Below are 127,842 nucleotides of genomic sequence, written 5' to 3' on the forward strand. Positions count from 1 at the left end.
ATGTGGAAAGTCAGAAGAAGGCGGGGGGGGGGAATCAAAGCCAAGTTACATAAATGATTCTGGGTGTCAGGTCAAGGCAAACATCAGTTTTGTCTGCTGCAATTAGAAGAAATTCCTCCCAAGGTATCAGTCTCCATCAAGCACTACAAGCAGTTAAGCAATTCCAGAAACAGTTGCAAGTGCAAGTGACAAAGTCCACTTATTAAACTCTGATTTATGCCTCAATGAATGGTAAATGTGGAAAACACACATCAACTAATTTAATCCCTTAAAGGTGGGTGGAGCTGAGCAAGCTGCAGTGGTGGGCTTATTAATAACAACATGAAGTGTGGCTTGAAAGACAGGTAAGTGGCCACAAGAATTTGATGAACATGTCCAAAGTGTGATGAATTTATATCCTTGAAGGCTAAAATAACATCATGGGGGCATGTATATCCCTCTGCAAGATAATTGTCATTCAGCTAATCCTCCAAGATCATAGATTGTGTTGACCAACCTGAAAGGTCACATAATTAGGGGTGCTTCAGAATGAGGTTTCAGATCAGCAGTCAGCCCTAGGTTTCTGTGGGGTGATGGGCAAGACTGACCCCCCCTTTCACCTCTTCATTGCATTCACTGCTATCCATCCACTTTGCCTTCTTGTTTTGGGCCCAGTCTGCACAGATGGGCAATTGAAGGCTTCTGCTCCTGTTACTGCTCACTTGGCTTAGGAGGAGACAGGTCAACAAACAGCAACAGCTAGGAACAGCAGCAGGGCCAGGAGGAGATGCCAAGTAGGCACCCAGCTGGGGTGTGGGCCTCAGCAAGTGTTCAAAATGCCAGCCCTGCAGGTTAGATTTTTGGCCTAGAAACATTTAAATACATTTGTAGTTCCGAAGGAAATTTCAACACACAATCTACCAGATTTATTGCTTTCTGGAATTTCTTACGAGAGAAAGCAGTAGCTTCAAGTTGTACAAGCTAATGTTCAAGTGAGCACAACAATCTCCCACTCCCTCCCCCCACCCACCCACAGACGCACAGAGTGAGCTGTGCATTCTTAAATCCATACGGTTTCTAAGGCTTAAGAAGGGATACAGCAAATTTTAAGCACCAATGATAGGATGTAAAACAAAACCAATTCATGGAGTTTGCCTTCCTTCACACCCTTAGCTGCAAGTGCTTTTGTGCTAGAGAGGGTGCAGATGGTAGAGTTCCTGAGGACATTGTTCAAAGCACTGAGCTCCACTCAGATTTGAGTCAGCTGATGCCAAAGACCAGCAGGCATGAGGCGCTCCATCTTCTCCATCATGAAGCTCAGAGGTGACAAGAGAGTTCCAAAGAACTGAAAGAAAAAAGAAAGCTAAGATAAAACTGAAGTTAACACAGAGCCATACCAACGTATATTTCCAAAGTATTTGATGGGCCTTAAAATACAAACTAGGAAATGTTTCTCTCCGTGTATTACTGATAAAACTAGATTGCAATAAAATAACCAAATGACTTTCTAAATAGTTCTCTTTGTGCAAAAGCAGAAGTGTGAACATCTTGGTTAGAGACAAGCAAAAAAGAAAGGTAAATTGGGAAAATCAAATGTTTCCAAAAAGCAGACGATACTTTAAAAATAAATTTTAATGAAAGAGAAAGGGCCTGTTCACCAAAACATGCCAACAACTAGGTGGGGGAGAATTGGGAGTGGGGGGCATGAATACATTTGTATGACGTTTTGACTAGCTACCATTCTTGCTTTCATTCATTTTTTTTCTTACAACAATTCAGTCAGTTTTAGACATTCTTTACTACAGAAAATGGCAAATTGTGGAACAGAGCTTGAATAATAGCGAAAGTATAAAATAAAAATATAAGTGTATAAAATAAAGGAGCCTGAGAGAGCTAGGGTAGAAGCTTTATTAGCTATATTCACTTGTGACTTCACCTTTCCTCCAACTTTACAAGAAAAATATCCTCTATAATTGACTTAACAACTATAGCTGCTAGTAACCTTGTTCAGCCTTCAGCATTCATATCTTTTACACAAAGGGACATCCTTTCTCAAGTCATAACTGCCTTCTGTAATCTGCTAGGACATTTTTACATCAGAAAATAAATCCGAAACATTAACATTTTAAATTGGATTTGACACTGATAGAGTAAGAAAAAAATAACAACAACATTGTCACATACTTTTGCTGGGGAGAATATTTTATTTTTGTTTGGTTTTTTTTGCTTTGTTTGGTTTTTGTGTGTGTGTGTCTGTCTATATGTATTATATTTTGCTCTGTAGTGTCTTTCATTTATTGGTGTTTGGAAACAAGAAACAAGATTAATTTGGAGAAAATAAATCCAAAACATTAACATTTTAAATTGCAGAAATAGAAAACATTCATGCAAATGAGGCAGAAGTGTTTGCAACAGAGCTCTCATTCTAACTAGCTCCACAGTTCCACCACTGTATTAATGGTACTTTTGAGTTTAGGATCACTCTTCATATTTCAGGAATTACACAAAGAAGCCGATCCATAAACATTCAATCTACTAGTGGCATCTCTTGCACCAAGAACACAGATTAAGATGTAGGTTAGTAAGGCAAGAAAACTCTGCCTCTTATCTCTGCACATCCAGCTTGTAGGAGACTATTTTAGATGGTTTAAAATGTAGAATATTATTCATTTCACATTTCCAAGTCATATACATTTTTTCACAGATAAGCAAAAGCTTCAAGTGTTTATAAATCTGAGATGTTCAACAGCTGTGTAGTAACTTAATTCTTCAATGTCACCTAATGAGTCTCAACAAAACAGTATAGGGATTTATTCCTGCTTCAAAACCAGTTGTCATACATTTGATTTGTTGGGATTCTGGGGTCTATTTGGTCTACTAGTGAAGCCCTAAGAAATACTCACTACTTTATAATGATATCCAAGAACCCCATAGAGTAGGTAGTGATAGACTGACAATTTGGTACAAGGGTCATTACATATGTGCCACTGCTGTCACATTTTGCCCAAAGCAACTTTCTGAGGTAAAATTTGAGGTTTTTTGCTCTAGAAAGCCATCTAGGAAACTGTAAGGAAAGGGGAGGGAGACCATTTCAATAAGACTAATGAAATTTCTCAAAGAGAAAAGTCACTGTCTTGAACCCACAGAAAATACTAATATAAACAGTTACTCAACCTATGCTGTGGTGTCATCTGCCTCTTACCAGCATTGGATATTTTGTTAGGAGTCTGGGCCTGGTGAGAGCAGAGCAGCCAAAGACAAATCAGATGTGAAGTGCAGCGGCCACCAAATTACACCTAGAGCACATTTTTGAGGCAACTTTGGAGGGTCTTGCTCAGGTGAAACGTATGATAATTTGAGGGAAGCAAAATTAGCAAAGTAAGGTTTTTATCAGAAAGACTAGCAAAATTTCTCTGTTGGTGCACGCAGCCATCTGATGGATCTGAGGATGCTTCCAGACAAGGCTATTATTGTGCAATCGCCCTGCTTCGCTCACAGAATTTTACAGGTAAACCAGATGATATCTTCAATTTGTAACCCTCCTGTGTTTTCCACTACTTCTTGCAAAAATAAAATAAAAATCTGTTAAGAAGTGGAAGATGGAATAGCTGCACAAAGTCTTTGGATTGTTAGCACTATGAGCCCTCCATCTGGAAGCATCCCATGAGTTTTATGCAGTCCTGACAAATTCTATAAAATTAAAAATACTGAATTTACCAGATAATGAAGTGTGTGTGTGGGGTGGAGCCTTTAATTTGGATCAATCTAATTTTCTTTTGAGATCCCTGCGGCACGGCAGACTAATAGTAAATACTGTACACAAACAACTGGCTAAATGGCTTTTGAAACATACAGGTAGATAGCAAGAGTGATTTATCAGATTTACCAAGTGCACATTTCAAATGATTCCTGGATTTCAATATGCACATAGAACATCCCACAAAACAGAAGCTGCCACATTTTCTTCAGCATGAGAACATTCTATGCAATAGAGATGCCCACGCCATTTGTGAGGTTGCAACAGTGAGCTGTAAAGCTCCTTCCCCCTTCTCCACAACTGCATACATTCTTTGATGCTTAGAAACAGGGCAACCTTGCTTGTGAAAAAACCTCAGAAACCATACATGTGCATCACAGTTTCAGGATCAAGGTTCAAGGGGATCAATTTCGGTGTCATGGATTAGAAAGCAGAAGCTAAATAGCAACAAAATTCTTTTGATGGCTCCTGGTCTTATTTGTTAACTTTAGGCAATGTACAATTATTTTTGTAGGAGGAGTAGCACTAACTCCAATCAAGCATCAGTAGCTTCATAACTATATCAACACATGGGACTGAGGCAGAAAGACTGTCTTTTTTGCTAAGTGTAAGCCGCTCTGAGAGCCTTTTTTGGCTGAGGAGCGGGGTATAAATATGAGAAATAAAATAAATAAATAAATAAATAAAGTTCATTGCTCAGAGAAAGTACTGACAGCTCCATTTTCCTAATCACAGTGACTTTCGCATACCCCATATCAGATTACAACCAGCTTTTGGTCAAATCAGTCTCACTCCTAAAGGGAGACCCTAGCTGCAGAAGAAAAAAACATGTGGACTGCTAAAAAAAAAAAATGAAATGATGGGGTAGTGTTATAGGAGTTTAATGTGACAGTCACAACAAAACGTACATACCTCTACTGAATCAGCACTGGCTAATGTTCTAGAGACTAGCATTTTCACTTCCAAGCTAGTTTGAAGTGATATAAAAACCTACAAACCCAGTTTGACTAGAGACCATAATAGAATACGGACACTCATTTTTAAGGCTCTGCAATACCACTAAAGTTATGTTCCACACAACTCCTGTAAAAATGAAATGATAAAATCAATTGCTGTAGTTTCTTAGAGCATTTGTAGAACTTCATCTGTAAGAATAATGATGCCTTGTTACAGTGGGTTCCTTCACCATAAGGGCCCCATTCTTCTTCTGCATTGTGTGCTGGTGTAATAAAGGCAATTCAATTATCGACAACGAAACAAATGGAAATCAAAGCCTTTTGGACAGTAATCTGGTTAGGTAAAGAGTAAGATGCTATGTAAACAAAAGGAACACATCAATAGCAACCCTTATATATCAAAATCTTATTAACAAGGAAATCCTGGAAAACACCAATTTATGAGGAGGATGGCAAAAAAGGAGAGGGCCTTCTCGGTGGTGGCCCCCTGACTGTGGAATGATCTCCCCAATGAGGCTCGCCTGGCACCAACACTATTATCTTTTCGGCGCCAGGTCAAGACTTTTCTCTTCTCCCAGGCATTTTAACAACGTTAAGTTTGTTTTTAATGGACCCCAGAATTGTTGTTTTAAATGGATACTGTTGTTTTTATACTGTTGTTTTTATGGTTTTGATGGTTTTTAAATTTTGTATACTTTTTAATGTTTACCATTTTTAACTGTTGTAAACCGCCCAGAGAGCTTCGGCTGTGGGGCAGTATATAAATGTAATAAATAAATAAATGAGCCTACATCATCAGATACCAATGAATTGTATATGAAGGTATCACACGAACTGGATGGAAATTTCCTTGTGTTAATTCTGTCACAATGAGTTTGCTGAATTAGTACCTGAATACATCCTCCCTGGAGTAGAATATTTTTCTGCTGAAAAATGTTGCGATTCCACACCCTCCTGCCAAAATGTGAGACAATAAATTGGTCCACAAAGCTTTATTCAGTAAACAGACCTCTGTTCACACGTGAAGGATGTGTGAATGCTAGGAGCTGTCCTTTAAGCTTAATTAGCTTAACGAAGCAAGGCAGTTGCCTATCAACGAAATGGACAGTTTCCCACAGTGCCCAACAGGCCTTAACCAAACCCATTCTTAAGGGCAGATCTACAAGTTGTAACCTCTGGCAAGTGGCTAACTTAGCAGACTGCCTCCCACCAACTCTCAAGTTCGCCTACTTGACTCTGTGGCAGACTGTGGGTTCTGTCAATTCCAATGTTCCCTCCCCCTCCAACAAAGACTTGAGTTCCCAGGGAGAATGGGCTTCCCGTCTGATAAGCTCCCAGGAAGATTCCTCCTTGACTCCTGGAGAGTGTTGAATTTCCTTCCCTGTTTCCTGTCTTGGCTCATCTACTTCTTCAGGTTCCGAGATCAATTCAGGGTACACACCAGGGAGACAGAACCTGATCCTAACATAGTCTTTGGTAGTCTTTAACTTTCTAACAACTTTTGTTTACTGTGTTATAGTGTGAGTAGTAGAGAGGGCCCCAATTTGGTTCCAGACTTAAGACTTTGCATCAAGACAGGGTGAAACGGAACATACATTTTGTATATAAAGTCTATATAAAATCTATCCACCAATAGGTCACAGGGACCTTTACTCATTGTAAATACAGCCACTTTTGCCAAATCTTGCTGGTGAATAATCAACCAGACACACAGATAACTGGTACATACACTACTAAATAAAGTCAATTGACTAATGAAGAAAGGCTTATTCCACAAGTCTCCACTTTTCTTTCTTCTTCAGCTGTGCATACAAATAAGTACACAGTTGCTTAATATCGAGTAGCTCTTCGATAGCTGAACCAGAAATTTATCCCAGCCCTGATACTAGAAATCCATTTAACGAGAACTAGTCAGTAGACTTGAACTATTTCACAAAAAAGGGATGGCAATACAAAGGAGACTTCTAGAGATTATTCATACAACTGATCTTTACAGAGAACAATTTAGTGAGCTGATGTGGGGAAGCAACTAGGAGTAAGAGCAGGGAAATCTTTGGTTTAAATCTTGTTTCAGCCATGAATTCACTAGGTACCCTTTGGTAAAACTCAGCTCTTCTATCCCTCTCCCAAGAGCTGACCCAAGACATTTTGCTGACATCAAATGGTGCATTCCTGTTGTGTCCTGTTTACATTTGTAGTAAATATATATTAAGATGAGGTGAGTAGAGATTACCCAATTATCAATGTGCTTTTTCTATTGCATACACACTACATTTCTGATTTACCCTTGTTTGTGCAAATAAATCTAAGAGCAATCCTACTGGCTTCTATCTCCTCAGGTTAAGCAACTACATACACATGGTGAGATAATAATAATCCTTTTTCTCATTGGGGCATTCAAAGCTTCTTGAAAGCACACCTTCAACATCTAGAACCTTTTCTCACTGTAACAAGAGATCTATGTACCCTACTGGCCCCAATGGAAAACTTCCATTCACTTCTATTTAGCGGCTATGTGCCAATTCTGGGCTTTTTCTGTTGGCATATTCCATTGTGTATACACTAAAGCTATTAAAAGATTCTCTGTGGTTTTTGGCCTCTCAACAAGTTTTTGCAGTTTGGCAAGCATCTTGTCTGGCAATTTGATTGTAGAGGAAACAAATGAAATATTATCCAGTGAAAATACATAAGCCAATGTTATTCTGCTAAATAAAAGATATTAAATTTTGTTCTGTTACAGAAGTACACAGCTGACAATACAGATTAGACAGCTGAAAACATCCAACAACTCCTTTCTGCAACACATACAAGAGTTATGTGGTATGATGGAAGGCTGCCTTTTTGAAAGCATACAACCTGCTCATCAGTAATTTTACATAGTCCAAGCCTGTACCAAACACTAAACCCTGGAATTGGGATCAATTCTGATGAGCTTCCGTCACTATGTACTTGGTCCTGATCCACTTTCACACCTAAAAAAGAGCAAAAGTTGGGGGGATGTCTTCATTGCGGACTAATCCATTTGTTATAGAATAAGGGAAATTGAGTTCAAATTCTCTCTCAGCTATGAAGTTTACTGACCGACCTTGAACCAGTCGCTTTTTCTCAACTTAACCAACCACACAAGCTTGCTGAGAGGATGGAGGTGGGGGGAGAGAAGATCCTGCACTCCTTGCAAGAAGGCAAAGATATAAATGTAAAAACAACCACTCTCACATTTGATTACCAGATCTGTTTAAATATTACAATTACAAAATAAAATAGTTAAGCTGTCCCTTTCATGAAACATGAATGCAATGTATTTAATGTCCAGGCCAAACAATATGTTATCTAAACTGAATTAATCTGTTTTAAACAGTAACAACTATCTCATAATTAGCTTAGTGCTTGTTTAGCTTAGAGATTAAAAATACACATTCATGATCCTTTACTCTGTATTAAGGTTCAAGATAGCTTCAACTACATGGTTACACAGATGCCCGACTCGAGTCCTGCCATGGCTCAAAGTGAAGGAAGGCCAAAACCAACTGTGTCATTTTCCTAAAAAAGAAGATTAGAGAATGGGAACTGGGAACTACCCCTGGGAACTAGGTCAACAGAAACCCTGACAAATGTAGTGACTTCAGTCTACTAGGAGATAGGCTGACCACACCTCTTACAGGAAACAGTGCCTTCTGAGCACAATGAAAAGTCCTGGTTTTCATCTATAAATCCCATAGCTGGCATCAGACCAATGTCACTCCTTTGTGTCATCATGACCATCAATTATCAACATATTATGCCTTCATGACTGTACAAATTTTTTAGGACAGAAGGAAAACTAGTCAGTCACTGCCCCCATAGCTGCAGAACTCTTGGAGGTCCATCAAATTTAAGTTAGGGAAAGCCATCTTTAAAACAGAGGTGTCATTCTAACTTGGTGTAAGTTTGGTCTAGAATACACAGAAATATGATTATTAAGTGGGGCCAGCAACAAAATGTCACAGCATGAAATGCTCCTGTTTACTGCTCCAGCCAGCCTTGTCTCCCCCCACAGTACCCCATTCTATTCTCCCACCGATCCCCACCCAGTTTTCCATCTCCAACAGTCAGTCTGCATTCCCTGGCCACAGAGCATGCTCAGTAACCACTGGGCTGGTTTTGCAGGTCCCTCCCTTTGTGAGTTTCTTTCTAAAGATTTCTTTTTGTACGTTAGGTTCCCACCTACTCTGTTGATAGCTACTTGGTGCTGTTTGGGTTACATAAGCAACATCATTCATGTCTGAATATTGGACATAGAGGAAATTATACACTCATGATCATCAAAGAATACTTTAATGTACTTCTAAGCCATATCTTCACAAATTTAAGAGAACTACATTAAAGTTACTATCTTATAGGCACAAACATTATTCAAGGGGCAATTAAGTGGCCACTTTCTGTTGGGATAGGCTCACTAACTTTAATGAGTTAATAAAGTGGTAATTGGAAACACAGCCTTGGGGGGAAAAACATGGCATTTTATGGTACAGTCCTATACCCACTTACCTGACCATAAGCCCCACTGGAATTGATTAGACTTATTTCTGAGTAGCCATGCACAGGAATGCACTAGGAGTATCCCTGCCTTTCATAAGATTGAAACCTTTTTAATATTTCTACTAAAAGAAAAAAATGTTGGACCAAACACACTGAAAAATAAGCGGAACTGCATTATATACTGATGCAACATGTGGACTAATGCCTCTGGATACCCTACATGAGCAAGACATAAAATATATTTATTATCATGTTCCTCTTTTGAGCTGTGTTCATACTGAAATATACAATATTTCCAGTTATGGTTATGATGAGCCATTTTTAGAAAACGAAGCAAGTTGAAGAAGGTTGTGATATCAGTATAGTAGGTAAAGAGTGTTATGTAAAGATATCTCTAGAGTAGGTAAAGATTTCAGCACTGACAGTATACAAAAGATTGATTTTAACAAAGCCAATTACTGTGTTAATAATTTGGTATATGGCCTCGACTAGTTTTATGGCAATGAATTATACATAAATCCTGCTGTACCCTATTTAAGTTTCAGAACACTGCTATTTAGGTTTTTTGTGAACTGCCCAGAGAGCTTCGGCTATTGGGCGGTATAAAAATGTAATAAATAAAATACATAAATAAAATAAATTTAATATATGGAAACAGTTACTCACTAAGGCTGAAATATTTAGTTGATAAACTTGCCTCTAATTAATAGGGCAGATTTTTTTAAAAAAGTACTTACAGATACCTACAAAAAGTGTGAGGCATTTTAGTAGAGGCATTACTCCCTTCTCTCACACAGGAAGGGATGTTATTATTTTAAAAAACTATGTTTTTTAAAAAATAATAACATTATTATTTTAAAAAACTATTAAAAACTTATAGTATTATTTTAAAAAACTATGTATTATTTTAAAAAACTATGTTCTTTCTTGGTGTACAAATATGTAGGATTCCCATGTGCCTTATCCTTTATGACAGTTCCTTAGCTACTGTTATTAGAAAGGACATGATTTAAAGAGAATACTAGAATTGCTTTCTGCTCAGATGTAGAGCTCAACATTCAAACTGCTTTGTATGCAAATTAGGAGGCAACAACATTGTTTGATTAAAGAAGTCCAGCATAGAACTTCACTGAGCAATTCTTTCTTAGTATAACATTTGACCACGTATCTCTTTGGAAATCATACAATTTTGCTAATGCAGTCCTTAAAGAATTAATCAAGCTGATAGTTCTAACCCGGTTCCTGCAAAGTTAGCCAATTATGAACACACAAATGTGTCATTGGCATGCCCAACAAAATTTTCCCACATAACTATTAAACTCAATTTGTTGGAAATGGAGCCCGTGTTATCCGACCAGCATGACTCCAACACTTCCTAATAAAAAGAAAGTAGAATATGGATTTCATGCAACTTTGACATTAAAAATTAGCAGTTCTGTTCCATGTCTACACTCCGTTCATTGTATAACCTGGATTCATACTAACACCACTCCATCCAATTAGAAAACAATTACAAAGTAATGATTTGATGCAAGCCCAGTTCTAGAGTAGGCAATCCAAATTACAATATTAAAAACATAGTCTGGTGGGAGGCTAAAACAGACAGCTGCTTGGTACTTTATAGGGAAGATGTTGCTATCTCCTCTTCAGAATGACTACAGTAATTCAAGCCAGTGGTTTATATAGAAAAATCTCTATTCCTTGCAGATAGTATATCATAATGGTTGCTTTGGGCAATATGTACAACAAAAGGGATTTGGGGTAATTTAACATTGTCCTCAATCCCAATGTTTAGAAAACAATATTTAAGATGACTTTCAGCATGAATCTGCACTGCCAAACTACCCAAACTGTAGATGCTGTAAGAGACATCAGCAGAACAGTAGCCTCGGTAAAGAAACCCCTGCATATGAAGGACTAACATTTGGCTGCTCTGGCAGCCATTTCTAAGCCAGGATTATTTATTCTGAGACTGCCTGTAGCCCAGGCTCAGAAGCACAGTGCCAGTTAGAATACCCGGGGAACATCTGTATGCATTTTTGCTCTTCCCTAGTAGGGCCCATCAAATTTTAATGTAAGCCACCTCGAGTACTGTGATTAGTAGGAGTGTGAATAAACAAATAGCAGGGGTGTGACTAAGCAAATATGTAAAGCATTTTGAGCTAAACATTATGGTTTAGCTTATCGTGTGAACCATTCCTAACCATGGTGGCTACATAGCCACGGTTTAAACACGCTCACTAACCATTTGCTGCAAAAGGGTTAACGGCTTAACCATGGCTTAGCGTGTTGTCTGAACAGGCCCAGTGGCAAAATGGAGGACCTGAAAAAGCAGCAGGAAAGAGGAGAGAAAGACAGTTCAGCAGATGGCACATAACACATGCACATTTTTGCTCAAAGCAATGTGAAAAAAGTAGGATGCCTATTTCAGAAGAAGGATAGATAAAGTGTTCTAATTTTGTTGTAACCACAGGCTCTACAAGACACCACTGATGCGCTGGGGACACACGGAGTGTGTAGTTTGCTGAAGTCAGTGCATTTACTAGGAGCCTCAAAGCATCTTTCTCTACCTAATATTTGCATTTTTCAAGCTATCATTAATCAAAGCAGTCAGCTTGAATCCGAATTTATTCAAATACCGAACCAATCCCTACACAAAAGTTCCAAGTTAGGTTACTATTTTCAAAGGCCCTCCCACGTACGCAGATCTAAGTATAAAGAATCATTATGAAGTAGATTCTATTGAACTAAAAAAGCTACTTCTGAGATGAGTGGTTGAGGATTGCATCCCATGTATTATTTGTTATATAACATATTTTCAGAACTATATTTGTTTTTGTAAGATGAAAGGGCTAGGGAACATTATGACAGGTACTTTTTGAGCTGTATTAAGAGTGGGATCTTGGTGACAAGTCAATCTTCGAGGCCAATAAAATTAGTGTAGTTTCAGAGGTACATTAAAACTCATGCTTCTGGTATGAAGAATTTGAGTATCCAATGGTGTCTCAGCACTAGTGTTCATATTGTGCCAGCGTAAATCAATGCTTTGCAACTTAACTAGTGCTTGCTAGTGCAATGGAGAAAAACTTTGAGGTGCAATTGAAGTTCAGCAGTGCAGTAGCAAAAAGCGGCATCACTGAATTTCATCAACAAATTGGCGCCTTTCCCCATTACACTAGCAAGTGCTAGTTGCATTGTGCAAGCATTAGTTTACACTAATACAACATCATTAGTACTAGCGCTGGGGCTCCACTGGATATTACGCTAAATTAAGATCACATAAGATCATTGTTACATACCTTACAAGTAAAAGGTTCTTGTTCCCTATATCACTTGTGGACTATTGCCACCACAAGAGAAGATTCTACCTTATGCAGGACATTTCCAGTTTTATCAATTTTGTTGATTTTTCTACATTTTTAACAGTATTCACAACAAAAACTCAATATGGTGCTCACTGCCCTCCGTATCCCCAACTCTGGACGGAAATACATTAGAGAGAGGGAAAGTAAGAAGTCCGGAGGTAAGAAAATTCAGAAGTACCTATAAGTGATATTTTGCTTCTACCAACAAATTTTAGCAAGTCCACCTTGGCTCATTTCCAGAACAGCCCACTGAGTTCAGTTAGACTGCAGGGTCTAAGTGTAACCAACTTTCTCTTTTTTCCCTCCAAGTTAGCAAATGGGCAAGATTGCTAACAGTGTAAGTAAAATTCCACTCAGTTCTTACTTTAATAATCTGGACTCAATGACTAATTGGTTTCCAAAATAAAATACTGAAATGAAAACAAAATGCAGGCAAATCCTCCATGCTTTTCATAGCTCAAGGTTTTACTATGTCAATCAGTATCAATACATTGTTTTCTCCTCTATGGAGTAGATTAGGCAGGTAGATTAGATTTTACGGAGAGCAGTATCTAGGCTATATTGCACCATACACTAAAATTACTGTTTGCAAGCAACTATCTAAGCTTCCATTCAGTCCATGCACAACATGTTCTTTGGTCAGTAACCATGTCCCATTAATTCCCAACGTAGAGAAAGAAAGGATGCAACAGTTCATTGTTTTCAAATATAGGAAATGCACTTAGCCTGTAATAGGATATTGAGAGAGAGAGAGAGAGAGAGAGAGAGAGAGAGAGAGAGAGAGAGAGAGAGAGAGAGTCTGTCACTGCCCCAGAAAGCTTACAATCTAAATATTTTCACACTGGTCATTTAAATAATTAATGGCAAATCCTTAAAACTAAAAAAAACATCATATGTGGTTTAAAACGGCCTAGCAGGATTCTCCCCACTTTCAGACTAGAAATATTGGTATTTCAAATGCTTCTTCCTAATTAGATATAGACCAGCTGCCAAAGAAAACTTGAGATCTTCAGAGATTGTCTTTCAAAAATCCTTATATGAAAGAAAAATGAGGAAGTCTGAGCTATGCTGAATCAGGTTTTTAGATGTCCATGGCTCTGAATTAGTTTCTAGAGGTCAGCAGATAGGGCTCTTAGTTTGCGCATGTCACACAAACACCTTAAGTAAGCCCTGGAGTGGAGACAATACTTACAGCTTTAGCAAAAATGACCATGAGTTCAGGGAACTGATGTGTTAGAAGAGCTAACATTGCTGTGAAAGAGCACAACCCTGCTGTAAAGTGGATGAAAAAAGGAAGCTCCTTCTGCGGGTATACAGAGACGTCATGGAATGCTGAAATTAAAAAAAAGACAATTATTTGATATATTAGGCATTTATAAAGGATTTATTTAATTATTTGTTTTGTGTTCCACCTTTCCACCCCAAACCAGCATGCATTTTCAAAGTTATGATTTTTCATAGAGAAAAAATACTACTGAATTTAATCTATTATTATGAGAGCCACAGTTTTATTCATAACTCTGAACTTTAAAGATTGAAGGAGCTTAACAAAATATATTATTGATTAGGGCTGAAATCCAGTACGATGTAGATAGTTCCCCAAACCATCAAAGCATGAAATTTAGGCTATTCCAGAGTGCAGTCTCAGACTGGGAGTATATTTTGCCAATTGAATGGCATAAAGTCATCAACCTCAGGTAGAGTATGAGGAACAAATGAGATTTTCAAAAAGATCCCCTTAAAACGGTCAGAGTGGATGCGTCCCTTTGACTGTTCCAAAGCAAAACAAAATATGAAATATACACAGTCTGATTCAGAAGTTTGTAAATTATCCCTTGCATGGTGCATCCATATAGTCACCACTTTGTGCCAGTAATTCATGTGAAAGGGGCAACACATTTTTCAGCTGCACTCTCACATAAAGTGGCAGCGTGTATCTATAGATATATTTTATTAACAATTTCTTCCGTGTAGCAGAGTTCCCAGGGTTGCTTCCACTGCTTCTTCAACTAGTTAACATCCAAGTCATCACATGCAAACCCAGAGATAGTTACATCCTCAAGGTATGGAATCTCCTACACAGTTTAGAAAAATATTTTTCCCTTTCCCAAATGAAACTGCGGGCAAGATATATATCACACATTAATTAGAATTTGGTCAGGGCTGCTCTAGGCCATATAAAAAAATTCTGAAGGTTTTATTTGCTTTATTCCTAATAGTTTTGTTAAATTGCTTTAATATGTGTTTTATGCACTGACTTGAGGGCTTGATGACCCAAAGGCGGCCTATAAATATATTAATAAATAAAAATGTTCCGTCTCACTTTTTCACTATAAACATAAGACAAAGCTAGGACCAGGCTCCACAATAGTAACTAAGCCCTTACAAAAATTAAAAAAAAACTAGGAAATTTATACAGAATTTGCAATCATAGCCAAATCATATTTTATAAAGCAAAATGACTTGAGGGCAAGGAGGAACAGGAGCATCTTGACTGTGAAAGAATCCCAACAACATAGAATCCACCTTAAAATATGAAAAAAAGAACCCCCAAAAAGAAAACTAAATAGGTGAATATTTTTTATTCATCTGTTGCAGTGAGATATACAACAGCGTAAGCCTCAATAGGCTAAGAAGTTCATTTTGAGAGTAGATCAAACCAACAGAATTTTAAAATTTGAAAGCAGTTTGAGAGATGGAGCCTTAAAAAAGTGTTAAGATAATTTTGTTAATGAAAAGTTTTATATTTAAAACTCAACAGGAATGCGTGAGTGATTGTGCTGAAATGTCTGCATGCACCGGAGTTTAATTATACCGGGAAGCCCATGGCTTAGGGTTAGTCACTAGCTGAGGCATTCCTTGAGCAATATCCTGCATGAGTGAGAAATGAGTAATTTAGAGCAGTCTGGGGGCAGGTTTTAATTAGTTTTTAAATGGAGCTTTTCAAGATTAAAAACTTTTTTTTTATTGAATCACATATATGCAAGTGAACTTGTGGCAGATGTGCTCCTTGGCTGCTTTGGCTATAAGCAATCCATATACTTTACAAACAAAGCACTCCCAAGATGCAGAAGTTAACACTTAACAGAATCTCACCAGCACCTAGCATGAAACAAAACCTCATTATAAGGGGGCACCAAAACCTCTCACATTCAGTAACCGAGAAGCTTCAAGTATATTTCCAGGTTGCTTTTGAAAGGATCACTCATAGGGCCGGTTCACACATAACCAGAAGCCACGGTGAGTAAATTCCCACGTGGGGCTTTTCGTTGTAGCTTAAATTTTCAAAATGGCAGCTGGTGCCACAAGGGGGAGGGTGCAGCTTGTCGTTAGGTGTGAATCTGGCAAGATTCCAGTTAAAAAGCAAGGCGGAACCCTAAACGAGGCCATCCATTCTGGGCTGCTTGTTAACCACCCCAACAACCCACCCTCTTACACAACCGTTAACCATAGTGCCCACTGCCGCAGCTTGAGTTTTCAAAATGCAAAACATCAAGCCCTGTGGGCAAATTCAACCAGGGCGGCTTGCCATTACATGCGAACCAGATCGTGGATTACTATCAAAAGCCTAATTCAAGATTATGATCTCCTGCAGGAGAAGCCCTTTTTTTATATCATCTCAGAGGATGGCAACAAGGGAGAGGGCCTTTTCAGTGGTGGCCCCCCAATTATGGAATGATCTCCCTGACGAGGCTCGTCTGGTGCTAACACTGCTATTTTTTCGGAGCCAGGTCACAACTTTTCTCTTCTCCCAGGCATTTAACAGCATATGCTGAGTTTTTTAACTGACCCCAGAATAGTTGCTTTAAATAGATATTGCCTGTTTTTATGCTTTTTATGGTTTTGAATTTTGTATATTTGTTTTTAATGTTCACTGTTTTAAATTTTGTAAACCATCCAGAAAGCTTCGGCTATGGGGTAGTATATAAATGTAAATAATAATAATAATAATAATAATAATAATAACAATCATCATCATCATCATCTCATCAGTGATGCAGACAAATAATCCTTGAAGATCTATTATTAGGCGAAGGCTATATAAATGTGACAGCCATTGTGAAGGATTTTATAGACACACTTTTAAAAAGAGGTTGTTATTATTATTATTATTATTATTATTATTTATTTATTTATATAGCACCGTTAACGTACATGGTGCTGTACAGAGTAAAACAATAAATAGCAAGACCCTGCCGCATAGGCTTACATTCTAATAAAATCATAATAAAGCAATAAGGAGGGTAAGAGAATGCACCAAACAGGCAGTATAAAAGTCAGAACAATTCAAGTTTTAAAAGCTTTAGGAAAAAGAAAAGTTTTTAGCTGAGCTTTAAAAGCTGCGATTGAACTTGTAGTTCTCAAATGTTCTGGAAGAGCGTTCCAGGCGTAAGGGGCAGCCGAAGAAAATGGACGAAGCGGAGCAAGGGAAGTGGAGACCCTTGGGCAGGTGAGAAACATGGCATCAGAGGAGCGAAGAGCACGAGCGGGGCAATAGTGTGAGATGAGAGAGGAAAGATAGGAAGGAGCTAGACAGTGAAAAGCTTTGTAGGTCAACAGGAGAAGTTTATATTGGATTCTGAAGTGAATTGGAAGCCAATGAAGAGATTTCAGAAGTGGAGTTACATGGTCAGAGCGGCGAGCCAAGAAGATGATCTTAGCAGCAGAGTGGTGAACAGAAACCAACGGACTGATGTGAGAAGGAAGGCCAGTGAGAAGAAGGTTGCAGTAGTCCGACCGAGAAATAACCAATGCATGAACAAGAGTCTTGGCAGAAGAGACAGACAAAAATGATCGAATCCTGGCAATATTATACAAGAAAAAACGACAGGATTTAGCTACTGCCTCAATATGAGGAATAAAGGAGAGCGCGGAATCAAATATAAAGCCAAGACTAAGGTATCTTCAGCATATGTTTTCTGTGGTAGAACTTAAAGTGAAATAGTGATATATCTTTGGACATGCTCAAAACTGTTGCTGGGTTTTTAAAAACCAGGAGCAGCCATGAGCCTAAAGGCTCTCTTAAGAAGACGGACCCTCAAATTTGATCTTTTTAAGCTGTCAGGTGTTAGCATTAGACATTTCACAAAAAACACTGAGAGGGGGGCTATTTGCATTTTAAAAACCCATTAAACCTCAATTTATGATTGCAAATATGAAGCATTAGCAACAGAGATATTGAGCATGTTAGAGCTCCTTCAAATATTATACACATCCATTGCTGAAATGTGCTTCCACATAGAAAACCCCCCAAAACCAAATCTGGGGAGATCACTTCATGCATCAACTTCATTGATACTTATTTCACTTCATGTACTGCAACCTCCCCATGTGACATTCTATACACTGTTCCCATATTTTTTTTTCCTACAGGGAACTGCTTTCTATGTAGAAAATGTATAACATCAGAAGCAATCCTGAGCTGGTTAGAAGATCCTGAGCTGGTTAGAAGATTTAGTTGGTGTAAGTGAATGGCACCCTTTCTAGAGTGTCAGAAACTGTCACGCAAGTGTGATTCACTTTTATCTACTGAACAGGAGATGTTTTTGAGCAGATTTTTTTTCAACACTTAGTGTTAATTTCTGAAATTTCAGCTGACTTTACATATATATTAAAACATCTTAAGAGAGCTGAACAATTCCAATACTGCATAGGAAAGTACAAAAGAGAACAATAAAATACAACTAGCATAGGGTTTCATGCCAATCTATGTGTTTAGGCATACTAACTGCAGTCCTTCAGTAGGGTACATTTCCCAGTGTGGGTTGGTGATGAACACGTTGATCACCTTCCCTCACATTGTCCTGCCTACCCTCTGAGAGCAGCAGATGAAGTCCTCTTCGTGGTGCCTCAAGCATCAGTTATCCATAGGGCAACCACACTTGGAAGCAGGCCTTCACAGTAATACCTATTCTTTGGAACAGCCTCCCCTTGGACATAAGGTATGCACCAGCAATATTATCATTTTATTGCATGCTGAAACCTCATTTGTTTCAACACTAAAACAAATCATTGCTATTAATCATTGATATCATCACCATATTCTACCGCCACATTAGATATAGTATTTATTATTAATTGTTGTGGGTTTTCAATATTTTTATTGTGATATTTCGTATTATCTTATTTATATACTGCTTTGGATATTTTAAACATAAAGTGGAATAAAATGTTTTTTTAAATAAATAAATAAAAGTTTACAGTACACATGGACAGTCTTCAGTCAAGCTGTATAGATTGCTAACTAAGGGGTAAAGCAATTTCCCAATGATGTGGTACTGACTACAACGGCATGAAGTCCTATACCAACACCTAAGTATTGAGCAGTTTCTTTACAGTGGACATGGTCACAGGAGTACTGACCAAACTTGCAGTCCTTACAATTTAAAACTGCATTCAATATATCTTCCCAGAAAGAAATGTTCAGTCTGGCCTAGGAGTGGACAAACACAGCAATTTATAATGCACGTTCCTTCAAACAACCAGACAAGAAATCTGCTGTGCTGCTCCAGTCAAACAAGTAAGAACACCTGTCAGCCAAAATATGCTACACAACCAATTGGCAATATGTAAGCAATACAGGAACGAAATAAGACGGCAACAACACTTAACTCATTTTGGAAACATTAGAAAGAGAAATATTCCAAGTACCCATGTTCAAGTTATCTTTACAGCACAGAAGTCAAAAGAGCACAACTCCTTCCCATACTACAAGCTTTTGCGTCAGAAACTCCAAGCCATGTGGGAGAAGCACGAACTTTGATTCTTCCCTGTGTCAGTCTCTCACTCCTGGAAATTGAGGGAAACGCTGGCACGTGGAAGAGCCTCACCCTGAATTTCTCTCACAAGACCTGGGGTTTTGACATATTGTTTGCAGCACGGGAAGGAGCTGCACTGCAGCAACTCCCACACTACAAAGGCACAGTAAAAGGGGTTCTAATTTACTTTGCTGGATTAGGGCTGCCATTCCTAGCTGCAACCCTTATACAGGGCACAATCCTATGCATGTTTAGACAGAAAGAAATCCATGTTGACTGGGAAATGCTTTGAGTTGTGGGAGTTCTTTTCTGTCTAAGCTGGCAACGGATTGTGCCCTTGAAGGTACCTGCATGTACACAACAAAGGGAACAGACGTTCTGATTACCTGTAGAAGAAAAAGAAAGAGAAATTAAATAGTCACTTACTTGGTAATAACTCTCTGTCTGCTGTCTCTGTGCAGCTAGGATAGGGATAAAATAGATGGCCCTTTTCTAATGGGTATGGGATCATTCTAAATGCTAAGAAAGAGGGGGGAAATGGTCATTGACATCAAACCTATGCCAAACACATGTCATTTATCATATCTATGTATGTTATGTACAGCTTTTTGGACAGGTTGCTACTCAATCTAATAGACCAGTCTGCCCCACCCTGGCACCTTCCTGTTGTGTTGGACTACTACACTGAGCTTGTAATTCAAAACATCTGGTGGGGGTCAGGTTAGAGAAGGCTGTAATAAACTGTAGAGAGGTTAAAAGGACAAGAAGTTGTATCTACTTCTGTTCTTCTCTAGACAAGGATTGCCCAGCAGGGCTACAGAGATAGTCTCATCCCAAATTCAGCTGGACACAAGAGGGCATGGGAAATTGCATAGTCGCCACCATAACTAAAAATGACAGATTAGAAAACTGATAGTAAGAAAAGCCACTCACAAGTCTAGCTTCTTTCTTTTAAATAAAGCTGTGATCCTTTTTAAACAGGCACCAACCTTCCCTCCCCAAGAACCACTGATCTTCACTTCCTACAAATCATCCAGTCTCTCCTTCACAAACCAAGTGGGATATGTGTTTACAGGTGGTGACTTTCATTTTGCAAACATCCAGCTGACATCCAAACACAAGACGATTTCCAAGCCAGATTCAAAGTGTTGGCGCTGACCTTTCATGTTCTAAATGGCTTAGGGCCTGCCTTCATGGAAGTGCCTCCTTCCATAAGCTCCTTCCTGATTGTCAATAAAGTTTTTGGAGGCTCTTCTCCGGGTCCTGCCTACTCTGTAGTGCCCTCCCATCTGCAGAATGCCTATCTGAGTGAGATCCCCTGGCACTTTCTTTGTATATATTTCGATGCCAGGTTCAGACATTCCTCTTTAAACAGGCATTTGATCTTTAATCTGTCACTCTCATTATTAATTTTTACTGCTAGCGCCTCAATGTTTTAATTTTTTAATTATTTTAATGCTGACTAGTATATTATTTCAATACTTTTATTGTTGTGCATTATGTTATTTTTTATTGCTTTGTTTTATGTTTGTACACCACTCCGAGGGCATTTGCGAGTTGCGCAGTATAAAGATCTAATAAATAAATAAATACGAACTGAAAGTGATCCAAACAATATACAAGATGACTCCTCTGATATATTTAGTTTGAACACTTGTCACAATAGTGACATCCAAGTAGAAATGGATAGGAGCAATTTGATCCACAAAATGCCTTACAAATATGTCACAATGGGCTGTAGATGGTTTACCTCCTACGCAGCCAACTGGTGAACTAAACATCCAACTCCACTTAGAAAAGTTTTGTGGGATGGCTGGGTAAAAATGCAATGGTAGCTTACAATGAAGCTTTCTTTGATGCATGCTGTGGCAGAGACCACAGCAATTGGCTCTATGTGCAAAAGATCACATTTGGCCAGTATTTTGCCACTAGCATTCTAACACTTTTGCTTCTTGTATTGAGGAATGGGAAGGAAAATTGTGCCTGGAAATAGATGTCAATGTGGAAATAAATGTTAAGAGTCTGATTCCATAGATTGACTAGTTTATCTGCAGAGTGACCATCACCGGCAATCAGTAATTTCCCCATAAAGTTCTAGAAACACATAGGATCCTTCATGTTTCATGTGCCAAAAGCTCAGGCACTGACGTTTGTGCTGGACTTATTCTGGAGAACAAAATGGAGATCTCAGTCTCCAAAATTAGCTAGTTCTGCTTGAAAGAATGCAACAACTCCAAGATGAAACACAGCAGTTTGGACTGATTACTAGGTTTAACAATAAAGGGAAAATATGACTCACAAATTCAATGAAGACTTAGAAGTTTTATGGTGTCATCTTGTGTAAAAACAAGAGGGGTTTTTTATGTTTTTTGTTTTTAAAAGAAACGTGGGAGAGAGAATAGTAGTTTTATGTTCAACATGGAAATTTTTGAAGGAAAGGGACATTTTAAACCCTGATTTTGCTTAAAAGGAACAGAGAAAAACTTAAGAACAATAAAATGGCTAATATATCTATCTAACTTCCAAAATTATAATATGTATTTAAAAATACATGTATTAACTCCATATATTATATTCATGTTATCCTGGTCAGAAGCTTTTTTATAAAAGGATAAATCATATGTTTGTTCATGTATCAGAAAGTATTTATTGTAAAAAGATTGTCTCAGGAGTAAATTGCATGCACAGTTTTGTTAGGCAACTAGCAGTTTGCCATTTATGACCATGCAGGTTGATGCATCAGGTTTATTTGTGAATAAATAAGGTTAATGATCACTATCTATCCCTGTATGTATATTGTGTAGTAGTGTGCTTTGGGCACTCTGTAAACATTAGATTATTCATACTACTACCTTCCTTTTTTTGAATGTTCACCAGGTTAGACAGAGCTTACCTCCACTTCCACCCAAATCACAGGCTATAGTGCAATGGAGATAAAAACTTCCTGCCCTCAACTAGTATTTTCCATATCTATTCACCAGCCTTAGAACTTCTGCATATCTGCCAGAGGAAACACCTGAATATTGCAGGAAGATTCCAAGACCCATTCTATAAATGGTTGCAAGCTTCGCTGAGCTTAACTGTACCATGTATGAAATGAATGCAACTTTACTAGACGTGCAAACAGAACCTCAGTATTGAGCCAGGGCTGCTCCACAGATTAACTATGTCAACACAGGCACAAGGAGTTTAAAATGCTGACTACAAAACAAAGAGAATTTAGCTTATGCTACTGACAAAAGAATACTTACTGCCTTCCCATGTACAGTGCAACAGATTAAGGGCCCCTTCTATTCGCTTCCAGTGCTGAAGATGGAAGAAAGCATATGCCACTGCTTCACTGTCTCCACGTTTAAGAATATGCTCCGGCGGTAAAATTAAGCTTTTCATTTCTAGCAAGTACTGGAAGAAAACATGCAAAATGACATGAAATGCAAGTAGCTCTTTGTATACATGATCTCCCAAATACTTCAAAATTTGTTTCAGCTTGATTGGTATATTACATCAGAGAGATTTGGCAAATGCAAATTTGAGAAATTCCTCATGTATATGTGTACACATATATCACTGCATATCCCTTCAGGAAGGGAAATACTAAATCTTATTGTTAATATTTTATGAAAGCATTCAGATTTCAGACTTGTATGCAAAGTGGTTCCAAGAACACTAAGTAATTTCTGATCTAGACAGACTACAAGATAGCTATTTTCAGAAAATCAGCAAAAAATATTGGCCATATGATGCAATTACTATAATGCTAAATCCAATTTTCTTGGAGATATTTTTTCAAACAAAAATCTTCAGCAACAGAGCGCACTAGTCTAACAAATCATAATGAAAATTGCAATGATAGCCAGGGGTCAGGCAGCTCCTCACTTCAGCAAAAGCTATGAGAAGCTCTGGGGCTGTTTGCATGACATATCAGTCCACAGTGGGTTATTTGACCCATGGTTAAGCTGCAATGTGTGCGGCCATCGTTTTGAATATGCAACTCCCAGTGTGTATGGCTTATGTGAGAGTTAAACAATCCTCGCATAACCCATGTCTGTTTTAGGATTATGCAAAGGTTATTTAACCCTCATATAACCCACACTCACCGTGTTTGCACAACATGGCAAGCCCTGACCAGAGAGTGCGTATATGCAACTTGGGGCCTGTGGGCATCGTGTCATCCAAACCCAGTTATTGTATGCATACCAAACCATACTCTCAGCCTATTAGATTACATTCTCCTTCTTCCAGTGAGAATGTGTATAGATGCTGATAGTACATTTGGACTTGCTATTACTGCAAGTAGTGTAGTCCCAAAAGTTCATGCTGAGAAATGCGACAGAAGAAAATATCCTTGCAAAGCAATGAATTTGCAAATGTGTGCAGAGAATAACAGGATTAGAACAGCAGAAACAAATAGGCAACAATAAACTGGAGAATGATTCCCAAGAAGTGGAAGAGGATGCAATAGTGAGTCATGGCTATGTGCTTCAAGCATTTAGATGTAGCAACATGGTGCCTTCCAGATGATCTGGACTACAACTCCCATAATCTCTGACAATTGGACATGTTGGCTGGGGTTTATGGACGTTGCAGTCAAAACATCTGAAGGGCATCAGGTTGCTTACATCTATCTGCTTGAGGTGTAGAACCCACAGTTGACCTGATAAGATAAATTGCCTTCTGAATCACCTTCTGCTCTACTGCAAAACTAATCACCAAAGACAAAGTACTGGACCAGAATTATCCTTTATCTTCATGTGACAACTTTCTCTTACAACTCCCAAATACTTAGGCACTAGTGTCATTCACAAAGCAGTACATTCTCTACCCCTTACACAAAATACATATGTTTGTTTTGGATATTCTTGTTAAACAATAAATATCTACCCAGTCTTGAAAGTCATGCATATATATGCATACTTATAGGAATCCACAACTTTAAAAAGACCATTTAAAAAATGTCTGAAAATTTATAAACATTGAGTAGTTTTCAAGAATTTGCTTATGAATTGGCCTGTTCCACTCAATAATGGGCAAAATTAATCCTATCTTTGATCGCTGTAGCCAATAATTACATCAGTTCTTCCCCAAACTGGAAGAATGCAACCAGCTTGCTGATTTATTTCAGCAGATGCCACAAACCATGAGCTTATTTACTAATCCAGTTTAGGGGACTTAACTTTTCCCATTCAGATTCTTGAAGGAATGTAGCCAAGGTTGTGCCCTGGTCAAATAAAGTGCATTTACTGCCTGGCTAGGTTCTTCTCTTAGTGTCTTGAGGCTACTTCTGGGAGGGCAATATTCTTACTAATCCCATTTAATCCTCTTTGACAATTTTTTTTTTTAACACAGTAAGGGATCACTCGCACAGGGCCGTTGTGGGAAAATGGTCTCAAATATCTGACCTCTGACATGACTCCTCATGGTGTCTGCAATTAGTAGTTTGGTGTTGAGCTAGATTTCATAAATAAGAGAAGAAGAAAGTCGCAACAATGGTCAAGCCTGGACTAATTTAATGTCTCAGCCTGTAGAATCATTGATTGTGAACACTCCAGCTCAAGGGTTAAAGTCTACCTGTCTTTCTATATTATGCCATGTAGACATGGAGAATAAATAAGTGGAAATTGCAGGAAAATAGGTAGTTCTAAAGTTTTTGTTTAGCTATTTACTTTCAGACAGGAAAAATAGGTTTAGACTTTAATGTGAAAGATACTTTAGTTGTGAAATCTCTCCTCCACCCAGTTCCAGTGGTCCTGTTACCTCTTACTAACTACATTAATATTTGCTCTCACCTTTAGCACTTTTATCTAAATGTGTCCGAATTGAGATATATTAAGAAGTGCATCCTTTGAGGCATTCTCATTAATTTGGTGGATTTCATTTCCAGCTAGGCATAGTACTTGATGAAAGGAGATTCTGAATCCAAGATCAGCTTCCCTCTACCTCAAAACCACCAGTAATCTCTTATTAAGATGTAAGGAAAACTTCACTGACTCCCCAGCTGCTATTTTATATGCACACTACCTGGGAATATGATCCATTCAACTCATAGGCTGGCATGCGTAGGCTGACACTTTCAGTTTTCTACGCTTTCTCCTTTAAAAATTTAGTTTTGGCTAAGATTATTTTCAGGTCTTGATACTGGAAGAGTAAATATATGTCTAAAATAAATAGATGTTACATTGATATATAATTGTTAGATTAAACACGCATTACCTGGAAATTCTTCTCAGGTAGCATGTGTGTGCAACAACAAAATGCAGCAACTGGTCAAGTTAATCACAAGTATTTTAAAGCATTGTACACAATATTTGCTAGAACTGGACTCTTTTCCTTAATCTAAAGAAACTGTATCTAATACAGCTGGCATACCATTCTCCCTAGTTGCTCGTCAGCTGTAAGTTGCACTAATACAAATAATGAAATCTGAAAGAAAGCATTACCAGAAAAGAAAGTAGAATTATTGATAACATGATGCACTAATTGTCTTGACAACATGTGAAGCTAGTCAGTGCTACACAAAAAGACAGCACAAACTCCTTAAAGACACAGGAGTTCTAAAGCAATTGAAGAGACACCTAACTCTTAGATAATGATAATACATCATAATCTTCTTCCCCTAAAGGCAGAGGCTGAAGAAAAATCTGTCTGAGACTGTCTGAAATGAACTTGCTGTGCTCTTGATCAGTCATGCAGGCAAGCAGCAAATTCTCTCAGCAATTAGCTCTCTCAGTGCACATTCTATCAGACTGGACAGGCAGACAGAAGACTGGATGGATAAATTCAGACCTTCAAGGCAAGAACCATTTGGACGCCCTGATTATCAGAGGAGGATTAGGTCCAGGGATAAGCCATCCTTCCACTATCAAGACGGCAAGGGCCATATATCATCAGTGTCAGGAATGTGTAGAGCTTGTTGAGGTTCCAATTATATGCATTCATTTAGAGAGAAGCTGGATGGGGGAGGAAGTTTCTCATCCTGGCTCACTGCATTGGGTGATAGAGATTTTACTGGAGTAATAGGAAGGCTTTAACTGTTACATATTATGACTAAAGAAAAGACAAGGGAATAAAATGCTTTTAAAAGCTATCTTGCAAACACAGTCAGATAGGGGTGGCAGTAGAAATTAGACAGACAATGACATCAGCTTACAAATCTTTGTATCTCCAGGTAGCCCATTTAACCGACCTCACAGATGTTTCAAACTTACTTTTAAGTTAGTAACTTTTGCCTTGCAAAGTGAGACTTGTATATTAGCAAAGTCAGTGGAATAAACCTAAGTGTTCTAAATATCATCACAATAAGAAAAAAAATAGTTAAAGCACAATTCTTTAGGTATTAGGAACAGTTGACTTTACTACTACAATGAGCATATCAGTTGAAATATCTATATATCTATATCTATATATTGCGCTACAGAGGACAGGGAAGCATTTGCACAAGTGGTATCTTAAAGTTAAAGTGCTAAAAATCCCACCACCGGATTTCTCCCCTTCTCCCTCAACGGCCCCACTCCCACTCAGCAAGGTCATCAACTCTCAGGGGAGCATTTTTGGGAGAAACACTGATATACACTAAATACTAGGGGTGTGCTCTCCGCCCCAGAATTATCTGGTAACCGCAAACATCCACAGAGCATTCAATCTTCCAGAGGGGGAATTGGCCGCTTCCAAACCCATCAAATAATATCAGAGTGGAGATGGGCCCAATTGGAGCTCCTAATGTCTCTGAAATCATCCTACCATTTTGTGTGTGTGGTGTGTCTAACTGAAAACCTCCCAATAAGGAACATCGGGTGATGGGTGGGGTAGTTTTGATAACTGATATTGACATCTGTGGCTAGCCAATTAGGAACTGCTACAGTGCTCTCCCTCCCTGTTCTGTTCTCCTTCAATCACAGTGTTTGGGAGAGAGAATGCCAATTAGTGAGGTTAGGGGGCATTAGTTTGCAAAGTGAGATTTAGAGGAGAGAGAGAGAGAATGAGAATCTACTAGGTCTGGTTGCACATTTCTGCTCGGACTGATAGAAGTCAGCCACAGTGTGAAAGTGCTGTTGGGCGGAGTAAGCTTCTAGAGTCAGGCAGGCTGTTTTTCAGTTAAACTATTACTCTTATTAGCTGACTGGGCTTCCAATGCGGGGGGGGGGAGGGGTTGTCGTCATCGTCGTCCTCCTGATCACACGTAGCCTCCTATGGGGAAGCTGTTGTTGCCTTGACTCGACTCACTCCAATTCCCAACCGACAGTGGGGGAGGGATACCTCCTCCTCCTCCTCATCCTGCAAGCTTCTTGTCCGCTCTGAGGATGGGCAAGCTGTGTGCTGCTGTTGTGGCATTTTATTCATATGTATTTACTTAATTATTATTGTGCTAAGCGCTTCCCGCTGCTTTGTTTCTCTCTCCCTCGCCATACAGATCAAGCCACGAGAGGTGCCTGAGAGGACATTTGAGTTTGGACTTTAAACATTCCCTATAAATCACTGCATGCAAGGATCTGCTCTACAGTAGGCATGCCTAAAGCCCTCTTTAAAAGCTGTCATGGTGCCAATTTTCATGTGTTTATCTTTAAAACTGAGGAAGCTAGGAGCATTTCTGTTAATTCCCATTGATAAGAATGTACCAGTTACCTGAAAATGGAGTGTTTTTCATTGAACTATCCAGCACAGCGGAAAGAGGGACCTGCTCTGAAAATCGGGGTGGAGAAATGCCTCTATGGAGCTCTGGGTTGAATTTTAAAGCTGAGAAGACCCAGTTTGCACACCCCTACTAAATACCAGCATGCCTAGTAGCCACATAATGCCTATATCTCAGAATGATGTCCATAAGTGTTATGCATATTTCCCCTATACAGAGAAAGGGCAAAAATAATCCTGAGCCTTGCAAGATGAAACAGCTACAGAAGTTCAGAAAGGACAAAATCGGTTCTATCTAAAGACAAAAGGCTACTTTTCACATGTGTGGGGTTCAACTTTGTTATCAGCATTTACAATTATTCTGCCAAGATTGCAATAGAACATACCCAAACTATGTCTATACATTCAGAACATTCAATTCCTCCCCTTTCAAACTATTTTGGCAACATACCCAAACTATGTCTATACATTCAGAACATTCAATTCCTCCCCTTTCAAACTTTTAATCCAAACTTTATGGCAGCAGTAATGTAGATCAGTAAACGTTTCTACATAGTCAGGGCTCCACTTCTGCTCCCACTTAGGCAGGGATTTACACCATGCAATTTGACCAATATCACCCAACCCCAGTGCACTGATTACAAGTGGTTATGGCAGCCATATTGACAGCCAATCATGCAGAAGAATTTTATAACAGCAACCACACAGCTACAGTGATGTGTGAATCAAACCTAATAGGCTGAATCTGTTTATAGATTTCTTTTAATGTAGGGTATTTTTGTAAGTTACTTTTAGAGCTTTAAGTGGTGCCCTCCAGCTGTCTTGGACTGCAACTCCCAGCATCCCTGACCATTGACCATGCTGACAGGGACTAATGGGAGTTGAAGTCCAAAAGTTTTTAGGAGGGCCCTCGTTTGGGGAAAGCTCCTTAAGACAGACTAATATAAATGTAGAAATAGGAACAACTAAAATATTTAAGCAAGAAGTTCAGAGTGTTGAGAATTTTTCTTCATCTCTTGGTCTTAAAATTGCCCAGCTTTGCTGGGAGAACATCCTACAAAAATCAGAATAGGAACAAACTATATTTTAAAGCTCTTCAATTATATTCATGGTAGCAACACAGTCCTTTACCATTAAAGGGAGCATCAAATGTCTCATACCATTTCCAGAGGAAAACATTTTCTCAAGAATAGAATAGCTCCCAGAACTTTTCAAAAGAATGTCTATTTTTTTATTTTATTTTTTGGGGGAAATCAAATCGCATTTCTATACTACAGCTAAGACATAATACCACTGTTAACCACATTTGAAAAAGTTCAGCATCTCCACCTTATTGATCCTTCTAAAGAAATTTATGAGGCACTCATTCCCATAACTTCATAATATCAAACTTTATTGTGCATTTCGTACAAGGATAGCACATTACATCCACACCTGTGTGCGTTTCATTTTGCAACTAATTGTCAGCTTTATAGAAATGATTTACATAGTAAATTATTATAGTCACGCAAACACAAGAGCTTTTCCCAACAGAAGTCAGCATGCAAGTACTTCTCTGTCAGGTAGATTTAGGACAGGTAGTTGCCCTGCAGAAGCACTTCAGATAATTTCCACACAGCGTTTCTTCATGCAGAAGAATCAGCTGACATACTTGAGATTGACAACTGGCCTTTAGCTCCAATTCTTTTTAGAGGAGGAAGGACAAGACTAGAATAATGCCTCCCAGAGGAACAGTTTTAAATAAAGCCTCAGTGTCCTTCCTTGGAACTACCCATAATTACAAACAAAAGGATGGAACTAAAACACTAACTCAAATATCATTTCGAGAACCCATCTGTTTCTTATTGTCTGACTTATCTGATGCATCTAGTTTTCAACTGGATGAAATCCTACATTTCAGCCATTTAGAGAAAGCTTTCACTTCCTATTAAACAAAGTAACTGGTCCATTAGCAATTACACTCTTTGGGGGGGGGGGAGAAAAGAGTTTATAAAAGCATGCAAAAAACAAGTTCTTCCCTAGAGAAGTTATTTTAACTTATTTCTATGTACAATATGCTATAGCTCTGACTGCCGACTGTTGAAGTTGTCCAAAATAATGCTGATAGGATCATTTTTCCCAGCTAGTGGTTTTGTTCTCATGGTTCTCAAAGTGGTAGGTGGGTCTCCCTAGGGAGATGAGCAATTGCTAGGAGTGTTTGCTGTGCTGTACCCTTTCATTCCCCCCCGCCAGCCGTCAGTTATTTTTTTATCCTGAATTATGTACATAGTATCAGCTTGCCTCATATTCACATGGAAGTTAATGGATAGCCCCATAGGTTACATGGCTTGGGACCCCAACACGTCAAGGTCTGCCTCTCTCCATATGAACCTGCCCAGTCCCTGAAGTTAGCTTTAGAGGGGGTATACAGCTTCTCTGCGTATCCCCTTCAGGATAAGCACAGTTCGGGAACAGCCTTTTGTGTGTGTGATAGCCCCATGTTTATGGAATGTTCTCCCGGAAGAAGCACATCTGGTACTGACCATGTCATCTTTTTGGCACCAGGCAAAGTCCTCCTTATTTCCCCAGGCATCTGGACATTAGTTATGGCCTAATTGTTGTGGGCTGCTTATGTGATGTTCATTCTAGGCGGAAGTAGATTTTGTATATTGGTGAATGACCACTTTTCATATTGTATTGTTTTAAATTATGTTTTTATGACATTTAGTTTTGTTTCTGGTATTGTGCTAATTACGATTTCCATTGTTTTTCCCCGCCCAAACTCCCATTATATTAATCATGGATTTTTTGTATTGTGTGTGTAAGTCACTTTGAGACAGCTTTTTGTGGTGAGAAGGAATCATCATCATCAGCAGCAGCAGCAGCAGCAGCAGCATTCTCGCTCATTTTAACTGGCTAGGGATTTACAGTTAAACAGAGCATCCCTCTGTGTTTCCTAGGAATATTTTTCTGGGATCCATGTTGAAAAGGGACCTGAAGTGACTCCTTGAGCTCATACTGCACCAGGCTTTGATAACGTGCCACCAGCCAAACCACTACCTTCAATATTCCTTAGTTATTTGAACAACAATTTAGTATATGGAGATCATTATGATAAAGCTGAAGAATCAGTCAACATGGCTCTGCCAAGAGGAAGACAAGATAATGTTCTAGCACAACATCCTAACTTGGGATCCTTGAGAATACCATCAGGGCAGACACGGGTTACTTGATGAGGCTACCATATCAACATATTTTGTGTATGAATGAATGACAGAGATGGAAGACCCTGGCTGGGAAAGCAGTGTGGAATCAGTTAGCAGGAACTTCCCCCAAAACAATCTTGATAAGCCAATCTTATCAACTCAGGAGCTCAAAAGCAGCCAACACAAAGCTTGGTAGCACGAGACAGAAATGACTTATATATTCCTATGTTGATCTATAAGACACTTTTCCAGCAAAAAGCATGACTTTTATTACTCTGGTTTACAAATAGAGCAATAAAACCATACAACAATCTCAATACAGCTTTAAAACAAATACAATCTGATATAAATATCACCAGCAACTCAGAAATAAAGGATAATGTGTTCAAAAACTCCCATTCACAAAAGCTTTTGCCATAATCAATTTGTTAATCCTTAAGGTGCCACAAGACTTCATTATTTTTGCTGAAACAGACTAACATGGCTTTCTCTGGGGAAAATGAGTTTTCTAGTATCCTAGAAACAAATGCACACAATAGAAAGGTTATAACAGGACTATGAATGAAATGCCCTGTTGCTAGTTGAGGACTGAAACAGCAGTAGCACTTTGACCAATGAATTTGCCAACAGATTTTTTGTTCTAGGACATTCATATATGAAATGGTATTCTCGACCCAGGCTATTTTAGGTGATAAAGATCAAAGGAGCAAAACAAAAACAAGAGAGAGAGGCAGCTGGACAACCACCTGTCAGGGATGCTTTGAGATGGATTCCTCCATGGAGCAGGGGTTTGGACTTGATGGCTTTATCCAACTCTACTATTCTATGATTTTAGGATGCATTTGGAACATTTATCACCCAATGCATTTTGAGTTGGAAGGTTCTTCTTCATGGGCAAAAATAAGCATGCTAATTAACATATTAGTACAGGAGTTGGCATCACAGTAGTTCTGCTTTAAGAAGATATTGGTGGTGGTGGTGGTGGTAATGTGTTTCCAAACCCACATTTGTCTGAAGTAACATGAATGCATGGGGTGGAGAAGGCATTTGAAAAGGAAAATTAATACAAGGGCAATTCTAACAATTCACATTTAAATTGCATATGCAAATGTATACCCTGTTGGTTTCACTATGGTTGAACTTACTTTTTACACTCAGTTTGAGAGCCCAGTTTGAGAGCTCTCAGTTTGAGAGCCCATTTTGAAGGGAGGGACTAAAATTGCTGGGGAGGATTTGCCCTCTCTCACCCACTACTTCTCTCCTGCAAGTCCTTGCCACCACATTCGCCTCACAAGACAAAAACAGCGTTAGGAATCCTGCGTTTTCTGAGTCATAATGTGTAGTTCCATCCTCAATATGGCATATGTAGAGAAGTGTTCAAAAGAAGCATCTCAAATTCAAGCACAAGTAACTATTTTAGTCTGCTGGGGTAACAAATACAAATCTTACCTTTGGAACATGAGGGTTAAATTCAACTGCTCTGTGTATTGCCTCTACAGCATTAATCTCTGCTGTGCTAAGCCCTCTTCTAGAGGCTGTTTCTGGAGAGAACCTGCAGCAACATCCAAAAGGTGGTTAAGTTACTAAAATTGAGAAAAACAAAAGCCTCTTAAAAAGTAAAACAATCGGAAAGAAAATGCAGGAGCAAAAGCTGAAATTAGCTGGGTCAATATACTGAGGCAGCAAGAGCTGAATAAAACAAAGCACTGAACGCTACATTAAGTGTTCATCGCTTTATATATAAATCCGAACTGGGCTATCAAGAAAAGCTATATCGAGGCTAATCTTTGAAGCAAGGCAGGAATTCATCTTCCATATACTGTGGTCAGCTATTTAACTGAATGTGCTGAAAGTGTAGATCATTGAAAACTCAGAAGATTGTTTCATCTAAAGTTTAAAGGCGAAGGACAACCAAATGTCCCTACCCATCTTGGAGAATAGCTTGGACAACTTATTTATGTATTTATTTGATTTGTACTCCACCTTTCTACCAAAAAAGGCACTCAAGGCAGCTTACAGTCACTAATAAAACTTGATTTATTTATTTTTTTAAAAAAACAATACCTTAAAACAACACGATGACAGCAATGGAGTAAAAACAGCATCTAGCTCAATAGACTCAGTTACACACTAAAGGCCCACTGGAAGAAAGCAATCTTTGACTACTGTCAGAAGGTTATCAGAGAGGGAAGGAAGCTAGCCTCCCTCAGCAAGAAGTTCCGTCACTTGGGAGTGGCCACGAAGGAGGCTCTCTTTCATGTTGCCACCAAATGCACCTCTAAAGGTGGTGGCCTTGAAAGAAGGACCTCTCTCAAAGATCTTAAGAACCAAGCAGGTTCTTAAGGAGATAGGAGAAGGCAATCTTTCAGATACCTGGTCCCAAGCTGTATAGGGCTTCATAGGTGATAGCTAGCATTTTGAAATCTGCCCAGAAACAGACTGGTAGCCACTGAAGCTGTTTTAGCAAGGAGTCTCGTGTTCCCTGTAACCAGCCCCAGTCAACAGTCTGGCTACAGTATTCTGGACCAGATGAAATTCTTGAACAGTTTTTGAAGGCTACGTCATTTACAGTAGTCCAAACAGGATGTAATTTAAGCATGTGTGATTGTGGCCATATCAGAAGTCTCTAGGAATGGGCACAGTTGACACACTAGGCTCAGCTGTGCAAACAAACACATTCCCTGGCCACCGCCGAAACCTGGGTGTCCATGTTTAAGGCTGAGTCCAGAGGTACACCAAATTGTGAGCCTGAGTCTTCAGGGCAAGTGTAATCCAGCATAGTTGAATCCCTATTCCCTGGTATGTCTTTTGACCAACCAGGAACATCTTCATATTGTCTGGGTTACGCTCAATTCACACAAAACAGCACTCAAATATTGGTTGTTTTGAATTGAACCCATACTGCTTCTACTTCATATAATGTGATCACATGCAGCAGCTTGCCACATATCTCCCCACATCCTGCCCCAATAGAGAGTTGTTTTTGTGCTACAACAAAGTTCAATTGCCAGTTTGTAGCACCATGGAGAAGATAATGAGAAACAGCTTGTCATATGTAGCAGCCGCTGCACAGATGCACTTGTAAATGGCCTCCATGAAATTAATATTTTGCTGTTCAAGAGAAGCAGAAAGAAGACAGAAGTCAAATGATGATTAGCTTTGCCTTGGCATCAACCAGGAAGCAAGCCTATCATGAACTTTCAATGCACATGGCAATGAAGTGGACACATGGTTGCTTAACTGCACATCAAGAACTCTGGCAAGCATGAGATGAATTGTGCATTACCCATCTCATAACTCACTGAGCACTGGCCAGGATTTGGGTGTACAATGAGTCAGATTACCACATTACTTTGCATATAAAGCTCACACCCAAAGTACCGTATCAGCTGGCTTATATTGAACAATCTTGCTTTTAGAGTTTTGAGAACTCTATTATGATGAGCTTTTAACCCAGTGTACTATAAACAGGTTGTTTTGGTACTGCACTAATGTCTGATTCAAATATTTCACTTACCTATCTGAAACCGCTCTGGCCTTTAAGAGTGCTGCTGTGTAACATATTGCTGCTGATTTTGGAAGGCTGATATCTATGGAACAATAAATGGTTGTCTTTAGATCCTAAAGTGAGAAACATTTCAAAAATCACTCCCTTGGAAAAGAGCCATTTGCACTAGGGATTAGCTATATAGTAGATATTTCTGGAACTAAAGTTCAAAGGGGACATTTTCAGCTCATATGGTTTGCACAACAGTTCTATGTTTGTAAAAAAAACAAATTGTCAGCAAGAAATCACAGCATAAAACAACCATGATCCAAACATGGTTTATTTCAAACTAACACTGCAATCCTATACACATTAACCCAGGTATAACTACTCACCGCACAACAATCTCACTTCTTTTTTCGTTATCACCATCCCCACAATTTCCAGCAAAGTTAATCTCCTGTCCTCTACTTCCCTTCTCTAGCACCTCTCTCTCTCTCTCCTCCCACTTCCTTGACCAGAATGCTCCAATACGCAAATTTAGCAAATTCCATAGTGGTTTGCCACCGAAATTCAGAAACAAAACACCTATTTTTTTGCCGCCAACAAATTCAATGAGGCAGTGGCAAGAGGAGTGCAGCCCTTAGGGTAGGCAGAGGGAACACACGCACACAAGTGACTCCTGAACCTCCCAGAGATGCCCACCCGAGTTAAAGGCTAATTCTCATCACACTTGCCAGCGAGTAGCAGCACATTTGTCACTGCAAGACTGGAGAAAAAAATTGTGGATTCTTGGCATCAATGTATACACCAACGCTTAACATCAATGCATGTCTATGTTTTTCCTTAGATAAAACAAAATATAAGCAGCTATGATATATATTGGATCAAAGCAATGGCTCCATCAAGCTCAGATCCAGACTGTCCATCTGAACTAGAGCAACTTTTCAGGGTCTTAGCTGGAGTTGGGAGATACCAAATCTGGGACTTTATATATGAATAGCTCATGCAAGCATACTGTTCAGACAGGAAACTCTTTTTAAAAGGTCAAATTTTTAAAAAATGAACAAAAAGTGTATTTCAGGAAATTATATAAATCTAATACAAGGCCATATATGTCCTGAGGCCTAAACATTTCATAGAATCATAGAACAGCACAGTTGGAAGGGCCTACAAGGCCATTGAGTCCAACCCCCTGCTTAATGCAGGGATCCACCCTAAAGCATCCCTGACAGATGGTCGTCCAGCTGCCTCTTGAATGACTCTAGTGTGGGAGAGCCCACAACCTCCCTATTGTAATTCTTCAATAAAATATAATGCAACAATCAAGTCTCAACATGCACCACTAAGCTATGGTTTAGCATTATGTGAATGAGACTTGGGCTTACCCTCCTCTGGGCTGGCCTCCAGGGAGATATTGGAAGCTTTTGCTTTCATTTTTAATTAATCACAGTTTAGAGTTCTGTCTGAATCTTTAGTTACTTAACTATGGTTTTACTAAAACATGCCAACTTTAAACTATGTTTTGTGAAGTTGGTTTGTTTCAATAAACCATTGTTATGTTTAATCACAGTTTAGGGTTTGATGTAATGTTAAGCTGCAGTTAACTGAAAACAAAAGCAAAATCTTCCCGTTTCCTATTCACAGCTGCGCCACAGAAGGAGAGAGGGGGTAGTTGATGAACTCAAAGCTCCTTCATATAACACTAAACTATAGTTTAAAATTACCACCAAACCAGGTGACTCTCTAGACTCTATCTTGTATAAATAGCTAAGGATTCTTATTCCAAATACTGTCTCCTGGGCTTGCCTACCATGTAACAAACAAGCCAAATGTCTGGCAAAGAGCATACCCGTTCAGATAACAATGCTAAACCATGCTGCTTAACCACAAAATGGTTAACGGAATGCATAATGCATTCCATTAACCATTTTGTGGTTAAGCAGCATGGTTTAGCATGTTGTCTGAACGGGGCCATAGAATAGATTTCCCAATCTCTTCCCTCTAGCCTATGGTTCTAACATTGTCCTAACTATTCCAAATGCATTAGAAACTCCTTTATATACTTTCTGAATTCAGAATCTCCTCCCCCCAATGTGTGCACGCACACACAAACACACACAGCATCACTCAACCACTTACACTATCTTAACTAACTGATGAAATAAATCAGGTATAGGGAAGGATTCCATTTCACTACAATTACCATAAAAACAGAAGATATGGAGCATTAATTTGTGACTGAAAAAGAAAACTTGAAAAGTGCAAGCAGCATCTGATGAAGTCTTAGAAGCCAAAACTGTAAAACATTTCCAATTATAGTACTTAATTATCTGTTGTGTTTCAAGGTACGCTGGTGAGAAGCTATTAAGGGTGGAACTTGACTGGGGAAAAAGAGGAAGAATTGCTACAAGAACTTATTTAGTTCATCTTTCAAACGGAATTTAAGAAATAAATTTGGCATTGGACATAAACAGCATTATGGTTCTTTGATCTGAAATTCTTTGCACAGAGAACTTTGAAAATAGTAAATAAAAATTAGTCATTAATTGATCAATAATTACAGATCAGTGCAACTGTACCACCTCCAAAATTGCTGTTAATAGCCCAACATCACAGCAGCCTAGGATCACAACACAAGATGGTCAGTTATTCCAGGTCTCATTAAAGCAGAACTAGCATGTAACACACAATAGCATTTATACATTCTTACCATCATACTTTGCTAGAACTGCTTGGACATCAGCATAAGCCTGTAGTTCCAGAAGTCCTTCTAAAAGGTTTTCATGGATGTTCAATACACTTAGTAGAGGAAATTCTTTCATTAACTATAAAAATATTGGAGGTGGGGAAAATAATAAATTTGGTTACACAAATTATTGTCTTGGAGCTTAATTTTACATATGTAATAATAATGTTTACTCTTTTGGGGGTGTACTATTTGCAGTGAAAGCTAACAGATGTAGAGCAAAGTTTTTAGATACTATTGGTGTGTGTTGTTATAAAGATTCAGAGATATAAATGAAATGTCATTGAGAAGCAATTAAAGGTTTCTGTATGTCCACTGTGCTCCCATCTTACTATCCTTTCAGTAATGCATGTTACGTATTTGATAGCTCTGTAATTTTTAAACATATGTAATTATTATCATATGTAGTATAGCAAAATGTCAAGTTTGTATGTGTTGCAATGATCTGTGGATTGAGCAATAAACGTATTGTTGTTGTTTACTCTTTTGGGTACCAACGCTTATAAGAGTAACTACATAGATAATGCACACTAACCCACTGAATTCAATGAGTTTTACTCCCTGATACGTATGCCTAGGGTTATAGTCTTTGGACCAGTATCCAATGTAGCTGCTCCATCTCCAGTGGTTCCATTGCGCTCGCGGAAGCAACTGCTTGTGCAAGGATGTTGTGCTTCTAAAAGTAACTCCAGAAACTCCTGTTTCTGGATCGGGACAGGTTAGTGAAGCTCCTTTATGAAAGCTCCATTGACATAGCCCATTCACATTCCTTGAAAATCTCTGATAAGTTACTGTCTATGGGGATTAGGCTGAGAAAAGAACAACATTACCAAAAAGAAGCTGAGTTACATTTCTAAATTACTTACATCTCTCATCATTTTTACTGCTTCTTTAATCCTTCCAAGTTTCCTTGCACACATAGCTAGTCTTCTTTTCACATAAACCAGCACATTGGTGTCTCTTCCTGGAGAAAAAAGTTATATGAAATACAGTTATATCAAATATAAAACGTCATACTTTTTTCCAATTTAGTAGGGTAGTGCACAGCGCCTCCGTCTTGCCTTGGAAGCTGTTTTGGAGCCTCCAAAATGGCCCCGATTTGACTCGGATTCATGGCCGGCTTCGCACCAGCTTTTTTGCATGGGCGAGAAGGCTGGTAGAGCAGCACACCTCTGAATTGGCCGAATGCACCTTGAGGAATTCAGTGCCGATCTGCTTAGACCTCAGGGTGCCTTGGCCAACCTGGAACTGGCTCGAATTTGGCCTGCCTCAGCTCAGGTTCAGCCCGAGGCGGTGCATAGCCCTACAACTTAGGCATTGATTTCCACATGTATACCTCATTTTGCTATTCAAATAAAGCTATGACTAAAGATATCAAAGTGATTTGACACTGAAACCATAAAATATACACAAATTAAGACAGTGGTGGGTTGTTTTTTTAAAAAATCCTGTATTAAAATGTTTTAATTCCTCCATAATAGGTATCCAATATAGTCTCTATTGAATTGCTTTGGGAATACCATTACATTATGGAGAAAACCCTCCTCCTTACCCCTAAGATTTAAAGGCTTTGTTCACACAATCAAAACATGCTAATATATCTAAGGCTACAATGCCATAGACACTTACCGGAGTATAAATCTCAATGAACTGAATTGGGCTTACCTCTGAATAGGCACATGTAAGATAATATTGTAAATATTACAATATTTGTAATATATTGTATAAGGACCATAGCATGCTGCCTTATACTGAGCCAGATCATGGGTCCATCTAGGCCAATATTGTCAACACTGAATGGCAGCTCTCCAGGGTTTCAGGCAGGATTATTTCCTTGCCCTACCTGGAGAAGCCTGGAATTGAACCTGAGACCTTCTGCATGCCAAGCACGTGACTATCACATTGAGTTACAGTGCCTCCCCTTCTACTCAAGTACAATTAAAATGTCACTGATTCCTTTTGACCATCTTTTTGATCTTTTATGCACTTTTAGTTTTCTGCTCATATAGGTTTAAATCCTTCATCATTAAAGTTTGCTATTACTTCTGCAAGAGATTTCAGCGACACATCATCAATCTAATGTTCATATTGAACCATTTGTGAAAGGATACTTACTAAGCTGTGCTTCATGTTGGGGACTTTGGGAACTGCAGTGCTGAGACTTTCTATAAACTGTTTCCCCTGCTCTGAGAGCTTGCTTAAAATATTTCTCAGCATCTACAATAGTAGTTGCTTCTTCCTCAGCCAGAAGAACATATGCTGTGGCACAGCTTAAATGGAAAAAAGAAAGAAAGAAAACATGGTATTCAGCTGGAAACCCGTTTAAGATGTATTTTGCATGTGGACATAATAATCAGAATGACTGAAGTTATCTAGTACAGTAGCTGACTATATCTACAAATGAACTCTGATCAAATAAAATGTAGAACAAACTTTATGTAGCTGAATGTTGGATCACAGCAGTCAATATAGGAGCTTCCTCAGTTGAGCAAAACTTTGTTCATTTCTATCAGGTATGTGTTCCCAGTCCCCGTCCCCCGCACCCAGAAATATGACTTACTTGAAAATCTTCTGCATCAATACTTCAACATATTTTCTACTTACTAGAATAATGTTTAACAAAATTTGGACAAGCAGTGGAAAATAAAGCAAGGACATAAATATACAGTAAACAAACATTAACTGCTATTCAGTCCAACATCTATTACTGAAACAAGGTGTTAGAAGGTCCTTAAACAGGGCACTAATTATTATTAGCAGTATCCAATGCTGCCTGTGCACTAGCAGGACTTACCACAAGTGCAATGGGAGGCTAGCAGCAATTGAAAATGAGTTGAAACACTTTCTTCTGGAACAGGTCAGGTCAGTACAGCTTTCAGAAGGAGCTCTGCTGACTTGTCTCATTCTGGAATGAGTGTTTCCACTCATTTTTGGGATTGCTTTAAAAAACACTAATGCCTGTTGCACTACAGGTTGGTACTACAAGCAGAATAGAAGAAGCAGAGGTGCAGCAACAGTACCGGGAACAGGTCATAGCTCAGTGGACAAGGCTAGGTTCAATCCCCATCATTTCTTGGTAGGACTAGGAAAGCTCTTGCTTGAAACTCTGGGGAGTTTTAATTAAACCATGGTGGGTTTGGCACGTGCTAGTTGACTTTTGAATATTCAAGCCATGACTGCAGTTTGTCGTGTTGTACGAACCAAACAAGGACGGGTTGTTGGTGTGGTTAACAAAGCATCAAAAACCCAGGGGCTGTTTTAGGGCTGTGGGTCATTTTGTTAACCACACCAACAACTCATTTTTGCCAGGTTTGGACAACAACTCAAGCCACAATCATGGCTTGAGTATTTGAAATGGCCACTCGCACACGTTACAGCCCACCGTGGCTTAAATAAACCACAATGGGCTGCTTGATCATGCTAATTGGCCCAGTATAAGAAAGCTTCCTCTGAAACTGCCAAATATATACAGTTGTTTATAGATTACTTATCCATTTTAGAAAAGAAGATCCTTCTCTCTGTGTCAGGATCAGGGGGTGCAGGCTCATGCATATTTGCGTGCACTTGGAAAGTCAAATGTACAAAACAGACAAGGCTTTTATTGTATGATCTCTCTGCCTCATTCACAGAATTTTACAGGGGGTCCAGACATCATCGTCCATTTGTAATCTTTCTATGTTTCCCCCCTATTTCAAGTGTCTTTTTTCCCCACCAAAGAGAATCCTTTAAGCTGGGGAAGTTGGAATAGCTATACAATGACCTGGTTTGCATGTAAAACTAACCCATGATTTAGAAATTATGGGAGAATATTTAGACCAATCTGCCACTTGAAATCTGAAGTGTTATAGCCAAATAAAAGATACATTGATACTGCTGATTGTTACTTAACAATGCTGTGTGGTTTTAGTCAGAAATTAGGTTGAGACTTGAGACCAAACTTACTCATTATTTAATTCTAAAGCCTGATATGCTGCTTTGATTCGGGCCTGAGGATTCCTCTCTCGCCATGCTTTCTGCATAACTGTTGGAAAAGACAGAATTTATTTAAAGTCAGGTTAGAAACAAATGCTAATGTAAGGAATACATTCAAGGAAAGTCATTTATAACAGAAACCACACCACTTACGTCTGATCAAAACAACACTAAATTGACCATCTGCCCTATAATATTTTATTTTTCATACTATATCCCAAATTTCATTTTTAAAAGAGAAAAATACAAAAGATGGCTAACAAAGTAAGAACAGAAGTCAAGTTGCAGCTGATCCCAGAGGGCTAATGAAAGGTCCCTTTCTCCCTTGCCAGCTGTAAGGTAGGCTGGCCACTGCTGGCCACTGGATGGAATATGAGTGGTTAAATGGTAATTGGGGTCAGAAGGCTGATGTAGTTGGCCTGGCTGTTACTTACTTCCCTTCTGCCAGGTGCTGGCAATATGAGGATTCGCCTTATCAAAGTAGTGAGGAAGGTTCTCATCACTGCCACTTAGTGGGCTGAATTCAAGTTTTTGGAAAACAAGCCCTAATTCTGTAAAGGCTATAAACACTCCTGAACTGACAACACAATCTCATACCTGCCTACGCAGAAGGAAATTCCACTGAAATGCATAGGGATTACTTCCAGGTAAGCAAGTGTAGGATTGCAGCCTGAATATCTGATCTTCCTCAGATTTCATAAGAAAAGTGAATAATGTATATAGATGTTTCTTTTGGAACTAAACCTGCAACTGGTCCAGCAAGAGTAATGTGGAAAATGTTGGAACATTTTTCTGGAAACATAATGTTAGTTTTGGCTTAGATGATGAGACAATATTCTACATTCATACAACAAAAACACAGTTCTCATATCATTAAACATATCATCAGATCAACTTCCAGACAGCTAGCTCTTGCTGATTTAGAAGAACTAGTAAGCATTAACACATTATCTGACAAAAGCCAGATATGCCTTTGCTTTAAAGATGGGGTAGATAATATGCAGCCCCCAAGGCAATTTCATGTGATCAGAAGCTGTAAAATCTCATAAGATTTTTTTTTAAAAAATGTATTTTTAACATTCACAAATACGCAGATTATCAAGCCTTACTGTTTTTAAGTTACAAGCTCTAGAAGAGTAGCCTGCCACATAGATTTAAGTGAAGCACTAGCTTTTAATTTCAGAGTGATATTCCCTACCGTTCCAGAGAAATAGAGAAATTGTTAAAAGCAGGGTGTTTTTTTTAAATCTGTCACAGGACTAATCGAAATATTGTGGCATAACCTTTTGCAGACTAGAGCCTGCTTAATGCATCTGATGAGGTGGACCCCAGTTTATGAATGTGTATGCCATAGTAAATCTTTTAGGATGTAATCCTATGCACGTTTAGAAAGAAAAAGTTCTACAACTCCCAGCATTCCACAGAATGTTTCCTGTCTAAACATACATAAGATTGTACTTTTAGTCTTTAAGTTGCCACAAGACTGTTTGTTTTCTACCATGTGGATATAGGCACGGCAAGTGGGCAGAGCTCTACAAAGGTGAGAAAACACACATACGAAGATGTTATCACCGATACAGAACATTACGGAAATAATAATGATCCTTAAGGTTTTTTATCTTATTTAGGCTTCTCCATTTCAAGAGCTCAGAAACAAGTGGAACAGAATGCATATAAAATATGCTATACCAAATTTAAGACTGCAATCCTATGACTTCTTTCATGGGAGAATCAAGCCAACAGAAATCAGTTCCTCAAAAGGGCTTGCCATACTTCGATAACATGCACAGGCTCAAACTTTGGTGAGCTTCTATGGACAAGAAATTTCTTAGCTGTCAGAACACCACCAAAGCCTCTCTACATGCCTTTGGGCTATTCTATACATTCAGGAAAATTGTATAGCACAGACTTCTTAAAACTTCACTTCAGAATGCAGTTGGGAGATCATATGTCTCAATACTTCACCATGTAAAGGAACTCTTTCCATGCCTGCCTGACAATGAGGTTTCTAGCCTAGCCCCGACATGCTGTTAATTAATTTATCTGCAGGGAGATTTCTGGTTGAGGGTAGAAAAAAGCATTGAATCATACAATGCACCATGTATATTCCAAAATGAATTCATTCAAAGTTAGCATGGATGTAGCTCTTCTGAATGTGTTGCTCAACTCTTGTCATTCAGACTTGTTATATAAACAGAGTAAGATATGGCTCTGAAACCACTAACTGCTAAAGCGAGGGGGATATAGCTTTGAGCAGCACCTAGATGGAAGACTGCACAGCACCAAGGTAAGCTGCTCAAGCATCTTATGAACATAACAAATCAATAAGTAAAATATAGTGGGGTTCCACTGCAGTGTGACAATACATAGAGAAGGAAGTTTTCAATGTTTGCGGAATCCAAATGGTTTAGGAATTTGTAAATTGAAAACAGGACTTCAAACGGCTCACAGGTGACAATAGGGAACTATTACACACAACAACACTTAGCCATCTAATGCTAAACAATTACAGGAATAAGCCATGATGAGGAGCCTTGGGTTCACATGCTCCCCCATCCCCTCCTCCAGTTCAGTTACAAGGAGTTAGGGACCTTTTGCTTCCATTTTAGATTAACTACAGCTTAACACTAAACTGTGGCAAGTGGAAACAAGAAGCTTTGTAAATCACTGTTTGAAGCTGTCTTGTTTGCACTAACTATAGTTAACATTAACCAGATTGTTGGAATCAAATGAGACAAGCTGTGGTTAATCAAAACTGCATCACAGACAGTATGTACATCAGTTGCTAAGGAAGATGGGAGAATGCTGTTGCACTCATGTTCTGCTTGTGGGTTTCATGTGGGAGCTGGTTGGCTGCTGTGTGAACAGAATGCTGGAACTAGATGGAGCCTTGGTTGAATCCAGCAGGGCTCTTCTTGTGTAAGAAGAAAATATATATATATTCTTCTTTTGCTCCCCCTCACAGCTGTGTTAGGGGAAGAGGAAGAGAGAGCTTACAAGCCCAAGGCTTGCCCAGACTTGTTCTTTTAACACTAAACTGAATACTTCCCATGAGCGTTCCCTCCCTTCCAGTAACTAAAGTAATGTGTATGTCACAATTCTGTAGGCACTGAAAAAAAGCACAGCATGGAGTTTGGGGTGCAGAATTTAACGTATTGAGAAACGCAGCTTTCACAGAACAGTAAGAGCAAATTTCTAGAACTCTTGCTGCAAAGATACGATGAAAGGAGTCTGCATAAATGCCTCGCATAGGTGAATAAAGTTTACAGTGGTTTGAAATGGGGCTTCAGTTCCTTCTTGACTCTCCCCATGATTAGCAGAACGTGGAAAAATAAGAGAAATTCTTTGCCCTATGTAAATTATATAGGGCACAGAATTTAGCTTCTCTTGCTTCAGGATCTACCCCTCTCCTGTAAGTACCAAGTATACACAGGCCTGGCAAGGCTCAGAAAGATTCAGCATTTATATGGGCATTTCAGGTTATGAGATGGTTTCTGGAAAACATGGAGGTACTAGACTTTTGGAACAGACTTGTAAATACATTTATTTATTTATTTTCTGGGTGTTTTTAGAAATGTGGTAAGGGACCTTCAGTCCATGAGCCAACTTTGGATCTCCAGGCCTCTCAGTCAGGAATTCTCACTACTTTTTTAAAAAGACCAAAAAATAAAACCAATAGGGCATGTTCCCTCTTCTCAAACCCACACTCCTTTACCAGCCCCCTCTAGCTTATTGATATTATTGACATAGTCCTGATCTGTCCTGCAACCACAAAGCAGAACTTTGCATATGTTGGGGGAAAAGAATCCCTGGATGCAAATGCCTTTATTTACCCACTGCATGTTGAACAAAGGTAAGAATCACATACACAACTCCACCCACTTCTCCCTGTAGCCATGCCCACTGCAGAAATACAGGCCCCCAATAGGTGTCAAGCGAGAAAATGTGGACCTTGACAGGAAAACTATTCCTCACCATTGGTTAGAATAAGCCATTCCAACAACAAATACACATCCCATTCGCCTTTTTATCTTTCACACACAAAAAACTCTGATTACCTGCATCTGAAGGCCGAAGCGAGTCTGTTTCACATGTGAAAAAAGTCTGATGATCCTGAGCAGACAAGTTCATATCATAGTACGTAAGTGGCTCCTTTCCAGTCACCCAGGTGTACCTTCAAAAAGAGAAAAGGAGGTTACGTTAAGCTTTACTCCAATAAAGGATATCAGCTTTGGGATGAATATTCACTACATGTTCCAAAGCTGGCTGAAAGATGTGCATTGAGGCACATGATGGTCATGACTCTCTGTACATACAAAATGGAAAATTCACTATATACATTAGAATATGCATTTCTAAAAACCTGAAGAAATGTAACCTAGACAGAATGCCCTGTCTTTACAAAGGAAAGAATTAGTCATCCATCCAACCATGTGCCCTACAAAATAGAATTATTGTTGCTGTTATTGTTGTTAAAATATTTATATCATGCCCTATATCATTGGGATCTCAGGGTTACAAACTTGAGACAAACCAGAAGGTCTGGTTTCATCTTTATTTACACAAATGACTACAAAACAAAAACAAAAATATATTACCTGCTATATTCTGCTCCTCTAAAGAGATTGAGGGGATTTCTCCATACCTTGCACTCTGTGGAAAGAAACATATTTTAATTTTAAAATTAAGTTAGAACTGCAAGTTCTTGATAGATATATCTCTGCATGTTGAGATACAGTTCAGACTAATTATCTTGGTTCAATAAACCTAAGATCCTTACATCTGAACAAGTCTTGAGTATAATAGTTTTTCTTCCAACATAACCATAGTTTGGATGATCAGAAATGAACAAATGGTTCACGTACTCCCCTTTTTCTTGTGGCTTCCCACTTTCATTCCCCTCTTTAGGACTCATCATAATTTACCATGACATCTGAATCTGCAAACTATGGATCATAAACCATGGCTTGAAGAAGGCTTCCAGATGCCATGGCATGCTATGGCAAGTGCTAAACAGGAAGTCATGGATGAGAGAGGGAGGGGGACATGTGGATCAATGGCTTGTTTCTTTTCCTCCGAACAATGGTTTGGACGATTGCATGATCTAAATCATCACTTAAAGAAAATTATTCTACTACATGATATATGAAAAGCCAGAGATTTTCACAAGAGATTGTCATTTAAAGTTTGACTTTTGAAGGTAGAATATCTATTATGTTACAACTAAAATATATTGTTCGGAGATTTGAAAGAGTCCTAAAAAGCAAGATACTAACTTCGGCATCCTTTCCATTCTGCAATCCCTTGCAACAATCTAGTTTACCTCACCATTTTGATTATACTATGCAAGACAAAAGATTATCTGATGCAAAGCTGGAAAATATACATGGCTTGTATTTACAGACCTCAGCTAAGGTCAGCTATTATAAATTACATTTACATAGGAAGCAGTCACCTGATAGACTCTGCCTGTTCATCTCATTTTCTCCGCTAGTGGCAGAGAAAGTTGCCTGCTGAGAACTGCTGTTCTCTGCTCCTCCAATAAGTGGTCGCAAATGGCTCACGGATACCTGTTCAATGAAAGATGTGCCGTATTTTCTGAAGTACCACCACTCAAATATCTGCAAGAAGAAACAAAAATATGTAGAACACACAGTATACCATGGGGTGAAAAAGCTCAGTCATCTAAATCTCTCACCAAGTGATAGGTTATCTAAACTATCCACAATCATTTGAGTTTCCTTTCACCAAATAAGGCTGATAGTTGCCCATAGGTCCAAACAAAAATAAAACTATGTTAAAATAAAATATGGGATGACATGAACTGTTCAACTGAACTTTGCATAGGTAAATGATGTAATACTCTTTGCTTTTGTTTAAGCCTTGGGGAAATGAAATGAAAGAACATTACAGTGCAATTGTGGCTGCACATAATCCTCTCTCCCCACCACACACACATCCATGATAAAAGGAAATGCTGGGAGAGTCAGCCACAGAAGTACCACAAAAAACTTTCCAGCTTAAGCAGTGCACTTCCATAATACTGCAGGAAAAGACACATTATTCTCATGAATACCTCTGACAATTGTATAAGTTGTCGTCATCATCATCACTACTACTTCTACTTTTAAGGCTGTGTTTTCTTTTTCTGTATAAGAGCACCACCTAGAGTTCAGTTGATATATCAGAGAAACTTATTATCTTCAGACTAGCAAATCTATGGCTTTGCTAATAAAAATACCTATTGTATTTCTTGTAATGAAGGGATGTAAATAGCAGGGTTCCCCAAGGATCTGTATTGTGACAGGTGGTTTTTTTTTAACCTGTTCATCAATTATCTAAAGATAGGGATGAACAGTGAAGTAGACATGTTGGTTTATGGAAATTGTTTTAGGGTGATTAAACGAAAACGGAATACGAAGAGCTCCAAAAATGTTTCTCCAACTGGGGGGAATGGTGTTAAAATGACAAATACAGTTCAGTGTGAGCAAGTGTAAAGTAATGCACATTAGGGCAATAAATTCTAACAATATGCTGGTGGCATCTGAGATTGCAGTGACTGATCAGGAAAGTGATCTTAGTGAGTTAAATGCTGACCCAGTGTGCAGCTGCTGTGAAAAAGGCAAATTTCATGTTCAGGATCATTAGGAAAGAACAAAACTAAAACTGCCAATACCATTACAAAAATCTATGATGCAACCACATTTGGAATACTGTGTACAGTTCTGGTCACAACACCTCAAAAAGACTATTGCAGAACTGGAAAATATACAGAAGAGAGAAACCAAAATAATCAGAGCTTAAGAGGCTTCCCCATGAGGAAAGGCTATGTTTGGAGCTTTTTAGCTTAGTAAAAAGCAGGGTGCATTGATTTAAATCAAGAAGGTTCATTTAAATCACATTTCCCATTGAGTTCCATACATTTCCTAAACTATGGTACAAATTTGATCATTAAACCATAGGTAGTATCTAACCATAGGTTAGTATCTAACGGTAGTCCTATGTAGAATAGATCCACTGAAATGAATGGGATTTAAGTTACTCACGACTGACTTAAGTTACATTCATTTTAATGAGTCTACTCTAGGAAGGACTAATACTGGATACTATCCCGTATTAACTTACAGCTAAATAAGAGTGCTATTTACGTTGTGTTTCATTTTTACAAGCAGACTTTGTATATATACAGTCTCACTGTATATATTTCACATTTTCCTATAGAGGCAACACACAAGGTCTTTCTTATGACCACCACACACAACAGTTTGCAACTTACTCCCAGACAAGTGGTTATAGGATTGTAGAGTAAGTATGGGAATGTACTGAAGGACCAACACAAATTCCAATAAGGGAGGAACTAGAGAAAAATACTTACAAATATCAGGCCGGATATCAAAGATGAAGTCCCCGTAAGTGCAACATAGAATTTTGGAGTCAGCGTGCTCAAGAAAACAGTCACTGCCAATGGAAAAAGATAGCTTAGTCAATTAATACATTTGCCTTTCTGAGTGTGTCTTCAAATATTACATATGCAGCACCTCCAGAAACATACAGCAAGTCCCACCTTTGGTTGCTGGCACTTCTTGAAAAGTTTGAATGAGAACTTGGTCTGGCTATAGATGTGGATATACACTGTCCTCACCAGCTGTTCATTGACCATTTTCCCCAACCAATTGGGGAAGACACAGAATATTTGGCTAAAAGCACTTCTTAAACTAATATCAGAATCTTCAGTCCTATTAGGATTAGTAAATGGTCCAAGGGTCATATATAGGAACATTTGAATGTTATTAGAAAAATCTACCAAACATACAAATCAGTGTTAAGGAGTAACGTAACAGGTTGTCATGCTTCAAAAAAGTAAAGATATCAACAGAAACTACTAACAATAACCTTGAACAGCCTTCCTCAATCTGGTGCCATCCAGATGCTTTGGACGTCAACTCCCATGCCCATGATGTAGTTTAAAACATCTGGAGAGCACCAGGATGGGAAAAGCTAGCCTCGAGCATCTTTGTTAAGATGTTGGTTCTAGCTTACCTAGGTAAGGTTAAACCCAAATATCCCTGACAGAGAAACACAGTTTTAACACAAGCCATTTATACTTAAACCTCTTGTCGCTGGTTGCAATGCAGTGCATGCTAACATGGAAGTAAGCTTCATTAAAATCACTAGGATTTGTTTTCATGTAATACGAATATGATCCAGGTAATGTAGATACAGTCTAGGACTACAAAAAAACAAAAATGAAACAATAGACCTGCAGCTGTGAATAATATGAAAAAACTGAACAGTACAAATTCTGTTTCAAATAAAACTGTTGATTTTCCAAAACAGGGAATTGTGATGAATAAGAATTAACTTTTGTCAAAATACAAAGGCCCTGTTCAGACAACATGCTGAACCATGATGGTTAAGCATTTTGAGGTGACCATTATGGCTTAACTTATCGTGTGAACCATGACTTAGTGTGTTGTATGAACCATTCCTAACCATGGTGGCTACATAATCACAGTTTAAACATGTTCAGTAACCACTTGCTGCAAATAGTTAGTGGCCTAACCATGACTTAGCATGTTGTCTGAACAGACCCAAAGTGTTCCAAAGCTGCATGTATGTGTATGATATAGTCTAGTCATATTTTTTATGTTTATTAGGGCACAATTTTATAAATCTCTAGACAGAAAAAATTCCTATAACTCCCTGCATATTAAGGCCGCAATCTTATAAACATTGACTTGGCTGGGGAATACTGGGAGTTGTAGGACTTCTTTTTTGTCTAAGTATGCATTGGAATGCACCCTTAAAGAATCAAATACAAGGACCATTGGAGTTCAATACTAAGAAATGTCTCATTAGAATAGTACTTGCAGCCTGCAAAGTGTTTTACAGTTTTATTCATAGTCCAACACAATTAAATGATAGTGCTCTAGGTCCCTGAACAAATCCCTGGCTTAACTGGAGCTAGAGCTCAGGAATAAAAGAAAGATACAAGAATGCGGGGTTGAGATGTGGGGAGTCCACTTTGGAAACTCAATCAATGGGTTGGATATAACTGTGCACTGCACCATACTTTAGATTTTCCATATAACAAGGCTGATCCACACTTTACATTTTGAAATCAGACACAAAAACACTAGCGGTTAAATGGCACAACACTTACGTGACACACTGAACATGTGATTAAGGCTGCAATCCTACACCCACAGTGGGAATGTGTCTCATAGAACTCCATGGGACTTACTTCTCAGATCTGCACAGGATAGCACTGTACATGATAGTTTTTCTCACAGTATGCGCATAAGGCTATCAATGGCTACAATTTGCCAGCTGTGCCCCTTCCTAGAGTTGGAAAACCTAAAGATGGTAGTGCACACGCTGGTAACTTCGAGGCTCGACTTCTGCAATGCACTCTACATGGGGCTACCTCTGTGCCTAGTCCAGAAACTTCAATTAGACCAAAATATGGCAGCCAGGCTGGTCACTGGTACACCTGGAGGTGACCACATTACACCAGTTTTAAAATCTCTTCACTGGCTGCCAATTAGTTTCCGGGCGAAGTACAAAGTGTTGGTTATTACCTTTACAGCCCTACATGGTTTGGGTCCAGGCTACCTGCGGGATCGCCTTCTCCCGTACAATCCACCCCACAAACTCAGGTCCTCTGGGAAGAATCTACCTCAGCTAGTACAAACTAGATTGTTACCCAGAGGACCTTCTCTTCTGCTGCTCACAGACTGCGGAATGGCCTGCCAGAGGAAATTCATCAACTTGATGGTCTTTTAGAATTTAAAAAGCAATAAAGACTGATCTATTCCGGCAGGCCTATCCAGTGAAATTTTAGAAGGTTTTAAAGTTTTAAAGATGTTTTAATCATGTATGGTATGTTTTTAATCAGTTTTTAATGTGTATTTTATATCATGTTTTTATATCATGTTTTTATACTGTTTGTTTTATACTTTGTTTTCAGTTTTTGTGAACTGCCCAGGAAGTTTCGGCTGTTGGGCAGTATATAATAATAATAATAATAATAATAATATTCATGATAGCTATATATTACCCCTAGCATCAGGGTCAGTATGCCTCTATATGCCAGTTGCTGGGAACATGAGCAGGAGGGTGCTATTGTTCTCACGTCCTGCTTGTGGGCTTCCCATGCACATATAGTTGAACACTACACAAGCAGAATGCTGGATTAAATAGGCCTTTGGTCTGATCCACGATGGTTCTTCTTAAGTTTTCCAGTGGAGATGGGGGGGATTGGGCCCTCATTTTTGTGTATATTGCACATTTTTACCCAAATTTAAAATGAAAAGTACAACCTGGCCTTTAGACTGGTTGGAGACCCATGTATTCTTTGCAGCCAATTCATGAATGTTTGACTAGACGTTCTTCATGCAAATCTCCTGTAGCCCAGGGCAGTTTTGTTCCTCCTGCTCGCTGGGCATTTCCCCCCATTTACACTCCCATTTTATAATAGATTTTAATCCAATTTTTCTTGTATTTTTGCTTAAAGTACTAACTTGCCTGGAAGTAGGGGGTACAAAGCCATCATCACACAAGTTCTAACCCTCTTGGAACTCTACCTCCATATAGAACGTTTGATTCTTCAGCCAAAAATTGTCCGGAGCAGCATTAAGCAAATTAAAGAAAATTCTATGAAGGCTTTAGCCTCCAAAAGACAAATGTTGACCATGGCCTATTGTGAAGAGTCATAGGATGCAATCCTATGAGTTGCACCCCCATTAGAAGGAAGCCTGTTAGATAGATAACCTGAGGCATTACTAGTGCAAAGTATTTTCTATAAACATATTCTTCAAGCAAATTCAGAGGCAGCTGCAGGTTTAGAGTAAAAAGACCACCACAAGCAATTATATAGATACACGAGTTGTGGCTACGATGCCATAGGCAGTCAAAATGCTGATTTCAGTTTACAAAACCTTAAATGGTATGGGGCATTAATTAAGCCAATCTCTTTCCTTATCTTGAAGGGGAACTAAGAGTGTCCTATTATCACCAAGTTTCAACAGCAACAATACCAAAAGAGGTGCCCTATAAGGCTGTTTCATTATGACAGTAAATAAAGGTTAGTTTCCATTTGTCGGATTTTGTGTTTTTATCTTGTTTAAATGATAATGATAATTATTCTCCTTGACATTGTAGGAAAGAGTAGAAGCCTTTAAAAAAAATGAACTTGTACCACAAAATGCAAAGACTTTTTCCAATGACTTAGTGAACTTATAACCAAGTTTGTATGTATACCATAATTCTGAGGAAGTACTGGGTGATACCCAATGTGGATGCAGCATTAGCACTAATGATGTGAAGTATAAACTAATGCAAGTACAATATCATTACAACTTGTCAGTAGAAAGGAAAAAAGCTGCCAAAAATTTGATGGCAAAGTGCTGCTTTTTTCCCATTCCACTAGCAAGCTCTAATGACACTATGCTAGCATTGGCTTATTTATGCCAGCGCAACGTCATTGCACTACCATTGGACACTACCTATGATGTGCCACAAGATGTGGCAGAGGGCATAGAATCTAGCTTCTTGAGGACTCCAGTTTTCAGATTTATAGTTTGATAGCACAACTGTCTACAGCCCAGGGCTTCAAAGATACACATGGATATGTGGACAATGCTTGTTCAACAACACAAGCCTATACATGTCTACTCAGAAGAAAAGATCTTACTCCATGGTAACTGTGTATGGGATTCTAGCCTCAATATCAAAAGCCAGAAAGGGTGTTTGAATACCATTTTCATTCACAGTACCTTTGTTATGCTTCTGACTAGCAAAACCAAAATTATGCAACGTACGGAAAATTATGGATATTTTGCTCCATTTTCATGATTTATACTAGCATATGGATTGCATCAGGCACATTTTTTCTCTTTTTTAAAGTGTGGCACATAGGCAGCCCCGCTTGTAACACGTTTTCAATGTGTTCTGTTGCTGTAATATTAAGTCCCAATCTTTCAAGAAGTGTCAGCATTTAAGAGTTCCTTGCCATTGTAAGAAACTTGGAAAGAAATCATCACAATCAGCAGGAACAACTTAATATCAGAAGTAGCTCAAAGCTAAAATAAAGGTGCAGTATATTAAATTAAAAGTATAGACAACGAAGTAAATCCCACTGAACTCGGCAGGAGTTACTTCTGAGTAAACACACTAAAGATTGAGTCATAAAATCTAGATTAAACTGGATAGATGCTCCCTGAGGTGCCATTAACATACAACATACAATCTCATTTTGGGGCTTGGCCTGTTGCCTATTATATGCAACAGATTATTAAAAAAACACAACACAAATCAATATGCTTTGTTGACAATTAACATTTGACAGCTCTTTAAGCCATTTCAGCATCACCATTTAACTATGGCATGCAAGAGACTACAATAAGATAAAAGTGAAAAATAGGGCACAGACATTAAGCGCTGTAGGGAATAACAAGGCAGAAATTACATTACAATTGACTTTCATGGATATAATGAGTCCCTTGGAGAAAGGTAGAACCTGGTGAGACCACATATCTTTAACCAATAAATACATTGTTTTCAAGCAACTGCTAGACACATTAGTGCATCATCATGCTTTGAGATGTCTTATTTCAATACCTGATATCAAGGATGCAATCCTTTGCACACTTTCTTGGCAATAAACCCCACTGAATTCAATGGGACTTAATTTTGAACATACACAGAGGACTGAGCTATAAATCACATCATGTGCTGGTACTGAGAGTGCTTTTAACCCTCCAACAATTAACTTCGGACCAGTTGAATTATGGGATTTGCTGGTTTATGATTAAAGCAAGTAGATACCTCTAATCTTTAAAAGAAAAAGCATTTAAAAAGGATGATACCAAAACTGCTTTGCTGTAATTTAAGATTAGTTGGCTGTATATATTTTGTAGCCCTCAAACAGGTTACTTTCTTTCTGTTTTGATGACAATGACCATTCAACAGCTCTTTCTACTGACGCTGTCATCATGCAGGGCTTGTAGACAGCAACAAATGAAAGAAATCTATTTTTTTTAAAAAAACATACAGAAAAAACTCAAGTGGAGAGGGAAGCAGACTTCAAAGATTAAAAAAGGAATACAAAAGTGAAGCGGAAGCGGGGAATTCTAGAGCGAGATTAAAAAACTCAGTTGACTAGAAAATAAATAATGAAGTCCCTGGAGGGCAGAAGCACTTCAACATATACACTAGAGACACAAAGAGTGAGAACAAAACACAACAGCAAATCCTTTCCTATGGTAAGCTTCGCCTTTCCTCTAACGCATGTTTTTGTATAGTCAAGGATCAACAAAGTGATTGCTGTAAAACATGCTTTCACCACTACGGCTCAGGCCCAGAATAAATGAAATAATAAAAATAAAGCTGCGTCTGAGCATATGCAGAGTTCTTTCCATAAGCAGCCCTCCATACGTTTATAACCAAGGGTAATGAGCTGCAGGTTAGCGAGCCTGACATCCAAACAGGCCTCAGTACCTCTCGAAGCCTCCCCCATTGATCTGCCAACTTACAAACCTCAAGTGGGCCTTCTTTCTCCCCCGAACCCCTGCTACGCCCCCAAGCGATTCCCCGCCCCTCACCTGCCGCTAAATTGTCTCGCAACCGGAGCGGGCCCCGCAGAAAGTAAAGGAGGCCGAGCGCCGCCACTAAGCCCAAGGACCGCGCCCAGGGTCCCGCCGCCAACCTCAGCCGGTCCCACCGCCGAGGGCAGAGGCTAGGCGACTGTGAGGGAGAAGGCACCGCATCCCCATCCACAGGACCGCTCTCCGCCATGACTCCCGCCCTTCGCTTGCTGAGGCCTGGCTGGCTGGAGGAAGGGGGGAGGAGGAGGGAGGGACTTGCCGGGCGCGCCCCCGCGGCCGCCATTCGAACCACTCGGAAAGAGCAGGGAGCGCGCATCTCCGCCTGCGCCCCGGCGGCTGGGCAGGCGCGAGTGGCGCAGGAGTCTGGCGGCTGGTTTTAAGGGGAAGGAGACATCACCACCACCCTCCCGCTTCCTTTTCCTGCCGACTTGGATTCCCGCTTTAAAAGGGATGACGGAACGCTTTGGTTCCTTCGGCCCTTAAAGCTGTAATCGTGTGCACAGCAGCCTTCCCCAACCTGGCGCCCGGCAGAGGTGTTGGACTACTGCTCCCACAAGCCTGGCCATTGGTCCGCGCTGGCTGGGGTTGATGAGAGTTGTAGTCCAATACCTCTGCTGGGCGCCAGGTGTGGGAAGGCTGCTGGTGTCTCGGTTGCTGGAAGTCCTGTTGCGTAAAGGGCATCATGCCTAGGAAATGCGTTGTATGTGTGCATATAGAGGCCGAATATTAGATTTTCTTACGGGGCTTTCAGGAATCCTGGCTAATTCTGTTGTCGGGCGGAAGGGTTGTTTTATTTTATTTTTCGGGGAAATTGGGGATATAGGTTTTGGGTTTTCCTTTACACTTGCTGGAGGCATTGCGCTGTCACTTGAGGGGTGGGGCCGAGAGAGACTAAATCTACTGTAGTCTGAGCAATAGGCATGGTTAGGGCGTAGCTGGTTCAGTCCATAAGCGTTTCAGCAACTCTACCCTTATTCAAAATGGTGCCCATAATGGCTTCAACAGGCGCCACACAACGAACAGATACTTCAACCACAGCTATACTTCAACCACAGCTGTGTTGTTTTGCCTTAAAGAGCATGCCTGCCCATACTTAATATGGCGCTTATAGGCTTCAATGATATCCTCGGACGGCCAACGCGCCCAACACCCATCCCTGACATCCGGCCGGATGACTGCTTGTCACACCCTAGCGACTCCTCTGTTCCCAGCGCGCTTTGCGCCGGGGTGACAGGTGGGGCTGGGCTGGGAGAAGCCAAAATGGCGGACTTCGAGGATCGGGTGTCGGATGAAGAGAAGGTAGGAAGTTGTTAGGTTGCTTCTTGTTTATTTGGGAACGGAAGGAAGATAATAGGTGATAAGATAATAGGTGCATATGGTAAAGTGGTGTCCTTACTCATTCTTGGCCATGATTTCTGCAACTGCGAAGCTTAGTAAACTTAGGTCCCCTTTTCTAGGGGTTCGAGAGAGTTTCTTGTTTTCTCTACTTCCACCCCTTATTGTTTTCTTCATAACGTTAGTGGGAGAATGTTCTCCAGTGCCCCCTTTAATGCGGAAGTAAACTGTCTGAGAAACTGCCCTCCAACTTGGATCTATTCTATTAACATCTCATTCTGTTCCATGGAAAATGCCAGTTTCCTGAAGGTGTTTAACCCAGGCGCCTTCTTTTAATCCCACTCCTAGCCCAGCGCTTCGCCCACTACTCTGCTCTTGCTCGCTGATAGATTATTTGTTTTATTATTTTATTACATTTTTATCCTGTCCATACTCCAAGGAGATCTGTACAGTATACAGGGTTAACTTCTCCCATTTTGCCTTCACAACACTCCTGCAAGATGTGTTGTGTATATTCTCTTTTTCTTGTAGAGTGACATATCTTACGAATGTATACTAGTTCCTTGTTTTCCTTACTGATTGGACCATGCCTATACTCCTGAAGCAATTATTCAGTGGGAGAAAGCCCTGTATTATTATACTTTTTCAATCCACAGCATTCTAGTTGTGTTCCATATTCTACATGGGGGCAAAGGAATAATTTGGCTTGGGACCAAGTTATTTGAAAGATTGCCTGCACCAGTCTAAACCTGCCTGGGCCTTAAGGTTGGTCAAAGGTCCTGCTCATGTGCCCACTGGTAAGATCTATTAGAGTTGGCAGGCACACAATGTAGGGCTTTTTCTGTGGTAGCCCCATTCTTATGGAATACCTTGCTCTGAGATGTACATGTAACGCCATCCCTGACTGTTTTTAAATGGCCTTAAAAACCTGGATGTTCCGGTCTGCTTTTAAATGAGTGGATGCCCACTTTACAAATGAGAGTGTTTACTGTTACTTTAAATATTTTGTTCTGGTGTTTCAGTTAATTGTATTTTATATTTTATTTTTAAATTTTATCTTGTAAACCACCTTGAGGAGGCTTCATCTCAAAAGATGGTATAAATACATTCAAAATAAACCATTACGTCTGAGTGAAAATAATAACTTATTCAGAAAGCCGAACGCAGTTGGAAAGGAGAATGGCTACTTGTGAGCTATATGTATGCCACTGTTAACTCCAGTGAATCAGGTTCTGCATGTTTTGTATTGTTTCAAAAACCTTCAAAACATGTTTCAACAGTGGGACAAAAGAAAAGTTTGTACTCCTTGGGAAACTATACTTCTCTCAAAGCACCTTGAACTACCCTGTCAGCAGCCTATAAATATGTTTTCCAATCTCTAGGAAATATGTTTTTGTCCCCAAAAAGTTTTCTTCTTCTTCTTCTTCTTCTTCTTCTTCTTCTTCTTATTATTATTATTATTATTATTATTATTTATATAGCACCATCAATGTACATGGTGCTGTACAGAGTAAAACAGTAAATAGCAAGACCCTGCCGCATAGGCTTACATTCTAATATGTAATTCTTATGCATTCTAATATGCATTCTTATGCATTTCCTGCTATTGTCGAAGTATCTACATCTCTCTCATGTGAGAAGGAATGGGAAAAGTTTAGTCCTAGTGTTACATCCAGACCATTGGTTTTTGTTTGATCAGGTAATGGTAGGGTGTGCCAGATATGAATTATCAAAGCATAAGGGAAAGCCCGGCCTCTTAGAGAAGCCTATATTTAACATTGAAGCTGCTGAAAGCAGTTAGATGGGGGAAGTAAAGTATTCCTAATTAGGACTATTTTCTGTTCATGCAAACAATTCAGTGTAATTGCAATTCTCTTTTCTCATAGGTATTATCTTAGGAATTATTACCATCTTGCCTTATAGTATTAAATGTAACGTTACTTGAATCTCATTGAAACATATTTGATTAGGGTTTTGTAATTAATGTTTATTTGGGCTGTAACATAGCTGAGTGAGGCATGTGTGGAAAACGCTTCAGAGCTATGCCATAAAAGAATGACTTTCTAATATGTGAATACATAGTCTTATGGCAAGTACACTGTATACATAATTTTCCATTTTTGCAATATTTCCTTCAAACTGTGTATGAGTTGAAATATGAATTACTCATTTGATTACAGTCACATTTGATTGACTCTTGGACCTGGAGTCTTATCATCTGTGGTTGGATTTGAGGAGATCAAATATCTATGATCATGAAACTTTTTGATAATGGAGGTTTACAAACAAGGTGTGTAAATACATTGGAAGGAAATGCAAACAAACTTCTGAGATAGGGTATGGTAACTAGGCAATGCAAAAACAAGTAATGTGGCACTTTTAAAATTTAACAAATGCATTATGAACAAGCTTTTATAGAGACCACTTCATCAGATGCAAGGAGTGTTGTTCTGAGCTGCAGGTATATGTATTATTATTATTTATTTATTTATTTATATAGCATCATCAATGTACATATGGGAAAGGGTGGGGGGAATAAAGACTGAGTTCAGAAAGAAGGAAATTGAGGCATTACAGACATTAAAAACAAATAAACATAGCTGTGCTAATCCATGATGGCGGGAAAACACCAACATCCAAAGTTGGGCTATACCTTTATTAGGATCAACCAAAATGCCACCAAAGATTGTGCAAGCTTTCAAATTCTTCAGAACTCTTCATGAGGCTTGATAGTAAAAAGCAGAGGATGGGGAAAAGAAAGAAGCAGACAAACATTAGGCCAGGTGTTGCAGCCATGAGGTCTGCACTTTAGACCCAGTCACAAAATGGAAATTGGAGACTGAATGAATTAGTCACTGAAAGGTATTGCAGGTATAAGAGTACACCAAGCATTCTGGGACAAAGAAGCAATGGCCGACTCCTACCCCTCCCCTATTTGTGAAAACATAAAGACTGGCTGTAACTCTGTTCTGTCTCTTGCTCTGGGCAAAACACCCAAGTTCCTGTGTAGGCAGAGGACAGAAGAGAAATGTGTCAGTCTTTTTATTAGCAAAGCCAGAGATTAATTTTAGTTGGTGCAATAGGTAAAGGATGTCAGTTGAATTCAAATTTTGTAGTACTACCTTGTGGTTGGAGGGACTGGAACCCTAAGAATGCAAAATCATTTTCCTCAAGTTGTAAATTCCATCCTGAATGGGTAGGGGCACAATCCTATACATGATTAAACACACACACACAGAGTCCTACAACTTCCAGCATTCCTACAGTGAGCCATGCTGACTCGGGCATGCTGAGAATTGTAGGACTTTTTCTATCTAAATATGCATAAGGATTGCACCCTAAATATGGTATGTTACAAGGCACATCACAAAGATAGACAAAAATATTATTAATAGTGGTCATTCACAAAACAGTTATTGCTGATAACACAAACATCCTGGCATGGGTAAGCTAATGTACATGCAGTGTCATTTTTAAATATATATATATCCTAGTTCAAGTCACAGGAGATAGAATTGAACCCCTGATTTTTGATTAATTGGAATTCATTGGCTTTTATTGAAATTCCTTTGCTCAAAAATGTCCAGGATCTCCTATGTTCCCCTACTGTTTTTTGTTTATTTTTTTCCATTTTTGAAGTCAGATTCCTTTCCATTTTATTATTTTGAATAGAGACTGGTCTGTCCTATGCAGAAGGGCATTGCCGGAAATCATGCACATAATTTTGTAACTCTTCTCTGATCATGGACATACATCATTACATTAATCAGAAAGGCAGAGATTGAACCACCCTTCCAAGTCAGTGATTGCAGTCAATCCATGCAAAAAATGCATTTTTGTTTTAGTTTATTTTGCCTACCTTGGCAGGCAACACTGCTACAAACAGAAAGTGGAAAATTATTTACTACCTCATATTTGCTGTTTTATAAAGTATGAGCCCCAGATTTGCACCTGATACTTTACATGGAGTAACTTCTGCTCTGTCTATGTAAAACTTTTCTTACAGTAGTAAATCAAATCTGAATGAAATCAGCTCATAAAATAGGAAATACAAAGCTTACATAGCAAAGCATTCTTGATGCAAAACTATTGGCAGAATACATAGCTGCAAAGAAACCAGTAGGCTGAGGGCTGCATGAAGATTAGTATTGGTGTAAGGCATAATTATTCATCATATGCGTTCACATACATTGTGTAGATAAAAATCTGCAAGATTGGTTATAGTTGCCCATGTTTGATATTGGGAATTTCATTTTTGAATTGTTAAATCTGCAGACACTCCAGAATTACCGGCAAAATGAAAATATAGATGAATATGAGACATAATTGTTGAGAGAACTAGGATCTAGATGGCCTAGGTAGCTTTATAAGTCATGAAGTTGTCATGACTTAGTCAGAGACTCATACATGTTGCTAATGGAAGTTAATAGAAAGTAGGCCCTATAGGAAACTTAGTTTCACATCCCAATTCAACATTGTAGATGCTACACCACACTGTGGGATGGAAAGAATAAAGCCAACCCACCTACAAGGTAGGATTATCCATATCAAGTCTTGTAATTTAGCATGCATATGCCAACAAATATTTTGGTTTTATTCTGTTTTAAATATACAGTTGTATATTATGTTTTACTATGTTATTGTATTTTATGGGTTTAGGCTTTGTCTTGTAAACTGCCCAGAAAGCTTCAGCTAACGGGTGGTACAGAGATGATGATAATGATTATATTATTATTAATAACAACATAAGCAAGCTGTGTTGCAGGCAGAAAACAGGCAAGAGTAACTGGACCAATGTAATTACAGAGCCTATTATTCTTCATAACACAACTAAATTATCTAAGCTTCAAATTAAAAGGGATAAACACAGATCCACCCTCACTAGCTAATATGACCTGTTAAATTTCATTTATTACATCAGACATGAAAGGTGAAAAACACCCATTTACATGGTGTTCCTCACCAGCAATTACATTGGTGGATGTGTCCCCTAGCCAACATCCTGTAAATATTGAAATTTAGTGAGCCATTTTCATGGAAAAGTATAAGACTATTTCACCACTGTAGCCATAGCATTCACCAAAAGAAAGTTTAAAGCCCTCTAATTTTGTTTCTTTAGCTATTTGGCAGGACTGTGTGTGAGTTCTGTGTTTGTTTAAGTTGCTATTAGCTCGATTACAAGAGACTGCATTAGTCTGATACGGTGTGTGTGTTTTTCAATCATTCAGCTACTTGCTTTACCTGCTTGTCATTTTGGGGGAATCCTGAGGGGAGATTATAGTGGAGGATGGGCAGGTATTGGGGGAAGGATGGATCCTTCACTTCCTCTGTATTGAAATAGGTCCTGGTGCTCATTAAACAAAGTAACATCTCCTCTAAGCCCTGTATTTGTAGCAGTACTTTAATGCAACCAGAGTGTCATGCTTACTGCTTACAGATGCACTTTCTAATAAAAGCTGTACTATAATTTGAAGGAGACTTTCAGCCATCTAGGGCAGTGCTCTGGAAAGTCCATAGAAAACTTATATTAGCTGCTTTTCAGTAATCTCTCTCACGACACTGTTTTTAAAAATGTATTCTTATCAGTTTAACTGGCAGCTTGGGCATAAATGGTACAATATATTCCATTCTTCATTCTCCCCATGCATGTGTTGCAGTACCAGAAAATGTAGCAGTCACTTCTCCTGTATGGCACCATGATACCAAAGACACTGTGTTCCAGTTCTGTTACATAGATCTGGTGCTGCAGTAGGCACAAGTGTCTGAGTGCCCCCCTTTTTATTTATTTATTTTACCCAGTTCGTAGCTATTGAGACAGCTTGACAAAAATCCAGATTATTTCTACGCTGGCAATAGGCCAATATTACAACACCTCTGCCAAAACCTGTTATCCAATAGCAACAGTAAAAAGAATTGTTACTAAAGTATATAATGCATTATTGTCCTGTTTTGTGTGAGTAGTATGAGAGAACTAGAGTCTAACCAGATTGTCTTCACTTGATGTGAAATTTCTAGATATAAAATGTGGATCTTAGGATATGGGACACAACTGATGGAGATGTTAAATTCTTAAAACGTGTCAATGAATATGGGAAAGAATATATGATGATGGAAGGTAGATCATATGCAGTTGTTTGATACCAGAAGGGCCAGCCTCTCTTCATTAGGGCTTTTGAACCTGTAGCAGTTGTGTAGTTGAGGGACAAAAGTACATGTTGTTTTGTCATAATATTGCAGGTAGTTGAAAAGCTGCACTTCATATGCTCAATTGTTAAGGTGCAAGAGCCCTAAAGTAGATTGTTACCCTCAGGTTAACAGTCTTCCAGTAAACCATTCAGTGACGGTGCCAAAAGAAATGAACAAAACAAGTTAGTTGAGGTTTTCCCAAATAAGACAACTAGGGACTTTTAATGGGCCACGGAGGTGCCAACAGTTTACTCTATTGGTTTGTATGCTATGTGATGCTGCTGTAGCTGCACCTAATCTTATGAGGCATTTTCTGTGGCTTCAGCCACAGCTAAAGACCAGTTTAAGAACCTCTAAATTTGTTGACTCATTAATCCCACCTGGTTTCTCTGCAGGTTCGTATAGCTGCAAAATTCATCACCCATGCTCCTCCTGGGGAATTCAATGAAGTGTTTAACGGTAAGTAAAAAGAATAAAATGATTCACGCAGATTCTCTATTGTATTTGTAGCAAAATAAGCATTGTATGTTTACAGCCTATAATTAGAAAAAAAATCTCCTTAAGACCAAGACTTTCAAAAGCTCTTGCTGCTGGGAGATGGAGGCAGGGGTTCCTAGGCTAGCATTCAAAAGTTAGGAACTTGGTGCTCTTTAGAAATCATCTCAAGTTTAATGTCTTCAGTGCTTAAAATCATGGAATTGCTTGTAGAAGTCTTGTGTTCTGTTTATAATGCAAGGAAAGGAAGCAGCAACCAGGCACTTCACCATCATGCCTGGGTCCTGCTGCAGCTGAGAGCCCCCTCCCTCCTGTTACCAACTGTTGCTGCTGAGGCCATCAGAGGGAAAGGAAGCAGCAGCCAGGCATCTCTCCATCATTCCTTGATCTGTATGAGGCTATTAGAGGGAGAGGGAAAGGAAGCAGTTTTCATTTTGTCATCTACCTGCTTTCTGTCTATCAGGATTTATCAGAGCACTCTGGAGCCATTCCTAGAAATGCAAAAACTCACATACAAAACTTACCTGACCTCTGATGCTCTCCTTTTTGAGTTTCATTGTCACTGCAGTAAATTGTAGATATTGTAGGTTGCAAAAAAAATGCAGTTTGGTCTCTGTCAAAGAAATAGGAAAGTGCAAAATAAAGTGCTAACAGCGTTCTGATTTTGCAGCTTGTATGCTATTTTTGTCTTAGTTCTGTCTAGAAATGCATGCATTATTGAACTCCCCAACACCTCTCCAATCTGAAGCATTAGCTTTTTACTTTTTAAAATGTGACTTTCAAACATAGACTATTTACTAAGAAAATTACAGCCTCCAAGGAATATGTGAGTGGTGAAAACAAAGCCTGTAAAGAGAAAACAGATTTCAAAAGTATTGGCTAGAGCAATTATTTGTGCACATTGCTTTTTAGAATATCCGTTCTATACTTGTGTTAACTTTTCATAAGTTTCTAATGGAAGCTCTTGCACTTCTAGAGAGGAAAGCTAATGTTATTAACAAGTTCTATTCACAATACGTGCTGAACAGGTTATTATTCAAACATGTATCTGGGTACCAGTAAACATTACATCAAGGCATTGTAACTATGTGGATATTTTCTTTTCCTTAGATGTTCGGTTGCTGCTTAGCAATGACAATCTTCTTAGGGAAGGGGCAGCTCAGTAAGTACTGCTGACTATTGTGTGTGGTTTTGTAAATGAAGAAAAATGATTGTCTTTATAAGGAAATCTGTAGTGCTTTTATCTTAATGTCATGGAATACATCTTTACCCCTCTTTTAAATGGCATAGGTACCACTGGAACTACTGAACGACTTGCATGTTCTTAGTGGTAATAACTCTAGCTGTGAGCTTATGCCAGCTCAGGTTTATTCTGTGCTACTTGCTCAGGCTTTTGATTCACCTCACTGTGGGCAGCAGCAGGAAATGGGGCCAGGGTGCAAAGGGCAATAGATTTTTTTTGCTGTACATGGACACAAAATAATTGGGAAGACAGACTATGCTTCTTTCAAAAAACCTAAATATAAAAGTCAAAATCCAAAAATCCCCATGATTAGTTTTGCATGGGCAATAGAGTTTTAGGCTTATATTTCTTGAGTAACAGATCCCATGCTAGATAATCTATATTTGAAACTCAAAGGAGGTTTATGGTATATCATCACCATCTTCTATTCAAAGAAGAAGAAAAACATAAAACTCCGAATTTGCCTAAAGCAGCTCTTTTGATTCTTGTCAAAATAGGTTTAAATGAAAACAGTAATTTTAGCTTTAAAATTCTCACAGACAGGAGTAATAAGGTTTGTATCTTTTTTAAAAAAAATCCAAGCCTTTAAAATAAAAAACTTTGAGCTATGCTGTCAATATATTTCACTGATTGTCCAGTTACATTAGCAGAATTTCTCAAGGGTAGGTATGACACTGCATGATAATATCTCTGTTACCTTTAGCTATGTGATTTGTCTATGAGCTGCTTCAGGAGTGGGGCGATAATTGTATATTATTGTTTCCTGTACTGAGGTGGCAAAGTTCACAATAAACCTGGTGGCTATGGAAGTCATAAACATTCTTTCTGTATTGTGGGAATATTAATGTAAGGCCAAAATTGTGTAAAAAAACATTTGAAAGCAATGGGGTGATGTGAATATTTTTCTATAGAATCAGAATCTAATTCTTGTTACCTGTCTTTGACAGTGCATTTGCCCAGTATAACATGGATCAGTTTACTCCTGTGAAGATAGAAGGGTATGATGACCAGGTAAATTAAAATTTTCTTTCCCACCCATATAATGTTTGTGTATTGAACTACATGAGTGATTTCTTTCTACAAAAATAAAGGCGTCGTTCTACAAAAATCTGAATAGAAAGTAATGATTGTGCATAAGCTGACCCCTGGTCAATTTCCTGTTCTTGTGGGAATTTTTGAAGGCCAGCTCGTGATGCTGAGCTCAGGTTGTCATTCACGTTGCACATATCTACATTGGACCTTGTGTGCATGGTGAAGCAGAGACTTTTGCACATGTGTCTGCATTTTAAATATTATCTCCTTCTAGTTTAAAAATGGCACTGCATTGAAGGATCTTGATACATGTTGGGGCAAGCAAACAATTGCTTCACCATATGCACAAGCTCAGCTTAAATATCATTATCAGACTGAGTCATTAAGATGGTTACAGAACCTAGCATGCCTGTTTTAAAAGGCACAACATCTTGTCATGAAGTTTTATAGATAATATACTTAATCCTTTTCATACTCATAGTTAATATGTCTTCCTGTTCAGAGCCAGTCATATGTTCAGAGGTTTGCTTGCCTCAAGAGGAGGCGTATTTTTCCCCACCTTCCTAGGACGCTGTTGGTGTTGCAAGGTTGGAAAGTAGTGAGCTGCTGATCTGATACAGACTTTTGCTTCTTAAGTAGGAAAGACTTATTATATCCTAAAGCCCTTTGGGAATTGGATAGCATAATGTTTCCAATAGATCCCTGCTGAGTTCTAAAGACTCACCTAGGCCAATAAGTTGATTGAACCACTCCAGAACAGATGTTCATATTTAAGGAGCAAAGATACTAGTTTCTTGTGCTTTTTAAATAAAGTAGTATTTGTGTAATTATTGACCTATGTATATATGGTATTGCTTTAACTAAGCTCTAGGGCAGCTTTCCACAGCCTGGTGCTCTCCAGATGTTTTGGATTGTAACTCTCCGCATTCTTGACCATTAGCCATGCTGGCTGGGGATGATGGAAGTTGAGGTCCAAAACTTCTGGAGGACACCATACCATGGTGGAGAAGGCTGATCTAGAGGAAGAAAGCAATAGGTGCTGGATACGCATAAGCTTGGGAACAATTTTTGCCTTAGATGTCACAGCATGTTCTGTCCCCTTTGGAATAATTTATGGCAGGGGTAAGTGACTCAGTACCCTCCCATAATCCTTGACCAATGGATTACAACTCCCATAATCCCTTGCTGCCTGGGACTGATGGAAAGTTGTTGCCCGAAACATAAGGAGGGCTCTAGGTTGCTCAGCCCTGATCACTGTAAATATTAATGCTTGTGCAAAACAGAGAAGTCTCTTCATTTAAATAAATGTTTTTATCTGAAGCAAGAGAAGTCTGTCACAAGAAGGTGCACTCACAATGGGCTTGTCTTTTTCTTTTCTTTCTTCTTCTTCTTTTGTTTAGGTCTTAATCACAGAACATGGTGATCTTGGTAATGGCCGATTTTTAGACCCAAGGAACAAGCTTTCCTTTAAGTTTGATCATCTAAGGAAAGAAGCAAGTGATCCCCAGCCAGAGGACACAGATGCAGCACTAAAGTCCTGGAGGGATGCCTGTGACAGTGCATTAAGAGCATATGTGAAAGATCACTATCCACATGGCTTTTGTACTGTTAAGTATCCAACCTCATTTTATGATGACCAAGTGTTCTTATGATAGTTAATGTAAAGAGCCTCAATATTTTGACTCTTCCAATGGTATTTATATCTTGCCTTTGCCATGTTGGATTGGCTCATTTAAAACTTGAGTGTATTTATGCTTCTCAGGTGCCAATGCACCCCCAAATGTCTTCCTTGGCTCCCGGCAAGGTGTACCCCCCGCCGTTTTTTAATTTAAATACACACATTTTCTTACCAACAGCTGGGATTACTGTGAAATAGGTTTCTGTTGGTGCTGAAAACAGAAACAGAGTTGTTTAATGTGTTGGTGCTTAGACTTGTACTCAGTCTTTTGGAACAGATTACTTGTCCTTTGGCATGCCTCCCGTGGGAGCCTGTTTGTGGTGGTGTCCAGGACAATTTCTCAAATTGCCAAATGTGCTCACATCCCAAATGGATTGCCTACCACTGACCTAGGGGTGCAAAACTGAATTAGAGAACTTTGAAACATGTTCTGTAGACTTTAACTGACTCCGCTGTCTTCTCTGAATGGACCCAAAATATGGTATCTGCTTATCCATGGGATCATCACATGGTGTTGCTGTGGAACAGCCTTTCCCAACTTGGTGCCCTCCAGGTGTTTTTAGACTACAACTCCCATCAGCACCAGCCAGCATGGTCAGTGATGATGGCAGTTGCGCTCCAGAACATCCAGAGGGCTCCAGGTTAAGGAGGGTTGCTATGGTGTTTAAAGGTCCACATCTATATGCCAAGTGCATAATTCCTTAACCAGGTTACAAGTATGTGGTGAGATTGGGTTGATGATCAGGTGGCTGAGACTCACCTGGGCCTCTTCATGTGGTGGTGGGCCTTTGCATGTGGATGGAAGGAAACTTGCAGAGAAGCATCTCCCACCCCACTGCTGAAACACCTAAAGGTGATTCCATTTGAAGTATGTGATTCCTTTTATTTATGTAAACTTTTATTCTGGAAACAGGTTTACAGTAAGAATATAGATGGGCAGCCAACAGTCATTGCGTGCATTGAGAGTCACCAGTTTCAGCCGAAAAACTTCTGGTAAGCCTGTCTACAATTCTTTCTTTTAATTCATAATCAACACAAATTTATCCTCGCTAGTCTATGTTATCTTTCACTTTCTCTGGAAAGGGGAGATATTTGCCTACATTTACTTGGTCAGTTTAAAGTAAATTCGACAGAACTAGATCTGCTCCATGGGCCAAACTTCATGTGATGGCAAAATGTGTATTTGCATTTAACATGCTGGTTTTATAAATGCAAATACCACCAATTGGGGGACCGATACATCACAATTGCAACCTACTATTTCCTCCACTGAACATGGAATTTGCATTGGGAGGAAATGCTACATTGGGGGCATGAATTCCCTTTCCCCAAATTTTTAAAAATCTGTATGTTAAAAGCAAAGAGGAATTGTGCCAATTTCATTATAAATTATTCCAATTTCATTATAATTAACAAAAGCATCAGTATAAAACAGCTGTAAACTCCCATTATAATGAGAATAGATTTCAGCTGTGGAGTAGTGTTGATCTGTATGAGTTATCTTCTCTGAATTCAAGGTGAAGCTGCCTGAAGAGATGAGAACATAACGTTATTAGGCTGCTTCAATAAACCTATTTAGGGGGAGTTGTTCTCCATTTGGTCGCTGTCAGTGTCATCTCTGCTCTTTGTAGGAATGGGCGCTGGAGGTCAGAATGGAAGTTTACCATCACACCACCTACGGCGCAGGTGGTTGCAGTGCTCAAGATCCAGGTGAGTTAAGCTACTGCTTTTTATATTGTATTGTGTATTTGTGTTTTTAGACAGTTGGTTATTTTATTATGCTTTTCATGGTTTTAATTTTTGTGAACCGCCCGGAGATCTTCAGCTATTGGGCGGTATAAAAATGTAATAAATACACAGAAAGAATATCAATAAAAGCAACCTTAGTGGTTTCTGCATGCCTACCCCATACAGAAAAACAGTTGGGCTTAGTAAATGGAATGACTATTGTGTTGGCTTACACCTTCCAAGATTTAAATCTCCAAAACTACCTGTTAATGAGTAAAACCAACTTAAGAGAGTAGACCCATAGAAATGATTGGAACTTCATGACTAACTTAAGTCCCGCTCATTTCAGTGGGTCTACTCTAATTAGGACTTACGTTGGATTCAACATGTCTAACATCAGAACTGGCCTCTCACAGACTTGCATAACCAGTATGAAAAGAGCTGAGACATGATGCAACCCACACCTTTGCATGATAAGGCATCTTAATTGCAAGTCTAGCCCTGTAGTGGAACCCTCCAGGTGATTCCATATTGATATCCTATTTAAATATAGAATAACTGGCTTTTAATGATCGGAGAATCTCAATTGGCTATAGGGATTCTTCATTATATGACTGTTAGAAGGAAGTGTGAAAATACAATGTATATCTCGACTGTTGGTTTAGCGCACAGGATAGTTCTCTTTTGTCTCACATGTATTAGTTTACTAAGCTACACTATGGCTTTAATGGCTATAACATTGTTTACAGTTAGGACCCAGTTCGCACCATGGCTTACAACTCTGGGTTGTCTCTCCATCAACAACATAGAATTCCCAGTTCAGACATCATGCTAAAGAACCCAGCGAAAGAGCATCACTGGGTTGTTGACAGTGATTGGGCAGAGTGAACCAGCACACTGGCTCTCTCCTGCTTGTTCACAACAACTCAGGTGTGTGTATATATATATATATATATAGAAAACTCTTGATTGTAATTGTGTGTGAACTGGGTCTATAACATTACCTCAAAACAGCCTGGCCCATTTTTTTAAAAAATCCATTCACAAATCCATTTGGCTTGCACCTTCCTCACTATCATTAAAACATAACTCTCAGGAACAGTGAGTAACAAATAACAACCAGAAAGCAATTATTTGCCCTATTCTCCTATCTATTGCCATAGCAAAATCTGCCACATTATCTGGTCATTCTATAATCTGAAGAAATTCATGGGCATAGAATCATGGAATAGTAGAGTTGGAAGGGGGCTATAAGGACATTGAGTCCAACCCTCTGCTCAATCCAGGAATCCACCCTAAAGCATACCCGACAGATGGTATAATTTCACATGATCCAGTGAAATTATTCATGGCTGAAATTTTAAGTCCCGTTAATTTTACTATGAGACTTAAGACTTACCGCCTCCAACTGAAACACGACTGATAGTTCTATTCTTTCCAAGTTAGTATTTCCATTCCAGAAACTAAAACAGAGTTACCTCTTTTATATCAATAGAGGTGAAACTCAGAAATTAGTTCACTTTCTTTGGACTATTTCTACTGATTTGACTACATGTAAAATTTATAGTGAAATAGTAGGAACATAGGGGATTTCCAATGAAGCACTCATTAATTTTGCAGGAACTAACAATTCATAATGAAGAAACTTGATCTTTTATATTTACTAAGTAATTAAGAATTGTTAAAGCATCATGGGCAGTATCCAACAGGTCACTGATTCTCACTTACCCAACTAGTTCCTGTCAACAAGCGGTGACCACTGGTTGCAGATTTAGTACTTCAAGGGGCAAACAGAAACAAGTGAAAATGCTAGTTTCTGAAACGGGGCAGGTTGGCAAAGTTCACATAAGGGAGCTCTGCCAGCCTGTTCTTTTCCAGAAACAAGCCTTTCTCCATTGCACATGAGATGGATCTTGCTTGCACAATGGAATCGACCTGACCCACCACTTGCACAACAAAATCTGCAGGGTGCAAGAGAATCAGTGGGGGCATAAGCGCCCTGTTGGATACTGCCTCAGGATTCACCATTACCCCACTTAGCTGCTGAATAACATATATATTTTTGACTGAAGCCAATATGCTGGAGCCTTACCACACCACCACCAAACATGATGCTCTTTGAGCATGGTATCTAAACATATTCACATAATAGTCTATTTCATCTGAGGAGGATAAAATATCATGTGTACAATAGTTTATATTTAATCTCCTTTAGGTTAACAGAAACCAAACACTTAATTCCTCCATGAGTTTTTCCCACATCTGATTTGGGATATTACAGCCTATACCTTGACCACAGAATCTTAAGAGGTTTCCTCACTTGTTTTCAATTCAGTACTGTCTGGCATAGTTGACTTTAAAAAGGACCTAGTTCTTAAATTTTCCTCCCAAAGTTAAATCTGTTCTCTAAAATGCTAGGAGAAAGATATTTGAACAATGTATTATTTAATTCATTACACTAGAATTAATTTTTGTCCTTATGTCCTCTTAGGCATAACCTTCTAAGCAAAGGCGGTGCTTCTAAAGGAGGTGATAACAATTCCTGCAGACAGTCTAGATTTTTTTTTCCATAAGTCATTACTTCATCCAGTAGATTTCGGCAGCTTGACAGTAAGAAAATCAAATAGTGAAAAGCAAGCCCATCTTCCAAAGGGGAAGCTAACTAAGGATGCAGTCCTATGCATGTTTGGGCAGAAAAAAATAGTCCTACAGTTCCCAGCAGGGGCTTTTATAGGGCTTTTCCCCCCGCCTATCTAATCATGCATAGGATTGCACTCTAACTTACTCAAGACTCCTTCCCATCTCAAACAAACTTTAATGGGTTTTCACTTCCTGAAAATCAACCAATAAACATAAACAAAAATGTTGGGAGTATCGCCATTTTAACTATGGCCACCGTTGCAAGCCAACATAATTTTAAAAAGGTCTACCTCCCCAGGTCCACTTAATACTATTCACATATTTCCCATGATTTAATTTTAGCAGTTGTAGCAAGTAGCTTTATACAGAAATGTTTAACTGATAGACTGTCTCCTCATAGCCCTAGATAATTCTGCATCTGCTTTCTCTTTTAGATTTATATCCAAAGCTATTTCTGATTTTTCTTTATTGATCTTATCTTGATAAATTAATTGAGCTATACATCAGGGTGAAGTGATCATTCCAATGGAAGCATTATGTCATCTGCGTAGAAAAAGTAGAGTTTTACTTGCCTTTACACACCTTTGCTATTGCAATCGACTCAAGTGATAAAGCGAGAGAGAGAGGGAAAGAGAGATAATAGGCAAACCTGACGGGTTCCTGTCGTTAATGGAAAAGATTATGTCAAATCTGAAGTTATTGTGATTCTTGTTGTTGGTGCAAAACATATTTCTGCATAAGCTAAAATAACTTATACATTAAAAGCACACATAAGGTGATTCAACCTATCGAAAATCTTGATTATATAAAAGAAGAGAAGATGATGTTAGAAGGTTGTCTCTGGGGTGGGAGGCGAAGCTGTCTGTTGTGCCTACACCGTAGTACTTAATACAATGGAGCACACTTATCCACATGGGTCTTATTTTAATTTAGGTGCATTACTATGAAGATGGAAACGTACAGCTGGTTAGCCACAAAGACATACAGGATTCTGTAGCAGTCTCGGTAAGTGGAGCAAGTTTATCTAATGCATCGTTTTGTTTCTTTTATTGCATGCAATTCTGCTTTCAAACCAGGTTCAGGATGGCTTTTTTTTTACTGGAATGGTCCTTCAACAGTGGGTGCTTTTTTTATGATAGAAACTGCATATATGGGAGGAGCTGTGCAGAAAGGAACGCTCCAGCAGATTAAGTAATACCTCCAAAGTCACTCTGTGTTTGAGGAGTTCTTTCTCTTTCCTTCAGGGGATAAAAGCCCCTGCGTTTGCTATATGCCTGAAGACTACTCCATGCAATCAAGGATAGTGGGGGCCCACTTTGAGGTTGTGTGGCTTCCCCCAGAGCCAACACCAAAATCTGCAGGAGGAAAGGGTGCTCAGGTAGGCTTCACCAGGAGCTGGAAACTTGTGCAATCTGAGTTGGTGGGGATCAAGTAGCTCCACTGCCCATTGATCGCATGGAACATCCTTCACACACACAACACTTTAAGGGGTCTATTAATTTAACTGCTTCTATCTAATTTCTGAGTGGATGGTTAATGAGTTACATAAGAAAAGCCATGCTGGATAAGTCCAAGGGTCCATCCAGTCCAGCACTCTGTTCACAGTGGCCAACCAGCTGTCGACCACAAACCCACAAGCAGGACGTGAGTGCTACAGCACCATTCTGCCCATGTTCTCCATCAACTGGTGTACATAGGCATACTGCCTATGACACTAGAGGTAGCATATAGCCATCAGGACTAGTAGCCATTGATAGCCTTCTCCAGGAATTTGTCTAATCCCCATTTATAGCTATCCAAATTGGTGGCCATCGTTGTGTCTTGTGGCAGTGACTTCTGTAGTTTAATGATGCGCTGTGTGAAGAAGTACTTCCCTTTAACTGTCCTGAATCTCTCACCAATCAGCTTCATGGGATGACCCCAGTTCCTAGGTGTTATAAGAGAGGTAGAAAAATGTCTCCCTTGCCATATTCTCCACAACATATATAATTTTATACACCTCTATCATGTCTCGCCATATTCTCCTTTTTTCTGAGCTAAACAATCCCAGCTGTTGTAACCTTCCCTCATAGGGGAATTGCTCCAGCCTCTGATCACTTTAGTTGCCCTTTTCTGCACTTTTTCCAGCTCTTGTAAATCCTCAACATCAAAGCCACACATGGAGACTTAAAAGTTGAGAAGTAGCTGCTTTATAAACAGGAGGTTTAATAATCTTTATAGTTGTGGTCATACTCTAAAACACAAACAGATTCATTAAACGATCAATACTTCTTTAAAAACATTATCGTTCCTGCAATTTACTGTGTCCTGCTGATTACCATTCAGACATTGGGAGCTGTGGTGCATACATTCAACTGAAAATTTGGAAATGTGTGTTCATTCTGTGAAACTGAACTTTGTACAGAAGTTCATTTAGAAACTTTGTGATGTTCACTATGTGCTGATAGACCAATTGTTGTTTCTACACCTTTCTAGAATGATGTCCAAACAGCGAAGGACTTTATTAAAATAATTGAACATGCAGAAAATGAGTACCAGGTAAGAGTATTGTTCTTTAAAAGAAATGTTTGTTTTAAATATCTTTAATTTGGAGAAAAGCCATTTTTATTGTATTTTGTATTTGTTCTAAGCTGTACCTGTTACTTTATTACATTTACATTGTATTAATTTATTTATCTAAGGTATTTCTTAGCAGGCAGCAATCTTCCCAAGGAGGCTTACATTTCAAAATATATAATTCTGTATCTCTATAACATGTCCATAAACACCATAAATTAATTTTAAAACCAATTTAAAAATAAAACAATAATAAAAGCAACATATATAACAAAAGAAGCATATATATCCCACAGTTCTTCCATAATACAAGTCAAAGTTGCTTACATAGGGCCAACAAGCAGCCAAACTGCTCAGCTTCAGCAAGGTACCTGTATCTAGGGCCTTCAGACCTCTGCACCCAGAAAAGGTGGATGTACCACAGCAGTATTTGAAGAAACAAAAAATAGTTTGGGTTTGCATGACACAACAACCCATCGTGGGTAACTAACCACAATGGGTTGCTGTGTTGGCCGAACTCAAACCACTTCCTGCAGTGTGGATTATTTTTCAACAATACGCCACCATGACTGTTACGTTGTATTTGTGCAACTGATAGGTACCAATATTAACACTACCCCCTTTATGGTGAAATGTTTCCACTGTCCATAGCCAATTCCTCCTAGCCACAGGAACCCTAATCTGTCCTCCCCTGTAATGGCCTCTCCTGGGCGGGACAGCTAGTTTTCCATTCAAAAACAGTTGCTGCAGGTACTGCAGCAGTTGCAGTCCACAAAATTTGTTTTCTAGAGCCATTTGCTCCCCATACGGCACCATGGGTCCTGCAGAGGAGGCAGACTTGCCATTCAGAACCAGAGTTCAACCTTAGTACAGAGTTGGATATAGGAGCCCCATCCAAATCATTATGTGCCAGTCCTATTTGCAGTCTTAGGCAGAACAAGGAGGGAGGCAGTTTAAGGCACTGTATAGCTCCCCAACTATCACCCAAACTCCCTTTCCCTCAAGCCAAGCTCTAATAGCATAAGTGAGCCAGGTGGGGAGAACATGAGTGAGCTAGGGAGGAAGGGAAAAAGCATCAGGGAGCTATGCCATGGGAAGTGTAGAGAGGAACTCCCCTCAACTGTATGCTTCTTTTCTAATTAAAATCTGAACGCCATCTCTCCCTGCTTTCTACATGATTGCAGCAAGGCTGAGTTTAAACACATGGATCTCCTGTTCTCATGTGTAGTCTATCTCTTTACATCTCCTTTTACTATGAGATTCCTCTGAATGGGGTCCCAATGCTCCTTCTTTTCTGCACTGCGTAGTGACATCATGGATGACCCTGTCATCCAAAAGCATGTATCGGGGGGATATAGAAAGGCCAAACTTCTACTATGCTGTAATCAACTTGGCTGAGTGTATAAGGGATGGTTAAACATGTTAAGGGATAACCAATACACAGAAAGGGAACTTGCATTTCTGCCTTCTAAAATCTAACCTCTAGCCCTCTTAATTGTTTACAGACAGCAATCAGTGAAAATTACCAGACAATGTCAGATACCACATTCAAAGCCTTACGCCGCCAACTGCCCGTCACCCGTACCAAGATTGACTGGAACAAAATCCTCAGCTACAAGATTGGCAAAGAAATGCAGAATGCCTAAGGCTAGAGCAGAGGTACTGTAGGAAATGTTAGCATGCAAAGAAAACAAAGCAGATGTGGTCCTATGCCAAGTAGTTGGGTTATATGAGATGCTGGCATTTGTCTTGGGCTTTCAGAGTTAACAGGTTTTCTAGCCTCATGGAGGACTGTCCAACACATAGCATTGTCTTGTTTTGTGTGTCCGTGCCATATACACTTCTTATGTGAAAGGCATGATGCATTTCCTAGTGGGCTCTCTTCATTTGGCCACTTTGGGATCAGCGCTATCTCTCCTTGTATCTTTTGGAAAACCTCTTAGCTGGGAAAGTCCTTCTAGAAATGCAGGCTGGTAATACTAGGGATATTGTTCCAGTATTCTTGCCAGCACTCCAGGTGTTATATTCAGTTTAATAGGACTGCTGGCAGCTTTATGGTGTTGCACCACACCAGAAACAATTTGTCCTACTCTGACCCCTACAACTGCCAATCACCACCTAGCAATATCTCCTAGGCTTTGCTTTTCATGTTTGCAAGGTGTTTACAAGACTCCTCCCGGAAATCCCAAGAAGGCCAGATCCTCTGGAAAAGTGATTTTTGGGGGAGGGTTGTTTTTGTTTTTTAAATCCAAAGACTTGAGCCACATTTTCTTCAACTGAACTATTTTTCTCTTTTCCTAGAAGTACGGTTAATATAGAAATCTGCATTTTTACAGGATGGTTCCTCCATTTTTCTTTTTTAAATAATTGTCTGATTGCTGCCGCAACATTGTTTAGTTGGAGAAGAAATTACAAAAATGAAAAGCTGTAAATGTTTAATGAACATCAGGTTTACTGTGCTTTAATGCTTTGTGGCAAGTTGATGGCATTTGTATCAGATGTATGAATGGACACTTCTAAGTGGTCAATAAAAGATTTGCACCAAAGCCTATTCTGGTGTTGCCAATTTCTTTTGACATACTGAGACAAGTAACTGCTTCTCACTCTATCCACCTACCTCGTTTCCCAAACTTGAACAGGTGTATATGACATTCACCAGATCAAGAGAGAATACAATAGCTTTAAAGGACAAACCCCACTTGGTGATAGGTTTACGAATCTTTACCAAGTGTTTTGGGCTTCAATAATTAAAGTATATGTGTCCCTGAAACTTCCTTCAAGCCAGACAACACAAATATGGTATCACAGAATACATTTTTATTGCTCAAACAGTCGAAGGAAATAATAAGATGAGGCAGATCACAAACATTCCTAAATACACAAGTTATAATCACTAAAAATACAATAAAGATAGTAGCAAGCATACTAATGCCATAGTAAAACCTAGGTTCTTCTCAATCTAACAGTCACTATCAAAGGTTCATATTTACCTAAATGGTGGGTGAAACCAGCCTAAGCACATATGGCAAGTTTCTCATTCTCCCAGGATGTCTCTCCCTAACTGATGAAACCCTGGCCTTTAAAACACTCATGATGCCAGTGACCTCGTCCTTAGTTTCAGACCTGGTCATACCACCATTCCCACATTTCTCATCGTAGCCTGATCTGCTACTGATACCGGTAACACTCAGACAGAGGTACCCCTGCTACGTTAAGCTATGTGTTGCTTCCAGCACTAGACCAATGCATTCGTTTCAGCCTCCCTCCATTTCCAAGAATATATTCTATTACTCATAGTTATCTCAACACGTTCATATCTACAAGATACAATAAATTCTTATCAAATCTGCACTCTACAATGCATATTCCGCTACAGTATTTGGAGAACACTGTTCATGAGCCATGCTCAGATACAACAATAAACCAGAATTCCTGGCTTATTAAACCAATTTGCTCCCACTTCATTGCTCTGGTTCATTTGAGCAGATAAATAAAACAGGTATATGGATGGCTTAGCATTACATCTGAACCCAATATTGTGATTTATTGTGCCCAAACAAGCTAGGCTTCATAGGCCAATAATAAACCTTGGATTAAAATTGGTTTACAATACTGGCTTGTACGAGCACGATAAATCATAATCCTGAGTGCAGATGCAACATTAAGCCATCCATGCCTGTTTGGTTCACCAAGTCACATGAACAGGAAGAATAAAGCAGGAGCAGATGAGCTGTATGTAGTAGAATGCAGCTCATTTACACTAGTTTAAGAAACCAGGATTCTAGACTTCACATGATGTGTGAATAACTCCATCATCCCAATCTGGATTTGGGACTGAAGGACCCTGGGAAAGTGCAGGTGCATGGAGGGTAAGTTGTAAGCAAGCACGATTTGCACAACATCCTGGCTGATCACAGGGCATGTCAGATAAGGCATCAGCCTTAGCTTCCAATTTCTTGGCTTTGTGGAGTTTGGACCAAGGTGAGAAAACCTTATCTTCTGGTCTTTTAAACTAGCAGATTTTTGATGATTGAAGTTTCTTGATTTTTGGAAAGCAACATACTTGCTTTTAGATTTGCCACTGTCAGCATTTTAAGCATGTTGTGTATGCCTGCTCTGTTTATTCCTATAGTTTCCTGCAAGGTCCAGCTAGAGGAGGTCAGTAGATTAAACCCGAGGGTGGGATTCCCTAAATTTCAATTGAGAGTGATTGCTGTAGAATGTGGACCTGCAAAGAGTGGTGAGGCTGAGATCTTGGCAGACCCAGCCAGGCAACTATGGCCTGTTAGGCCATTTGTGTGGTAACCTGCAGGAACACCTGCCTCATAAAACAAATGGGCACATGAAAACTGTTGTTACAGTCTGCCAGTTTGTTTGTCTTTAGTAGTCTGGGGTCCCAACCTCTACAAAAGAGGTGACAGTTTTATGTGGTGGGGGTCAGTCTAAATTATCTTCACAGATCCCTTACTCAGTGACTCTGTTCACAAAGAGATTGAGTTGTGTTACAGATCACAACTCTAACTCTTGATGTTACTAGGCCTGTTGAAAATATATTTAAAAACATAAGCAGGGAAACAGTGAACCCTTTTAACTTGTTAAACCAATGAAAACATGCCAGATAAGTCTTTAGATATGAAAAGTAGATATGCAAAGAAAAGTAAATGCAAAAGAACATCAGCTACAGAAGTGAAATGTGAAACAAGCAATGATTAAAAAGAAAATACATGTGTACATTATACAAAATGTTGCTAATAAGATCTATTAGAAAAAGAATGTGAGTAGGCCAGTTAGTAGGCCCAAACAGGCTCAGTAGCACTTTGAAATGTTTCTTAGGGCATGGCTAGATGGGGCGATATCCCGGGAATCGCCCCGGGATCATCCCTGTGCTTCCACATGACGCACAGGGCATCCTGGGAGCAGGGAGGGAAAATTCCTCCCTTTCCCCGGGATATCGCCCTACCCTTCCATCCCGCTTTTTCCCGCGGTCTCAGAATGATCCCAAGACCGCGGGACGTGTGGCCAGCCATCGCGGGTTTGTCCCAGCTACTTGCAAGTAAACATAAGGAGCCAGGCACAGGGCACGGAGCTCCTCAGGAGCCCTGTGTCCTATGGGGGTGGGGTGAGTGGGAGGGGTTTTGTTTGTTTTAAAACCTCACATTTTGCGCAGGAGCGCTTTTGTGTTCTTCTCCGATTGAAAAACAAAACAAAATGGCGGCCGCAATGTCCTCTTCCTCCTGGGACGTCATGCGCCACATGTAGACAAGGGGGACGACCTTGCGATCATAAAATCACGAGATCGTACCCCTCCACCTCCTTCGTCTAGACATGCCCTTAGTTGTACTGAAACTTCCACCAGTCCAAACTAGTTAAATGAAGTATTTGAAGCTTTCAACTTTATAGCAGTATGTCCAAACTTTTAGAAAAAATGAAGGAAGCAGTGTGTGTGTGTATGGGGGGAGAATTAAAAGGAATGTTTAGCTAGCTATCCCAAGGATAAATCTGAAGACCAGCCTTTCATGGAGCCAGAGAAAGGTCGAAAGAGATCTCTAGGGTTTAGAAATCAGCAAAGTCCAGGTAGGGAGAATTGATCCAGGTAGAGACTGAAGAAAATATTTTAAAATGAAAAATGTCCAAAAACAAATAGGAGGCGAAAACTATACCAAGCTGCTCAGGAGCTGGGTGTCTGGCCCAGAGAAACTGGCTCGGGGAAAGATAGCCTGAAACAGTCTCAAAGCCAAGGGAAAACATGTTCAGAAAGAGAAAAGAGCAAAAGGGAGGCAAGAACCAGGCTGAGCCTTCTTCTCAGACTTCAGACAGAAAATCTTTCTGCCCTTAAGGAAAGATAGGCCTGCTTATGAACCAAGATTTCACTCCCTTTTTATTCCATAGCTTCCTTCTCCTGTTCCCAGCACTTGAACCCCAAGAAGGACCTTAGTAACACAAATGATTAAGGTGAAAGGAGGGAGCAGACAGGGGGAGTATGACACTGTTGATTCTCCATCTCTCAGCGGCTTTTGATACCATCGACAATGGTATCATTTTGGAACAACTAGGTGAGTTAGGACTGGGAGGTACTGCATTGCAGTGGTTCCGCTCCTACTTGGCGGGTCAGCTCCAGAAGGTGGTGCTTGGGGAACATTGCTCGGCTCTGTAGATTCTCCAGTATGGGCTTACCCAGGGGTCAGTCTTGTCCCCCAAGGTGTTTAATATTTACATGAAAACATTGGGTGTGGTCATCTGGAGTATTGTCATCAGTAAGCTGATGACACACAGCTCTATTTCTCCTTTTCATCTTCAACAGGTGAGGCTGTGGAAGTGCTGAACGGGTGCCTGGCTGCGACAATAAGACTGGATGAGGGCTAATAAACAAACTCAATCCAGACAAGACTGAGATGCTGTTAGTGGGTGGTTTTTCTGACTGGATAGTGGGCGATCAACCTGTTCTGGATGGGGTTGCACTCCCTCTGGAGGAGCAGGTTTGTAGCTTGGAGGTTCTTCTAGAACCATCTGTCACTTGAGGCTCAGGTGGCCTCGGTAGCACAGAGTACCTTCTACCAACACTCTCCTATCTGGACAGGGATAACCTGGCTTCAGTTGTCTGCTCTGGTAATCTCCATGTTAGATTACTGCAATGCACTCTACGTGGGGCTGCCTTTGAAGACGGTTCAGAAGCTACAGGTTGTGCAAAATGCAGCAGCCAGATTGATAAGTGGAACCAGAAGGTTTGAACGTATAAGACCGACTCAGGCCCGCTTGCATTGGCTGCCTGTACATTTCCAAGCCCGATTCAAGGTGCTGATTTTAACCTATAAAGCCTTATACAGCTTGGGACTACAATACCTGATGGAACGCCTCTCCTGACATAAACCTTACCCATACACTACACTCAACATCTAAGGTCCTACTCCGAATGAAGCTTGGAGGATGGCAACAAGGGAGAGGGCCTTTTCAGTGGTAGCCTCCCATTTATGGAACTATCTCCCGACGAGGCTCACCTGGCACTAACATCATCTTTTCGGCGCCAGGTCAAGACTTTTCTCCTAGGCATTCAACAGCATATGTTGAGTTTTTAATTGACCCAGAATAGATAGATATTGTATGTAATCTGTTTTTATGCTTTTTATGGTTTAAAATTTTGTATATTTGTTTTTAATGTTCTATATTTTAATCTTTGTAAACCACCCAGAGAGCTTCGGCTATGGGGTGGTATATAAATGCAAATAATAATAATAATAATAATAATAATAATAATAATAATAATAATAATTTTTTGATCTGGGCAGGAAAAGGCACCTACTTTTGCCACAGACTATTTGGTTTTTAGGCTTACCCATTTACAGAAATGCACATGCTGTGTAGGTTTCAATAGTTCAATAGGAGCACTCCAGGCATGACAGCATTATGCACAAATGGGTCAATGACATGAAGGCTACATTTAAATGGGACAAGCTTTACAGGCATAAACACTTCAGCCATGGCTGCAGTCACAGTTCCTTTGGCTCTCATTCAGAGAAGCCCACCCCCAACTCCATATACAGACCTCTTTCCAAGCTGATGCTTCCTATTGTACAGGCACACGCCCAGAAGGCGAAAATCAATCTGATGTCTAAGACTCATCCAAACAACTAACAAGGTAGAGGTGGTTTTATGACAAGACCTGGTCCTACCCAATAAAGCTGTTTAGGTCAAGTCTACTTCTTTGGCTTGAGCATAGCAATTACCTAGTGTGACAAGCCCCTACATGCTGATACAGTTCTGCAATACCTCCAGAAGATCTGGTTAGGTGGCACCATGCCAGGAAACCTGAATTTACCCAATCTCACATTTTCATCTTACCAAACACACAATGGTTTGTCCCATTATAATTGGCCAGTTCTTTTATAATTAAAGTGTGGAGCCTCTTCCGCAGTCCTTAACGTTCTAATTCATTAAACCCAAAAATATTTTTAAATGCAGCCTTAAAACCCCTTTCACTCATTTTTATCTTTTTGCCTCCTTGTTCATGCCCCCATCCTTCTCAAGAGACCCTTTTCCCATAGTGCCTCCCTCCCCAGACCTCACCAATCCAACATAATATGAAGATAATCAAAGCAAACAACAAACAAATGCTAAACTATTGGACATCACCAGTCCTTGGTCAAAGAGATCCTAGTGTACCTCTGTGAATGTTGGGATATGGTCTTTTCAGGAGCTTTATAGCGAAAGCTCCTGCCTTGGTTTCTCCTTTGTCTCCTTAACTTCTTTGCCCTACCTTTAAACTTTCCTTTACTCTATTTTTTGCACTTTGCCATCCTAGGGAACCCATATGAATTTCACAGAAGCTGGGTCTCACAGGTACAGGTTGAGCAGTCCCAGATAATCCTGGTGTGATGGCTATGAGCTTTATCTTAGCATAAGCGAAGCCATGTTTGATCAATCTGATTAATCTAAATGGAAAGGTCAGATGTTGGCCATTGCTAAATAGCTGAGCAGCAGCTTTTAAAAATTGCCTGTGTCTCGGAAGATTCCCATACGCACACACATCCACCTGTATGTCGCTTCAAACCGAGAGAGTCTGCAGCGAGGCAGACTTCCCCTTTTCTCCCTAATTGCCCTAGTAACAGGTCTAGGGCAGGAAAGTTGTTGTCAGCTAGAATTTCCATTTTGGTAAACAAGCTTTCTGCTCATGCTCTAGTTGCTTTTGCCAAGCTGGCTAATAAAACAGCTGACAAACACAGCAAGACTCAGAGAGGGGTCTTCTTTCCTTTGCAATGTGAAGTCCTTTCTATCAATAAACGTGTGTTGGACCATAAGCGTCTTCATAATGTTTGGGCCACAACACTGGTAACATGAAACATATAGTATTGCCCTCTTACTACTTCATGTATTTCTATTTTTGTGCTATAGAACCAAACTGAACTGAAGTAGTGTATTTTGCAACTAGGCTACATCATCTCAAATCTTCCTAAATTGTCTACACTATATAGATGATACCAAGCAAACACAGTTGTGGAGAGATGTTATTGTGGAACTGACTGCTCTCAGATGCATTTACGGAAGGATAGCAGAACTATGTAATTTATGCAGATGGCTATATCCCAAAAACAGCTTAAATGCTGAGTGCATTGTTTACTGTAGCTCTTAATCATAAGTCCTTTTATATCTAGAAAATAAATAAGATCTGCTAATTCTCCCACTGCTTAACATCAAAGCTGTTATGGAAAAAAAAGATAGTTTCATTCAGAAAAATGTGGCCATGTTGGTCCCAAATAATGTATATGTTTAACTCAGATGAGGTGCTGTTTTTAACTGGACCACCTCCTTTTGGTGAAAAGTTCAAATAAGCTGAACTTATTGTCAAGGACATCAGAATTCTCTTTCGAGGTAAGTTAGTATATGTACTTTGAAGACTTGTATATGCTTTCACCAAAAGATGATGGTCCTTGAAAACAAGGTATTTTCTCACATGTATCTTCAAAAGAGTAGGACCTTTTGAGTAGGAACTCCTCAAAGAGAAGCCATAAATTGCTAAGGGAACAAGCATATGCATATTTAGACAGAAAAAAGGTCCTACAACTCCCAAAACCCAAGATGCTGGGAGTTGTCTGATTTTTTTCTGTCTAAACATTCATATGATTGCACCCTAAGATGGTGTATTTCTCCTTTTATTTGATTCTGTTCTCTGTTTTTATATTATTCTATTTTCCTTTAGTTCTCTAAAACTAAAAGGAACTTTTGATTATGTGTTTATAGCAAAAATTCAAATAGTTATAAAGGGGAAAACAATAATAACAACAATGATGAGGATAATGACAGCAACTGGTTTTGGGGGGAAATGGAGTACCTTTCACATAGTTAAGTTGACCCATTTTGTTTGGTTTAGGGAAGAACAGAAAGGAACTAAATAAACTGTTGCCAATTCTGGTCGAGATTATTAATCAACTGTTGGAATAGGTCTTATTACCAAAACATTGCTCAGGAAATGCTAATCTTATAGATATTATATCGAATTTCCCGAATGATATTGTTGGTCTCCAGGCTGATTTGAAGAATATATTGTTAGCTTCTTAGGACTCTACACTAACATTAATATTTAATAATAATAATAATAATAATTTATTTCTTACCCATCTCTCCACTTGGATCGAGGCAGGGAACAACAGTGAATATAAAACACATATTTGTATTATTTATTTACTTATTGCATTTCTATCCCACCCATTAGCCAAAACTATCTGGGCAGTTCTTAACAATAAAAACCATAAAATACAACATGGTAAATCATAATATAAACGCTTAAAACTACAGTATGAAATCAAAATGAAAAATAAAAACCAAAATACAACCTAGCAGCATTGCAAAGATTTAAAATATAACAACGGTGTAATCCTCTGCATGTTTAGACAGACAAAAGTCCTACAATTCCCATCATTAGGACTTTCCTCTGTCTACACATGCATAGGGTTGTGCACTAACGGGTTTTTAAAAGGATTAGAAATTGAAAGAATAAAACGTTTGGGAAATTAAGTTCTTCACCTGGTGTCAAAAAGACCACAACGTTGGCGCCAGGCAAACCTCACTAGGTAAGTTTGATATTTACATATAATATTACACATTTGATTTGAAGGTATTTATACTAGTTTGGAACCTGATTTGTCATTCTGCAAACAGAAGGGCGCCTAAATAAAGTTTAGCTCCTGATTGTTCCTAAGATATTGCTACTTGCAATTTGTAGGTACAAAATCCTATACACTAAAAGTGAACTCATTTTTCTAGTGTGAACTTTTTGTAACCAAAATGGTATCAACTGGCTTGGGGAATCACAATGTTTGCAGAAGTACAATAAATCTTTTTTTGGGGGGGGGGAGCGCTATGTTTGGGGTGGTTGGAGAACAAAAACAGCTCATTGACGACTGAGCATGATCTATAAGCATAAAATGTTGTCTGACTTGCATGGGTGGGGAGGAAGCTGTGGAGAGGGAGAAACGGAATGGAATAGGAGTAACCTGAAAGAAGGCATGGCTGTCTAGCATCACTCCACACTGCAACAATTTGTTACAGGTCCCACTTTTAAAACCAAATGTTGTAGATTTGGGATCTAAAGCATAGAGAATTATATCAGTATTATGGAATGCTTTGATGACAATGGAAGCATTGGAAGGTCATTTAGTTTGGGTGAAATGCTGATAAGGTATTGTGTGGGTATTTGCTTAGTTACCGCTGCTAGTCCAATGCGAGACAGGAACAAAATCCTCCTAATCAAGGGAGAGCTTGCATAAACCATTTTTAAAAAAACCTTAAAAGGGCGCAGGCTGCTGGTTCAAAACTCGGTATATATTTATTTCATTTGTGCTTTGGACTTTGTCGTGTCCATTCTAAAATGGTTTTTGAGATCATTACAAAACGCACCCCCTCCCATGGTGATAAAAGTATAATTTAGGGGGGGGGGAATCACACATGCCGTGTTTTTTAAGTCTCCTAAAAGCTGGAACTTAGCCTGCATAATGGTAGGTCCTTTACTAATCCTGGAGCTTGCTGTGATGATGATGATGATGTTGATCATCATCATCATCACTCTGTATATGTTCCAGGGCTTAAGTATGGTGGCATTAAAACAAGTTATAGGATGATATGCTCTCCTCCCGCCCCGCCCTCACCGTTTTCTTTTTCCCTTTTCCCGTGGGTGAAGTCATAAAATCGAGGGAAACGACCAGCAGCCCGGGCCTGCATTCTTGGGTTGGCAGAGGAAGTGGGAGAGAGGGATGAGGATGAGGTGCCTCCCCACCCCTTGCCGGGCCTGCGAGGATTCTGAGTCAGCCTAGCCATTCGTTTTTAGTTTCGTTTCTTCCTGCTCAGAGCGTTACAGCCTGAAAAGCAGATAAGCTCTTTGCTGGCAGGTTTCACGGATTGAGGGAACGGGACAGAAACTGCTGCAGCTGCTGCTAAGTGGAAGCAAAGAAGCGCCCGCAAACGCGATTGCCATGCCCAAACTCACCGTTGAGCAGATGAAGGAAGTTGGGGAGCAGTTTATACAGTTCCTGCAAAACTCTGGCAGGCAAGCAGTGAACAATAAAGAGGCACTGAAGAACGTCTATAACCAGGAGTTCCGGTACAGGTAAGCAGAGAGGAGTTTAAAGGATTGCGGCGTGGCCAGCAGCTCTGCTGTGGGAGAGGCTCTTTTCTGTTCTCTGACCGTGGAGACTGAGCGCTGGGTTTTCTAATTAGCAAGGAGCCCAACTACATGGATAAGAAACAGCAATGAGTGAGGTGCAGGGGGTGCCAATCCGAATCAACACTTTAGCGTGGGGCGGGATGCTGTTTTTTTAAGATCTGGTCATGGTTGGAATTGGGGAGATCAATTGTAGATGCTAACACTGAAGGTAAATCCGCTCTGCCATGAAAAATGTGAGAAAACTTGAGTAGGGTTGTGGTGGGAAACGGGGTATTGAGATAGAAAGGTGTAGTAGGTGAAGGTCAGGCTTTGAAACCTTGTTGATGCTGATTATATTTATTTCCTGCCCTTCCTCACACGGTTCCCTGGGCAGCCTGATATATCAACAGACCATAAGCTGCAAGGACAATAGTTATTAGGTTGGTGTCCAAGATAAACTGGATCCAGTTGAATCATCCACATAGGTTGAAGCACCCCATTGTCTGTCTCAATTTTTATTCCTCACTTTATCCCATGGTTTCAATGTGGCTTACAGCCATTTTGTTTGCCTATTCTGTTCCCAAAGAACTCGTGATCAAAGGCTGCAATCCTCTACACTTACCTAGGAGTGAGCCCCACTGAACTCAGTGCGACTTACTTCTGAATAGAGGGGTTTAGGATTGTGATGTAAATTACTAAATTTGGATATCTTGAGGAAACAAAGATCACAAAAACACACACAACACACAAACCTCTCCTTATCCCAAAATAAGCTCTTAAACAACAATACACAGAGTGTGTTCTCTTAAGTTACCTCTCCCAGTTCTTGTTTTTATTGATCTTATGAAAGCCATTCTGGCAGCCTTTTCAGCTGGGTAAAAATGCTTTGCATAAACAACCAAAATGATATTTTTTTAAATGCAAATAACAAAGTAAGATCTCTCTCCCCTGTTATGCTTTAAAAAAAAGTTTATTGGGGTTTAAATAGCACGCCATTAAAGGAAAGGGGCCCAGCCTAGTGGTAGATTTGTGGAAATGGGGATGACAAAACTTCTGCTCTTAGGGCAGTCTGCTTTAAATGGCGTCTGTGAGGGGAATGCTCAACCCGTGAGGGTGACTGTTCAAAGAGTTTATATAAGAGGTGTTTGGGAAAATGGCACACTTTGGCCCAAATGTTTTCTTCATGAAGCCACTTATAGTGGTATACTGTAGTTGTGTGCATGCGTGGCCAGAGAATATGTAAAGTGCTATAAGTAAGTCAGGAGGGAATTTAGTAAATTATAATTACTTCTAATAGAAAACTTGGAGGCCGCACACCAACCAGCAGGGCCGTGGAACTGGGTCACTCACAGACAAGATAGGGGTTTCTGTGTTATTAAGAATTTGGGAGCCGAGGAAACGTGTCTGGAGGCTTTTGGTTGGGGAACTTGGTGAGTGAACTGAATGGTAATCTTCACATGTTATAATTTCCAGAAGAACAAATTCATTACAGGAAAAGAGCAGAAGAGACCAAGCTGTGTCATGGTTAAAAAAAAAAAGATGCCTGTTAGTGTTCCTCAAAGTAGTAGCCTCTATATGCAAGCAGTGCTGCTTGGCTTATTGTCTTATAGTGTATTGAAGAGTTGAGGTTCAGGTTCTGAAAAATGTGGGGGATATTTTACCTCCTCCACCATTAAGATTGGTGAAGAAGAAGTGAGGTTAGGAGAATTTGGCTGTTGCAGGCCCAGTTATTTCAGATTTGATATTCAGGGAGAAGGCGGTGTACAGTTGCAGGATGAGGCTGGTGTAGGATATAAGCTGCCTGGCTGTTTGTTTTTTTTAAAAAAAGTAAACATAAAGGTGAATATAAATAAAAGATGGCCAGGGGAAAGCTGTGCATTTAGGTAGAGGATTGTTGCTCAACAGGGTGGTTAGAAGTTCTTGGAAGAAGAATGAGAAGAAGAGCTTGGGTGAGCAGGGCTGGCATAGACCGTGCATGTGGAAAGAAATAGGTTTCTGGACTAATCTTGAATATTGGTAGGATGCTGACCAGTTTAAAAAAGGGATGCAATTTCTTAAAATGTGAAGAACAGTGCTATAGGTAAGTCAGGAGAGTCTAGTAAATCATGATTACTTCTAATAGTAAACATGCTGGCTCCACGCCAACTAGGAGGGCAGCAAAGCAGGGCCACCCACAGACAAAATATTTATTTATTTATTACATTTTTATACCGCCCAATTGCCGAAGCTCTCTGGGCGGTTCACAAAATAGGGGGTTCTGCATAATTGGAGGACGCCCAAGTATATACAGGAAGCCCCTACATAGGGACAGAACTTTTAGAAAAGGTTTAAAGCCCCAACAGTGATGATTGGAAATGAAAACTACTGAAGAACCAGCTTGCTCTAAGGGGAGAAGAAGAAAGACAATATCGTGGTGAGAGGGTTGCAGCTGAGGTGGCCTCTTAATCCCACAACCATCACCATGAGCTAGTGAAACCATCTTGTCCAGAGGACAGATAAGGCGGAGCAGCCTGTCAGGTATCCTGAATAATTTTTCACAACCTGAAAGAATAGGTAACAGCATATAATTAAGCCATTGATTAGCCTGTGACAAGCTGCAAACCGTTTTTGAACCCCACTGTGTTTATTGTATATCCTTTCAGACACCATTCAAAGTGGAAACACTTGAATGACCAGCTTTCTCTTCCTCTACCCTTCAGCAAAGAAAAGGGAGGGGAGTTAATTTTAGTAGCTGAAAAAAGTGATCAGTACTCAAAAGATAGGGATATGGGTAGATATTATTGATTTGTGAATAGTTTAACTGCCTGAAATATTTGTAGCTCTACACGATGGGATAGCATGCTTGAAACACAAAAGGGAAGAGGAAGTGTGTTCCTCCCAAAAGGTATAGAAGAAAAAGGAGCAGATTAGGAATTAATCTACATGCATAAAATAAAAACTGATATACTGTATCTGCAGCATGTTAAAGGAATGGCATAAGAATCAATAAGGTTATACAAATTACAAAAGTTGTTGCAGTGAAGCACCATGCTTCTAAAAACAATTTATTCACTCTCGGTCATTACAGAAATAATTTCGCAAGTCTTGAGTTTTTGTACTACTTTTGAACATTTTATGTAATGGCACAGTCTGCTTATTTAACATACTTTGTTTGGAAGCTTACTGATTTGGATATCAAATATTTAATACATTAATACAGTATAAATGTTTAAATAATTCCAGAAGTGTAGGGGGAGGGGAAATTATCCTTTTTTAAATAAGTAGACAACTTGTCAAACTTGCCAAACCCTCAGGATGGTCCCCCTTAGGATTTGAATAATACCTTACATTTGAAGTAAAGTTTGAGCAAATGCCTTGGCTGTTTGAGAGCTGGTATGGTATATTGGTTAGAGTGTTGGACTGGGTCTTGGGAGATCTGGGTTTTAGTCCCCACTTGGCCATGAAGCACTGGATGACTAGTCACTGATTCTCAGCCTAACCTACCTCATAGAGTTGTTCTGAGGATAAAATGAGTCAAGGAGGCCCATGTAAACTGCCTGGGGGAATATAAATGTAATAAAATTAATAAATTTTAACTGGGGAGGTTGGACAGGATAGGACATGAGGAAAGAATGAAAGAGAGGGGAGGAGTTAACTAGCCTGGAGAATAAGAAGTGAGTCAAATATTCAGAAATATTAGAGTCTCTTTTTGTTGTTGGATTGAAAACCTGGAGGGGTTGGTCCAAACTCTTTTGCTCCTTATTTACTGAGGTCAGACAGACTTCTGAATGAGATTCTGCAAGAGAGGCAGCCTCCCACCTACCCCCGGTTGCAAATAACCAAAGGACCTTAGTTCCTTCTGATAAGTTCCAGAGTTGCATCAAAACAAAAAGGTGTGATAGTCTTTAACACCTGCATTAGGGGGCTGTAACTCCTTGTTCTTTTCCCCATGCCCCTTTCACTTACAGGATTAATGAATTCTGAATTTAGATAGTCCACTGAAAACTCTGTGCATACAGTCTTGCCATGGACAAACAGAAGTGTTTGAAATATGTTGCACAACAAAGTTATGTTAGATTGGGGGAAGTTGCCTCAATTTATGAACACCTAGTCAATTTGGGTGCTGTTTGCTCATCATTTTGTGTCATAATCCGCTCTGTTGTGACCATTTCCAGAGAGGTAGCTGTGTTTGTTGTTTTTGCTGCAATAGACAAAAGTCTTGTGGCACATTAAAGACTTCAAAATGTATTATGCCATAAGCTTTCATGCTGGATGCAGGGCTATACTACCTTGGTGTTTGGTATGCTGCCTGGCCCTGCCTCTAGATGTCCATGTGTGGTAGTCTGCAAAGAGAAAGGGTATACGCAAGCAAATTGCATAGGAACATACCTTATGTCAATCCTGGATCTTATGTAGCCCACATAGACAACATGTTCCCTTCATGTACAACAGGGAAGTGTCACAAGGCTTGGGAGAACGCTAAAGTTTGTAGAAGTACTAATTTTTTAAGAACCTAAAAGAGGGGGAATCCCAAACACCCAAAGATGACTGAGCATGCTCAGTGGGCCTGGAATGCTTGTTTTCGGGTGGAATTGCATGGCTGAAAACCTCAACAGGAGCGCTCTACACTGCAACATTTTGTTGCAGTTCCCACTTTTTTAAAAAACAACAACAACTCAGACATGGTTTCTAAGGTCTTGGTTAGCAGAATGCCTAGTTTTGTGCTTAGTCATCCCTTCCCTTAGGTGTTGGTGCTGAACTGGGTTTCTTAATGCCCTCCCCAATTAAACAGCATCAGACTGCTGTGACCATGCCAGTGTTTGGTATCCCAAGGCAGAGGAAATATTTAGACAGCTGGCTGGGGGATTCTGAGAATTTTAGCCCAGCACAATTGGAGGGCACCAGCTTGGGGAAGGCTGGGGCAGAGAATAGGTGGTGTATCTCCGCTGCAAAATTCAGGTACTCTAAACTGGCCACACATTTATGGGGAAAGTGTGCCCACTTATTCTGGGACAGCTGTAGGATTTGAGAAGTTTTTAAAATGCTATTCCCTGTATAATTCTGGAGCAAAGTAATTTAGAATCAATTTCAGTGGTCGTATACTTATCCCTTTGTCAATGTGCCCCACTGATAGGTATTGATTATGTAACCTAAACTCTTTTTGCACTAGTTGTTGATGGCTGTAGTTGTGCTATGAATGTGGCTGCATGGACTGACACATTTATCTGGATCCACAAGTCCAGTCATGCAAGAATTAAATTAGTGCAGTTGTTCTGAGTCTAACATTTAGTTTCAGTTTCATTTATATATAAATCATCTATGAGTCACTTAAAATGCTTTGGAGGGGGTGAAGATATAAATGACAGAAATAAATTTAAAGAGAGATTGTGTGTGTTTTGTCCTTGCTTTTCCCATGAAATCCCATTCCCTTCCTGCAGCTAGAATAATAATCAGTAGTTCTGGTTCTCAGGAAATGCTTAAACTATGTTCAGGTCAAGGTGCATGTGTTGCCTCTCGGCCCCATTCCTACCTCCAGATCCTGTGAGATTTCTTCTTACAACAAAACCAGAGTTTGCCTCTAATGGTTTGGCTTTGCAGGAAAGCTAGTCCTGACAGCAGCTGAAATAATAAAATAATAATAGATTTTTATTACATGTGTTATTTTTCCTAAATGTTCCACTGAAACTCTGATTTATTTATTCCTTCCAGTATATCTTCTTGTGGTATCCTTAGAGCAGGGGTAAAGAACTTGGTACCCTCTAGATGTTTAAGTCTACAATACCCATCAGCTCCAGCTGGCATGGCCAATAGTAAGGGCTTCTGGAAGTTGTAGTTCAAAACTTAGGGAGGGCACCAGGCTGCTTACCCATGCCTTAGAGCAAAATTTGTCCAACTATAGGTAGGGTTCACAGGTGGGAGGGGGGAAGCAGAATTACTACACAGTTCAAGGATGTTTGTGTGTTGAGCACCTACCACTACCACTGGGGACTTGTTCAAGTTATTCTTGAATTAACATTTACATGAAATGAACCTAGCCAACTGTATATAGAGAGTCTCATCAGTTATTTCACTGATCTTGGGTGATCTTGGTTCCTCTTGATTCTCAAATATGCATAGCCACATTCACAGAGGCCCACAAAAGCTGGCTAATATTTTTGGTTGCCACCAGTCCCCTCTCCTCCCTTGAGTTCTCTGGCATGAACAGACCATCTGTGAGGGAGGCCAGGTGATCTCTCATAAGTGCAGGATAAGAAATAGCAGGGGTATCTCTTGATGCTTAAAAGGGACTTATTTTTTACCTGCTCAAAAACTACAGTGGAAACAAGACCTCTGGGATAGAGATCTAGGATAGTTGCTGAGTGTCCTGCTCACCAGCAAATTGCATACTTTCACTACAGACAAGTGGATCTGTGAATGTATGTTCAACACAAGATGTAAAATTGCACTAAAAGTGGCTTATTTGTAGCTTCAGTTTTTCCTGCTGCAGTGGAGGCAGAATTTCCCCCCAAAACCCTCCCTTCTGTCAACTATGTGATGGGGTGGGAGTGGGGGGAGGGAAGGAGCCCTCTCGTGTACTCAACTGGACACTAATCCACGAGAATGACCCCATGCTATTTAGCTTCTGTTGCTGAATAACAGTCTTGCTACCTGTTTGTTATTGTCTGGGTAGAGATAACGCAAGAAGACCTAACTTCTCCACAGTGCTCTTTGCACTAAACCTGTACGGCCGTGCTACAATCCATAAGAAGACAGTGACATTTGGAAAGGTAAGAAATGGTTCTGTTGTTGGTTCTCCTCTCGATAGGTTGAACTGGGATTGCCTGTCAGGATGGGCCCTGGAGAATTTCAGAGAAATTTAAAAAAGATAACTTTTCAGACTAGTCAAGGAAAAAAAGGTAGGGCCCCCTCTTAGTCTCTTTTTTTGTGATACGCAATGTTTAATATATATTTTTCTTGATTGATCTGAAGAATAACAAATGCTTTACATATATTATTAATTGGTCCATTTGCAGCTGTTTTTGGTTTCAATAAATGGATCTGCTTGACTGCACCCGCACCATGTCAAAAAAATATGATTCTGTTGGTGGTGTTCACACACTACGGTGTTCATTCTGGAGAAAGCAGAAAGGAAGAAACAAGGCCGTATTATACCCAGATAGTGATTTATTGTCTGTGAAAGGGAAACCTCAGAAACATCACATCCACAAAAACTAAGGGATCACAGAATCCTTGTAGTTCTTTTAGTCACATCAGCACTTGACACATTTCAAGTCTACACTAATTGGCTGGGTTCACACAACGCACTAACCCATTCTGGGTTTTCCTCAGAATAGGTTAATGTGTTGTCTGAACACAGTACATTTCCCTCAGGGTTGCTTGTTTGGGCAGCCGAACGCCTGTGGCGTAAGACCAGGGACTTGGCGGACTTTGTCCACTACAAATTTGTTCTCTCCTCTTTCTCTTCTGCCATTTCACTGGCCAAACAGCAGCACTACTCAACGCTGATCCAGTCAAATGCTAGACACCCTCAGCGGCTCTTCAAGTCCTTCAATTCTCTCCTGAAACCTAATCCACCATCTCTCCCCGCCTCTCTGTCTGCCAATGACTTTGCCTCTTTCTTCAATGCTAAAATCCAAACTATTCGCTCCGATCTGGCCAGCTCTGCTCCGCTCCCAGCTCCTGTGCCTCACCTGTCAGTTCCTCCTGCAACTCTCTCGGCGTTCCCCTCAGTCTCAGCTGATGAACTGTCTAAAATACTGCGCTCGTCGAAGCCTTCCACTTGTTCCCGTGATCCAATTCCCTCTCGCGTCTTTATTAATCTTATCCCCGCTATCCTCCCGTCCTTGCTTCACATCATTAATTCTTCTCTGTCCTCTGGCTCATTTCCCTCTGCTTTTAAACATGCTACTGTCTCTCCCATTCTCAAAAAACCCACTCTTGATCGACTTTCTCTGTCTAACTACCGACCTGTCTCTCTGTTGCCCCTTGTCTCAAAGATTCTGGAACGTGTGGTCTACTCTCGCTGTCTTGACTTTCTCTCTAGTAACTCTGCTCTGGATCCCTTTCAATCTGGATTCCGTCCTTTGCATTCCACTGAAACAGCCCTTACCAAGATCACCAATGATCTTCTCACTGCCAAGTCTAAGGGCCATTATTCCGTCCTTATTCTCCTTGATCTAACTGCAGCCTTTGACACAGTTGATCACGATCTTCTCTTAGATTCCCTCCATGACCTTGGACTCTGTGGCTCTGTCTATAACTGGTTCGCCTCCTATCTAGAGGGTCGCTCTTTCAGCGTGTCGGCTAACGGCAGCTCGTCCTCCTCCTTTCTCCTTTCAGTAGGGGTTCCGCAAGGCTCGGTGCTTGGCCCGCTGCTGTTTTCTCTATACATGCTGCCCTTGGGTAAACTTATTCAATCTCATGGCCTCCAATATCACCTGTATGCCGATGACACACAACTATACCTCTCATCTCCGGAACTTTCTCCTGATGTCCACGATCGTATCTCAGCATGTCTTTCAGATATCTCAGCCTGGCTGCTTCATCGCCGTTTGAAACTCAATATGGCAAAAACTGAACTGCTTGTTTTTCCTCCTAAACCTTCTCCTCATCTCTCATTCTCTCTTACTGTCAACGATGTCACGCTTACTCCGGTCAAGGAAACTCGTAGCCTTGGCTTTATATTTGATTCCTCGCTCTCCTTTATTCCTCATATCGAGGCAGTAGCTAAATCTTGTCGTTTCTTCCTGTATAATATTGCCAGGATTCGACCATTTTTGTCTGTCTCTTCTGCCAAGACTCTCGTTCACGCACTGGTTATCTCTCGGTTGGACTACTGCAACCTCCTCCTCTCTGGCCTCCCCTCATCTCACATCAGTCCGCTGGTCTCTGTCCACCACTCTGCTGCTAAGATCATCTTCCTGGCCCGCCGCTCTGACCATGTCACTCCGCTTCTGAAATCTCTTCATTGGCTCCCAATTCATTCCAGAATCCAATATAAACTTCTCCTGTTGACCTTCAAAGCTTTTCACGGTCTAGCTCCTGCCTATCTCTCCTCTCTCATCTCACACTATTGCCCCGCTCGTGCTCTTCGCTCCTCTGATGCCATGCTTCTTGCCTGCCCAAGGGTCTCTACTTCCCTTGCTCGGCTTCGTCCATTTTCCTCTGCTGCCCCTCATGCCTGGAATGCTCTTCCAGAACACCTGAGAACTACCAACTCAATCACAGCTTTTAAAACACAGCTAAAAACTTTTCTTTTCCCTATAGCTTTTAAACTTTGAGTTTGTTCTGACTCTATACTGTTAGCTTCACCCTTCCCGGTGCCTGTTTACACTTCCCTGTGCCTGTTTGCATTCTCCTTCCCTTCTTATTGTTTACTACAACTTTATTAGATTGTAAGCCTATGCGGCAGGGTCTTGCTATTTACTGTGTTATCTGTACAGCACCATGTACATCGATGGTGCTATATAAATAAATAATAATAATAATAACCATGCAGTGTGGTTTATTTTTCTCAAAACAAGCCACCTTGAAAACCCATGGGTTGTTGTTGGGTTGTTCAGGGTGGTTAACAAGCCACACTGCATGGTTATCAAGCAACCCTGAGGAAAAAGCACTGCATTCAGACGACATGATAACCCACTCTGTGGAAAATGTCAGACAACACAATAATTCACGGTTCAACAACAATCCACACTTGGTGGGCTAGTGTGTTATGTGAACCCAGCAGTTCCTCCTATCCAGGGAAGAGATTGTCTGAGCAAGCAAGTACTTGCAACTTGCCCATCAAGGAGGCTTGCTTCTGCCTTAGTCATAGTTCTAAGTCATTATTTCATTGTTTCTTGTTCTGTCAATAGAACTAGGCGTAGAAGAGACCATAGACAAAATGTGTATTCTGCAATTTTGCTGTTGCTCCGCACAAGCATGGAATTGATATCAGATGTAGAATTCACCGGATTGGATCCAGAGTAGCGCTTAGCAGAGTCCCACTCACACTGGAGGAAGGGGGTAGGGAGACATGCTTCATCATTCCTCCTTCCCATTTTAGCCCCCTGTGCCTCCTGAAAAGCTGCTCTGGATGGCTGGGGATGCTTCAGGGCACCATGACGGGCAGCACAGGGGGCTGAAGGGACAATTACCGAGGATTGTTTCCTTGTTGCACTGGATCCTGGTGACTTCCATGAATGGAAGTAGCTCTTCCATTTACAGAATGGCCAGTCTCAATCCGATCCTCTATCTTGAGAATCTCAGCTTTTATTTTATCCAAAAGATGAGTTTTTAGCTTTGGGGCTGCAAAAGAGATAGGATTGAAAGTGGGTGGGCAGGGACCTATGCTTGATTTCCAGTTGTCCTCAGACAGTGCTTAATTGCCCTGCTTAACCTCTTGCAACAGAAAGAGAATCACAGAATCAGAATTGTGTAAAGCAAGAAAATATATACAAATCAGCATAACGTATAAGAAGTAGCTGAACTTGGCTTTCTTGGCACAGAAACTCTGAGTTCATCCTTGTTTTAATTTTAAACCAGAGAGCAGACACAGTACTGACCACAAGTTCCCATCTAGTATGTAGATGCACCTTCTATTGAAAATATCCCCCAATAATGGGGTGCCTTCTACAGTTGGTGTTGGAACCAAAGTGTTTTTTCCTGATTCATTTGTGAATTTCTGCTTCCTTCTTTGAACTTTATTCCCACAGTCCAGCAGCTGCTGGAAACTGTCACTCTGTTGCTCCTTTGTTCCCATCTATAGGTGAAGAAGAAGAAAGTACAGCTTGCTGATCAGTACTGGAAACCAAGGAATGATGCTGGAGATCAGCCTTCCCAGGATCAAAGCCCAGGTGCTGGCACACCTCCCCGCAGATCACGTGCTAAGGACAAGTAAGGAAGGGATGTTATACAGAGTTGGGAGGCTGTAGGGCTTCTCTAAAAGAGAGATTTATAGCACGCTTGTGACTGGCCACACACAGAAGTTTGTGGGCCGATTAAATGATGTTGGCAACAGCCAGGGTGTCTCGCGTGGTTTCTTGACCTTATCCTGTTTTCAAAAGGATTAGAGATAAGATGGAATAAACCCTTAATGGTACGAAGTCAGCAGTGTGTAAAGCTGGTGTTGCACTATGAACTTGCCGAGGGAGGACTTTCTGTGTCTATGATCGGGGGAAGAAGAGAATTAAATGCCTCCCTGCAACAAAGGGAGACAGATCTGATTCCCCACCAAGAGCACCTCTTTACGTTCATTGGGGCTTACTCCCAAATAATTGTGTGGGGGTTACAGATTTACAGCATGCTCTTGTGTCTACCCTGAAGTAAGTCAAATTGTGTTCAGTGGAGCTTACTCCCAAGTAAGTGTGCAAGGGTTACAGACTTACAGCACAATCTTAATCAGTTTAGAAGTAAGCCCTCACTTTTTCTGGGGGCTTCAAGGAAACAGACAAAAACAAGACTCCCCCCTCCCTTTGCTCACATGCCAGGGAGGGAGGCGCTCCCTCAGTTCAAGCCCAGTGTCTGCCTTATAAAGGAGCCCATCCTAATACCTAAGAACCAGAAAGCAGAAAACCACGGTAAGAATGTGTGGGGGTGGGTGGGTTGCTTAATGCAGAGACATTTGTAAACATGCAGGGGAACAACTTAGTGAAACTCTTCTCCAGAGAGAATGTTGTGCATTGCTTTGATTGATGACTTGCCATTCAGAATCATTAATCACTCTTTCATAATAAAAGCATAATACCCATCTTCCCCAATTTTTCTGGGACTTGCTGTGCAGTTCTTTCTTTAACCTTTTCTGTGGATCCCCACATTTTATTATACATTTTATTAACCTCATTCCAGCTCCATTATTTCATCATTGCAAAATGAAACCCAGACAGTTTCGCTTTCCTTTTTATTGGGTTACTGCTAGTTAGCAGGAAACTTTAAATCACCCTCTTCTATGTGATGTGATAATCCAAGCTGCTAGAGAGCAATTGAGCCCAGCTCTACAAATGTACATATGGGATGGAATATTTTGTGAAACACCTAACTCTGCAATCTTGGCTCCCCAGAGCTGAATTTGTCTCCATGAAGCACGGGGTGGACATTGTTTCCACTTGTGACAAGGGGAATGGTAAAATCCAAGTGCATTTATCTCCTAATGAGAGCAAGATGATCCGCGTTGAGATAAAGAATAGTGGGACAAATGAAGTTACGCTGAACAAGTACAAAAAAATACCTAGACGGCGTGAAATCACCTTTGTGGTTTCTAACCCCCCACCTGTGAAGCTACTACCAGGTAATATATGAATTTATGTATGTATTTGTTGAAACATATTGCTTGAAAGGGGCTGGATTAGGTATTAAAGAGAAATGTAAAGTATCCCATTACAGGTCAGTTTTAACAGCTATAATTTCCCCACTAAAACTGACAGGCCTGTGTGAGGTTTCTCTGGCACAAAATGCTGAGAGATCGAAAGAGTATATTAGAGGTTCTTTCTGTAGTTGATGGAAGGGGTATGGTTGTTACTTTGAGTATATGTAGTTGAATCAGTCACAGGTAGATGTGGAACCATGTATGTAATAACATGTATGGCAGATCGAGGGCAGACTTGGAGCTTTTCTACACGAGTCTGTTAATTAGCTATTAATCCAGTGTATCTACTTTGGGTTTTGTTGCAGAATTGGTATCTGTGCACTACACAAAACCATTTCCTTTCCTACTTTTCAGCTACATATCCTCTAGGTGGCACAGCAGAATAGCACAAACACTCAAGTGAAAAAGCAGTTTCATTCATTTTCACAATTAAATGCCGCATTTTGCTGCTCTAAAAAAACTCACCAAAAGTGCTGGTTAGGCACAGAAGCAAAACTGGAGTGTCATGAAATAGTCTAAAGTAAACAACCATGAATAGGGAATAACAAACGCATGAGATACCTCATGTAGAAAACCTTCAGTGTGATTCAGCATTTAGTGTTTTATCAAAGGAAAGCCCCAGTTGATGGAGTGGTATTCTGAACAGCGTGGGTCTCCTAGGTTCTGTACATAAACCCACCTTCTTTTTCTTTCTCCCGACCTCCATTGTGTACTATCAGGTTTTAAATTAAACTATTTCCAACATTTGGGATATTTGAATGGGGAATATCCACCATTTTAAAAAAAGATAATGAAAAAAAATCTTGCAGTGGTGTTGGAAATCCAAATGCATTTTTTCTGTAGAAGCTCTTTTTAAGGTTTTTAAAAAGCTTTTGTATAGTACTTGCAGTTATCAGGAATTTTTTTCCAAGCTTGTGGAGTTGAAACTACCATAGTGGTGAAAGGAGAAATCTACTGAAAAACATCCGTGTTTTGAAATGTGGAGAGAACTATTACCTGCTCTTCCCACCTCTTAGAATTAAACATTATGATTTTTTGGATTGTTTCCAATCACTTCCTATAGATGCCATAAAAATGTGTTAAACAATTTCATGTAATACAGATATTCCCACATATTTAAGAAAGAAGCAATTATTTGTATATTACATGAGATAAATATCAAAGAATCTGTCACAAATTACGGACAGTTTCTATTTGCAGTACACATTTTTAATGTGTGATAGTCTTCTGTTGATCTGTAGAAAATGTAAAAATATTCTGGAGGAGCATGTGTACTGTCCTCATTTGAAGTGTTGCAGTTGAGAGGTATACCGGGAAGATAGGAAAAAAACCCTCTTCCTTGCTAAATTGTAATGTCAAACGAGGCTTTCTTGTCTTCAGGAACAACATGTGAGATCCTGTTGCGCTGTCAGACCCAGGACTATGGCTGCTTTCCTGTTATCATGATGTTTGAGTTCACCAGTGAGCAGACCGGGCCCTTCGTCATTGGACGTTTTGTGTCTGCTGTTGCCAATAGCAAATTAGCGGAACAGCTGGGTCCTTCAGCCCCCTATCAGCCCTACCAAGCCAAACTGCACAAACCACAGATCGTTACCATAGAGGGAGGCATCCCACCAAGCAGGTATGTGAGGATTCCCTGTTAGTCTCATGTGTTCCCTTTGTGGAATCAGTCTCCCCTTCTCTCTTTCTCAAAGCACTTCTTCTTGATTCCATACTCTTCAGGAATTCCATCCTTAACCAGCCATGTGACTTAAACTGTTTTTCCCTGCCACTTAAACTTTTTGGGCTCAAATTCCCAAATGAATCACTGCTTTGGCATCTACCTGTTGCATCTTTGGATCTTAGGCAGTGTCTTATTCAGCAAAAACTTTTGTTTCGTGTCTGTTGGATACCGCAACATCTCTTTAATAAGTAATTGCCTAATTTAGCTAATTGTGGTGGTGCAGTACCACTAATATTTCTTTAAATGTATTTTTTGGCAATGTCCATTAGTTGCTTCTTTTGCGGGGGAGCTTATTACACAGGTAAATTTTGTACTGGAACAGTCTTTAATATTCACTGATGTACACAATCTTTTAAATTATTTACCTGCTTTGTGGAAATTAACAATGGACAGTGTAAATGGATTCTCTGTGCTCTTTTGACAGCTAAAAGACTGATAGTACAACACTGGAAGGATAAATACTCACCCCCTATAATGCAATGGATTGAGGACATTTCAATACTTTCAGTATTTGAACAGGTGGCATATAGATTCCTCCTTCAAAGGGATACTTATTTGGATATTACGTCCACTTTTGTTGAGACACACACACACACACACACACACAGAGAGAGAGAGAGAGAGAGTATAAAGTTTCCTGCATTTCAGGAGAACCAGTGTAGTGTAGTGGTTAGAGCGTTGGACTGGGAGTCGGGAGATCTGGGTTTTAGTCTCCATTTGGTCATGGAACCTCTTTGGGTGACTTTGGGCTAGTCACAGACTCTCAGCCCAGTCTACCTCAAAAACCTATTCCTTTCCATTTTAAGATTATGTACACCACCTTAGATTCCTTAAGGAGGAAAAAGGCAGGCTATAAATATAATAAATAAAATGAATTTGTATTCATTGCTATAGATATATGCAAATTCATGTATATATATTAATAAAAGATTTTTTGAGACCCCTGATTTAACTCTTCATTCCTCATTCACATTTTGAAATAATCAACCTCTAAGCTTTTGCCTTTCCTATATCTTCTCTACCTCATGTAAATTGTTAAACCCTTCCTCATGGGTTTAACATGGTTAAGTGGTCCATGTCACTTCATTTCTGTACAGCACGTGGCACCTCATCAGTGCTAAATGAATGGTAGGTAATAGGTCTGAGTTGCGAAGCAGAGCCAGTCTTGGCATCAAGTTAGAACAATGGCTTATTGTTGGTCATTTCAATAAAGCCTTGTCTATTTTACAATCTTAATATCAGTCATCCTCTTAACTCTTCCTTGAAGGTAGCCATTCATTTTTCAGCTTTACCAGAGCTAGCTTAGGGATGGATTCATGCATATATGTACACACCTCAGTCACTGATCATTTAGTGACTCGGGGATGAGAATGGCAACACACAAAAAGGATAGTCTGATGTTTGAGAAGATGTCAGGTGATTTAAAAAAAATGTGTGTTGATTACATTTAAATGGTTTATAATTAAAATGCTCATGAAGAAATCATTTGTAAGAAAGGTATGTGTGAATATTATGACTATCTTAGTGGGTTTCCTGGCAGTTGATGTCATTGCCCAGGTTCCAGGCTCTTCCCTCCAGAGGGAGGGACAAGAAGGCTAGCTGATGGCAAATAACACCACCTAACTTATTTATTTATGTATTTATTTATTATTTGATTTATTTATTTATTATTTAGAGGCCTACTTTGCTTGGCCTCTCTGAAATTGTAGGCAAAAGATACAGGCTGCTCACAGGGAGACCATGCAACATCTAGCGTTCTATCGGTACTAAATGTACTTAAATAGTACTTGCATTGTCACAACTGAAGATTGTTTGTCCCGTTATCTCTCTCTCTCTCTAACCAACACCACACCTTGTGTTTATTCTACCTCTTTAGCTCTTTGCATTATGACACTAAGCCGAAAATACCTCTGGGATCCTACAGTTACCCACCAGAGTTGAAGAACCTGGTTAATTGCCTGAATGGAGGTCAAGCAACCAATGATGGCACTCGTGAAAAAGTGGCCCAGTTCCAGTAAGTGTCTGTGAAATATGAAATTGTCATTCTCTTCACTTCCCACCAAGTCCCCACATGCCACAGTCCTTATCAAATGTCATCACTATATATGTTACTACATTATTTCTTTTGCTGCTTACTTAATGAGCCCCACCTCCCACAACTCTTCATATAAGAGCTGTTGCTTGCAGTAGATTGTATAGGATCCAGAAACATGACATGCCATTTGTCCCATTTGCTGTTTTCCAAATGCACCACCACTTGTGATTTCATTCCCAAGTTTATAGACCAATGTTTATAAACAGGCAGCCCATAGACTACAATCTCTCTATTTCTCTCTATGCCTATCAAATTTACTCCCTCTCAATAGTTCCTGGACTTCTCTGCTACTTTTTTGCCAGCAATACCATTCATGTCCATAGTGTTTATGCATAGCAACCAGTAATATGCATTAGAAGCTTATGTCGCAGGGTTCTAACCCCCTTTTGTCCACACCACAGTAAAGTTGTAGCTATCTGTAAAGGTGAACAGCTGTTCATGTACATATTAGTGATAGTGGGTTCTTTTAAAGAATTCATTTTTTGATTCTCCAAAAAGCAAAATATACCAGAACTTTTTCCCTAACTTGTGCCATTTCACAAGCTACGTGATTTTACATATCACTGCTTTCTATGTTTTCTAGTTTAGTGGAGTTGTTTTTGTGAAGGAAGGCTGGGGTCCACCCAACCTCCCTGCAAGGTAGGCTCTGGACCAAATACCAGGTAACCCAGATCCTCACCTCCCTAACCCTATACCAAGATGGTATTAGCCAGCCCTTTGGAGAATAACCACACACACCGGAAGTTAAGGACTGAAGCAGTTTATTCACACACACTAACTCCAACACGTAAGGCCCCAGTCAGAAGCAAAAGCAGGGACTCCATACACTTAAAACACAAAAAACCTATCTAAAACCGAGCCGTAACCCAGCTCGCCAGGGATCTCCACTTCCAAGCACGTGTAAGTCCAGGAAAGATGGCTGGCCCTTGGCTATCTACTCTTTTATCTCTTTTTGGGTCTGGTAGCACCATGACCCGCGTCAACCAATCTCAAGCCGCACTCAGGCCTCTGACTCCCCCCTCCCTTGCGAAGGGGGCCTCCCCCCACCAGGCCATTTTCCCACAGCTGAAATGAATCAACACCCAATTAGCCTGACCTTGGGCCAGTCTGATAACTTCCCAGGTGTTGCTGTCGGAAGGGAGAGCGTTCAACTTAATAAGCTGTTTTCTCAGAGATGGACCTTGAGAGCTGTTCTCCCAAACTCCCCCCTTCCTCCCCATTAGGAGGCCTGAACAGCCTGAACAGTTTGAACAAGACCGCAGCCATCTTGGGCCAGTCTTCACAGTTTTTATCTTGCGTTTTAGGGCCAAGCCATCACAAGGCATATTAATCTTTCAGTATTGATTTTGTTGTTGTTGTTGTTTGCATATCCAAGAGCTTTTTATATATATATATGCTGTTCAGCAGTGGTGTTGTTATAGCTCCTAGAAGCCAGTGGCTAGCATTCAAAAGAGGTTGGTGTGTGCATGCATGTCAATTCCCCCAACACACACTTGCACACACTTCTGTCGGCAACCCTCTTGTCTCCTTATGGAATGCTGCTCCAGATGGTCCCCTGAACTTTGGATAGCTTTGGGGGTGGGGTGGGGGGCTATTGCTGGAAGAGAAACTGAAAAGCTCCCATCAGTAGATTGTGAATATGCAGTGTCCTTGGGATCCTAGCCAATAATGGACAGTACCCAATATTGCGGGTACTCTGCTAGTTCCATGAACTAGTACTTCCAAAAGCAGCTCCAGAAACACTCATTCCCAGAATAAGGCAGGTCAAGGGAGCTCCCTTCCGCGAGCTTCACTAACCTGCCCCATTCTGGAAACAGGTGTTTCCCTTCTTTCTGGTTGCCTTACAAAGCTCTAGCTTCCTGTTGCACTAGTGTTGAGTCCCGCTAGCGTATGAGCAACTTTGGATACTGCCCCATATCATAGTTTACATTAAGCTGGATTAAAAGATCCCATTTAGATTGTCAAATCATTTTTCTGTCTATTGGTTTGTCTCTGACCCTAATACCAGTGTGTTATTCCACACTCCCCACACCAAAGCATTAGGAAAGTTCAAATAACCCACTATCCCAAAAGAAGGGGAACATACAAGCACTGCAAATGTGTAAAATCCAGCAGAAGGATAACCAGGAGCAAGCCAAACGGAATTAAACCGCAGTAGAAGTGTCCTGATGCAGGCATATTCTGTGGCTTTGCTTCTCCTGTCAAATACCAGCAGGACCTCCCATTGCTGATTAAATGGATAGGTTAGACTGATTCCTGTAGAATAATCTTAAATTTGATAGGATGTTATCCTGCTTTTCCACAGGAGCAATCTGAAAGCCACCCTGCAGTTTGACAACTATAGCAAGAAGTTTTGTCTGCTTCTTCACATGGAAGAGATCCAAATGGAGGTGGACATCCACCGATATGATATGCACGGTGTTCCAATGGTTGCAGACAATGATAGGAAACTCCTTGTCCTGAAGGTGAACAATCCATAATCTAAGGCTTGTAGCTTAGTGGCTAGAACGTTTGGTTGAGATGTAAGAAACTAAATTTCAAACTTCTGATCATCTAGGATGCTCACTAAGTGGCCTTGGGCAAGTCACCCTCTCTGCCTAAGGTATCCTACAGCATTGTTGCAATGCTAAAATGTCTATAGCCCACATTCAGCAACAATGGCTTCAAGTATTTTACAGTGAACACAAATTAAGACAGCTGACAATTCAATCAGTTGCACCAGCAAAAGGCAGAAGTGTGAGTGCATGTCGTGTATGTGTGTGTGTGTGTGAGAGAGAGAGAGTTACTGCTGCATTCTTCCCCCCCAGCCAAACCCTCTAGATGCTCCAGCTACTCCCACATCCCCTTCAGGTAATTATTGAGGTCATGAGGATGGAATGGCAGTTATGTCTCAGACTGGCCTGTCCTTTGCTCCAGGTTCCCGGCGTGGCAGAGAACCGCCCATCAGTATTGAAAGGTGATTATCTTCTTGCGACGTTGGCCGAAGAACCCACTCGGAATCCAGTTGTCCATTATCAGGGCTATGTTCATGATGTGGAGCTGGAGAAACTCAAGCTGGGCTTCTCTGAAAAGTGAGTCTACCAGCTTGAAGCTTGGATTAGACCTTCCTAGAAATGAATTACAACTCCTAAAGCAGGCACGGCTACTTGTGCTTTTTTTGTGGCAGGAGGGAAGGATTTCAACTTAGTGGTAGAGCCCATGTTTTGCATGCAGAAAGTCCCAGGTTCAATCTCCAGGTAGGGCTGGAAAAACATCTGAAACATTGGAGAGCTGCTGCCAGTCAATGCCAACAATCCTGGGCCAGAGGGACCTGACTCTGCATTAGGCGGCTTCCTGTATACCAGTGAGGTTCAACAGGTATAATTTGGGACTTGGTCCTGTCTTAAAAGAACACCCTTTGGGTCACGAGTTAACAATGCCTAGATTATAAAGATGTCCACGGCCTGGACACACTGAGCAAAAGTGCTCAGTGACAGGCAAGCATGTGGCAAAGCAGGCAGAAGACAGAAGGGAAAGTCAGGCCCCAGTGAACTGTAGGCTGTTCTGGAAGCAAACTAGGTAGACCAGCAGGTTGGATAGGAGCAGCACATGAGGAAGAAAAAGAGTGTCTTCAACTCAGTGGTATTTTAAAGGATGACTGGGGCAGAGAGCAAGGGCAGAGAGACTTGAAGGTTAAGGGAGAGGTTGAAAAGGAAGTTGGAGCAGTGTGGAAGTAAGGTTGAATTGGTAAGATAGCTTGATGATGGGACCTGGCCTGATTTGAGAACAGGTCAGATCTCAGGAGGATGGATTAGATAGGTTGTATAGGAGGTAGCATGGGAAAGGATAAATTGGAAGTAGAAAGAGTGATGTAAATTAGTAGCCTGCAGGAGGGCTCCTTGAGGCCTAAGTGGCGGGAGGTCAGGGATGCCCAGTGCTTGCTCATTACACTCTTCACTCTTCAGCTCCCTTTTCTTTTCCCAGACTGCGTTCTATTTTCATCAAGAACATGAAGTTTGATGTGACGTTCACCTTCAACCGCCTGCCATTACGCGTCCAGCATCGTGCTGCTCTTCTTGCCCAGAAGAAGGGGCTGCGCCATCTGCTCTTCCCGTCTCTGTCCTACGAGAAATCCCTTCTCTCTGCTGACCAGCACCTCAGGTGAGTTTGCGGGGAGGGAGAAGAGAGGCAGTCAGGGAGACAGTGGAAAAGGCCAGAAGTCCCTTTCTACCATCGAGATAATTTAACCGTAATATGTTGGAGTTGAAGTTCGTATGACTGTGTGGGATGAAGCAGCCTTTACTTTGCTCTTTGCTGCCTCTCCTTTGCACTCACATTCTCTCTTCCCACACTATAGACTGTATGACTCCAACCTTGAGAAGAATGAGGAGCAGAGAAAAGCTATCCATCAGGTGGTGGCAGGCACTTCCAGACCAGCCCCATACCTTATATTTGGACCTCCAGGCACTGGCAAGACAGTCACTATGGTGGAGGCCATCAAACAGGTAAGGGAAGTACTTCATCACTGTATTTAGATTAGTGCAAATCCTATGCTGCCATAGGGGCTAGTAATCTGCAAATGATTAGTTAAAAATATGTTTGACAGTTTCCCTTGTGACTGGAAAAACTTTACACTTTTAAAATAAATATACTGCAAATAAAGGTGAAAGCAAAAAAAAGATGTTCTTTTAAAAAAGATCATTTACCATTTCTTGGATTTTGAGATTAAAAAATGTGATGTAAGATTTTTCTCTCTCTTCTCCCTCTGGAGTCCTTTCAGTTTTTCTCCTGAGCGTCTCTTCCTCTTCCTCTAACTGTCATCTACTCAGCCACATTTCCAACATTCTGTGCCTGTCCTTTCATTGGCCCAGCACTCTAGGAGATCACAGGAATAAGCATTATTACATGTGAGTACACATACTGTGTCACATGTTACATTACATGTACAGTGTGGGGCATTTGCATTAACCTTCCCTTTGCCTCATCCCTTCCCAGGCTGCCCAGAGGTTGAGCTTTGAAATTTTTCAAAGCTTCATAATTTTCTGCAAAATTATCAAGCTTCAGTTTAAAACAAAAATGAGCAAAATAGGTTTGGTAAATCTCAAGTAATAAGCCTTAGACTACCATGTGCTTTTATATTGTATTTTATATCACGTTTTTATACTATTTGTTTTATACTTTGAGTGGTTTAAATTTTTGTGAACCGCCCAGGGAGCTTTGGCTATTGGGTGGTAGAGAAATGCAATAAATAAATAAATAAATATTCTTATGTAAGATTAGCCACACATGTTCTGCAGTTCAGGGGAGTGAAATAGTCTTACTTAGAGTCTTAGCAAGATGGAACTGAATACTTGCCAAATTTAAGAATCTTGCGAACACCCAAAGTTGAGTTTTTCTTATTTATTTATTTATTTATTTATTTATTACATTTTTATACCACCCAATAGCCAAAGCTCTCTGGGCGGTTCACAAAAATTAAAACCATAATAAAACAACCAACAATCTAAAAACACAAATACAAAATACAGTATAAAAAGCACCTGGCACCTCTAGAGATTTTGAATCATCTCTAATCAGGCTTAGCAAATATGGCCAATGGTTTTGTAGACTTATAATCCCTAGCTGGCATCCTGCAACTCTGAACCATTCTTAAAGTAGTTCTTGAACCCTCGAGTGCTGCCATTCCTATAAGCCTGGAAATGTGTTTTTTTGTTTTTGGCTGATCATAAATCCCTTATTTATACTACCCTTCTCAGGTACTGTGCTGCATTGAGGATTCCCACGTGCTTGCCTGCGCCCCCTCCAACAGTGCCTCTGACCTGCTATGCCAACTCCTCATGAAACATGTGGAGAAGAGGAAGATCTACAGGTTAAACGCTAGCAGCAGGGAATACCGCACAATCCCTGAGGATATCAAGGTCTGTACCTGTCCTGGTAGGGTTCAAGAACAGTCAGGGCAATAGCCTAGTAGCATCCTCTCCATTCACCTCCTGTCTGAAGATGCTGCACCAAGGAAGTTGCTAGATTAACAGAGCTCCAATCCCAGGCTATTCTGATATCTGCTTTTGCCTTTAGCCTGTCTGTAACTGGGATAAGGAGAAGAAGTGTCCAGTCTTTCCCGAGAAAGAGGAGCTGCAAAACTACCAAGTGATTGTTACTACCCTGGTGACAGCAGGAAGGTATGAAGGACCCAGAACCATGCAAAAATAACAGATGAGGATAAATTAGAAATTGGTGAAGGAAAGTTGCCTGTGTGTATAGTGGGCATAGAGTTTTAGAAGAATTTATAAAAAGTTCAAATAGGAGGGGGAAGGTTTCCATTTTCGTCACATGATTTTTATTTGTTTTAATACAAAGAATGTACACACACACACACCCTTTCCCCACACCCTCTCTGCACTCATTAATGTAAGAGGATAAAAAAAACTTTATTAGCTGTATGTGGAAGAGAATACTTTTGTGGCCAGCGGATGCAGTTCATTAAGACTTCTATCCTAAATATTCTACTATCTGAGTATGATCCATTAATCTCCATGAAACTTACCCAAGACATCATACTGACATGATTGCTACCTAAGCCCACACTTAATATGTTCCCAATACTGCATTACGGTAACATGAAGTATTTACTCCGATAGCGCAGGGCAGGGTTCTAAGCTTGCATGGAAGCCTCTGCGTGTAGAGCTGCATTCTCAGAAGATGTCCATGCTGTACATGTGGATGCTGCAGAAGGGACTAATTGGAGCTACTCAGCGCAGCCTCTGCTGACCTGTTGCTTTCACGACTTTTAATAATACCAAAATAGGGCTAAAGAAACCTATGCTTTGTTTGCAGATCCCCCATTTTGCAATAATAATAACAATAGTATATTTCTTACTCACCCCTCCCTCTGGACTGAGGCAGGGAACAACATTAAATACAAAAATACTATAAAATACATGAAACTGATTAAAAACATACAAAACTAATACATTATTAAAATAACAGCCAGACTTCTTAAAATTTGACTGGGTAGGACGGCTGGAAGAGATCAGTCTTTATAGCTTTTTTAAATTTAGAAAGACTGTTAAGTTGGCGAATCTCTCCCAGAAGGCCATTCCACAGTCTGGGAGCGGCAGAAGAAAAGGTCCTGTCGGGATTGGTTGTCAGCCTAGTTTTCGCTGACTGAAGTAAATTCTTCCCAGAGGACCTGTGGGGGCGGGTTGTACAGAGGAAGGCGATCCCACAGGTAACTTGGACCCAAACCATGTAGGGCTTTAAAGGTAATGAACAACACTCATAGCCAGGCGTCCCTCCCCATTCTTCCATCCTTTTGCCGCATATGACCATGCCATATGACCGAGGCTGAACCAATGGGGTTTGAAATTGATTGGCCCAAGGCCACCAATTTTGCTGTTAAGAAGTTGTTTATTTACAGTATTTCTATCCCATCCTTCAGCCAAAAAAAAAAAAAAAGCTCTCAGAGTGGCTTACTAAGTTTAATAATGAGGCAGTCCCTACCCTCAGGTTTACAATCTAAAAGACACAGCACAAAAGGAAACGGGACGGAGTACCAGTTCCTAGTTCTTAGTACTCTCTCAAGGCAAATTCTTCCATAGCGCTAGCACATTATTGTATCTCTATAAACATTAATAAGGGTACTACAAGTAACACACAATAGCAGTTCTTCTTACCCACCGTAGAGTAGTCTGCTCTACTGTTTCTTGAATTTGGGGATAATTTTCTCCAGAAACATAATACACAGAAGGCTGAGATTCATGGGAGGATGGGTAAGAGACTGGGGAGATCTAGGTTCAAATTCCTGCTCACTTCCCTCTCAGTCTAATCTACCTCACAAGGGTTGTTTTGAGGATAAATGGGGGAGGGGGGCTGGGAGGGAATGCCTGTGGCCCCAAGTTCCTTGGGGGAAGAGGGGGCTAAATAAAGGGCAGGAGGGGATTTAGAGAGCAGGGATGTGATAAGTTTGGGGCTGCTCAGTACTTCACTTCTGTTAGCACAGGGAGATGTTGTGTTAGTCAAGAAAAAGGAACTTCTCCTATTCAGCACTTAGAAGAGAAGAGGGAACCACGCACAGAGGTGGTGCTCCATCTGGGAAGTTGAATATTCCTGCACATGCCGACATCTGTGTTTCTCCTGGTTAGATTGGTTTCAGCTGGTTTTCCTCCGGGACATTTTTCTCATGTCTTCATTGATGAAAGTGGTCATGCTGTTGAAACTGAGAGCCTGGTCGCTATTGCAGGTGAGTTGTGAACTCAGTGTAGTTTTTCTGCCCTGAAAATGATAAATATTTCTGTGGGAAAACTTTAAAGCATGTTAATTTTTCAGTGGACTCTAGCTTGCTTATTGGAACTTTGGCTCCCTCATTGCATGGCCATGGTGTATCGTGGGTGCTCTCAAGTCATTCATGACCACAATAGCTGATGAAGGGCCTCTCCTCATATGAACCTACCTGTACACTACAGTCAGCATCTGAGGCCCTCCTCCAAGGGAGATTCAGAGGATAGCAACAAGGGATAGGGCCTTCTTGGTGATGGCCACCTGATTGTAGAATGCTCTCATTAGTGAGGTCCTTCTGGTGCCAACATTGTCATATCTTTGGGGCAAGATTAAGCCTTTCCTCTGTTCCCAGGTACTTGATGGCCTATGATGGGGCTTTTTAATGTTAGTTGTTTTTATCAGGTCCTGGTATTTTATTAATTCTTTTAGCTATTCCAAACTGTTTTAAATTTTTGTATGTTAAAGGTTTAATATTGTGTTTCATGATGTTGTATTAATTTTTGTAAATTACCAAAGGAGCTTTGGCTATTGATCGGTATAGAAATGTAATAATGAATGAATGAATGTTCTTGTTCTTTCTCCCCGTCAGCCAGCATATCTCCAGATGTCCCAGTGTTTTGCCCTCGAGGGCCCAAGAGACCCTGAATTAAAATATTTCTCTGAAAAATGTCCTTCAACGTCTTTAAACAGCACTTACCTTATCTTTTTTTGCTTATCTTGTTTGCTTCCACTGAAGGATCCCGGGCTGTCTTTCCCAACTAGCATTCCAAGGCTCTATCAGTTCTAGGGCTCTGGGTGTAGTGTTTGAAACTTTTGGGAAAGGCAGATGAGACTATACAGCTCATATCTGTACCTTTGGATCAGACTGAGCAAATGGCTTGAGCCCTGTCGTCTTTCTCTAGGTATCTTAGCCGTAATGGACCCAGAGAAGAATGCTAAAGGAGGCCAGCTAGTTTTGGCAGGGGATCCCCAGCAACTGGGTCCAATCCTGAGGTCTCCTCTGGCTATTGAGCATGGCTTGGGTAAGTGAAAAACAGGTGGTAATTAAAAATACTTTCAAAAACAGGGAATCAGCCATTGTTTGTTCTTCCCACCAATTCTTGGGAGGATCCCAAGTACCTGAAACCATCACAGTACCTGGTAAAGCCCAGTTTGAATGTCTACAGCCTCCTCCCACTTTCCATCTTGAGACTGTAATCAAATGCAGTCTCCATGGCTTGAACATCAGCCATCTTTTTCTTGTCTGATGAAGATTTCCGGAGAACTCAAAAACTTTTGAGTTGGCCTAGTAAAGGTATTAAAAAAATTCTGACATGTCTATTTTGCTAGACTTTTGTGCAATGGCAGATTAGTTATCTGTTCCCAGTGGGGGAGGTGTAAAGTGTTTAAACACTGTGTCAAAGTCCTCAAGTGAGGCTTGTATAACAGCCTTTCCCTACTTAGTGGACTTCAACTCCCATCACCCCCAATCAGCATGGCAAATGGTCAGGAATCCTGGGAGTTGTAGTCTAAATATCTAGAGGATAACAAGTTGAAGAAGATTACTGTATAACCTCCAGGTCAAACAATGGTGTCTCTAGGGGACTCTACCTGTGAAACCCATTTCAATTAATGTTGTGTCAGTCGTGCAATTGTTGCAGAGGAATCCGTCTGGGCATAAAGTTTGCTGAGCTTTTAGCAGCTCAACCCTCTGAACTTTGACTTGCTTACCTACGAGCTGGCCTGACTCATGCAGATTGAGTTGACCCAGCTTGCAGATATATTTTTTCTTAAAGTAACATTTGTGCAAATTGCAGCTGCAATTTACATAACTTGCTCAAATTGTGATTGTTATTTGTGCAAATTGCAGGCATAATATGCTTAATTTGTGCAAATTGCAAGTGCAATTTGTGCAAATTAAGCCCATTACTGCCACAATTTGTGCACATTACAAGTGAAAATTGTCCAAGGTATGCAAATTGGAGTTGCATAATTTGCATAAATGTCGCTTTAAGAAAATGAAAAAAATGTGAGAAAAGTTCCCGGATACTGGGAAAAAGCCCGCAGGCTCAACTTGCAAATACCAACCAAACCATGAGCTCTGGGGAAATCTGGCAAGCTTTAAAAGGGCTGGATATCCCCATGATGGCCAGCCCTGGATGCAACCAATGTGGTACATTTTTTCTTTGAAGCTGTGCTCCATGTGATTTGGGATTATTTTAAGCACATCCACAAATGTGTTTAGAGATTTTGCCGGTGCAGTTCAATCAACTCAGATTATGTGAACATGCTTCACACAAGCAGTTAACTGCTCAGGGAAGCACGCGTGTTTTCTGTTCTTAGCAGTAGCCACGCTATAGAGCTCACAAGCAATTGGGCCTTAGTGCAGCTCTGAGAAAGGGTTGGGACAAGGACTGATAAGAGGACACAGCACCCTAATCCTTTGCTCTGCTCTTGCAGGGCTTTCGCTGCTGGAGCGGCTGATGCAGCACAATGCGCTGTACCAAAAGGAGGACGGGGGCTACAACCCGCAGTTTGTCACTAAGCTTCTGCGCAACTACAGGTACATCTGCTGCGCCTTGGAATTCCAGCAGGTGGAGCATAAGAGATCCAGTGATCCTGATTGCCTCTGCCTACATGGTATAACACAGGATTCATTGTGCCCCAAATCTTGTAACAGCTGAAAGAGCGAGTTCCAGGGTTCCCTCCTTCTGTTTTAAAATGATAACTGTAGCCTGTAGACTGGGTCAGTTTTTTAAAGGCTGCAGCAGAACTCTGTGTCGGAGACCCCAAAATGCTTGATTCTAATTATCCTGAAGAATTGTCACTTGCCATTTACTACTGTCTAAAGCAAAGGCAAAAATCCTTCTCTGTTTGCCAGAATAGTAAACTCACCTACACACAAAGCCTTTTTCATATACAAAGTTATATCCAGTACTCACCTTAATCTGCCTCACAACACCCTTATGAAGAAGGCATCTGTTCTCTGGCTTTGCAAATGGGGACTAAAGCGGCGAGGAGAAGCCCTTTTAATATATTCTGGCTGACTAGTAGTAATAGTTTTTGGCTACCAAGCCCAGACATAATTTGGTCTGTGGTACAGCAAGAATTTGAAACTAGAGTTTCAAAGTCCAGTCAGTGCTAGAAGGGAAATGAGACACAGCCTTCTCCCTCCTCCCAATCTCAGGCAGTTCCTGTTGGCTTATGGGCTAAGGTAGTCTTTTCCTCCAGGTCCCATGCTGCCATCCTCAAGTTCCCAAATGAGAAGTTCTACGATGGGGAGCTGCAGGAGCATGCCGACCATCTCATCACTCATTCCTTCTGCAACTGGAAAGAACTGGTCAAAGAGGTGAGGAGCAGGCATTGAGCAATTCGGTCATATCCAGGTAGACATCCACAGATGCGTAACTGAGGTGGTGTTTTTCTACTCTTCTTCTTGTAGGGCTTCCCCATCATCTTTCATGGAGTCTGTGGGGAAGACCAGAGGGAAGAGAAGAGCCCTTCTTTTTTCAACACTGCTGAGATTAACGTGCTGATCAGCTACCTCAAGAAACTGCTCCTGGAAGACCAGGGCAAGAAAGGCCAGTCTCGAATTTTGCCCAAAGAGATTGGTGTCATCTCACCGTACAGGAAGCAGGTGAGGCCTTCTGCTAGTTGCAGCTGACTCAATAAGATTCACTTCTAGACCTTCTGTAAAGATGGAAACTCTTCACTTGATCAACATGTCCTTCCACCTGATGAAGCTAGAGCTTTCCTCAATTCATTGCATGCCAGGGATCATGTGGAGGATGTAACCCGTGTTTTGGGCCATCTACAGATGGCAACCATAGCAATTGAGTTCGCCATACCACATTTTTCAGCTACTGCAATCATAGGACTTGTTTTTGGCTAACTGCAACTAATGACCATGGGTGCCATTCTTCATGAGAGCGATATGAATAGTTATCTGGTGTCATTTAATGCCTGCATTGTACATGTCCCCCAAGACTCCACTATCTCCAGGGTTTCTGCCTCTTTCTGCTGCACATAGCAATGACTGCAGGGCCACCGTGGTCTGTGCAGGAGTTGTGGTTCAATCTTGCAAAAAACATGCTCCCCCTGCTTCGGGTGTATAGCTCAGATATCCAGTTGACTAAGAGAAACATGGTCTGAATATTCTTTTATTACATTTGAGAGATCAGGACATATGCAATTGTGTCTTCACATCTCTATCTCTTTCGACCTCATTTTTTAAAATTTAAATGTGTTCATCTATACAGATTCTCTCTCTCTCTCTCTCTCTCTCTCTCTCTCTCTCTCTCTCACACACACACACACACACACACACACACACACACACACACACGACAGCCCCCTATTCAACAAATCATAGTTGAATACTGGGTTGTTTAACCCCTGAACAATCCAGAGTGTCCAGGTTTGGACATCATGCTAACAACCTATGAATAGGGCAATCGTAGGTTGTTAATGGAAAAAGGAGGTGAAGAGTGTACTGGAGGCAGCATGTTTGCTCACTCCAACTTCGTGCCCAACAATTCATGGGTTAATTAACCCATGATTGCCCGTTACAGGTAAAACAGGTCACTGAAAACCTACTTTTTAAATAAAATAGTAAAATGTCATTTTAATGTATTCTTGGCAAGTGCCCCTGAAGAAGGATATTTATTGAAACACTTTGGGCATTCCATTACGTTATAAGAATATTTTACTATCGAAATTCCATTATTTTTTGAGATGTGGCTTCATCTTTTTGTTTGGCAACTCTGCAAACTCTGCAAGTATACTCTGGCTGTGATTTTGCGGCCCTCCCATTACCAAGATCTCTGAGATACTTGTATATCCTTCCTGAGTCACTCCCATCATCTCTGTCATGAACATCATGACTGTTCCTTCTACCCCATCAATTTCAAAGCAGCCCAGGCCATTTGTGGCAGAAGAGATTTCTGTGGCCCAAAGGAATTCATCCATCTGCTAAGGGGATTAGCCAGAAGACCCAAGGAATTCATGCTCGCCTGGAGCAGAGGCTAATAATAAGTCTGGGAATAAATGAATCACTAGTTTCACTTCTTAACTCCCCTAGGTGGAGAAGATAAGACAAGCCATAAATATGGAACTAAAGAACCTGAAGAATATCAAGGATTTAAAGGTGAGACGTGATTTTCCTGCCAGCTGTGCTATGGGTGGCTTGGTTGTGATAAGTGTCCACACCACACCTAGTACCTCAAATCTATCTAATGTAGCACTCCTATGCTAGGGTATTGAATAACCAAATTTCCCAGAAAACCTTACAAGCAGGGTTTTGTATGACCTGGTGTGGCTTTTCACATTGCAGCGCTGCATTAACAGAACAAGCACGGCAACAAGTTTGAACCAATTCTTCCAGTTGCAACACCTAAATGGGAGCTGCCCGTCACTCTTTTTCCTCTTCTAGGAGGACAAAGGCTCCCTGCTAAGCGATATACTTTAGAAGCCCCTCTCTGGAGTTTGAGACTGGAAGATATCCCACCCCATCCCTGGTACATGGGTATTCTCTTTTTCTTTCCCTCCAGGTGGGCTCTGTGGAGGAATTCCAGGGTCAGGAGCGGCGTGTGATAATCATTTCAACAGTGCGCAGCAACAGTGATTACGTCAATATGGATGAAAAGTTCAGGCTTGGCTTCCTCAAGAACCCCAAGGTACAAATCTATGCATATTATCTTACAATCGTTCATGCATACTAGGCTGATTCCCTTCATTTTGGGATCCAAGGCATGACTGGGACACATGATGACTAGTTGATTTTTCCCCTCCAGGAGACACAAGAGAGGCTGTACCACCATCCGTGACTCAGTTTGATCATAGTATATATGTCTGAGTGACATCTTCCCAGATTTCCGTTCAGTGTGAGCCTGGAAATGTGGGAAGTGTCCCAGGAAAAGTTGGTCTCTCTCTTCGCCATGCTGACAACCAGAAGCCTGCCGTGCGTGTCCTGCCTTGATGGCCATATGGATTGGCATCATAGAGATGCTACAGGGAAGGGTGGCGGATGAGCAGTGCCTCTGCTGAAAAAATCCTAACACACATTCTCACTCACACACTAATGGGGCACCACTGGCAGTGCTGTAGATAGCCGCAACAAGAATTGCATCTGCTGAGCAAGCACATTTCTGCAACTTTGCCCTTAGCAGCTCCAGTGTGCTAGACAAACATTTGATTTGAGCTTTGCCCTTGCTTTCACTACTTGCACCCCCACACGCACACCTTTTTTCTGTTGCCACCTTTCACTGACAGGAAAACAAGCATGGGCTGAAGCTTTGGATAGCAGGGGTCTTAACTGTGCTGCCTTGGATACTTAACTCACCATGGGCATCACACACCCTTCAAATCCTGTGACTCTGCCCTTTGCCTCGGTCTCTGCCTTTTCTCAGAGACCTTCAGTTAACAGTAGGCTCCAGGGACTCTGTCTCCAACTTTGAGAAGAGCGTCTGACCTCCCCAAGCGGCCGTGATGGTGCCTATTGCTTCTATGTGGATGCTGAATTCTTTCCCAGCAGGCAAGGGTGTTTCACTCTTTATATTTTACTCTTCCCTCCTTTTTTCAGCGCTTCAATGTGGCCGTTACAAGAGCCAAAGCACTCTTGATCATCATAGGCAATCCCATTACTCTCAGCAAGGATCTCATGTGGGGCGAGTAAGTATCCCCCCCCCAATTCCCTAAACACCTTCCTTTATTGATGATTCCTGAAGTCATTTCAGTCAGCGGACTTCTCCATGCCCCTGCAATCAACCCAAGGCATGTCTGAATAAGCGGGGCCAGAGATTCCCTGAGTTTCCCCCCAGCTCAGAGAGAGCTTGTGCTGATAGGACTTCACATGGTGAACCTCATGCTGAGTTATTGAGCCCAGTGTATTTGTGACCATTCTGACATCAAGGCCCAGTTGGCAGTAGCAGTGAATTGAATCCTAGCTGATAGCATTCCAGTACTGCTCTTGTGATTGAAAAGTGTGTTTTTCCATTGTGCGTTAACAATGCAAGAGTGCTCAATTCAGCAGTTGTCGTTACACAGTGTTGTAGATCACTGAGAGATGCAAGACAGGGCATCCTGAATGCTCTCCAATGGTTGAGGTATATGAGCAGATAGTCTAGTATGTTTGGGCTTTAGATGGCATTTTCCACCAGTTCAGATTTAACTAGTAACCTCCTCCTTTTGCTTTGTTCTTAAGAACATAAGAAGAGCTCTGCTGGATGAGACCAAAGGCCTATCAAGTATCTCTGTACTGTGCCGTTTGTCAAACTGACATGAATCACCCAAGACTATTTGTTCTGCACCTGACTGAGATGCCTTGTATCACACTTGCTTTCTGACTATGATGCACTGTGATCTAGACTCTCTGGAGGGGGAGGTGTCCGTGTGGACTGGATAGATGGCTTGTCCTGCTGTTGACACAAGGTTTTGGATTATATATATCCATCTTCCCCAACTTGTTGCCCTCTAGGTGCAACAAGTATGCTGATGACACCCAACTCTATTACTACTTTCCACCCAATTCCAAGGAAGCTGTTTCAGTGCTAAACCGGTTCCTGTCAGCAGTAATGGATTGGATGAGGGCAAACAAATTGAAGCTTAATCCTGACAAGACAGAGGTGCTCCTGGTCAGTCAAAAGGCAGATCAGGGAGTAGGGATTCAGCTTGTGCTGGATGGGGTTACACTCCCCCTGAAGACACAGGTTCGCAGCTTGGGTGTACTCCTGGATTCAGCCCTGAGCTTGGATGCCCAGGTTTCGGCGGGAGCCAGGAGTACATTTGCACATTTCAAGCTAGTGCGCCAGCTGCGCCCATTCCTTCAGATGTCTGACCTGGCCACGGTGCCACATGCCGTAGTTACCTCTCATTATGATTAGTGTAACGCGCTCTATGTGGGCCTGCCTTTGAAGAGTGCTCAGAAACTTCAGCTGGTTCAAGAGCTGCAGCCAGATTGTTGACGGGCTGGTTTCAGGAAGCACACAACTCCCCTGTTAAAACTTTTCTGGGCACAATTCAGAATGCTGATAATCACCTATAAAGCCCTATACGGCTCGGGTCCAGGTTACTGAAAGACCATATTCTCCCATATGAGCCTGCCTGTGCTCTGAGATCTTCTGGGGAGGCCTTCCTCTCAGTTCCACAAATATCCCAAGCATGCCTGATGGGTACGTGGGAGAGGGCCTTCTCAGTGGCTGCTCCAAGGCTCTGAAACTCCCTTCCCAGGGAGGCTAGGCTGGCTCCCTCTGTACTACACTTTCAGAGGGAGGCAAAAACCTTTTTGCTCTGGCAGGCTTTTAGAACTACTCTGGACCTGTGTTAATGTATTGGATTCTCCCCGCCCACCCCCACCCAGCCTTTTTAATCTGTTAGTTTTTTTTTTTTTTAATGTAAATTTATATTTATATGTTTTAATCTTGTAAACCGCCTTGAGTCCCAGTACTGGGAAAAAGGCGGGATATAAATAAATATAATAATAGGTGTGTCAGCGTGCTGAGAGTCACAGTCCAATGCATTTGAAGGACAACATGCTACATAGACTTTTTGTTCCTTGTGAACCTGAAGCTGCCATATTTTTAATCCATCAGTCCGCCTAGCCTAGCATTGGCTGCAGTGTGCCAAGACCTTAAATGAATCCTTTTCTTGAGATTATTTTAATTTGAGATACCAGGAATTAAAGCTGGGGCCTTCTTGATGCAAAGCATGCTCTTGAGCCCTGTGGCTCTTCCTCCTGCAATGTATGAGTCTAAGCCCTGGACACCCCTCAGTGAAAAAACAGTGGGAAGTCTTCCTCTTAAGCAACGGATACTTGAGAATCAGGACTTGGGCCAGTATGGCTTTCATTTCATGCAGGCTTTGAGCTAGGTGTGGTCAGGAATCCCATCAGCGACAGTCTGTCCTATTGTGTACAGAGTACATTTTGGTTTAACACAAATGCATCCCGGTTCTTAGCTCTTGACATTCTTCAAAGCCCACTCTTAAATTCTGATGTTTTTGGCTGGGAGCACCAATGCTTCTACTTATGTCTTATGTCCCCAGGTTTCTCACGTACTGCAGGGACAACAGTGCTTACCGAGGATATCAATATGTGGAGGATGAGAATGAAGAGCTTGTAGTGCTGGCATCAGAACTCCATTCTCTCAGCTTGGATACACAGCCAGCAGGTAAGAGGCTACATTCCGTTTCATTTATTACATTTCTATATTGTCCAATAGACAGAGCTCTCTGGGCGGTTTTCAGAGCTTAAGAACCTTAAAAATACAATATTGTGCATAACATAAAAACAGTTTAGCTACAAACTTACACACACACATCAAAACAATATCCCATGACCTGATTAAAAACTTATATGCTGCCAAATGCCCCAGAGTAGAGGAAGGTCTTAACCGGGCGCCAAACAGATAACAGTAATGGTATCAGACAGGCCTCGTTGGAGAGTTCATTCCATAATTTGGGGGGGGGAACCCTTGAGAAGACCCTCTCTCTTGTTGCTACCTTCCAATCCACCCTCATTGGTGGTACCTGGAAGAGGGCCTTAGACCACATTTCCTAACCACCGTAATTTGGGAGCGGTGTTTCTCCAAGTATTGTGGTCCCTAAACCTTGTATTTAGTAAGCTGAAGACAAGATTTAGTCCCCTGCCATCTCTTGAATGTCTGGAATAGAGCAAACTTTTCATTATTACTTGTGGATGGTTATTCCCTTATTTCTAAACAGATGCATGCATACTTTTGAATGTGGACTTTTATGTCATGTAAAGGATTCATATTGGATAAACTTGTAGAAATATCTAAGTATTTCTTGAAGGCTGGTAGGCTAGTGCAAGGGGAGCAAAGACAAACACATAGAACTCTTTGTCTTCTCCCACCCAATTCACTTCTTCATCTCTTCTTCTCTGCAGGCAATGACTTAAGAGAGAGTTACGTCCAGCAGCAAGTGGAGCCAGAATGGAGACATGAGCACTGAGGCCCTGTGCTGCCCTCATTTTGGTGCTGCTGCCCTCTGCATTCTTGAATGTCATTTCTCTTTCTGCTGTTTACATATTGAAAAAGTAGATAATAGCCCAATTAAACAAACCATGTTTGGGCTCCTTATGGTTTCTCAAGAGTAGCCGCCAGTGCCCAGAATTATGCACAGAAATCCCAAATTTCTGTGGTTAGGAAATCCTAATTGTGCAATAGGAGTATACTGTAATGTTTACGTATAATAATTTAATGCAATGTAAATTCATTTTCCTGTGTATGTAGTAGGGAGGACAGAGAAAAGATTTATCTTTTTTTAAAAAACACACACCTTGGAAGCAATAGATTATAACGGAAGTAGAAATGAGAAAGTGGTGACTTAAGACTACGGAATACCAATGAGTAGAGAGATTCATTCCGCCCCCGCCTCCCAGCACTGATTGTTTGGGAGGGTTTTTTGAAATTATGACAGGAAGACGCCACACAGATTTTTGATGTTTCGGAGAATGACGATTAGATTTCTATTTCCAGATAACTTAAAAATTTATCAAGAACTGACTTGGGGCTCGGGATGAAGCTTATTGCTCTTTCCAAGACAATCAGGTTTTATTATCATGTGTTTTTTGTACTGAACTGATTAAAGTTTACAAGAATTAACCACCATGTGTAACATGTTATTGAATGACATTCCACTGCTGTGTCCCTTCCCATTCACTTTCTGTTGCGCTATTAAAGAGGTAAAACAGAGAAATAGGGGAGGAAAGAGATTCAGGTGCACATTATCCTAAGGATCAAACTAGACATGACTTGAAGTACATGTTTGAATCAAATGCTTGGGACTGGCCGTGTCTTTCTGTTTGCCAAAAGAAGCTGCGTGAGGGCCTGATACGGACTGATGTTTGTATTTCTGAAATCAACCAGGGCAGTCTACAACAAATTTCAGAAAGCAAAAACCATAGTCAAATAAAAATTACTTTTAAAAAGCTACAATAACCATATCAATAATTTTGAAGGCCAAGCTAAAAAGATGTGCCTTGGCTTCCTTCCTGAACCCAAAGAGTGTTCAGGAAAGGGGTCTTGACTTAGGCAAACTTGCATGATTCCTTTCATTTTAGTCTAATTTATTCAGGTCACAGAATTTGTATTTACAAGATTTTATTTATTTTTGCACAAAGTACACACAGTTCACTTCTTTCATTTATTTATTTATTTATTTCACTTCTGCACCACCCAATAGCTGGAGCTCTCTGGGCGGTTCACAAAAATCAAAAACATTCAAAGTATAAAACAACAGTATAAAACCATAATATAAAAGCTCAACCAGATAAAAACAGCAGCAATGCAAAATTACAAATTTAAAACACCGAGTTTAAAAAAATTATAGACCGTTAAAATGCTGGGAGAATAAAAAGGTCTTCACCAGGCATCTAAAAGCATATAATGTAGGTGCCAAGCGAACCTCCTATCGGGGTAATTGCTTACCCAAAAATATATAGCAGAGTGCAAATAGCAGCAGCGTAGAGTCTGGAAATGGTTTCAGCTTGAATTTAGGAACAAAAAGAAGCACTCACGGTCTTTGGTCAGTAAGAAGCTTTACTGACACTAAATAAATTACTTACAGAATAAATGGTCATATATACAGTCCTTTCACCAACAGTACAGCAACACAACGTAGCAGTATAACATCAGCAGTAAGATCCAGCAGTAAGTTCCAGCATTAAGAACCAGCAGTAAGTTCCAGCAGTAAGTTCCAGCAGTAAGAAGCCATACAACATGGACTTCTTAAATACACTTTTCTCCTTGGCCCAATTAACCAACAGTCTCTTCATCTTGTACATCTCGTACCGCACGTAGGCCAGGGAAGAATCTGCTTCATACTGGACTTCTCCTGGCAGAGACAATCTGGCCAAGGACATCTTTTTAACTCTTTAGAGTCCTTTTCCTTCTGTGGGTAAAAACCTAACCCCAACACCTCCTTAGGGAGTTTATGCCACAGCAGAGAAGGTCCTCCTCCTGGTAGCCACCTGCCTCACTTCCTTCCACAGGGGCTCGCAGAGAAGGCCCCCTGAAGATGACCTTAGGGTCAGTCCGGGCAGGTACATAGGGGAGGAGGCGTTCATGCATCTGTCCAAAATGAGACACAGGCACAATAGCCCACCACCTCCACAGCATAGTAGCCTTCTCATGTGTATTTGCTTCCAAATCCATCACCGCATCCTCCCAGCTCTTTAGAACCATAACATGGGGGAGGGGATGATTTAATCTTACCCCTTCCCCAGGCTTGCTCACATCACCCTCTGATGCAGCCAGGTGGAATCTGAAAGACTCCATGGTATATAGGATAACCATATGAAAACGAAGACCGGGCTCCTGTATCTTTAACAGTTGTATAGAAAAGGAAATTAGTGACCAGATACAAAAGAGGGCAGGGCTCCTGCAGCTTTAACTGCTGTGATGAAAAGGGAATTTCACCAGGTGCTGGATGCATACAAAGGACACCTGAAATTCCCATTTCTGTACAACTGTTAAAGATACAGGAGGCCTGTCCTCCTTTCCATATAGTCACCCTAGTTAGTGGTATAACAGCAAAGACCCAATGGGCAATAAGTCAGGGTTGTCATTTTCTATTGTGAAACCATTGCAGGCATCCTATCCACCAATCTACTAGGTTTGAATGCTTGCATCTGGTGTTGGAAATCGGTGCCTGTTCTGCCCACAAAATGGTTAAAGGGGTAGATTTTTTAAACCTTTCCATGTTTTTGTAGGAATCATGAACAAAGAGTATACCACAGAGTATGACCATGCATGTGAGTGATGGTGGCAACACCACTCAGTTCCCTCACACCTCTCTCTCACATACCCACTTCCCCAGCCTTCTGAGCGCATGCAGGATTGTGGAACACAGGAAGCATTGAGTCAGACCCTCTAGCCCAGTATTGTTGACACTGACTGGCAGCACCTCTCCGTGGTTTCAGGCAGGCAGTTTTTTCTAGTAACTGGACACACTGGGAATTGAATCTGGGACCTTTTGCATGCAAAGCAGATGCTCTACCACTGAACTCTGGCCCACAGGATGTTTCTGGTTTGAGTAATGCACAGTCTTGGCCAGGGCCCCTCACAAGCCCTCTTGGTGCACCTGAAACCTGCGCAGAACCTATAGAGAGGCCTACCATCTGGTCGAAGGTTTGTAAACAGATGGGGGGCTAGTATGGGGTTACTTCCCTCCAAAGACTAGGAGGTGGAACAGAGCTAGATAGAGCTTCAGCTGGTGGAGAGAACCAGCTGCACCAACCCTAAGATGGTGGAGAGTGGGCTTCAGTCACGCTCACATGATTTGTTTTTATTGAAAGCGCTTCAGTTACAACAAAGTTGTTGGTTTGCAAAGATGCACAGCTGTTCCGGATGCACATTAGCGGTTTTTTAAAAAGAAAAATTGCCAACCAGAAGAATAGCTCATAGTCCCAAGAGAAGGAAATGCATCTGGACAGACAGTACCTTTAGCAATAAAATGATGCAGCAGCAAAGAAAACATGATTCCCTAAAGATGGTTTCTATCTTTTCTCTTTCCTCTAAGCAGGTTTTCTGTGAGCTGCAGCTCTCAGAGGAGCGACACTGCCTTGGGTATCCCCAAGCAGAAAATTCATTACTGTCAGTATTTATGGCTATCGTCGTGCCAGGAACTGCATAAGAGATCAACATTCTTACTCATCCATTTACTCCCTAGTCAGGCAACAAGCCAAATGCTGCTGCTCCAATCTGTGCGCTGCACCAGCTGCTCCCTTAACATGCAGATCGCCGAGAGCCTGGCAAATAATAGTCGCTATTTGTACCATTCACAGTTCCTCAACAGATAGCAATAATAAATGACACAGTGACAATAAAAGACATTCCTGACCCAGTGGAGACAATGGCACCGGAGCTGAGAACGCGCATGAGCTTTTGCATTCGCTACATCTGTAGGTAAGAACAGCGTGGACCAGTCATAGCATCCTACAGCTCTTCTCAAGACTGGAAAGATACTGTCATAGATTGTTCTAAGTTAAGAAAATAAGAGCCATGCTTAATCAGACCAAGAGTCCAGCTAGTCCAGTATTCTGTTCACACTGGAAACCCATAAGCAGGACATGAGTTCCCACCCATGTTTCCCAATAGCTGTGTACATAGGCGTACTGCTTCTGATATTGGAGTTAGGACATAGCTGTCAGGACTAGCCATTGATAGCCTTATTCTCCAGGAATTTATTTAACCCATTTTAAAGCCATCCAAATTGCTGCCCGTCACTATGGGGGAATCTACACTATTGCTTTTAAAGCGCTTTAAAGCACTTTGAAAACGTTTTGAAAACTGTATATGCAGTATGTCCTGGGCCCCAACAGTTGTCAAAACTGTTCTAAAGCGCTTTAAAGCATTAATGTAGATCCCCACTATATCTTTTGGTAGTGAATTCCATAGTTTATGCGCTGTTGGAAGAAGTACTTTTGTCTGTCCTTAATCTTCCCCCACTCAGTTTCATGGGATGATCTGGGTTCTAGTATTTTGAGAGAGGGAGAAAAATATCTCCCTGTCCACACCATGTTCCTAGAGGAAGGTTATTTCATCATATACTTTTAACTGCATTCGGGTCTTACAAAGGTCACTGGTTTCTTTCCAAGGGAAATGTTAATTTCATCCACCACAACTAAGTGGATGGACATATTGTGACTGAGAAGGTTTCTAATGAAGGATGTTCCTGACCCATGATGATAGAAGCAGGAACTACTAGGCCTCTCCTGTGCTCACAGCTATTTAAATACACTATAGTTCCACACACACACACACCCCTGCCCCCTCCTTTTGTTTCTGTGAGCCTTTCCACATGTGTTCATTGTGTGCTCATGATTCCTTAGTCATGGCAGTTTTCAGGTGCTTTCCATGACACCATCATCCTCTAGGGCCTGCCCCATGCTCTGTGACCATAGTAACAGCAGATTTTTGTTTCATTTTTTCAGAGGAAAATACGGTATTTCTGTGAAAGGCGGCATGAAAGCCAAGTGTCTTTTATTATTTATTACATTTATATCCCACCTTTTTTTCCTCCAAGGAACCCAAGGCAGCCTACACAATCCTCCTCCTCCTCTCCATTTTATCCTCACAACAATCCTGTGAGGTAGGCTGGGCTGAGAGTCTGTGACTGGCCCAAAGTCACCCAGTGGGTTTCCACGGCCGAGTGGTGACTAGAACCCAGATCTCCCGACTCCCAGTCCAACACTCTAGCCACTACACCACACTGGCACCATTGCACTATACCACAGTGACATCTAGTATAATGGAACATATAAAAAGGCAGAGAAAGCCCCCAGAAAGAAACACATGTAAAGGAGCAAATCTTAACGCCACAATGGCCTGGTTTAGACAACATAATAAACCATGCTGCTTAACCACAAAATGGTTAATGCATTCCCTTAACCATTTTGTGGTTAAGCAGCATGGTTTAGCGTGTTGTTTGAACCAGGCCATTTAATCCAGAAAGTGGCGGGTTAAAAGCATAATGTAGAAAAGCCCTGTAAGTTGGCTTTAGGGGTGTGCACGGACCCTCCGCTCCGCTTCTCTTCCAGATCCGTGATTTGTGGATCGGGCCGCTCCGCCCCACCCCTGCTCCGCCTATGTCCGCTCCGCTGCAGAGCTCTGGATCCGGATCGGAGCTCCGTTCCCCCCCCCCATAGGCTTGCATTAAGCTAAAAAAGTATACATCTTTTTTTCTGTTCAAGTTAGAAACCTCAAGTTTGGCACCATGACACCTCATGGATGTATACACACGCACGCCAAGACTCAAGGCAGTCCCATCATCCCCTGATTTTTGGGGAATTTATGAAAATCAGGCACCCCATTCACACCCCTTTCGATAGCTCCGTCAATTTGCACGTTAAAAACCTCAAACTCGCCACCATGATAGCTTATCCAGGGATACCCACACACGCCAAGACTCAAGGCAGTCCCATCATCCCCTGATTTTTTGGGAATTTATGAAAATCGGGCACCCCATTCACACCCCTTTCGATAGCTCCGTCAATTTGGATGTTAGAAACCTCAAACTCGCCACCATGATAGCTTATCCAGGGATACACATGCACGCCAAGGTACAAGCCGACAGCGCCGGCGGCAGAGCCCGGTAAAGGACCAAGGGGGAGGGGGGGCTTACCTGCGGGCCCCCCTCCCCCTTGAAATGCAGGCTCAATTGAAGAAGCCGACGGACCACGGACGGAGGCAGGTAAGGGAGAGGAGGGCGGGGGGGTTACCAGACCCTGTTGCCGTCGCCGCATGGGCGGCAGCGACAGCAGCAGGGCCCGGTAAACTCCACTTACCTTTCCGGTGGAGCTCCGGATCGTGGCGAAGGATCCGCCTTCACCTCAATCCTCTTCACCTCCGCCTTAAGGGCAGGCGAAGCCCCCCGCTCCGCTTCTAATTCGCCGGTCCGATTAGAAGCGGAGCACATCCCTAGTTGGCTTGTTTCCCTAGGGTGCTAAGTCAAAAAGCCTCTCCAGAAAACAAGTTTAAACTGGTGTTCCTAGTAAATCTCAGCTGTTTTCCAGATGGGTTAGCCTAGCACCAGGATCATCTTGGTATCCTAGAGGGTTATTCCATTTGCCACTTCCTATGTGTGAACCATGGAATCCTTCACCCTGAAACAAATGCAGCAGGGTGAATCTGCACATACAGCACAATGAGGTTGCAATGAGATAGTGGAGTCCCATACTGTTAGAACACACTGTACGACTTCAGATTCCAGGAGAGATTGGTTTTTTAGAAGTCCTTGCAGATGGAAAATGATTCATATTTATTTCATTTATACCTTGCCTTTCTTCCATGGTAGGTAGCAGAGAGAGTTGCCAGGCAGTCTCTAACCCAAGCACAGATATTTTGCTGAGCAGGGAAAGAGCTAGACTAGAGCTGTGCTCATTTCCCCTCCTAGAGGGAGCTTTAATGTAGGGAAGCCTCCAAAAATGATATCCCCCATCTGAGGGCTAAATGGCACACTCCATTCAGGACTCAGAATACCCATCCTGCTGTGTGCAGACATCCGCCCAAAGAAGGGGCATGAGCTGTTGCCACATTTTATGGAGGGTTGAGGGAAAGTGTGAAAAAAGAAAAGGTTAACTGAGTTCCTTCATCAAAGCTTAAGGTTTTAGTCTGGTTGTACTTCTATATTGTAGATTTAAGCTTTTATGTTTTATATTGTTTTATGCTGTACCTTGACGTTTTGATTTTTGTGAACCAGCCAGAGAGCTTCATCTATGGGGCGGTATAGAAATGTAATAAATAAATAAATAAATATTAAATGAAGTTCAGAAAACAACACAGCTTCTTATGTCTTATGTGTGTATGGAAAGCTATACAGTGTCTGTGACAAACAACACAGAGTCGGATTTTTAAGGTCTGATTTAATTTAATGAAGGGAGAGAGGGAATATAGGATTGCCAAAACATGAGACCCTGCCCTTAACACAGAAGCACAGCAATGAGCTGCTCTGACCAGGGCAGACTC

The 127,842-nt window shown here is 40.6% G+C and overlaps 3 protein-coding genes across 5 annotated transcripts; 2 read left to right on the forward strand and 1 right to left on the reverse strand.

Annotated features, from left to right (window-relative positions):
* Positions 1–1,002: 1,002 nt before the first annotated feature.
* ST7L (suppression of tumorigenicity 7 like) lies at positions 1,003–55,174 on the reverse strand. Of its 3 annotated transcripts, XM_063143261.1 has the most exons (16): positions 54,956–55,174; positions 48,727–48,809; positions 46,807–46,972; positions 45,950–46,004; positions 45,410–45,525; positions 41,322–41,400; positions 39,495–39,649; positions 38,246–38,343; positions 37,344–37,458; positions 34,661–34,733; positions 32,593–32,695; positions 22,585–22,735; positions 19,760–19,852; positions 13,768–13,907; positions 11,456–11,533; positions 1,239–1,324 (listed from the first exon to the last, which is right to left on the reverse strand). In XM_063143261.1, exons 1-15 carry the CDS (start codon positions 55,146–55,148, stop codon positions 11,492–11,494), a joined length of 1,662 nt encoding a protein of 553 aa, XP_062999331.1. In that variant the 5' UTR covers positions 55,149–55,174; the 3' UTR covers positions 1,239–1,324; positions 11,456–11,491. The 3 variants fall into 3 exon arrangements, with proteins under 3 accessions (XP_062999324.1, XP_062999339.1, XP_062999331.1); XM_063143254.1 differs by lacking the exon at positions 11,456–11,533 and having other exon boundaries at positions 1,003–1,324; XM_063143269.1 differs by lacking the exons at positions 11,456–11,533; positions 48,727–48,809; positions 54,956–55,174 and having other exon boundaries at positions 1,003–1,324; positions 46,792–46,876.
* A 989-nt stretch (positions 55,175–56,163) lies between these two features.
* Positions 56,164–76,397, forward strand: CAPZA1 (capping actin protein of muscle Z-line subunit alpha 1). The gene is made up of 10 exons (XM_063143280.1): positions 56,164–56,257; positions 62,875–62,938; positions 64,085–64,136; positions 65,165–65,228; positions 66,650–66,856; positions 67,841–67,920; positions 68,559–68,637; positions 72,229–72,300; positions 73,771–73,833; positions 75,357–76,397. Exons 1-10 carry the CDS (start codon positions 56,219–56,221, stop codon positions 75,495–75,497), a joined length of 861 nt encoding a protein of 286 aa, XP_062999350.1. The 5' UTR covers positions 56,164–56,218; the 3' UTR covers positions 75,498–76,397.
* Positions 76,398–85,747: 9,350 nt separating this feature from the next.
* Positions 85,748–120,978, forward strand: MOV10 (Mov10 RNA helicase). The gene is made up of 22 exons (XM_063143291.1): positions 85,748–85,945; positions 92,631–92,727; positions 96,711–96,838; positions 98,002–98,228; positions 99,687–99,927; positions 101,906–102,043; positions 104,430–104,589; positions 105,041–105,195; positions 106,088–106,264; positions 106,461–106,608; positions 107,860–108,021; positions 108,179–108,282; positions 110,245–110,342; positions 111,283–111,402; positions 112,820–112,922; positions 113,591–113,708; positions 113,802–113,996; positions 115,440–115,505; positions 115,909–116,034; positions 116,940–117,028; positions 119,399–119,523; positions 120,261–120,978. The coding sequence occupies exons 1-22, from the start codon at positions 85,812–85,814 to the stop codon at positions 120,323–120,325; spliced, it is 2,976 nt and encodes a 991-aa protein (XP_062999361.1). The 5' UTR covers positions 85,748–85,811; the 3' UTR covers positions 120,326–120,978.
* The last annotated feature ends 6,864 nt before the right edge of the window (positions 120,979–127,842 follow it).

The sequence above is a fragment of the Elgaria multicarinata genome, chromosome 1 (assembly GCF_023053635.1).
Source record: "Elgaria multicarinata webbii isolate HBS135686 ecotype San Diego chromosome 1, rElgMul1.1.pri, whole genome shotgun sequence".
Classification (NCBI taxonomy): domain Eukaryota; kingdom Metazoa; phylum Chordata; class Lepidosauria; order Squamata; family Anguidae; genus Elgaria; species Elgaria multicarinata.

Coding starts and splice junctions, on each gene's coding strand:
- ST7L (XM_063143254.1), bottom strand. CDS start 55,148: ATGGCGGAGAGCGGTCCTGTGGATGGGGATGCGGTGCCTTCTCCCTCA. Junction 22,736..32,592: donor TTAACCCTCATGTTCCAAAG/GTAAGATTTGTA, acceptor GTTTTCTTCCAG/TACTTGCTAGAAATGAAAAG. Junction 13,908..19,759: donor AGACAGAGAGTTATTACCAA/GTAAGTGACTAT, acceptor TTTTAATTTCAG/CATTCCATGACGTCTCTGTA.
- CAPZA1 (XM_063143280.1), top strand. CDS start 56,219: ATGGCGGACTTCGAGGATCGGGTGTCGGATGAAGAGAAG. Junction 64,137..65,164: donor CTTAGGGAAGGGGCAGCTCA/GTAAGTACTGCT, acceptor TGTCTTTGACAG/TGCATTTGCCCAGTATAACA. Junction 67,921..68,558: donor TTTCAGCCGAAAAACTTCTG/GTAAGCCTGTCT, acceptor TGCTCTTTGTAG/GAATGGGCGCTGGAGGTCAG.
- MOV10 (XM_063143291.1), top strand. CDS start 85,812: ATGCCCAAACTCACCGTTGAGCAGATGAAGGAAGTTGGGGAGCAGTTT. Junction 99,928..101,905: donor GGAGGCATCCCACCAAGCAG/GTATGTGAGGAT, acceptor CTACCTCTTTAG/CTCTTTGCATTATGACACTA. Junction 104,590..105,040: donor GGAAACTCCTTGTCCTGAAG/GTGAACAATCCA, acceptor CCTTTGCTCCAG/GTTCCCGGCGTGGCAGAGAA.